Source organism: Ictidomys tridecemlineatus, chromosome 1 (assembly GCF_052094955.1).
Source record: "Ictidomys tridecemlineatus isolate mIctTri1 chromosome 1, mIctTri1.hap1, whole genome shotgun sequence".
In the NCBI taxonomy this organism is placed as follows: Eukaryota; Metazoa; Chordata; class Mammalia; order Rodentia; family Sciuridae; genus Ictidomys; species Ictidomys tridecemlineatus.
This window is the reverse complement of record NC_135477.1, coordinates 163,406,224-163,546,564: the sequence shown is the minus strand read 5'-3', so window position 1 is coordinate 163,546,564 and position 140,341 is coordinate 163,406,224. Positions and strand designations below refer to the sequence as shown.

At 45.8% G+C, this 140,341-nt stretch overlaps 1 protein-coding gene, 1 long non-coding RNA gene and 1 pseudogene across 2 annotated transcripts; all 3 read left to right on the top strand.

Annotated features, from left to right (window-relative positions):
- The first annotated feature begins 8,384 nt into the window (after positions 1 to 8,384).
- LOC144366590 (uncharacterized) lies at positions 8,385 to 23,550 on the top strand. The gene is made up of 3 exons (XR_013425657.1): positions 8,385 to 8,490; positions 12,035 to 12,132; positions 23,353 to 23,550. It is a non-coding gene; the product is annotated as an uncharacterized LOC144366590 (long non-coding RNA).
- LOC101966996 (transmembrane protein 14C pseudogene) lies at positions 15,315 to 18,315 on the top strand (annotated as a pseudogene).
- A 45,672-nt stretch (positions 23,551 to 69,222) lies between the features above and the next one.
- Fat2 (FAT atypical cadherin 2) lies at positions 69,223 to 138,436 on the top strand. The gene is made up of 23 exons (XM_005325479.4): positions 69,223 to 72,490; positions 76,141 to 76,455; positions 81,507 to 81,565; positions 83,364 to 83,675; positions 84,556 to 84,766; positions 86,911 to 87,050; positions 87,649 to 87,930; positions 89,871 to 90,081; positions 92,996 to 97,054; positions 98,683 to 98,879; positions 100,923 to 101,076; positions 102,747 to 102,980; positions 106,444 to 106,827; positions 108,507 to 108,721; positions 109,700 to 109,837; positions 110,420 to 110,563; positions 112,304 to 112,501; positions 115,368 to 116,178; positions 119,790 to 119,935; positions 123,317 to 123,758; positions 126,596 to 126,749; positions 135,168 to 135,625; positions 136,634 to 138,436. Exons 1-23 carry the CDS (start codon positions 69,232 to 69,234, stop codon positions 137,161 to 137,163), a joined length of 13,053 nt encoding a protein of 4,350 aa, XP_005325536.2. The 5' UTR covers positions 69,223 to 69,231; the 3' UTR covers positions 137,164 to 138,436.
- Positions 138,437 to 140,341: the final 1,905 nt, after the last annotated feature.

Here is a 140,341-nt window from a genome sequence, read left to right as displayed (position 1 = left end):
CAGTGTGGAAGTGTTCCTTTTTCTTCCCATCCTCTCCAGCACTTATTATTGCTTGTATTCTTGATGACTGCCATTCTTAACCAGTTTGAGATGAAATCTCAGGTATAACTTTGGTAGATGGGCTTCATATGTGTGTATATTTGTATGTAATTTTTTTGTTTGTGGTGCTGGGGATCAAATCCAGGGCCTGTACATACTAAGCAAACCCCCTACCACGGAACTGCACCCCTAGCCTGTGTATAATTTTTTTTTAAACACCTGGGGCAGAGAGATGCTTCTTTTTCTTCTCTCTCCCTTGGCTTCCCTCAAAGTCATTGTTCTGCCTCCAAAAGCTGCATGAGAAAGAGATGGGCAAGGGGTAGGGTGATTGCTCCTGATTATGTGCCACAAAAGCTCAGCTTTCCCATTGCCTCCTGATGTGCTGCCTTTGTGTGTGATGGAGACACAGAGCAACTGGGGTGTTCCCAGCCCCGAGGTCTCTGCCAACAGGGTTATTACTAGAAAACATAGAAGTTAGAGTGGGACCCCACCTTAGTGCTCACCCAGGCCGTCCTTTGCACGGTTGGAGTTGGGGAAGACCCATGGGGCATGGGGTTTCCTGGAGTCCCTCCCTCCAGAGCTCAGGTTAAACCCAAGCCTCCTGACCCCAAGTCAATGCTCTTTATTCCATCCATCCCTAGAGCACTTGAGTTCCCAGGATAATCCCAATTCTATTTAGACTCTGTTGCTCTTCGTGCTTATTGTACAACAGCATCAATTCTGGGTTGGTGAAACATGGTCATTCAGGCAGAGTACCTGCCCTTTAAGAGCCAAGTCTGGCTGGGAAAATTCTGACCAGTAGGAATGTGTAGTAGGCAGAATCGATTTGATTGCAAGTGACAGAAACTGAGATCAAATTCCCTTAAGCAAAAAGTGAATGCTGGTTCACACAATTAACAATTACTCAGGTTCCTTTCTCAGGGGGCTGGCTCTTTATGTTTTGCTCTCTCTGCACGTTGGCCTCTCTCTCTCCTGTAACTTCCTCCACATGAATGGGGTATGTCAGGTTGAATAGTGACCCACAAAGACGTCCATGTATCGATGCCCAAACTGTCAATATGTTTCCTTACAGGGAAAAACTGATTCAGTTACAGATTTTGAGATGAAGAGATTATCATGGATTATCCAGATGAACCCAATGTAATTACCAGGATCTGTGTAAGAGGAGGGTAGGAGGTCAGAAGAGAAGAATGAGACACAGTGACAGAAGCAGAAATGAAAAATAGAGAGGAAAAGAGAGAGCTGCTTTGGAGGTGCTGCCCTATTGGTCTTAAAGATGGAGGAAGGAACCGTGGGCACAGGTAGGTTGATGGCTTCGGGAAGCTGGAAAAAATCAAGGAAATAGATTCTTTTATTGTGTTAGAATAGTTTTCCATTGCTGTGACAAAATACCTGAGATAACTGACTTAGGAGGAAAGGTTTATTTTGTCTTATGATTTCCATGGTTTCTGTCTTTGGTGGTCTGGCCCCATTGACATTGCTTCAGAACATCATGGTAAAGAGTGTGTGGTGCAGGAAACTATTCAGCTCATGGCAATTGGAATGCAGAGAACCAGAGGAGGTGCCATGGTCTTAACAGCCCCTTCAGATGGCTGCCTCATATGACTGCAACTAAGCCTCACCTTTAAAAGGTTCCACTATCTCCCAATAGCACCACAGGCTGGGGACCAAGTCCTGAATACATCCAAAACAAAGTATCCAGAGAGCTTACAGAAGGAACATGGCCCTTCCACTCCCCTGATTTTAGGATTTCTGACCTCCAGAACTATAAGGTAATACATTTACTCTGTTTTAAGCCACTAAGTTTGTGGTCATTTGTTGCTGCAGCAATCAGAAACTGATACAATGACTGAACATCTCCAAGTTAATATCTCACCATTTACAAATTCATGGAGCAGAGGAAGTTTCTTTTTCCCAGGTCTCCACAGAACTTTCAGATAAAGATTTTACTTTGACCACAAGCAGTTTGAGGGATTCTCTTGTGGTTCCTGATCTCAAAACAGGGAAGTGAGAAAGCCCACCAAACCTGGGTTACAAACCTGCAGTGGTGGTTTGGGTGAAGACCCTGCTGTTGATGTGTCCCTCAGAGTCATTTGGGATAAGAAGAGGACAGCCTGCTGCACAGATGAAACACTCACATGCCCACAGTGGGAATATTTGGAAAGCAAACTAAGGAACTGAAGCCAGGGATTAGGAGGTGCTGATGGCAGGGGAGAGGTGGACAAACCAGAGCAGGGTTTAGCAGGATTGTCTAGAAGGTCCTGGCCCCCTCCAGAACCACGTGGGGATTTTTGATGCTGCATTGCAGGGTTTCCACTGTGGATATTGCTGGGGAAGACTTAGTGAGGTATGTTTGTGTGTGTGTGTTTGTGTGTGTGTGTGTGTGTGTGTGTGTGTGTGTGTGTGTGTGTAGGTGGAGGTGGTTGTACATAGAAGGTAGCAGAGTGAAGTCACGATTCTATGTATCAGATCTGCCTCTTCCCAGCTGAGCAATCTCTGGTAAGGTCCTTCATTTCTCCTAAAGAACTTAAGAGTCTTCATCTATAACACAGGGAAAACAGTCATCTCGATGCCATGCAACCATTGTGAGGATTAAATGAAATCTGGCACGTGAAGTGTCTAGCACCAGTAAATAACACTGTAATGGTAGCTATTACTGTGATTATTTTAATAAAGCGGAAACACCTACTCCTAGAAAATTCTGAGGGGGTGACTTTGTGTGGTCCTGGGGGCAGACTAGGGTCAGAGGATGGAAGCCAAAGTTGGATACCAGGAAGAGCTTTCTTTAGAGCCACTGGAAGAAGGAAGAAGGTGCCTAGGGAAGTAGTGAGCATCCACCCCTGGGATGCTCAGGCAGTGGTCAGAGGGCCACATGGAGGGGAATATGCATTTGGGTGGAGATGGAGTGGTTGCCTTTTGAGTTCTCTTCTTGCTCAGAGATCTTGTAGTTTTCATCTCTCCACAGGAGCCTTCCCCAAGCAAGGGGAGCAGCTGTGGTTTCAGCAGCTCCCCTGGATCCATCAAGCCTCCATGCATTTGGGTTCTGACATGCCCAGCCTGGGATCTCTTCCAGGCATTAAGCTTCCAGTCCCAGAACTTGACTCTGCCTTTAACCCGTTGGGCTGGAGTTTAGAGAGCAGAGGAACTGGTTTGTGCTCAGTACCAACCTCGGGAATCCTGAGGGGAAACCTTGGGGAAGCGGCTTCTCTGGAGCATGAGATCCTGGCACCCTGGTGTAGAACTGAAAATAATAGCAATTAACAGCCTCTGACCACTTTCTAAGTGCCCAGCTCTGTGCAAAGCTCCAGCACCAACTGGAATGCAGTTCAACTGCATTGTTAAAAAGCCAAATAAGTTTAGTTTGCACTAGACATATACAGGGTTGGTTTTTCTTGTGTGCAAGAGAAGTTTGGATATAGGCAACTCCATGTTGATCTGATTACTTCATGCAATTATGGGAGATCCAAGCTCCTTCTGTTTTTCTTTTTAGAGTATTTCTCAAAAGGGTCTCTGGTCAGATAAGTTTGGGACACACTGTATACTATTAGCCCACTGTACACACTCACAAATTGGTCCTGCAGTTCTCTGGACCCGGTACTACTTCCCTGCAGCTTTTAATTGATAATTTTTTAAAAAAAAGTATCAGCATTTTTCACCCCAACAATTTATATCTGCTATGGAAAACATTTTTAAGTACAAGGAAAGTAGAAGAAAGAATTAAAAAAAAGAGCCCATATTTTCACCCCTAAAAACTTTATTAGGATGTTGATAGATATTTCCAAATTAGATATTAAAAAATGAACACAAATATCTACAAAAACATAGGGACCATTTTTTCCCCTTAATCCCAGGGATGCTTACCACTGCATTACATCCCCAGATCTTTTTATTTTATTTTATTTTTTGAAAAAATTGAGACAGGTTCTCACTAAGTTGCTAAGGGCCTTGCTAAGTTGCTGCAGCTGGCTTTGAACTTGCAATTCTCCTGCCTCAGCCTCCTGAGTCACCATGTTTACAAGCGTGTATCACCACGCCTGGCTGAAATGAAATGGGATCATTCGGGGCTGGGGATGTGGCTCAAGCGGTAGCGCGCTCGCCTGGCATGCGTGCGGCCCGGGTTCGATCCTCAGCACCACATACCAACAAAGATGTTGTGTCCACCGAGAACTAAAAAATAAATATTAAAAATTCTCTCTCTCTCTCTCTCCTCTCTCTCACTCTATCTTAAAAAAAAAAAAAAAAAAAAAAAAGAAATGGGATCATTCTTAACTCTTCTCTAGCCTTTTATGATATATAACAAAAGATCATAAAAAAATTTTATGTTATGAAACATAGGCACAACATTACATTAATTCATCTGTTTATCAACAGTATTAATTCAGCGTCTACTAAGTGGTGGTCATGAACTAGCCCAGGCAGGAAGCACAACACCAGGGTCTTACATCTTCATCTTGGAGCTCACAGCTTTTCTCCAGTGCATCTTGTTCCACGCTGTGGATTCTTCACAACACCCACACACTCTTACGCACATGATTGTTTATTGAGGTTTGTTGTAGTACAGAGTGAAGGGTAACATCCGTAGAGTTCAGTTGGGTGGATTTGTATGCATGTCCACAACCACATAGCCAGACCCAGACAGAACAATTCTATAGAAATTTTTAAAGAGAAAAAAACATTCTACTAGCCTGCAACTATTTTTGACCCATAAAGTTTCTTCTTGCCCTTTCCAAGTTATAGATGCCTCACGAGTAAACCACATGGGAGTGTGTGTTCCCTGCCCCACCTGCCCTTACAGGACAGGGTGACCAGAGAGCATGACGAGGGCTGGTGGGCAGCTCCATGGGACTTTGTACCCACCTCCTCCACCTGGGTGTGCTGGAGGCAGAGGTTAGGTGTCCTCCTGTGTGCTCCCATCAAACAGGAGGACTTCAGTGCTCCTCATGACAGCAGTTTCCTGTCCTGTCTGGTCTGGGCCAGGTGAGCTAGAGTGAAGAGGGCAGTGGAAATGGCATCAAGAGGGACGTGTGTGACGGGGGGACACCATTCAAGGTTATTCACATTCGGGAGTGGGTGGGAGGGGTGCCTGGGCACAGAAGTGGTGGGAAAAAATAATCACAGGTGTGAGGTGGGGTGAAGAGATAGTAAGTTTACTATAATAGTAATAATTGACTCTTTGGGGGACAGTGGGGGAAATTTGAATAAGCACTGTGGATTCTACAATGGCATTGCATCTAAGTTCAATTTTCTGATTTTGATCATTTTATTGTGATTTTTTTCTCTTTTTTTTTAAGAGAGAGAGAGAGAGAGAGAGAGAGAGAGAGAGAGAGAGAGAGAGAGAGAGAATTTTAATATTTATTTTTCAGTTTTCGGCGGACACAACATCTTTGTTTGTATGTGGTGCTGAGGATCGAACTGGGGCCGCATGCATGCCAGGCGAGCGCGCTACCGCTTGAGCCACATCCCCAGCCCTTACTGTGAGTTTTATGAGGGAATGTTCTTACTTTAGGAAATAGATACAGGGCAAGATGGAAATAAATGGTGGGTCTGGGTAAGGGATTATGGGAATTCTCTGTACCATCAATTTTTTTTATATAAATTTAAAATTTTAATAATATATAAAGTTATTAAACAAATGGCATCTGAGACTTCATGGGTTTTAGATGTGTCCACTTGAACACCAGTGACCTGTGTGATCTTGGTACCTGCTTTTCTCCTTGGTCCTGAGGCTACTATGTAAGAGAAGCAATTGGATACCAGATAATCTTTGTGAAACAGATCAACCCTGGTTTTGTGAAATTCTAAGGTTGCTGATTTGTGGAATCACAGAATAACACAGGTGACCCACAGGGGGACTGTTGGAGTGGAGGGTCCCTCTATACCAGCCTTCATTATTAGTACAGCCTGCAGTATGGGTCTTGCTTCCTACAGGGGAGGAGAGATGGTGGTTTTCCAGTGGCTGACTCTCTCTCAAATTAAAATACGTCAGTAAAAGTTGTGGCCTTCTTACCACTGCACCCTGCTTTAAAAAGGGTTAGGGAAAAAACTTCTTTTTGAGACAGGGTCTCCCTGTATTGCCCAGGCTGGCTTCAGATTCCTGGGCTCAAGAGATCCTCCTGTCTCAGCATCCTAGAGAGCTGGGATTAAGTCATGTGCCACCATACCCAGCTAGAAAAATTTTTAGAAATGGAAAATAGAGAAATGATAAGCAAACGACCAAGGCATTTATAATCCCACCACTGTTAGGATGGCACTGATTTGAAAGGTACAGACTGTCAGAACAGGAAGGAAACCTCATCTTACTGTACAAACTGGTGAAATTGAGGCCCAGAGAGGAAGTGGCTTGTTCAATATTATAAGAGAGTTGGTGACAAGGTCAGACCTAGAGACGATGAGTTTTGCATTTCAGACCAATCCAGTAGTTTTTTTTCAATATTTTTATAACTACATTACAGTTACACACAATAGTGGGATCAATGGTTACATGTTCAATCATGCACACAAAATAACATGATGATTTGGCTGATATTATTCCCCAGAATTTCCCCTTTCCCTACCCTCCCTTCTCCTACCCCCTTTCTTCTTACTCTACTGGTCTCCCACTTTCACAAGATGATTCCCATGGCAACGACATCCCTTCCCTTTTCCTCTCTGGCTTTCACGTATTAGAGAAAGTGTACAACTCTTGACTTTCTGAGTTTAGCATCCATTTGCATGAAAATGACATCATTTCATTCTTCTTTATGGCTGACTCCATTGTGTATATGTGCTGCATTTTCTTCTTCCATCATCTGTTGATGGACATCTAGGCTATATCAACCTAATATTTTATATTTTTAATGTTATTTTTTTCTAACGATGTAAGAAACACATAAAATTTGGAAATACAGAAAAGTCTGAGAAGCCATCTCTGGTAAATTTTGCTCACTGGTTTTCATACGGTAAGGGTCTCCTGAGTCCTGAGGGAGCTCCCCTCTCTGCCTCTGGTGTCCACATTGGGACCCTCCTTCCTTCCCAGCCACCTGGGCAGGGCAGGGTGGGGCAGAGCTGGATTCTGTTCTTCAGGATGCTCATGGCTTCCAGTGGATAGTCAGCAAAGCACCCAGGCCCTGAGTCTTCCCAGCTGGCTCCTCCTCATCCTTCCACGGAAAGTTGGACTGGAGCTACCCAGGAACCAGGTGCCATGTGCACCACCCATGAAGCCTGACGTGGGGGAACCAGGAAGATAATCCTTCTGTGCATTGTCCTGCCTGAAACTTGGGGATCAGAGTTTTCCTTTAACTTAAAAGTGTTGGCCACATTCCTTGGGTTGCCACGTCCACCTTTGGAGACAGAGGTTCATCAGAAGGTTGCATTGTTCTGTGTGGGTGGAGGGAAGTGCCCTGCTCTTCTCTTCCTCTCTTCTCAGAATCCATTTCATGGACTTCTTTTTTGCTTGCTCATGGTGCTGGGGATTGGACCCAGGGCCTGGTGCATGTGCACTCTCTACCACTGAGCCCCACCCCAGCTTCCCCTTTGGAGCACTGCTCAAGTGATCATCAGAGTTCTGCTCTGGGCCATCTGTGCATGGGCATTATTGTGATCTTGCAGTAGCTCAAGGTGAGAACACCCAAGTGCTGATACATTGATATTATTTTCCAAAAATGAGGCAAAAATAGGGATGACTCTAAAGTTCACTTAGCTATGGTTTTGGGTTGAACACACTGCTGTGTGCTTGTCGTGCATTATTTCTTTTAAATGCTCACAAAGACTCTAGGAGGGATATGTTTTCTTCCCCCTGTTTTTTTGTTTTGTTTTGCTTCTTTTCTGCAGTACTGAGGATTGAACTCAGGGGCCCTCAACAGCGGAGCTATAACCCGTATTCCCTTTTATTTGAGGCAGTGTCTCACTAAGCTGCCCAGGCTATCCTTAAACTTGCGATTCTTCTGCCCCAGCCTCCCAAGTCACTGAGATTACAGGTGTGCACCACCATACTCAGCTCTTCTATTTACTCATGTGGGAAACCTGGCTGGGAAGGCTAGGTTGTGTATGGTTGGAAAGACGAGTAGAGATGCCTCTGACTCTCAGGGCAAGGAGTAACCATTGCTTTGGGGGTTTGGCCATCCCCCAGCCCCCAGCCTTCTCCAGCACTATCTTTGTCTTTGGACAAAGTCCTGGATCTCTATCTCCTTCCTCCCCACAGCCTCCCTCTGCTCAGTCTGCTGCGGGTTGAGACTTGGAATGGCCTTCAGAGTTGATCCCCATCAATCTTCATCCTCCTTTTGTACAGCTGAGGACACTAAGCTCAGAGGCAGGGCCACTGTGTTGCACAATGCTGGACGCATCACTACACTGTATCCCATGTGAAAGTGCCTTCCTGGAGTTGCTCAATGCAGATCCTGTCAGACTGGGGTGGGGACCAGCCCAGGCTCTGTGGTCACTGTGGAAGAGTCGAGACTTGAACCCAGAACCAAGGTATTTCCTGGCAATCGGGGGCAGACCTCATGAGTGTGCATTGTGGTTTGTAGACAGTAATTCTTGTTGGATGCTCTTATGCCCCAGGGGCAGGCCTGGAAGGCTCGGTGTCTGATCCATCCAATAAGAAGCCTTTGGGGGATGCCTTCCCTGCAGGAGGAGCCACGGGCTCCCACATTTCCCTGGGCCCTAAGCAAAGTTCTTGGGAAAGGCCTGGCAGAGAACAGCAGGTGGGAGGCTTCTCCCAGAGCTTGGCCCTGGCCTGCTGCCTGCCTTTCCCAGGCTGGCAGCGAGCCCCGGGCAGAGCAGGTCACTCCTTTCTTACACAACCTCCCGTGGCGCCCCATTGCCTCCAGGATGGAGGAATCCAGATACTTTTACTTAACTGTCGAGCTTGCAGCAGCCTGGTTCAAGCCCACCTTTGAGCTGCCTCTTGGCCACAGCCCTCTTGGTGCTTTGTCAACTGCAGACTGACATTGCCACCGCACCTTGAACGTTCCTGCCTATGCAGTAGCTCAGGCTGTTCCACCTCTCGATACACCTCCCTCCTCTCTAACCTCTGGTTCTTACCCTGGTAAACTCTCACCCACCCTTTAAGACTTTGTCCAAATGTATCTTCTCTAAGAAGTTGACTTATCAGAATCAGTCTGATGTTTTCTCCATATTCTGAAAAATGTCCAATGGCCTGTCCCTCCATCCCTCCATCCCTCCATCCATCTGTCCATCACCCACCTGTCCACCCCTTCACCCTTCCTTCCCTCCCTCGTTACTACTGCGTCCTATGCTTAAGGTTTAAGTAATGAATGCTGCACGGCTACTGCCCTCAATTAGCAGCTAGGGAGGGAGGCAGACACCTCATCAAGGAATGTGCTAAGTGCTAAGTGCTGCCCTGGGGGAGAGGAGGTCAGCAAAAACCTCAAAAGAAGTGGAGACAGTTAATTTCCCTCCAATAAGCCAGACAAGGCCACATGGATTTGGAATTAAATAGCAGCACAAGCACAATTCACAATGGTTAAACTGTGGAGCCAACCTAGATGCCCTTCAGTGGATGAATGGATAAAAAAAAATGTGACCTATATACACAATGGAATATTACTCAGCAATAAAAGAGAATAAAATCAGGGCATTTACAGGATGGAGTTGGAGAATATCATGCTAAGTGAAGTTAGCCAATCCCCCAAAACCAAATACTGAATGTTTTCTCTGATTTAAGGATGCTGATTCATAATGGGGTTGGGAGGGGGAGCATGGGAGGATTAGATAAAATCTATATAGGGCAAAAGGGAGGGAGGGAAGGGAGGGGGCAGGGGGGTAGGAAAGATGGTGGAGTGAGATGGACATCATTACCCTAAGTACATGTATAAAGACACGAATGGTGTGACTCTACTTTGTGTATAACCAGAGACATGAAAAATTGTGCTCTATATGTGTAATATGAATTGTAATGCATTCTGCCGTCGAATATAAACAAATTAGGATAAAAAGCATGCAGTATTTTCACCAGTTGCATGTCTTTAAGAACTCTCCATATTAACATTTACCTTTACAGCTCTCCTTCCCTCCCTCCCTCTCTCCCTTTCCCCTTCTCCTTCCCTCCCCTCTCTCTTCCTTCTTTCCTTCCTTCCTTCCTTCCTTCCTTCCTTCCTTCCTTCCTTCCTTCCTTCCTTTCTTTCTTTCTTTCCTTTTGGTACTGGGGATTGAACCAGGGGTGCTTTACCACTGAGCTACATTCCCAGTCCTTTTTTATTTTTTTATTTTGAGACAGGGTCTTGCAAAGTTGCTGAGGGTAGCCTCAAACTTGTGATCCCCCTGCCTCGGCCTCCTGAATAGTTGGGATTACAAGCATGTGCCATCCTGTCCAGTTTACGCATGTTTTCTTATACGCTCTCATTTGGGTCCCATAATGATCCTCCTATTTATAGATGAAGGCACAGAGGTTCAAAGAGGTGAAGCGACTTGCTCACACCACCCAACTAGTAAGAAGCAGAACTAAGACTAGAACCCAGCTTCCCCCAAATTCTAATCCAGGGGCCTTTCATCTATGTCTCAGCTGCTTCTTCAGGGTCTTTTTTAAAAAATGTTTTTAGTTGTAGATGGACACAATACATTTATTTTATGTGGTGCTGAGGATTGAACCCAGTGCGTCACATGTGCTAGGTAAGCGCTCTACCACTGATCTGCAAACCCAGCCCCTGCCTCAAGGTCTTTGTGTTTGCATTTACTACCTCTCTGTTACCTCTAACAGCTGCTGAGAGACCCTCCTCCTCATTGAACTTAACTCTGAGATGGATATTACTCCCACCTCCATCGAAATGTAAAATTCCTATTCCTTTCTATCCCTGTTAGGGGGGCAGAAGGAAATAATGACAATTCCCCAAGCAAGTAGGTCATTTAAAGACATCTGCCCTGTGTCCATTCTGCTTAGAACTTTTTACTGAAACCAGTTGAATCAAGTCCTTGCCCATCTTGACGCTTCAACTGGCCTGTCTGGCCCAGCTGGTTATAAAGCCCCTTGCAGGGGTGATTGCTGGTCAGCGCACACCATACTAGGGATTGAACCCAGACCCTTGTGCATGCTAGGCAAGAACTCTACCATTGATCTATAGCTCCAGTCCATTCATTCTTCTCTGCCTTCCAAATTTATAGGTGTTCAGCATGTAGCAGATACTGTGGACACTGACTGCCTTTATGAACATGAAAATTGTACTTTTCACTTCTAGATGATGATAATAATGATGATGATTACTACTACTACTGATGTAGGGTCAAACGAGGCAAGGCACCAAAGACAGCAGGAAACAGTTTTATTTGGCTGCAGCCAGGTTCAGAGGGCACAGCTTTTTGCTGTAATCAATTAATCCCCTGAACCCTGAGTTCAGGGAGTTTCAGAGTTTTATACCCAGCATGTAAGGAGGGGCTCAGAAGTTCATAGTCTGCTGAAGTTGACATAAAAGCAGCTTTTTTTCCCCACTGTTTTGGGCAAGTTAACTCTTCAAGGACAACACCTGAGAAGGGGAGAGCTTCTCCCCTTTCTTTCCTCCCCCTGCCAGCTGTTACCAGGGAGTCCAATTGGTAACTTATCTTAAAAATGTAGACATCTCTGTGAAGCCCAGCTCAAGGCCAGAGGCCTTGTTTGTGCATTTCCTTCAAAGTATTATACTGGATACATTTGTGAAAAACTAGTAAGGGGGTATCCAGCACCTGGAGTGCTGGTATCTTCTCGGCCAGTGGCCAAGTAAAACAGGGCAACACGAAAATAGGAAGTTTATCTACATTGAACTCTTTAGCAGAGACTCTTTTGCTGACAGTCCTAAAATCAGACTGGGTGAAGTTTTTTGGAGAAGCCCAGTTAAGTCTTTTCTGTGGAGAAAGGGGGTGCCACTTTACTACTACTACTACTACTACTACTACTACTACTACTACTACTACTACTACTATTACTACTATTTTGGGTACTATGGATTGAACCCAGGGGTGTTTAACCACTGAGCCATATTCCCAGCCCCTTTTAATTTTTAATACTTTCGTTTTTATTTTGAGACAGGATCTTGCTGAGCTGCTTAGTGTCTCGCTAAGTTGCTGAAGCTGGCTTTGAACTTCAATCCTCCCTCCTCAGCCTCCTGAGTTGCTGGGAATTTATAGGTATGTGCCACCATGCCTGATTTCACCTCCAGCTTTTAAAAGAGAATTCTCCTCTCGTGAAACTTGAAACCATAAATCTCAACATTTGTATATCTTTTCTAGAGATTCTCTTTCTGGTGAAAGATCTCCTTTATACACTTTAGCTGTATGAATTTAGACACGTAACAATTTCTCTGAGCTTCTTCTCTTTATTTATAAGGGGAGAAATCATCAATTCTTCCAAAGGGAGTTGGGAGGATTCAGTGAACTCCTATATATCAGTAGTATAGTGATTTAGCATTTGAGCTCTGGGGTCACATGTGTCTTAGTTGAAATCTGAGTCCTGCCACTAACTAGCTCTGTGACTCAGAGAAAGTCACTTAACCTTTCTGTGCCTTTGTTTTCATGTCAACAAACAGGCATAATAATAGTAACAACCTGAAGGAGGTTAAAGGAGATAAGGTATGTAAGGAATTTAGCACAGCTGCCAGATAGCATTCGTTACTTAATCCTTAACCCTAGGATTTAAAGAGAGCAAGAAGGAGGGATGGAGAGGTGGAGAGATAGGTGATGAACAGGCAGACAAGCTTTTCTGGTCCTCATCTCTCCTTCCTCTTAGTTCTCTGTTGTCCCCTTTCTTCATCTTTTTAAAAATTTTAGTTGTGCCCTGTCATTTAAGGAGGCAACTCATTATGAAGAGTACAAAGCACTTGTGAGAAGTCCCCCTACCATCCCTGTCCCCCAGTCACCTCCAGGGAATCTCTATGCTGTTGGTTCTTGACTTTCAGACTGTGTGTGTGTGTGTGTGTGTGTGTGTGTGTGTGTGTGTGTTAATATATGCTCCTCGTTTTTACTCAAATGATAGCTTCCTCTATTTATTGTTCTGCGCTTTGCCTTTTACTTCTTCATACTCTGCCATAGAAACCACTGTATTATGTATATAAAAACCTCTCCCACTCTTTTGCTATAAAAAGCCACACAGTGTTGCATGACATAGGTCACCCTGATTCATTAGCCAGCCCCATGCCAGTGATGTTTAGGATCTTTTCAATTACAGAGTATGGCACTGAACACACTGTTCTTTTTGAGTTTTTTTCAACCCCTCTCAGTCACTTAAGTGGTCCCATGGGGAAGGGCCATGAGGATCCTACATGCAGGCAGGACAGACTGGTGGGCAGAGTGTGGGTCCTTCTGCAGGCCCAGGATACTGTCTGTTGCTGTGGGCGTGGCCAAGCATCTTTTGCTCTAGGGCAATAGTACCAGGAGTTTGCCACTCTCAGAACTTTCTAGATGATGTTGGTGCTGCTGGTCTGAGGCTGCTGTAAACCAATACCAAGGGGAATCTGCTCATTCCCATCTCATGGGCCTAACGCGGGGATTAAAGTTCTGTAGGCAGCCCTGTGGACGCCACACTAGCACCACACCAGGAACTTAATATATCACTGTGCTTACTACTGTATCTGCCCCCTCACTGCAGGGACAAAAGGGAACTGGACACAAGGATGATTCACAGCGATGACGCAGGTTTGGGGTGTGCTGGAACTCCTCCCCCAGATCTCCTTCAAACCCCAGGTTCTGGAATGGCTGGGGAACTCGATGGAGCTCCCTGTTCATCAGAAATCCTCACTTTTGTAATGGCAAATGGGAGTGGAGCAAAGCGGGTGGAAGCCCAGCCTGGAGTCCTGGGGTCCTGATCCGTGCCTCTGCCAGTGCCATGCTGAGCCAGCTTGCTTCTTGGTGAAGGGGGGTGGACCACAGGACAGAGGGCAGGGAAGGGCCCAAGTCCCATCCAGCCCTTACCCTGCACCCATCAAAGGCCCCTTCCATTCTCAGAGCCCCTGTAATTTGCTCTCATTAAGCTGCTTTGTTCTGAGATGGGGGGCCTTGGCCATCCCCCAGGCGCTCATTGCAGGCCTGGTCATGCCCCTGCAGCTGGCGCTCTCCTTCCTGCCCTGGGAGGGGATGGCAGGAGCAAAGGCTGCAGCTTTGCTACCTTCCCACGCTACCCTCCCTGCAGGAGAGCCTGCTGGGGTGGAAGTGGTGAGTCTATTAGTCAGAAGAAGGGCCCTGGCCTGAGCGCCAGATCGCTGGGTTGGGAGCAGGACTAGGCTAGGCCCTAACTGCTGTGTGTGTGACCTTGGGCAAGTCCTTCACCTCTCAGAGCCAACAAGTCTTCTTTTGCAAACAAGATGTGCTCTGGCTCTCAGCCTGGTTCCAGAGTCAGTGTTGGATTCCAGAAGATAGAAGAATTTTCCCTGGGTTCACCTGGGCCCAGTATGAGACACCGGGTCCAGCACAGGGCACGCGGCTTCTTTCACCTGCATGCAGGCCTCCTCCCCTGCTTGGCGGCTCAACCTGTGCCATCTTGTCCCAGCCTCCTTTCACCTTCCCAGTCGCATTTGCTCCCAGCACACCACTGTGACACGGCTGTGCCACTGGCTGGTGGTGGGTCTCAGCTTCCCCACACCCTATCTCGTTCAAGGGGATGATACCCACAGAGCATTCAGCACCATACCAGCCACCCAGGAAGCTCCCAACAACAGCCCGCCATTTTGCCATTGTCTCCTCCTCTGTCCACTATCCCCAAAGTATCTCATTATTTAGGGAAATGGTCCAAGTGTCCATTTTTTTTGTTTTGCTTTTATCAATGAAAAGACATGGTTTTATTCCTTCTTCCAACAAACATCCAAATATTGGTAGAGTTCCAGCCATGGAGCAAAAGAACGACGAGGGCTCCTGACTCAGTTGGAAGAGTAGCCAATAATCACAAAAGTTAATACATAATTGCAACCCAGAGGTGCTTTCTGGACAGCTTGGGGGAGGGTGGAGAGAGTTCAGATGTTTCACACTAAGGTCTCCCATAGGTTTGGTTTGGCTCGTGAGACTGCAAGTGGGGTGTATTTCACACGAGGACACAATCCGTGCCACAGTCTCCATTCCAGGTGTGCTGGTATGACGTAGGTGTAGAGGAGGGCAGCTGGAGAAGGGGTGTTTTTAGCTATAGCAGCAGCTGCAGGCAGGACTTGCTAAGTGACTTTGATGACTCACTTGGCCTCTCTGAGCTGCTTAGTGTATTTTCTATTTCCTGACTTTCCCCAGGACAGGCTGAAAAGTCCTCTGGCATGAGCTGACTGTTCGTTCACATGTGCCTCGTTTATTTGGGAAACTTCCTTATGTGCCTACCTCTGCCCCATGGTGGGGGAATGGCGAACTCTCGAGAAGCTTATAAGAACAGTCAGGATTTTATAAGCACTTCCTGAGTTTCAGGCATTTTACTCATTTTATTTTACTCATTTTATTACCACAAGAGTCTTGTGAGGACACTTACTCCTATCTGCATTTTATAGGCAAGAAAATAAGAGACACAAAGAGGTTCAATGACTTGCTCCCGAGAGTTTGGCTTTACTACTATACCAGGCCTTTTCATGGAGTGGTCTGGGGACCCCCGGGGACCCCAGAACCCATATGGATGGTCCACAAGTTCAAAATAATTTTTGGAATAAAACTAAGACCATGTTTGCTTTTCTGCTGCCCTTTTCTCAGGAACACTCTGAGATTTCCAAAGGCCACGCGCTCATGGTACCACACCCTGCAGCTAGGAGAATCTGGGGGTCTGGCGAAGAGATTTGCAAAAATGCAAAATAGGACCACTCTCCTCACTGTTTATTTGCTTGAAAATATTTTTCATAAGATTTGATGTGAACATGTGATGAGCTTATTGGAATTTTTTAGAATAAATAACTCCATACATATTTAAATGCTCTCCTCGTTTTTTAATTTCTGATAAAGTAAAAGTGGCCTGGGAGCCACTGCACATGCCAAAGTGCAGGAGTTTTGTACAGTGGCCTGAGGTCCATTTGAGGTGTCCTCCTTGTGTGGCTTGCCAGTATCATTAACACTGGGAAGTCAGAGCCCCGTGTAGTGCCATACTAAATGGCCCATGGGAGAAAAATCCATTGCAAATCATTCACTGTGATTCAGTATCTGACCTTGGGAAGTGCAATATAAGACATAAAATTTAAATCCCTTTTAAAGTTTTCTTTCTACAGTTTCCTGAAAGGGATAGAAACTCATTTGTGTGAGGTGCTGGGGTTCAAATCCGGGGCCTTGTGCATGCTAGACAAGCACTCTACCACTGAGCTGCAGCCCAATAGGCTTCTCTGGGTAAGAGAGCTTTCCTGAAAGCATCCAAGACATCTCCCTCACAGTTTGAGATGCTCCCTACCTAAGCCCTGCAAAATATATGATGTTTCCTACAAGTCCATATTGTTATTTTTTTCATTTTTTAATTGATTTTATTTTTTAAAAATACACAATGGCAGAATGCATTACAATTCTTATTACACATATAGAGCTCAATTTTTCATATCTTTGTGTATAAAGTATGTTCATGCCAATTCATGTACTCTGTTTTTTTTGCATTACAATTCTTATTACACATATATACAACAATTTTTCATACCTCTGTTTGTATATAAAGTAGGTTGACACCCAATTTGTGTCTTCATACATGTACTTTGGATAATGAAATTCTGTTTTAGTTGTAGATGGACACAATACATTATTTATTTGTTTTTATGTGATGCTGAGGATGGAACCTAGTGCCTCATGCATGCTAGGTAAGAAGCACTCTACCACTGAGCTACACTCCCAGCCCTAACAGTCCACATTTTATATAAAATGTTCACAAACATTCCTTTCAAATTGGTAACAGCGCATCTAGAGTTTCACTTGATGAGGTGACAACTAGAAGCTGAATAATGAAAATGCCCATCACAACATCAGGAATTCTGTTAAATGTTCACAGCACCCAGTCCAGTGTCACGTCTTGGCAGATCCGGAAAAAAGTTATAAGCAGCCCTCATAAGGGAAGGCAGTCCTCCGGATGGCATTCCTGCCTTTATCTTCTGTTATCAACTTTTCCGGTTCTCTTTATCTGGAAGAAGGAGGCTTGTGGAGAAATCCTGGAAGGCCTGTGTTTTAGAAGGATTTCATTCCAGAATATTCAGACAACCTAACACAGAAATGAGTCTATTTCTTAGTGTTTCTATAAAGGTTCCTTCCAAAGACGGGAGCTGGGTTTTCCTGCCATATTGGTTGAACTCCTCTAGAACTTAGGGGTTGGTTCATCCTCTAAACCAGCTCGCTGGAGAGCATTCCATATCATGCCTGGCAACTGGCCGTACTTGGCTTGCCTTTGAGCTTTGTAACCCTGTGATTCAGTGTCTGACCTTGGGAAGTGCAATAGAGGACATAAAATTTAAATCCCTTTTTAAGTTTCTCTTTTTAGAGTTTCCTGAGAGGGATAGAAACCCTCTCATTTGTATGAAGTCAGAACTTTCCTGAGAGCTGGTCTTGTCTTGGAAGCTCACAATGGCATGGTGTCAGAAGGAAGGAGCCTTTGATCCTCTTGAAAGGGAAGTTCAGACCAGAGATTTCTGCTCCTGAATCAGGATATTCCAGTGTGATCCTTGCTCAACTGTAAGATGAGATCTGAAGCTCATCTTATAAGATCTAGAGCCTCAGATCTTCCGTTGTCAAATGGAAAAAGGAATCAACCCTGTTGCTCTTACAGCCTTGTTCTGAGGACAAAAAGATAAAATGTGCCAAAAAACAGAAAGCCCTTGTCTCTCTGCAGGGGTCTCTGATGTGCTGTTCTGTCTACTTGGAATCTGTCACCTCTCTTTCCTGAAGTATAAACACAAAGAGTCTCAAAACATTAGAGACCTCTGTTGCTCTCCCTGCGGCTTGTGCACCTCGTCTCCCTGAGAGCTGCCCTGCATGAGAAGGTGCCTGGTGTAGTCTCTTCCTGATCGAAGTGAGAGAGCAATGCAGAAGAACTCTGGCCCATAGTGCCTTTACATTATTTTGGCTTTGGCTACGCAGCACTGGTTGCTACTGGTGGAATCACTGGCTGTGCAAAAGCAGGCAGTGTGCAGTCCCTGGGAGCTGGCCTCTTCTTTGGGAGTTTAGCAGGCCTGGGTGCTTATCAGCTGTCTCAGGATCCCAGGAACTTTTGGGTTTTCCTAGCTACTTCTTGGACCATGGCATCATGGGAGTAAATTTCTATCATTCTGGAAAGTTTATGCCTAGGGGTTTGATCACAGGGGCCAGTTTACTGATGGTTGCCAAACTTGGAATCAGTATGTTGAATAGACCCCAACTGTAGGGGTCACATCCCAGCTCAGACTCATGAAGAATGAAAAAATCTCCAGATTTCCACTGTTCTCAGTGTATTAAGGGAAAGAAATGCAACACATTTACACACTCTGACATTTTACTTCAGAAACCAAACCAAAACAACACCGAATTCATTGGGGGGAAAAAATTAGTCATTTCTATCACAGCCCTTCAGAGGTGGCGAGGATATAGCACAAGAGCTTAATGGCTCCTTTGTAAGGTTGATGAATGAATGAAATTCTGTGGCAGTGATGAATGAATGAAATCACACTGGGTAAAATGTAAGGTTTCAACATTGGGGATCCTGAAGCCCTGTTCCCCACCCAGAAGAACAGTGTGAAAAAGTCTTGTGGTAAGATTTAAGATGTGAGATCTTTTCTCACTTTATAGCAAAGACCTACTTTGAGATTATGCAAAATGAAATATCAGTGAAAATAAATTTTACTATAAACAAACAAAAAAAAAAAACAAAAAAACCATTAGGACTTTCCTCCATCCACTCTGACCTACTCCTGCAAGTGTAGGTCCCCGGGCCTTTGTACCTGCCACTTCCCTTTGTATGGGATGCCTGTCCTCACAGGTATCTTCCAGGCTGACATACTAACATCCTTCAGTGAGGTCTCTCTTGCGATGTCACAGACAGGCCTTCTCTAGACACACCACGTGAATGAGCCACAGCCCGAGTACTGCCTATTCCCTTTACCCTCTATGGATGTTCTCATCGCATGTATTACCACCTGGCACATGGAGTAGTTGATTACTCGACTTCAGAATGTGAGCTCCACAAAAGTAGAGACTTCACTTTGTTCTGCTGTAATCCCAGCACTTAGACCCCTCCTGGCACATTCGCCCCCTCTGCCAAAAAATAAAATAAAATAAAAATACCTGGACTGGGGAGAATGAAAATGAGCAGACAGCTGTATCAGAGCGTGGAACAGGGTGGGCTGGGTGGAGATTTCAATGGGGTGAACCACACAGAACAAAGAACAGCAGATCCCCTGCCCCCTCTTGCCCCAGCCCCACCTCCTGGCTTAAATGTCTTAGATGGGAGCCTCAGCTTAATTATGGGCATTTGGATTGTTTACTCCTCGTTAACCACCCTCTTTGCACACTTAATTGGTCCGAAGCCTTTGGCATGAGTAACTAACTGTGCAGCTCTTTGGCACGTGGTCAGCCAGCAGCGGCAGGATTGCACAGGGAGGCTGAGCTGGCATTAACTGGGCGGGCTCGGGGGTGCATTGGTCACGTGGTAATGGAGCTCAGACTGGGCAGCTGCTGTGTGCAGTGCCTTTGATGTCCTGGAAAGCACACCCCATGGGACTTGCTCAACCTCCTTCTCGCGGTGCCCACCTGGGGCCCTCTGAGCTCTCTACAACAGAGCAAGTGTCACTCCGGGGCGGGGGGATGAAGTCCAAGCTACATTCTGGCCTGGCCTGGCCACTGTCTGCAGGACACCTTGCCTCACACCCTCTCCTCCTTGGTTTGCTCTAGTTGCTCTCCCCTCCACCTGTTCTCCTGGGAGGGTCCTGCCTTGGGCTCTTAGCAGGAGCTGTGCCCTATCTTGGTGTGGTTTCCCTTCTCATCTGCTCTGGATGAGGGCTTGTCTCGATTTGAGCAAATTCTGCTTTCTCTTTGGATCTCCATTTCCACATGGATAAATGAGTCGATTTATTGATGTTCTGCATTCCTTTTCAAACATTTCCTGAGTATTGTGCTCTAACCATTTGATGAGGCCACTGAGCTTTTTAGAGATCCCCTGAGCCTTGAGTTCTGGGTGCCAGGTAGTGACAAGTAAATAAGATGATTTCTGTTATTGATAAGATAAAAAGAGGGATTATGGTGGGGAGGGAGAGATGGGGCTTTGCTTAGTGAGGCGAAGGAGGACCTCTTTGAGGAAAGGACTTGGATTGAGACATGAATGATGGGAAGCTGGAGACAAATGATCCAAAAAGGAGCAGCATTTGCAGAGGCCCAGAGAAAAGAACAAGAGCATTTTCTGGGAGTGGACAGAGGCCTGTGCATATCATGGTGGGGAGGCTGTCTAGGGGCAGAGGAGATGATGAAGGTCTGGTCCAGGAGCCGTGGTAGAGTGTGCTTCTTACTGAGGGTCATGGGAAATGCTTGGAGAGTGACTTACATCTTAGGGGCCCATCATCCTGGCTGCTCCTTGGGGAGAGCTCTAGGGACACAGCATCTAGGAGAGAAAGGGCAATGGCTGGTTAGAGGACAGAGTGGCTGGAGGAAGGGGGCAGATTCAGCGTATGTGTTTGGGAGGTAGAGAGAACTCCCTGCGGATTGGATGTGCTTGTGAGGGAAGGAGAGACCTCTGGGACTCTGTTAGCCTGTGTCCGATGCCTGGCAGACATGGCCCAGTGATCCCTGTGGGGTGCTAGTTTGCCAAATTCAGCCTTGGGGTTTAGGCACATCTTACAGGAGAGTAGGTGACCCCTGTATCCTCACCTGTCATCGTCTTCGAGGGTAGGAACCGCGTGGCTTTGCCACTTTGTCCTAAGTGCTTAGCTCAATGCCAGGCACTCGGTAGACTCACAATTGTCCCTAAGTTGTCCCTGGAGCTTATATCTCCCTGAGGGACCTCACAGGAAAGCCAGGAGGACGTTCCAAAAAGGCATTCCTGGGATCCTCAGCCACATGCTCACTGAAAGTCCTACCAGTTCCACAAGGCACCCCTGCCAGGAGGTGAGACAGCTGGCTCATCACCCACCACTGTCCCCTGGTCACCCTGAGCCCTCTTTATTGGATCTCTGCACCCTCACTGGCTGCAGGCTCCCAATCGTGATGCATCCGGGTGCTTTTCCACATCGAAATATTCTTATTGATTAAATTTCATTAATAGTTCCCTCCACCTCCTGCTTCTTTCCTTGTGGGTCACACACACACATTTATTTAGAGCCTTTGGGAGGCCCCTCTGTTTTACACTAGGGTAGAATTACAACTGGGTGTAGGAGATATCAGGGGCAGGGGTACCCGAGTGAGAGAGCAATATTAATCCAGATTTCTCTTGGCTGGTGTGGGTGGGGGGACCTCCCACTTTGTCTACAATTAGGGCTGGTGCAGGCAAATGACATTCCTTGGTCAGAAGGTCCCTTCTGGATCCTCCCAGAGAACAAGTCTCAGAAAGCTTCCCAGGGAAGGGACTCCAAGCCATGCCTTCTTGCCCTGTCTGGCTAACTTTGCAGGCTTCGCCTTGTTCCGGGGCTAATAAGAAAGCCCAGCCCTGGGGCGCTGGGGCTTTGTGTTAAATTTTTAATAGCCATGGAGGGTTTGATCCCACAGTCCTGAGAAAATTAGTCACTATAGACTCAAGTGAGGAATTTACAGACAGGCCTCAACAGTCTACTTCTAATTTGGGGATGGAAACTTTGGTTTAAGAATTCCAAAAGGCAATACAGTATGGAGGAAGGAACACTAGACAAGGAGCCCCCATTTCTTCCCCTCAACACATTGAACCATCTGGGGGCCTGGTGCTGTGCTACTCACAGCTGAGGCTGTGTGATCTTGGGCAAGTCCCTTCCCAGGTCTCTGGTTCTCAACTTCCTAACCAGCAAAATGACAGAGTGGGGCTCCTTTGGAGCTCTGGTGCCCTGAACCTGGGTCTATGAAGGATGAATGGTGTTTCCAGCTGTGGCGGCTCCCTGGGAGGCCCCCCAGCTGTTCCTGGAGGGCCACCCATGCTTGGGATAGTTTTCCTCCTCCTTTCCCGAACCTCACCCTGTGCTCCTGCTGTTGCAGAAGGGGTTAAAATCACTGCACCAGGAAGGAATCCTCGCCCAATCCACGCTCCCTCTTCAGGTCCTCTCCCCCTTTTGTTCTCAGGGATTTGCTCAGCTTGCAGGGGCGAGGCAGCCTGCTCCCAGCCTGGGAGCATGCCTCTGCCGCACAGAGCCCAGAACTGTAGCAACTTGCCTCAGCTCTTCCCGCAGGCAAGAAATGTGAAGCCACCGCAAGGGAGTGGAGAGACCTTGGAACCTGAGAGACTACCAACCACTAGAATTGCCTTCAGAGATCACGGAGTCCAATTAACTCCTTCTGCAGATGGGGACACTGAAGCTCGCAAGGAAGACACTTCTTAGGTTCACGTTAGCGAGTTGGGGATGGACACAAAGGCAGCTTTCCTATTCCCCAGTCCAAGTTCTTTCTCCTGGGCTCATCTCGGGAAACTGTGGACATTTCTTTGATATTGGAACAGAAGGGGGCCAGAGGGGGTCATGATTCCAGGTGTCAGGGAAGCAGGAAGGAGGGTTGCTCCTTGAGGCTACCTTCCTGACACCTATCCCTGCCAGGTAGCTTCAGGAACCCTGGCTCACTGTCTCTACAGATCCTGGGATTGTGGGAGGCGGGGCTGGTCTAGGAACCTAGCTCTGATGGACAGCGTGTGTCAGGTCAGGGCTCAGTTTTTTTCAGTCAGGCCAGACCTCAAGTCTCAGCTCCTCCCTTTGTTAGCTGTGTGACCCTGGGCAAGTTGTTCAACCTTTCTGGACCTGAGCTACCTGTATGTCAGTGTTTAGAGTATCTTTTTCCCAAAGTTCTGTTGAGAGCCGGACATCCTGATGGGGAACATGTGGTAGTACAAAGTTGGTCACCCTCACGATGTCCAGGGACGAAAGAGGGAGGAGAGAGAGAGAGAGAGAGAGAGAGAGAGAGAGAGAGAGAGAGAGAGAGAGAGGGAGGAAGACAGAGAGGAAAGGGGAGGGAGGGAGAGAGAAAGGAACTGGGGTCCTGATATCCCTCCCAAGGACATGCCTCCAGTGACCTAGCTTCCTCCCTCTAAGCCCTGCCTCCTAATGATCCCACCACCTCCCCGTGGTGACCACAGACAGGGAACAAGACTTTAACACACAGGCCTTTGGGGCATGTTTAAGATCCAAACTGTAACATTATATAAACGATGTTAACTGCTGACCCAAATTTCATTTCCTCTTCTCACTAAAAGTACCCTGGATAATGAATGGGGGCAGGAAGAGGACAGAGTAGGTAAGTCCCAGGAGCCATGCGATGGCAAACGAGGCTAATCATGACACACTGTTTCTGTTTTTTTTTTAGGACCTCTTGCAGTTGGTGTTGGCCACGTGACCTAGTTCTAGACTGAGACGTGAGAAGGAATCAACTGGGAAGAAAAACATAAGGGGCTCCACATGAGGGAAGGAGATATAGCCAGTCACTCTGTCTCCCTCTTCCTGCTTTGAAAATGACTGTGAACTCCACTTGTGCCCTCTAGGTCAAAATGCATTCTACTGTAAAATAAATAAATAAATAAATAAACAAATAAAAAATAAATACATAAAGAGATAATAACTAAAAAAATGAATGCAATCTGGAACTTCAGTAACTAGGTTGTAATATATGTTGGCAGAAGCCAAAGGAATTTATAGGGACACCAGCACTAATATCACTGAGCCCTTTATCACAAATGCCAATTGCTGTCTGCCTGAATGTCTCTAGTAATATAACAAAAATGAATAGCTATTTGTTTTAGATACTGTTAGTTAGATTTTCTGTTATTTGCAATTCAAAGCTTCCTTTGAAAATGAATCATTTCACTCAGAATGTAGAAACCTATCTAGCAATGTCATTAATCCAAAATTCAGACAATAGTAAAGAATCAAGTAGATAATGTTTATTGATTACCTACTATTGCCAGTCAGTATGGTAAGTGCTTTAGTTGCATATAAGCTATGTTTAGTTGTAATAACCTCGTAAAGCGGATGATTTTTAGTCCCATTTTATGGATCAGAAAGCTGAGCCACAGAAAGACCTTGCTCAAGGTCAAACAGCTAAGTGCTCCTGACAGCAAGACTTCTGAGCAGCCACAATGGGTGCTGCTCTGTATTCCACTCCCGGGAGAACACTTTGCCCAGAGATGATGTATTTGTTTTATATGCAATGCAGACATGTAGTCGTCTGACAGATTCGCTGTTGTCAGGAAAAGAGAGAGAGTGAGAGGGCTCTAAACAAGTGAAGGTTGACACTTGAGAGAAGAAAAACCACAAGCAGACTGAGTCTTTCAGTGAGGGCAAATCACCTAACATACTTCACAATGGTTCTTAGTGTAGTTTCTCTTGCTAGCAAAATACCTGAGGCCAGATAATTTATAAAGAATAAAAGTTTGCTTAGCTGGACACAGTGGCACACACCTCTAATCCCAGCAAGTCAGGAGGCTGAGGCACGAAGATTGCAGGTTTGAGGTCAGCCTCAGCAACTTAGTGAGACCCTGTCTCAAAATAAAAAATTAAAAGGGTTGGGGGTGTAGCTCAGTGGTTAAGCACCCCTAGGTTCAATCTCTGGTACAAAAAAAAAAAAATCTCTGGAGGCTGCAGCAGGAGGATCACGAGTTCAAAGCCAGCCTCAGGAAAATTGAGGCACTAAGCAACTCAGTGAGCCCTGTCTCTAAATAAAATACAAAATAGGGCTGAGGATGTGGGTCAGTGGTTGAGTGCCCCTGAGTTCAATCCCTGGTACCATCTGCCCCCACTCAGAATAGAATATAGCTCACAGTTCTGGAGTCTGGGAAGTCCCAGAGTATGGAGGGGCACCTGGGGGGGCCTTCCTGCTGTCTGGTAACAATGCAGAGTTGGGGCAAGCGTATGAGCCCAGGTTCTTCTCCTCTCCCTATAAAGCTACTGATACCATCCCTGCCTCCCATTACCTCATCTAATCCTCATTACCTCCCAAAGGCCCTGCTTCTAAGTACCACTGACATATGAATTTGGGGATTAAGTTTTCAACACATGAACTTAACAATTTTTTAATTTAACTTTTATGTTTTGGTGCTGGGGATCAAATCCGGAGTGCTTAACTACTGAGCCACATCCTCAGTCCTTTATATATTTTTTTTTATTTTGAGAAAGGGTCTCGCTAAGTTGCTTAGGGCTTGCTAAGTTCCTAAGGCTGGACTTGAACTTGGGACCCTCCTGTTTCAGCCTCCCAAGTCACTGGGGTGACTGGTGTGTTCCACCATGCCTGGCTTAAAAATCAATTATTTTTAAAATTGACACATTATTTCCATATTTATGAGGTACAGTGTGATGTTTTAATAAATAATATAATGTATAATAAATGGGTTAATCGGCATATCCATCACCTTAAACATCATCTTCTTGTATTAGAAACATTCAAAAGCCGCTCTTTTGACGATTTTGAAATATACAAATCCAACACATGAGCTTGAGGTGACACATTCAAACCAGAGCTCAGCTGGACGCCCAATTAAAACCCAATTCAGCCATGGCTGCTTTTAAGATGGTCCCGAGTCATCACTTAAGGATGAAACCGTGATTGGCCTCTCGTTGACAGGCTTGGAGACATCCCCCTGCAGCAGTCAACTCCTAACAAAAGCTGAGCTCCCCGCCGCACTGCCCAACCCAGCTCTCTGGAAGACTCAGCCCAGGGAATGTTTCCTGAGGCCCTGGTGTCAGGGCCTGCATTTCTCATCACCATTTCCCCAAGATGGTCCTTTCTCAAGCCTATAAATGTCCACCTGCCTGTTTGCAGCAAAGGTGATCTTAATTATCATGCCTGGGGGTTACCAACGGGCACTGAAAGCAGAGAACCCAGCAACAGGGTGAAGACCAGGGAGCAGGACGGGCTCGGGACCTCTGCTTGCCTCCAGAGCTGGCCTCTGAAGTGTACAGAGACAGGGACAAAGGTCCCAGAGGGCGTTTCAACTGACCCAGTGTCTGATTGGGCAGGGACCACTCATCAAGGGCCAGGAAGTAAAGGCCACAGCATGCCACAGCTGGGTGCCTTACCCATAAATCCAACCTGTTCTCTTAACACATAGGGAAACAGAGGCCAGAATGGTGAGAGACTTCCCCGAGGTCACACAGCAAGGCTGCTGCAGAAGTCAGAGATTTGTTTCTTGACTTCGGACCAGGGCAGAGGGGGACACGGAGCAAAAGCCCATGAGAGTTCATACTTGTATTCTGGATCTAGGAAAAGGTTCCACCTGGCTGATGCGCTTCTCCCACCCTGGACATCCTCATGGGGACTTCTGGAGCTTCCTAGAGAGATGGTTTGGGTGGGGTGGGCGTCTCTCTGAGATGTTTATTTAACACATATATATTGAGTTTATTTAACACATATATAACACAAGAGTGAGGAAAGTGTTAAGTGATGCCTGTCCCTGTGTCAAATGTAGTGGTTAGGGCAGGGGCCAAACTTGGAGACCCTTGCTTGTTGCACGGAAACATATGCCAAGCTACAGAGGCAGGGACTTTCACACAGACCCACAGAGGGACCTGCAGCTTCACACCTGGTGACACGGACACTGCCCACACACAGCACTAACACAGAGGTGCATGCTTCTCCTGGGCCCACATCAGACGCACACACAGAGGTGTATATCACACATGGACACAGGCGTCTATGCGCACACGTGTATATACACACACATGCACGCGCACACATGCAGAGCCTCCTTACTGTGAGTATGCGAGTCTCAGCAACACTGGAGGTGACAGCTACATATTCTGGAAAATTCCTAAGTGCTGCCTGACTTGCCACCAGGGGTGTAGGGTCCCTCCCCCAAACCCTTGCCATTACACATACTTACTGAATAGAGGCCGGAACCCAGGGCATAGCCCCTCCTGCCTGATTCACTCCCTCTGGGGGCCACCGAGCTGTCCCCTCCTCCCCCCACAGCAGCCTCCTAGGCCCCAGCACCTTCAGTTCTGGCCCTGACTCACTTTGCCTCAGTGCGGCACAGAGGCCTGTGGTTTGCACAAGTCAGGGCACCACCCCAGGTGCGGGTGGGGTGATTTGGGTGGTGAAAGGGGAGGGGGTCACTCTTGGGGAATGGCAGTGGGGGAATATGGGTGTAGGCTGTGGGTCTGGGCAGGGTGCAAGGAATATGTACCAACCAGCCCTGCTGGAGAACTAGCTTATGGGGGTCAGTGGTGACCCCATGATTGTCTGTAATTACCCTGGAGCTCCTGGGCCCTGCTCTGACCCTCTTCTACCTACATTGTGCTCGTGGGGTGAAGAGTCTGTGGCAGCCATGGGGTGGCTTATCCAAGCCTATGACCCCCACTTTTGGATCCCATTCTGGGTATCCAACATCTCCATTTCCAGCTCAGTGGGCCCCAGTTATCTTCCTTGGGCTCCCTAGGGGTCTTCTCTCCAAGGGAAAGCTACACACCCCTGAGGGTGACCTGATGGGTGGCCCAGTTGTTTGCTAGGGAGACACACAGGTGGTGTGGATGGAGCTCAGGCAGGTGGGAGGAGACGCCTTAGCCCCTGCGTATAACCACCATCCTTGTGGGAAGAGATGGCTGAACAGTCAGGCAGGTGCCTGTGCCCTCCCCACACACCCTTACTTCAAGACCTGCTATACTCAGGTTAACCTGCCTGGAGTCAGTCCTGGTGCAGGCACATGGCGGCCTCCCCAAAGCCGTGTGCCAGGTTGAATTTCTCTTACAAGGGGAGAAGCATGAGGCTGCATGTCAGAGAGCCTGGGCTCTGGCCAGACCCCTCTGGATAGGAATGCAGGCTCTGGGGTTAGCTCCATGGGTTTCAAAACTCTGGGACTTTCTAGTGGTGTGACCTCAGACAAGATCACCTTGGTGAGCCTCAGTGTTTTCATCTGACTCATGACACCAGTAAATGTCCCTCCCTCCCGTGGAAGTGGGAAGTGCTTAGCACAGTAGCTGGTACGTAGTAAGGGATGAGGCTGGTACCTGATTGGCTGAATTGTAGGTGACCTGGTTTGAATCCTTTGCTTTCTCTGAGTTTCAGGAAAGAAGCCATGCTGCTCAATTCAGTGCTTTCTAAAGTTTTAGGATTGGATCTGAGGAAGAAGCACATTACTACCCAGAAATCCCCATGAGCAAAGCCCAGCAAACCCATCAAATATTCTCCCAGCACCAGCCAGCTGTTCTCACAGTGACTCAGAACTAGAAATCCTTATCAAAAGGTTCTTCTCAGAAAACCACACCCCTTCCTACCCCAGGGTCTCTGATCGTTTTATCAGAAGTGCTTGTCTTCCTCTCCTCACCAGTAAACTGCCACTTGTGTTTTAGATATTAACTTATACATCACTTCCTTAGAAAAGCTCAGATTCTGGTACAGCCAATTTGGAAAGCAGTATGGAGATTTCTTGGAAAGCTGGGAATGGAACCACCATTTGACCCAGCTATTCCCCTTCTCGGTCTATTCCCTAAAGACCTAAAAAGAGCATGCTACAGGGACACTGCTACATCGATGTTCATAGCAGCACAATTCACAATAGCAAGATTGTGGAACCAACCTAGATGCCCTTCAATAGAAGAATGGATAAAAAAAATGTGGTTTATACACAATGGAGTATTACTCTGCATTAAAAAATGACAAAATCATAGAATTTGGAGGGAAATGGATGGCATTAGAGCAGATTATGCTAAGTGAAGCTAGCCAAGCCCTAAAAAACAAATGCCAAATGTCTTCTTTGATATAAAGAGAGTAACTAAGAAGAGACTAGGGAAGAAGAGCACAAGAAGAAGACCAACATTAAACAAGGATGAGAGGTGGGAGGGAAAGGGAGAGACAAGGGAAATTGCATGGAAATGGAAGGAGACCCTCAGGGTTATACAAAATTACATACAAGAGGAAGTGAGGGGAAAGGGAAAAATAATACAAGGGGGAGGAATGAATTACAGTAGAGGGGGTAGAGAGAGAAGAGGGGAGGGGAGGGGAGGGGGGATAGTAGAGGATAGGAAAGGCAGCAGAATACAACAGACATGAGTATGTCAATATGTAAATCAATGGAAGTGTAACTGATGTGATTCTGCAATCTGTATACGGGGTAAAATGGGAGTTCATAACCCACTTGAATCAAAATGTGAAATATGATATATCAAGAACTATGTAATGTTTTGAACAACCAACAATAAAAAAAAAAAGAAAAGCTCAGATTCTCTGCAGACTTTCTTATTATAATCCAACTGGGTGATCATCCGAGGCTACTTCCTCTAAGAGGCCTTCCTTTCTGCTCTACCAAAGCCTAGTGTCCTCCCAACGTGCCCCTGAAGAGCCCTGCACTTTGCATTTCTAATTGTTTAAAAATATGGTCAATTCCAACTCAGCACTAAAGGGAGAGCAGATGTCACTCATCCTGGAGTCACGAGATTGAGACAGGGTTCTCTGCTGTATGTCTTCAAGGTGCTCCAGGATTGCCTTATCCCCAATTGTGTATCTAGTATATCTTGACACATTGAAAGGGTGAATAATTGTCTACCCTTTCTTCTCTGTGAACTAACTCTCTCTCTCTCTCTCTCTCTCTCTCTCTCTCTCTCTCTCACACACACACACACACACACACACAATACCCTCATTGCCTGTGACAGTGTCTGGCAGAAAATAAAATTCTCAATTAGCATTGTTAGATGAGTGGATGGATGGATGGATGGATGGATGGATGGATGGATGGATGGACAGAAGGACAGATGGGTGAATAAACAATTCTCTACTAGAGTTAACTTTTTGAAAGGCCAGGGATCGTGTATTAAATGATGTTGTTTTCCATTTCCTTGTGGAAATGAGATTGAGCATGAACCTGGAGACAAGGTCCCTGGAAGAGGAGCAGATTCTCTGGCTTACATTTCAGGCAGAGCAAGGCTGCTGCGTCCTCACTTTTCAGCCACTGACAACCTTCCCTCTTCTCCCATCTAGCTCCCAACTTTCTTTCCAGTTTTGATTTCTACAACTTCCCTTCAACCTTGAGATCCCTCATGGAAGCCCTCCTAGGGTTCCCTGACGCCTCCTATTTTCATTGTTCAACGGCCACCGTGGAGAACCTGGTGGAGGAAGAGCAGGAGGAGAGGCACAATTTCAGTGGGACAGTGACACTTGAACCTGACCTTGAAGGACAAATATTACTTAGCCAGGCTCAGACTGCAGGGTGAAATGGAAGATAGCAAGGGAGGGAAAAGCATTTCAGACAGACAGAATTGTCCACAAAACAGCCAGATGTGGGGAGCTGGGGCTCAGTGGTAGAGCATTTACCTATCCTGTGGGAGGCACTGGGTTCGATCGATTCTTAGTATGGCATGTAAATAAATGAATACAATGCAGGTCCACCAACAACTAAAGACAAATTTAGGGGGAAAAAAACTCTCAGGGGAACCAGCTGAAATTCCTAGCATGGTGGCTGCTTCCCTTAAGAATATTGGGGTTCAACATTTTGAGGGGAACAGGATTGTTGGGTATTGGATGAGCACCCTGGCTTGGTAATTTGAGAGAAAGGAAGTGGTGGTATCATCAGCAATGGAAAAACTGAGATGTGGCCTTTCCTTTGAAAGAGACCCCCTGTGCCTCCTGGCACTGGCCCTTGCTTCTCCAGGTCTCACCTTCCTAATCTGAAAAAACGAATGTTTTGGATACAGTGATCCCTTCAGCCTTTTCCAACTCTGAAGTCCTGTGACTGGAGCTAAAGTTCCCCTTTGGCTTCTTGTTCTAGTTCTTGGCTGGTCCCAGGACTTGTGACCAGATATGAGGTCAGTTTTGCAGATTTCAAGACAAACAGGGCCTCTGTCTGCAGCCAGTGCCCATTTCCTGTGCCTGGGGCTTTGCCCTTATGCTTGGTATGGCCAGCTGTCACCGTGTCCATGGTGTCACTTGCCTCTACCAGCCTTTCATTCTCTGGGCTCCTGGAGCATCCCTGGAGCCTGACCAGGGGAAGAGGGTGCAGCAGGTCAGGGTAGGCGGGGTCAGTGGAGGCTGGCAGGGCCCTGGTGGACACCCTGGTGACAGTTGGCTCAGTGGTCCGGGCTTCCGTCTTCCTTTTCCATACCCACATATGTTTCTTTCAGACAATAGATTTTGGAATGAATCAGACCTGGCTTTGAATATTCCCTCCTTGCCATTTAGTAGCTACCAGCATTTGGTGTAGTTAAAATTTGACTTTTCTGAACCTGAACTTCTCCATCTATAAAATTGGGATGATGGTAACTATTCATTTGTCATTAGCTTAATTGGCACAACAATTCATCCATATTTGCATTATCAAATAACTGCTTAATACCTACTCCATGCCCACACAAGGCAAGGGAGTCAGTGGTCACCAAGCCAACATTGTCACCACCCTCATGACTCAGGGTAACAGAAGTGCTGGCCTGCAGGTCCAACACGACAGCCACTCACCACCCATGGCTACTGAGCATTTGAAATCTGGCTAGTATGATTGAGGAACTAAATTTTAAATTTTACCTAATTTAAATTTAGATTTTAAAATGAACACTCAGTTCACTTTTAAGCATGCTTGATATCACCCGGAAATGTGATGCTATTTTTCCAACCCTGAATTTTATGAAATCTAAATATAAATTTAGTATAGCCAATGGAAATTCAGCATTTGAATCATGATGCACTAGAAGTATATATAAACACATTGGATTTTTTTTAAAGATGTAATAATGAAAACTATCTTGCTAATTTTTTTCTTTTTTTTTGTACCAGGGATTGAACTTGGGTGCATTCAACCACTGAGCCACAACCCCAGCCCTGTTTTGTATTTTATTTAGAGACAGGGTCTCACTGAGGAGCTCAGTGCCTCCATGTTGCTGAGGCTGGCTTCAAATTCACTATCCTCCTGCAGATATCACAGGTGTTCGCCACTGTGTCCGGCGCTCATATGTTTGAACATTGACTGTGTGTTGAAATATGGCAGATATGTTGAGTTAAATAAAAACATTTTCCCAGAATGATTTTTCACCTGTTTCTTTTCACTTTTTAAATGGCATTCCTGGAAATATAAAATCACATTTTGTGGTTCATAGCATATTTTTGTTGGACAGTGCCACGTTGGGCAATTTAACAATTAATTATAAGATATGAACTCACAAGATTGTGATGTCAGTAAATGATAAGCTAGAGGCAGAATGCTTAACTCTGCCCCATCAGTATTAACTGCAGCTAAGCATCAGACACGGGATATATCCCACATCTCTTTTTTTTTTTTTGGCTTTTATAAGCAGAGCCTATCTTGGGGTTAAGCTCTAGCACCTATTGCTGAGAGTGACTTCTTTCTCAGGAGTCTCTGGGTCTTTCATGCAAACAGTCTTCCCTGACCTGCCCCACAGACCTGTGGAGACTGAGGTATGCCTGCCACAGCCTGGGCCCAAGGGAGCCCCTCAGAACCTACTTCATACTGTTTCTGCCTTCCATCCCTGCTTCCTTCACCAGTGCACATTCTCTGTCCCTTCTCAGAATCTGGTCCATTATTTAGGACTTTCTAAGACCCTTTTGGATTTCATAGATTAATAAAATTCCCTATAATATTTGAGGCCCAATATAGGATTGTTTTGTTTGTTTTTGTTTTTCCCAAACAAGATCATTAAGAAGAAGAAGAAGGGGGTGAGAAGGAGAAGGAGAAGAAAAAAAAAAAAAGAAAAAAACCTCATTTACTATCTCTTAACACCTTGTTTTGAAAGAGAAGAAACACTTTTAAACATTGGATGTGGTTTTGCAGAATTTGACAAGCTAACTTTAAAATTCATATGGAACTAGGCATGGTGGCACATGCCTATAATCCCAGTGACTTGGGAGGCAGAGGCAGGAGGATGGGAGTTCAAAACCAGCACTCAGCAACTTAGTGAGACCCTGTCTCTAAATAAAATATAAAACATAAAAAATAAATAAAATATTAAAAGGGCGGGGGATGTGGCTAAGTGGGTAATGTGAACCTGGGTTCAATCTCTAGTGCAAAAAAAATTTTTTTATATGGAAATGCAAAGGACTCAAAAAAGCCAAAATGATATTGAAAAAGAACAAAGTTGGAAGAATAAAGTTGCATACTTTCCGATTTAAAAAATTAATTACAAAGCTACCGTAATGTACATGGTGTGACACTGACACAAGAATAGGCATACAGATTAATGGAATAAGATTGAAAATTCAGAAATGATCACTTGATTTTGTCCAAGGTGCCAAGAAAATTCAATGAGGGAAAGAATAGTCTTGTCAATAGATGATATTTGAACAACTGGATTTACGAATAAAAAAGAGCAAATTTTGATGCCTATATCATACTTCATGCAAAAAAAAGTAGCTCAAAATGGGTCATAGGCCTAAATTAGAGACCTATAAAGTCTTGAAATAAATTTACAGTTGAATCTTGATAACCTTGAGTTAGGTAATGACTTCTTAGATGTAACACCAAAGCATGAACAAGAAAGGAAAAGTTGACTAATTAGGCATCACCAAAATAAAGTTTTTGTGTTTTAAATTATATCAGCAAGCAAGCAAAAAGACCCACAGAATGGGAGAAAATATTTACAAATTGTATGTCTGATAAGAGGCATATATCCAAAATATATGAAGAGCTCTTACAACTCAACAGCAAAGGCAAATAACCCAATTAAAAATGGCAAATGATTTGGATAGATATTTCTCCAAAGGAGATAAACAAATGATAATAAGCACATGAAAAGATGCTTGACATCTTTAGTCATTAGGAAAATGCAAATTGAAACCACAAGGAGATCCCACTTCACACCCACTAGAATGGCTATAATAAAATAGATAATAACAAGTGTTGGCAACCATGTAGAACAATTGGAACCCTCATACAAGGCTGGTGGTAAAGCAAAATGGTGCAGCTGTTTTGGGAAACAGTTTGGCAGTCCTTCAAAATGCATGCGAAAGACAGAGTTACAACATGAGGCAACCATTCTCCTCCCATGCATCTACCCAAGAGAAATAAAAACGTGCTATAAAAGTGAAGGAAAGGAAGAAAGCATGCAAGGAGGGATGGAAGGAGAATATATATATATATATATATATATATATATATATATATTAGGAGCAGCATTTTTTATAAAGATAAAAAGCAGAAAAGGTCCAAATATTCATCAACAGATGCATGGATAAACAAAATAGTGTATTTTTATGCAATGACATTTTATTTAGCCACAAAAAGAAATGAAGTACTAATGCCTGCTACATCAAGAATGGAACCCAAACATTAAACTCAGTGAAAGAAGCCAGTCATAAAAAGAACAGTTACAATGTGATTCCATTTATACGAAATGTCCAAAATTGTCAAATCCTAGATTAGTGGTGGTCTAGGACCGGGGGTGAGGGAAGGAGGTTGGGGAGCGATTACTGATTTGTGTGAGATTTCTTTTAGGGGATGATGAAAATGTTCTAAAATTAGGTTATAGAGATGGTTGTGTGATCCAATAAGCAATGTGAAAGCCATTGACTTGTGCACTTTCTTAAATCTTTCACTAATTTTGTTTTGATGGGAGGAGGAGATTGAACTCAGGGGCACTTAACCACTGAGCCACATCCCCAGCACCCCCCCCCCCCCCCCCGCCTGTTTTTGAGATAGGTTCTTGCTAAATTGCTTAGGGCCTTGCTAAGTACCTGAGGCTGGCTTTAAACTTACAAAATCCCTCCTGCCTCAGTCTCCCAAATTGCTGGGATTATAGGTGTGTGCCACTGGGCTTGATTTGTATACTTTCAATGGGTGACTTTTATGGTGTGTAAATTGCATCTCAATAAAGCTATTAAATATAAACCCAAAGGACAGATGGCATCATGGTTTAAGGAGAAAGGGCTCTGGTGGCCCAAGGTTTTCAGTATGTCCCAGCTGTATTTTTCTTTGGGACCTTGGGCAATTCGTTGACTGTGCTAAGCCTCACTTTTCTCAACTAAAATTGGGGCCTACCTCATGGAGGATGTTGAGAGGATGAAACAAGAACATCTGTGTGATGTGCTGGGGATGCATTTGTTGCCAACCAATTTCCTTAATTGGATAGGTCTCCATCTCTAGTTCTGGACAGTTCTTTAAATGGAATAAAATAAGCTTTTAAATCCTCTAGCTTGCCTTTCTGTTTCTCATTTTCTAAAAACTAGCAAAAGTTTCCCCCCCCCCCCGGCCAGTCTCACCCTGGGTGGCTAGATGCCCTCCACCCATGGCATCATGCTTGTCTTTGAGAAAGAGCCTGGTAGGACTGGGGGATCTTTAGGGATCATCTATTCCTGTCCAATAGATTTTAGGAATAGAGTCAGTACTTCCCATGAATTTAAAATACTAATAATCAAAACTAACAATTATTGAATCTTTACTAACTTTACCAAGTACCGTGCTAAGCATCTCATGTGCACCTGCCGTAACTCTTAAAGGCACTTTGAGGCCACAGTGTTAGTAGCAGAGCCCTCAAGAGACCCTCACTTTAATACAAACATTCATGCTCTTCATCAAAGATTATTATAGCCAAAGGATGGAGCCCACCTACAAGCTCCAAGCAGCCCAGCTCTGACTGTGGATAAGTATGTTACTGCCCACAGTCCATCTACTCACCTGGAAAGTGAAGATACAAAACTGCCAACATCCTATGCTAAGCTGTCTGTGTCTTATTGTGACGACACAGAAGGGCTTGGTCTTTATTCTCATTTTCACTACGTTCACCAGTTCCCTCTTTGGTAAGGCCCAGAGACAGCTTCTAGCTGAAAAGGGTCAGGACCCCAGTTCTATCTGCCCTGCCTACCCTCAAGCAGTCCTAAAGACTCCTCTTTGGGATCCAAGGGCCCCTCAAAACACAATGTGACCCCACTGTTCTTAGTCCATTTTCCCTCATTCACTGCCCTGAAAAAGGAGGCACTGCCCAAGGTCCAGTCAGTCGGGGGCCCAGGCAGGACTGGACCTCCACCTCCTTTACTCCTGATGTGGTTGTTTCTGCCACAAGAGAGCCCACAGGTCTCTCTGCTGCCTTGGAGGAGCTTGTGTGGCTGCCAGAACTCCCAGGTTGTGCTCCCTCCCCTCCCCCACCTTGGGGTAATCCTTTAATGAATTAAATGGAGTAATTATGGTGGGTTAGGGAAGGCTTTGCTACTTTTTGGTAACCAATTGGCATCTTGCAGAATCTCGTTTACTTTCAGTAGTGTACTTAGAGATAATCCCTTTTACCCTCTAAATCTTCTCCCTACCACTTTCCCCTTCAATCCATTTCAACAGCTCCCACCAGACCATAGGAATAAAAGGTGAAAAAGATCCATCTGCCTCCTTCCTCCTCTCAAGGAACTTCTATTTACTACAGCAGATGACACTAAACAAGCAAAAATAAAGACAGAAAACGAGAAGATAAGCAACACTGAGCAGAAGATAGCAATTCTTTGTTCAGAATGGAGAAAAGTGTTGGGTCCTTGGCTTGGTTCCTTATCCCTGCTCAGAGAGGCCTTCTCTGATGTCTTTGTCTGGTTTCTGTTGCAATAACAAAATACTGGAGACCAGGTAATTTATAAAGAAGCAGAGGCTTCCATAGCTCAAGTTCTGGAGGCTGGAAATACAAGAGCATGGTGCTAACATCTGCTTGGATCTGGTGAGGGCCTCATGCCACATTACCACATGGCAGAGGACATCTCTTGGTGAGATGGGACAAACATGCCAGAGAGAGCTCATTTTCATAGCAAAGCTACTGCTATGATTGCCCATTAATTCACGAAGAGGCTAATCTATTCATGAAGGCAGAGTCTTCATGACCCAGTTACTACCCGCTGGTGAACACACCTTAATCCTGTCTATCCTAGCACAGTTCTGAGCACCCAGGGTGGGGATGCTGTTGGATGGGTTAGTGCGTGAGTGAATGAATCTGAATGAATCAAAGGCTCTCTAGTTTCTTCCAAGTCTAGTGATTTAGGGTTCTAGGGTTCCCATAAGCAGGGCAATGACAAGAGGAAGCAGGTATTCAAGTCTTGACCTCCTTTGACATTTTAGCTTGGAGGCCCTCACCGAGTCTTCCCAAATCCATTTTCAGAGATGGAGAAACCAGGGGTCAGAGCATTTCTGTGTTCCCCTCCCCTGTTTCCAAATTTTAAGTCAGGGAACACTCTGTCATGGCAGAGGGAACACCATGAAAGCAGTGACGCTGAGAGTCAAAGCGTGTAAAGGCAGCAATTCTGGAGCAGGAGCAGAGGGAGCAAGGACAGAGGGCACAACACTTTTTCAGGAAAAAGCTGGATGGTCAATATTTTAGGCTTCATTATCTCCATTGAGACTCTTCTATCGATGGAGCACGAACAACAAATATGTACCCGAATGAGCCCAACTGTGAGCAAATGTGGGAGACTGAAATTTTAATTTCCCATCATTTTCATGTATTACAGAATATTTTACTTGTTTTGATTTTTCCAATCATTTTAAAAGGTCAAATCCCTGCTGGACACGGTGGCACACACTTGTAATCCCAGCAGCTCAGGAGGCTGAGGCAGGAGGATCTCGAATCCAAAGTCAGCCTCAGCAACTTAGCAAGGCACTAAGCAACTCAGTGAGACCCTGTCTGAAAATAAAAAAATAAAAAGGGCTGGGGATGCGGCTCAGTGGGTGAGTGCCTCTGGGTTCCATCCTTGCTACCAAAAAAAGAAGAAAGAAAAGAAAAGAAAAAAAAAAACCAGTCAAATTTTTGTTTCCAGTTTTACACACAAAAAAAGATGCAGCAGGCAGGATTTGGCCCATGGACCATTCCTTGCCTGCCCCTGAGGTAGAAGGGAGAGGGTAGTGTTAAGGTGGCTAACCTGGGTGGCTTTTTGGAATAGGGACATAAGAGGTCAAGGAAGGATCTGGAAGGCAAGTAGTGAAGGTTTGAGTCAAGGGATAGCTGTGGGTGACATTCTGTGCCACCAACAGAGGCCAGGGACTCTGAATACTTGTGCTCCATCCCAAACCAGCAGCATCAGAGTCCTGCTCTTCGCCACCAACAAGCCCATTTTACAGATCATTCAACATTTCAAGAGAAGGCCAGATTGTTCTGTGAACATTCATAAACTTTAATTGTTGGAAATGAACTTTAAAAAATTAATTAAAAATTCTAAGTATATTTTCAAATAGAAGATGATGAGGACTGTTTACAGCTCAAAGAGTTTCGTCTGTGACTCTTGGCTTTGGATGTTTATGGACATCTTTCAAAGTAAAGTGAGGATGAAAGTCCTGAAGCTAGGAGTGTGCCTGCACAGGTGGGTGGCAGCTGGGGAGGTGGCATGTGGGGACTGAAATCTGCTGTGTAGACAATGCTTGTATTCTAGGAGGGTCTTTTCCCTTAAATATTTTAGAGAAAATCATTGTTAAAGTAAGCACAACCATATTCAAATAGACTGCAAAATGATATTTTTCTGACTTTTAAAAAATTGTAGCATTAAAAACAGTAAAAACTCACTAATCTTAATACTATAGTGAGGTGAATTTTGGTGTACCTTCATATCCATACCACCCATAGAACTGATACCCACTTCCGCCTTCCAAGGTAGATACTATTCTGTCCACTGTTATTTAAAACTTTTTGGTCTGCAGTTGAACATTGTGTTCATGGAAATTGTTATAGCAGAGGCTGTTTGGGGTCTAGGTTTGTTTTCTCAAATTCTGTTTAAGATTCATTCATGTTCTACAAAATAGTAGTTTGCTATTTTTCATGATCCAGTGGCATTACTCAATTTATCTGTACTACTGCTGATGGACATGGAGGTTGTGTTTAGTTCTTGGGTTTTATGAATGACATTCCTATGCAGGTCTTTTTGTGGACATAAGCACTTGTTTTCCTTGGGAATGTACTCAAGAGTAGACATCCTGGCTGCCTGACTTATGATTATTTCAAAAGATGTTGTACTTTCTGTAAATGGTATTACATATAGTAAAAATGCCCTTCAGATTCTACTCCCAGCACCAGTAAGCCCAAATCTACATTCTTTGCAGTTAGGTGCTCTCAGAAGAAAATTTAAGAACATTGGTTTAGGAGAAAGCATGGAATGAAGAGCCAGAAGACAGAGATCAACAGGTGGCATCGTTACTAACACTACTTTGCAGAAAAACACACTGGGGCTCTGAGAAGCAAGTTGATCTGCCCAAAGTCACATGACCATTAAGAGGAGCTGGGCTTGGAGGTGCATATCTGTAATGCCAGCAACTCGGGAGGCTGAGGAAGGAAGATCTCAAGTTTAAAGCTAGCTTTTGCAACTTGGTGAGGCCCTAAGCAACTTAGTGAAACCCTGTCTCAAAATAAAAAGGGCTGGGGATGTGGCTCAGTGGTTGAGTGCTCCTGGTTCAATTATCCAAAAAAAAAAAAAAAAAAAAGGTGTGTGGGGGGGAACCTTTGGATTTAAATTCAGATTCTTCCAACTTCAGAATTGTGTCATTAAGTATTCTCTCCTGAAACCTCAAGGAATGAGTGCCCCCATTTTTATCTGCCCTGATTCACTCCCCTCCCTCTGTCATTCCATCTGTTCTCCAAGGGTTGGGTCTGGGATCAGCACTAGGGTGAGGCAAATCAGGTGCCTTAGGCACCTGGGAAGAAAAATATAAGGGGGAACACACTCTCAGGAGTAAACACAAGTTCAGCACCCGCTTTGTCCCAGCCCTGCATGGGAGCCAAGATCAGCTGTCCAGCCACCACCTTGCAGCCATCTGAATTTCAAGAGAACCAGAGAGTCAGGGCACCTGCCTGGTGGTATCCCTTACTCTTCTCCCATCATGAACCCCGCTATCACTCTCTGGGTCACCTACAGTCCTGCATTAAATTCTTCTTTTGCTTAAGCTTGGAAGGCTGGATTCTGTGGCTTTAGAGAACCAAGTACCATGTGTGCTCTGGAGCATGTTACACAAAGTCTCATTTTCCCTGTTTTGAAAATGGAGGTTCTGTGTTTGACACCTCCACAAGAAAACACAGTAAGTCCCTGGGTAAGGGACATCTCTAAGCATTGCCTCCTAACCCTGGATTCACACCAGCATCACCAGGGGACTTTTAACCACCTGATGCCCAGGCTTGCATCACACCTCAATTAATTCCGAATCTCTGGGGTTGAGCCCAGGTACCAATACTTTTTAAAGCTTCAAGGTGATTGCAGTGAGCAGCCAGGGCTGAGAACAACTGCTCTAAACTACCCTGGGATTTCTGTGGGTAATTAGCAGCTCCAGTTCAGCTTCATAGCCCCCTTCACTCCTTGCCAGGGACATTAGAGTGGCCTCAATCTGGGCAGCAGCCAAATGGGTGGAGCAACAAGAATCACTTATTTCTCTTGGGCCTCCCTCATACCTGGGTTCTGGGAGGATCCCTGCTGCAGCCGATGAAAGCCACAGGCTTAGCTAGAAATCCTCAAGCAATCTGAGCGGCTTGTGTCTGGGAACTGCTGAGGAGTCTGAAATCTTAGGGCTTAGGGCCACGGAGAGGTCATCTGGGTTGTGGTTCTTGCCTCTGGGCAGGAGGCCCTGGAACAGGCAGCAGGAGAGCTGAGTTCAAGTCTAGACCCTGCCAGGCACCAACCAGCCAACATGGACAAGGAACAGTGGCTATTCTCAGTTTGGGCACATCAAAGCTCTCTGATTTAGAGTCGGAGGAAGCACCCCAGGGTCTGCTTTGTCAGTGGGCCTCTGAGTGGTTCTGATGTTGGCGGGCTCTAGAAGCTGATTGTTGGAGTGATTCTGAAGAGACGCCAGAGGTGGAAGGCTGGCGTGCCGGAGCAGCAGTGTGTTCTGGATGGTGAGACAAAAAGGGAGGCAGGTGCTGACCAAACTCCAGAACCTCAGCTTCTCATTTACTCCATGGAGGAGGACATATGGTGGTATAATACAAATTTGAGCTTTTTGTCTTATTCCTTTATCAGCTTCTCTTCATGCACCAAGTCTGCAACTCCTGCATTGTCCTGTCGATGTGTATCTAAAACAGAGAAGTCCTTTAATTTTTTTTTTTCAAATACTGTGACAACTGCATGTGGCTTTATGCAGTCCCTCCATCGGCTGTTTCAGGTGATTTTCATAATTCCTGGTCTGGAAGACTGAGCTGGTCTGGAGTCCCCACTTGGAGGTTGGGAATATGTGAGGACCCATTTGTTGGTCAGCAGCTGGGAGCACTTGGTTATCAGCATCCAGGTTTTAGCTTTTGCAAGCAAGCTGCATCTGACTGACAGGACAACAAGCTACCAGGAATTTGGGGGTTCAAGCTTATGACAACATGCTGAATTCATCTTCCCTGTTTTTCAGCCCCAAACCCACATGATCACAAGCCAAGTAAAAAGTAGAAAGCATTTGACCCTAAATCCAGTGAGCCTAGATAAAGATTATCATGTATCTCTCTGGTTCCCATCCATCTATCCATCCATCCATCATCCATTCATCCATATGTCCATCCATCCAGGTATTGCTGACTTCCTTTCTTTTTTTTCTTTGTTCTTTCTAGATATACATGACAATAGGATGTATTTTGACATATTAAACATACATAGAATAAGAATAACTTGTTCCAAGTAGGATCCCATTATTATGGTTGTCTATGATGTGGAGTTACATTGGTTGTGTATTCCTATATAAGGATAGGAAAAGTATGTCTGATTCATTCTGTCTTTTCTATTCCCATCCCCCCTTTCTTCACTAACTTAGGCATGTTGATTAGAGAGCCCATCTTCATATGCCAATTTCTAACAGCCATCAATTTAATGTACTCATCTATTTCTATATATCCTTCCATCATGATGGAGTCTTTATAATAAGCTGTCTATACAATTTGGCCAGCATTTATTCAGAGTCTGCCATGTGCCACAAACCTTATCGAAATCCCAGCTTCTGCTCTCTGTCTACTTCATCTTCCCTACCAACCCAGAAATGCGCTGAATACCTTCTCCTCTGACCATTTGCAGATTCTTAGCCTGTGTGATCACCGTCTCCATCTGCCTCCCTCCTGACCTGCATTATCCTCTGATTGCTTGTGAGCAGACCCCTTGTCTTTAGGGTTAGGCAGCTTTCTGTCACTGTGACAAAACACCTGAGCAAAGCAACTTAAAAGAAGAAAAAAATTGATTTTGTCTCATAGTTTTCAGTGCATGGTCAGTTGGCCTTGCTGCTTTGGGACCTGTGGTGAGGCAGAATATCATGGTGGAGAACTCAGGATGGAGCAAAACTGTTCACTCAGGGTGGCCAGGAAGCAGAGAGAGAGAGAAAGGGGTCAGAGTCCCAACAGCTCCTTCCAAGGCCCACCCTCAATGATCTAACTTCCTCCCACTGGGCCTCACCTCTAAGAATTCCACAGGCTGGCCTTCGGGGGGGGGGGGACGTTCAAAATCCAAATCATACCAACCTTCTTTGAGTGCCACGACCTGACTCCATTCCTGCCCTGTGCTGGACTCCAGGGAGACATTTCTCGACTAGATGACTAGAACCTCCACCAAAACGTTTCAACTTAAGGAGGACCACTTCTTTCCCAGGGTTTTTCCTCTCTGCTCTTTTTCCATAATAAGGCTGCACATACCATAAGCATTTTGTTCACACTGGAGGGCTTGATTCACATACTTAGGAGTTATTCATTCAATAACTCTTTTATTCATTCAATAAATCTTGCATGGATGTGTTTGCTAGATGCTCTTGTTAGGCATTTGATTGGAGAGCCCATCTTATTTTACAGATGGAGAGAGAGAGAGAGAGAGAGAGAGAGAGAGAGAGAGAGAGAGAGAGAGAGAGAGAGAGAGAGAAGCCCAGAGAGAGAAGGGCAGGGGCTAGCTGGAGATCCCACAGCTTATGACAGTCTTGATCATAGTCAAGAGAGTGTTGTACTCTGGACCCAGATAGCTCCTGAGTTCCTCACCAAGCCAGATGAGTTGTGCCTGCAGATCCCGGAGAGGAGGTATTGGGAAACCACAGGCTGCCTCGCCAGGTCAAACCAGTCAGACCCCATTAAGAGCCACAGGGAGCTACCTCCTGGGTGGCAGGGAGAGCCTGAGTCAGCCCTTGTCTGCATGGATCACACTGGGTGAACAGAAGCTGGCAAGGGAGGGAGGGAGTGGCCAGAGGGTCTTAGGAAAGGAAGTGGGTGTCCCAGCTGGGTCCCAGGGAACCTCATCCTTCATAGTGGATCTGAGCAGTAAAGTCCATGTCCAAGGGCATTCTCATTAGGCTGGACTTTTCCTCACGCATGGGAAATATCCTGCTGACCTGCACATTCCCTAAAATCAGAGATTTGTAAGATATCTGAGTTTATCTAGCCTGCGGGTTTTCAAACTTCAGTGAGCCCCAGCATGACCCAAGGAGCTGAAGGCTTGGAGTCGACCTATGCGGACTCCCGTGTCCAACAAGACACGTTGTTGAATGAAAAAACTGTAGAATGGTAAAATAGATACTAACACTCTCACCCCACACCCAGCAAACCAACCAACCCAGGTCTATGTATTTCCTACGGACATGTTTGTGTAAGAGTGCAAATGTCTAGAAAGGTTATTGATGGTGGATACTTTCTCTAAATTCTTTTTCACCCATTTGATCTATTTGGAGGTGTGAGAATTTACATCTCAGCAAAGTTTCTCAGTGCTTCTGTGGAGGTAGTTCATGAATCCAAACCCTGTGATTTGGTTGGAGCATACCAAAAGGGTGTGTGCCTTGAGAAATTTGCTGCAGCCTAACCCCCCATTTTACAGAGGAGTAACTTGACTGTCAGGATAGGGAATGTGCCTAAGACCACGCAGCAGGGTAGGAACAGGACACGTGACCCCCGGATGGGTTACTCTAAGTTGGTGAGAAGAGAAGGGCATTTGCCAGGAAATCGGAGACAGAGGGTAGGGGTGGGTGGAGGCTCAGAGCCATGTAAGGGGCTCGGGCTCTGCACACCCCTGAATCAGGCCAATAGGAGTTTCTGGGGAAGGGTGCAGTGACAGAATGGGGTGAGAAGGGAGAAAATGGTAGGAGGCAAATGATCTTCCCTGTTCTCAGACCTCCCCCACCATTATGTAATTTGCTTCTTGAGGCCACCTATGGTTCCCAGCAGGGACAGTGGCTGGGAAATATAGACACAGTTTCTATTTCACAGCCTTGTTGCTGGGTGACCTCAGGCAATTCCCTCTCCTTCCTTAACCTCAGCTTCCTCATCTATCCTGTGCACTGGGTGAGCAGCTCCAAAACCTGAATTGGCACCCTGTTGGAGGCTCATTGAACAATGCAGAATCTTGTTCCCTCTCATTTGGGGAGTGGGGTCTGCAATATGAATTCCTATGCCTCCCCACCACCAGATGAGTGCTACAGATCGTGAAAGTTAGAAAACTGGTTCTTTTCTCCCTGAGCAGGACTGAGAATGGATGGCCCATGGAGAGAGCTTGGGGTGCTCATCAGTAATCCCTGCTCCCAGGAGCTCCTATCCGCTGCTGCCCTGTCCTATGTGGGTTCCCTGGAGTTTCTTCCCTCGGGGAAGGCCTCTTAGCCTGGGCAGAATGTCTGGAATGTGGTTGAGGGAGACGGGCAGGTAGGGCCGCCAGAGCTGCCCGTGGAATTCAGGTAGCAGAGAACAGACTTCTGCCCCTGAGGGCCTCTGCCCTACTAGCCTTGGAGTGACCGGCAGGGCCCAGGTACCCAAGCAAGCAAGGGAGGCTTGGGACACTGGGCAGGTTGGGAAGTCCCATACACCTTGGTTTCTTCATCCATCAACATGTCATTCTCTTCTCCATGTGGGGCATTTTCACACCTCTGAAGCAATTTTGCACTTATCAATTCTCTGTGCCTATCACATTTCATTAACACTATCCAAGGAGCTATGGAAAATTCATAGATGAATTACGCACTAAACAGAAATCTTTTTTTTTTTTTTGGGCCTCAGGCATGATGCTCAGCATTTTACTGATTTATCACCTTATTTAGTCCTTATGACAACTCTTGTGAGATAAGGACTGTTATTACCTCCATTTGACAGATGAGGAAACTGCTTCCCAGACAGGGGAACTTGTCCAAGGCCACACAGCTGCAAGGTGGCAGAGCTGGGTATGAATGCAGGTCTGTCCAACTTCAAGTCCAAACTTCACCCTGGCTCCACGCCCCTGTCAAGCCCAGCTAAGGGAAGGAGAACCACACAGTGATATCCAGTGTTGATCTCCGAGGGGCCTGAACAGAGTGTTCTGAGCCACAGGTGGGTGCAGAAACCCATAGCGGTTCCTGGGGAAGGTTGTGGAGGAGAGGCAGACATGGTTCTGAGTAAATACCATTGTGATGAATCTATAGGTGACCAGGGTTCCTCAGTCCACATAGAGACCCAGCACAAGCATCAGGCAAATGAAAGCTACCAGACTACAGCTGGGGAGCAATAGACTGGCTGATTTGTAGAACTAGAATCCAGAGTAAAAGAAAGCGTAGGGCCACTTAATTAACATTATAGAACTTTGCTAGACAGAGATAGCAGAGCACTGAATCCAGTGTAATCCATGGGGTAAGAAGGGAGAAAATGGTAGGAGGCAAATATTGAGCTGCCCTTTCTCAAAATGCAGATAGCATGCCCATGAATCCAAACCCTGGGATTTGGTTGGAGCATACCAAAAGGGTGGTGGCTAAGAGCATGGGATTTGGAGCTACATAAGCTTAGCTCAAATCCTGGCTCTCCATTTGAGGAGTGTAGCACCCTTAGACAAATCATTTAAACCTCTCTGAATCTCAGTTTCTTCCTCTGCAGAATGAGAAGGATAATAATAGTGCCTCATTCGGAGGATCAATTGGAGGATGAAATGAGATGATGCTTAGCTCCCTACTTATTAAATTTTAGTACATATTAGTTGTTACTCCAGTTATCATTGTTGTTTTTGCTGAGCAATGGGGAGAAGTGGGAGATGATGCTGGCAATATAGTTCATGGTATGGAAAGGAACATGGGAGGGGTACTGGTGTTGTAGGCCAGGGCCACATCACAGCCTTATGCGTGAGGATAGGTGTTGGTAGGGATAATATCAAAGGTCGTTTCAGGTCCTCAGAGTGGCTTGCCACTTCCCAGGCCATTGAACCAGCCAGCCTGGCTCCAGGAACACGCTGCCCTGGAACCCCGCCCACCAGCATCAGCCTGGGGCAGGCGTCTGAGGACTGGATTGGTGGCAGATGAGCTCATGCCCGTGGGCTTGGCCAACAAGGCCGGAGGCTTCTCCTGGCAGGGGCCCGTCAGAAGTGCCGGCTGGGGGTCAGGATGAGCTGGAGGGCCCGGTGGTGCCCAGATGCCCGTGGCCAGCGGGTCTGCTGAGTGTTTGATTACATTCCCGGGCACCCCAGGCAACGCCAGGGCCGACTGTTCCCACTCCTGCTGGGCCCCGTCTGTCAGTCACAAAGCTGGCATCCCAGGCCTGGCCCCCACAGCCCACCTGCCTTCCGCCTTCTGCTTCTTCCTCTTGGCCGCAGCCCTCCTACAGCCAGGTGGTCTCATTCCCCGATGACTTCATCTTCCTTAAAGGCATCGTGTCCCTTGGACAGTTGGGCCTTAGGACCTTTCAAGTCCATGGACCCTCAGGGGTCTTTGCACTGTACCTGTCTCCCAACTCCACTCTCATCTTGCTATGTGATCCTCCCTGGGGAGAACCCAGTATGACAGAAGGGACCCCAGCCCTGGAAAGGACCGTTGGCCTTTTATGCTTATGGGGCATATTGTCTCAATGGGACCATCCCATTCGCCAACTGTCCCCAGGGAGCAGGATCTTCTCAGGGGACCCGTCTTCAAAAGTGTAGTGTGCTCATATGGCAAATGTGGTGTGGAAATGCGGCAGGGGTGTGGACCACGATTCTGGTTTTCCCAGGCTCGTCTCAGTTATTCCAAGTCTTGAATCCTGGGAAACCCTCCGTCCTCAGGGACCTGGAGAGTGGGTCAGCCGACCCTGTCCATGTGCCTGCCTGGGCTGTGCTGCCTCTGACAGTGTGTGGTTTGGATTTGAATGAACGTGTGTTTTAGCCTGCCCCAGAAGGAATCAGAAGGGTCAGTCTGTTAAGTACTCACATAACACCATCTATGCTTCCAGACGTCATGTGCACCCTGGAATCTGCTGCATAGTGGGTTTGCATCCGTGTCATGTGGTGAGTGGGCCATATTGCCCTAGAAAGGGCACCTTGGGAGGAAGGAAGAGTGAGCTGGCCCAGTCCAGGGGGGCAAAGAGCTTGCCCACCCACACAAATGGGAGGTGGAGAATGCCTGTCTTCTAGGTCTTTCTTTAGAAACCTAGGACATCCCTGTAAAGACCATGAGAACTTAGGAATGTGAGAGCTGGCTGTTCAAGATCTGAGTCTCACATCTGCTTCATTGAGACAGGGACATAGATATCTGGGAAGAGGACTCAGAGCCAGATAAAATTCTTAGAGCTTACAATGTGCCTGGCCTGTGCTGGAACACAGGTGTCTGGGGCCCATCCCCAGGGACAGTCATTGGTCTGGATGGAGCCTGGGAACTAGGATTTCTAATGCCATAGATATAGATCTGTCCCTGAGGAGCTTAAAACAGAGTGGGGCAGGAGCTGAAGTGAAGAGAAGCACATGCAAAACCCAGGGAGGTTCAGCCAGAAGACTGTAGCACAGAAGAGAGACTCAGGCAGTGCAGCCGAATGGTTAGAGGGCTCAGCCAGACTGGGGCTTGACTTAGCTTAGGCTAGAACATTGAGCTTGAGAAAGTAATTCAAAGTTTTCCTGAGTTTCAGTTTCTTCATCTGAAAAGTGGAGAATGATGATGGCACCTAATCCATTGTGGTGGTGTTCAGAGAAATGAGATAATCCCCGCAGAGTAGAGAATCAAGTACATGACCTAAGATTAGTTGTTAATGTCATTATTGTTATTACCCTTATTCAGTTCAGGGGTATGGTCAAGGGTGCTAACAGTGGAGAGTGGCTGGGAGCTGTATTGAGATGGTTAGGTATGATCTCAGCAGGAGGAGAGGGAAGTTTAGATGTCCAGATAGTTATGAGCAGAGGCTCAGGAATGGGAAGTTTACACGCATGCTTGAGGGACAATAAAGGGTTCACAGCCATAGTGCATGGGAGATGGGAGGCCAGAAGGGCCACCAGAGAGGTCTTGGGGCCAGCAAGGAGAAGGAGAGCATCAGGGGAGGGTTTGACTGCCGGAGGCATGATGGGGGTCTGCATTTCATCCCAATTCTCATCTCTCTCCCATGGGCTACAGATAGTGGCTGTACTGGACAGGCTGGAGCCCAGCCTGGGCCTGCATGGGGGGCCCCAAAGGAAACCAGTTGTCTGCCACTCTGCACATGACTAGTCAAAGGACTCATGGGGCCACCTAGCCCCTCTTCTTCTGGTTAATGTATAATCATATCAGACTTGGAGACTGGGGCGCCAATCAGCCAAGTGGATAATTGCCCAGGGGTGCCTTTCCACCAGTGTTGATCACAGTAGCTCCCCTCATCCTGCAAAACCCCAGGTCTTTCATCCAGGGCTCAGGCAGCTTGTGGGAGGGAGACCTTAGACATTCTTACTGGTCGGGGATCCTTCTGGATGTCCTGGGCAACACACCTCAGCAGTCTGCTTGGAGATTGTGGTCATCCTTGGTACTAGTGACAGGTCCGTGAAGACATGGCCCACAGTAGCTACAGTAGCTCCGTGAGTGAATTTCTTACTTTAAGCTGGAGAAAACCAGGAGCCTTATGACTCCTATATAAGCAAGAGCAGCACCCACAGTAGGGAAAGCACATCCCCTCTGAGTGGCCTTAGCACTGTTATGACTTCATTAACAAATAATAAAACAGAGATTTACCAAATTTTAGTTATCTGCCTGAGGTCACATAAGCTTACACTAACAGTAATAATGAAGATAGGAAGAATTCTTGCTTATTAATCAGGTTCAAGGGCTGCCACTTGGTTTTGAACATCAGGTAGAGTTGTTGATTGTGAACTGGTTACATGCTCCCTGGAGTCGGAGATGGGCAAGAAGAGACTCACTTATTTGCCAGGGATGCTGCAGGGGGGGCTTCAAGACCTGGTGGGGAGAGGGGATATTAGATAGAATGTCACAGAGCTGCTGCTCTGCGGATCTGTCAGGCAGGAACTACTTCTGTATCTCAATGTCCTGAGTGCCTAGTACAGTGCCTGGAAAATGGTAGCCCCCACCATATGAAAGTACAAACCTAACAAGAGAATATGTCCTGTAACTAAAATGAGTGGAGGTGAGGGGAGAGGAGGGCTAGTTCCTGCTGAGTCTTCTTTCCTTCCCTTAAGGTCTGGTCCCTGGAATCACTGGGGGAGCCTGAGCAGAGAGGCACCCCATAAAAGATCCAGGCTGAGATGTCTTGTGTCTGAAGGAGTCGTTAGCTTTGTGCAAGCCATCTATCTCATGAGTCTGCACAATCTTACAGCAGGGGTTCCCCTTATCCCCATTTTACAGATGGGAAGCCTAAGGTTGGATAGGGAAAGTCACATAGCCCAAGAGCAATGAGCATTGCCTCCTATGGGGGACTTTCTCAGCCAAGTGCCTTCTATCAACCTTTATCTCATCGAACCTCAAAACCACCCCATAAGGTATAAACTATTTTTTTATTAGCCTTATCTTTTCATAAAAGGAAACCGAGACTCAGATTTAGTCACTGACCCATGGTTTCAGAGGAGGTCGGTGGCAGTGCCAGGGTCTGAAATGGAACTTTACCACTCCAGAGCCCCGGGGGTGGGGTGGGGATGTTGTGCTCCTCAGTGTCAGATGTGGAGGGTGGAGGAGGAGAGGGAAGAACACTGTTCCGAGCGCCAAGAGGAGTCTTCCACGACCTCGTGGTCTCGCGGGTGCCCTTGGGCAACCCTACCTGTCCGCGGCCTCAGTTTATCTCTGTGAAAGGAGCAGGGGGTGGAGAAGGAGCTGGCTTCCCAGATCCCTCCCAGCCGTCATCGTATTCCAAGACTTGTTCCCCACGTTGAGTTCTGGGCCACAAACCAGTTGGCTTCCTCCCTGGGTGTCAGTGAGACAGCGCTGGCGGGAGGGGATGATCCGCCTCAGTTCTCCCTCCTCCTCTGCCTCCTCCTCCTGGGCTGGGACACACCTACTCCAACTTTCTCAGCTGCCTCTCAGGCTGGGGTTGCGCTGGGCGCCTTCCTGCTCGGCAGCAGCTCGGCACCTCCCTCCTCCCTCCCGGCCCTCGTGAGAGGGCTCCAGGCGGCAGCCCGCTCCGCTGGGGCACCCTCCCCCACCTGCAGGGACAGGTAAGCGCTCCTGGAGGCCGGGAGGCTGGGGCAGGGGAAGGGGGCTGCAGAGCTAATCTGTGCTGTGCTGGCCTTGGGGCTCCTGGAAGGTGGGGAAGGAACCAGGAGCTGGCGGGGGCAGACATGTGGCTGCAAGGACAGGGACTCCGGGGCCTGGGTCCCCTAGGTACACTGAAAGAAGCCAGGGATGTAGCCGGCCTGGGAGCTGGGGATTGGGACTCAGGAAGGGACAGGACTAGGATTGTGATCTCAAAGAGGAAGGTCACACTCACATGCGTGGGTAGTTGGACTCTTGTCCCTGGGAGAATCAAAGCCCCTGCTTGGGCTTCTGGGGATCTGCCTTCACGGAGAGGTGGAGGAGATTCCCTTCATGTTATTAAGGACAAGTGCCAGAGGCAGGAATTGAGAGATGTTGGCTTCTTGTGCACACCCAGGTGGCCACAGGGGCCATGCCACAGAGCCAGAGGGAGGGCTGGGAAAGTCAGATAACCTGGACAGCCCTGGCGCTCCTGCAGTGATTTTCAGAACCTCGGCTTTCCCGGCTGTAAAATGGGGGCACACACTGTCACTAGGGGCTATGAAGACTAGGAAGCACAGAGTTCTGTGCTGACACGGGGAGATGAGGGAGTCCCTCGGCTCTGTCACCCTGTCTTGGGGTACAGGAACCCCATGAGTATCTTTAGAGGCAGCAGAGCTGAGCAGAGCCCCTGGGCAAGTTCAACCCGCTGCTGGAAGGGGCCAGAGCTGATTGCCTGAGGGTTTCCTGAAAAATCAGAAAAGCTGTCTCTGTCCCCAGCCGTGGTCCAGAGCTGAAGCCTGGGTTCAAGGTGGAGGAGAGGTGGAGAAACACCGAGGATGTGAGCCTCATTGTGCAAGTGGGGAGCCGAGGCTGGGTGGTTCCCATGCCCTCTGTGTAGGACACTTCTAGTGGTGTTTATAGCTTGTGCTCATTGAACACTTCCTGGGTTCTGGTGTCTGGGTTGAGTACGCATGGTCTTTATGAATTTTTGAGTTTTTGTAGCTAGGCCGTGTGGCCATGTGAAAAGAGAATTCATCAGTTAATGCCTCTGTGAATCACAGCTGTGTGGCCTGAGGATAGTTCCATTACCTCTCTGGGCTTGTTTCTCTACCTATAAAATAAAGGCATTGGATGATTATTAAGATTCATTCTCAATTAGTTCACCCTGTTGAGCAGACAGAACAGGAATTATCGCCTTCATTTTTCAGACAAGGAGCCTAAGAGGCTCAGGGTCCCGTTTCCCAGTAAGAGGCTGGCTTAGATCACTGCCAGGGCTCTGCACCTGTCAGACTGTTTGTAGGAAGAGCAGAATGCACTATGCTGCTAGTCTGATAGAGTAGAACAGTGGGTCCCCCGCTGCCGCGAGTTCCCGTGCCTCAGTGTTCTCCTCTGTACAGTGTGGGAGTCAGGGTCTGGAATGAGTCAGGGTCTCTGGAACTCTCCTGATTTCATGACACTTAGTGGTCTAATCCTCAAGGGCTGGGGGAGCCAGGTATAGATGGGCAATGGCATCTGTATCTGAGTGTTTTATGGGCAGGGGCTGCCAGGCCCCCTCTCCAACTGTTGTTGTGGGTTAGGCCTCCGAGATCCACTCCCCGTGCCCTCCTCCTTGGGTGGGACTGAACTCCCCTGGTCCTGGAAGCTCTCCTTCTAGTGATTCCTTGATAGGCTGCCACTGGCTCTGCCCCTGACCAGGTAGGGCAGACGTGAGGGGCCATGGGGCAGGTGCTAAGCCTTGGAGGAGAGCCCCAGTGTGCTTGGGGAGGGAGTTGTCCCTGTGAGCACCTTCCTGCACTCCTTGGCTGGGCCCCTACTTTTGGGTTTCTTGCTGGAGTGGGTGGGCCTCCTTCTGAGAGCCTCCCATGGCTCCTGAGTGCCCAGCACAAGTTAGCTCAGAGCCTCAGGCCCAGGCTCTCTGTGACTCTAACAGTACTGATGCTTGCACTTATAAAGGAGTTTTATGAAGAGTTTTATGGGGAAAGGTGTGGATCCAAATCCTGGATATTGCTAGCTGTGTGCCTGGACCTTCACGTCCCTAAACACCTCCGTCTTCTCATTGGAAACGATGAGGGATCCGAGTTCTTTCCTCCGAGAATTGACATGAGAATTAAATGAGCTGACACATCTCAGGTCATGCATGCCATACGCCGGGCCTTCTTTATTATGTTCACAGTCATCAATTAATGACTCTTCTCGCTTCCTCCTGGGGTGGGTATCATCTTATAGCACTTTGAAGTGTTTCCTCCATAGAATGAGCACAATTTTGGTTTGAAGTTTCCTCCCTGACTAGGGTAGAAGCCGCGGGTCTGTCTGGCTCTGGGGTCGTGTCCTGCGTGTGGAAGGAGGGCACTCTGTGTCTGTTGAGTGATCAGACGTACCTCCAGTTCTAATTCAGAGGAGGGCCGCTGCTTCGTAGGACTGCGTGTTGGGGGTCCTTGGAGATATGGAGCCAGTCAGATGGCAGCGCTGAGGCCTTCCCAGGAAGACTGGGGACTGGACTGAGGTCCCATGGCGAGTGGGGAAGGCAGGTCCTGGCTCAGGTCTTTTGACTTTCCCCTGCCTCACTTTGCCTAGGTCTTTCCCAAAGTTTCTGTTTATTATATGGGTGATGGGTAAGTTCTGGAGGCCAGCAAATTGTCCCCACGTCCCCTGGAGGCCATTTGGGATCAGCAATGAGATGATGGCTAGACTGTAAGTCAGGGGACACAAATTTATCAATCTCCTTCTCTAGCACTTATTAGCATGTGTTTATGTGTACAACACACACACACACACACACACACACACACACACCCCTACCTCCATTGCTGTTGCCTACAAATCAGCAGATATCTGTAACTGTATAACTGGAAGGATCCTCAGGAGTTCCCCGAAGTCCCCCTTTAGGAATTATTGATCCCTAGATTTTGAATTACTTGCCTCAATTCATGCCGCTGGTTTGGGATATCGATGTCCTGAGTTGGTGCACGCACCACAGCGAGCCACTCTTGAGATTGGGATTTAAATGATGAAAAGAGGATTCTCGTTTGCTGAGTCCCTCTCTGCTCATGTCACCAGGCTGAGCTCTTTCCCCTGTACCTCCTCTTCTCCTCTGCACAGCTGTCCTCACAATCCTCTGCTGCTTCTTTATGTAGTTGCAAATGTTTTCAGTGTGGATGGAGCTGGATAGAGACTCAGAAAGGTCAAGCCACTTCCTCGAAGTCACACAGCCTCTGTTCTCTTCAGACACTTAGTTCAAAAGACACTTAAGGAGCCTGGGTGATGTGTCAGGATCCCAAAGGCTCACAGTTGGTGGAGTCAGGTCCATTTATAGATGTACATGGTAAAACCCAGGCAAATGGGCTGCCTTGGGGGCCCAGAGGAGCAATAGGACATTGGATACAGACTTAAGGAAGGCTTCATGGAGGGGTTAGTACTGAATGTCAGTTTTGAAGGCTTAATGAGCGTGAAATAAAAAAAAATAAAAAGAGGAAAAGATATTTGAAGGGAGAAAATAGCATATGCAAGGATACAACAGTCAAAGCAGGAGGAAACAGATAACGTGCAGGAACCTGTTAAGTTGGGTGGGGAACATCTGAGGTCTGAGAGGCAGGATGGGGCCAGATCATTAAAGGCCTTGTGTGTTAGGTCAAGGAGCATGGCTTTAAAATTGTGTTTATGTATATACATATACTTGTTAATGGGAGATTATAGACAGACACAAAAGTAAGGAAAATAGTATGAGACCCTCATCACCTGGCTTCTACAGTTCTGTTTCTTCTAAATTTCCAGCATTTTCCCTACCAGATTATTCTGAAGCAAAACCAGATAGAGGATTGCATCTGAAAATAGTTCCGTGTGTCTGCAAAGACTCCACACCACCGGGCATGACTTTGACTTGATAAGCATTGAGGTACACTGAGGGAGTTTAAGTCCAAGAGTCCCTTGGCAAGGTGTCTCGGTGGGGTGGAGCATAAATTAAAGGAGGGGGTCTGATTGGAAGTTTAAGGTATCTCGTTGTCTCCTCGTTGGCTGATCACAGCACCTGATATTTCATTATTACTCATTGATTAACAAATTATCTTCTAAAACCCATCTCTTTGTGTAACGGGTGATACTTTTAGCATTTTCCAGTTTAGAATCTGCAATAGAGAGAGAAATCCCTCCCCTGGCTCTTCTTTTTCCACTCCTGAGAGTACAGTGGCCCCTCCCAGGCCACCGAGGTATCAGGAGATCAGCAGTGACCATCCCCTGGTGGGGGCAGGGAGCCTCATGGAGAAGTCTTGGTTCCCTTTCAGCTCCAGTGCCCACAGCAGTTGGCCTGGCTTATGCACGCAGCCGGGGGGGTGACACCAGCATGCATGTGTGTGTTGGCCCGTGTGTGCTCATGTGTCCTGTTGGAACCGCTTACCTGTCCCTGTAGCCCGCCTTCCTTGTGGGTCCTCCAAACAAATGCAGGACTCACTGCACAAAGCGTCTCATTCTGGACACTTGGAAGCTTAGCATGGAAGCAGCAGAGCTTGGGGTCCGTGTGGCACTGTGGTGGGACAGGTGAGCTCTGGAGCCACAGGGCTCAGGTTCCAGTCCTGGCCTGACTTCTATCTCTGTGACCTTGGAATGGGATTCACCTCTGTGAAGGGCACATAAACCACCCGGCATAGTCAGTTCATACGAACAGTCACTAAACCTAGCTACTATCAAACACCTGGAACCCTTGGAAGATTAGGGAGTTGACTCAGAGAATCATGGCATCTTGCAAATTGGAATCCTAAAATCCCAAACTCTTAAAAGTCTATAATTAGAAGAATCTTATTGGATCCTTGGAGTATTCTAAATCCCACCACTGAAAAGATACTTCTTTTTTTTTAAATTAATTTTTTAAAAGTTATATATGACAGCGGAATGCATTACAATTCTTATTTCACATATAGAGCACAATTTTTCATATCTCTGGTAGGAAAAGATGCTTCTTATGGTGTCTGATAAATGGTCAACATGACTTTTTAAAATTCTCTCTTCAAAACACTCAAAACCAAAGGACATAAATTGTAAGTTGTTGCTGATGAATTTTAATAAAGTAAACAAAAAACAGTGAATGACCAGCAATCAGAGCACCAAACGGACATCACATCTCCCAGGAATCCTTCTGGTGCCCCTTGCCGGACACGGCCCCTTCTCCAAATATAGCTATTGTGCAACCAGCCTCTAAGGATGGTGAGAGTGTCCTTCCGGGGCTGTGAACAGTGGTTAGAACTCCACTTAGTAGAGGGGTCCAGTGAATTAACTTGGAAGTTGTTCAATTAAACTTTGCTCTTGAATTTTTTTTTCTGCCACATTTTTGTGGCACCCAACTTTAGAGCTGAGCTTCTCAAATGTCTAGGGAAGTTATTTTTTTTTTTTAAAAATACAAGTTCCTTCGGCCTCATCCTAAGTCTGTATAAGTGGAATGTGGAGCATGCTGCATTTTCACAAGCTCCAAGGGGACTCCGGGTGGGGTCCGGCTGGATTTGGGAACCCCTGGGCTGGTGTGTTTGGAGTTTGGATTCAAGTTTGAGAGACCGTTGCTTCCAACCCGTACTCCATATTTGCTGGCGGTTAACCTTGGGCAAGACACTGTGTCTTTCTGACCCCTCGTTCCTTCATTTGTAAACGGTGGTAGGAACAACCCCTCCTGGGTTGTGGAAGGGCTCTGAGACACCTCGGGAGAGCTCCCACCAAGCTCCAGCTGCTACAGCCAACAGTACCATGACTGGAGAGCCCATCCTGGGTGGAGCCCAGGAACTACCGAATTGGACACCTGAGGCCTTGTGGTTAAGTCCTGGCTGAGCCTCTGACTATCGATGTGACCTTGAACCCCTTCCTGGCCTCAACTGCTCCATCTATAAAGTGGAAGTACTCCTTGTTCCCCAAGAGGGTTTTCAAAGGCATCAAATAAGAAATGGTCTAGAAAACTGCTCTGAGGACAGAAAAAGGCTCCATTGAACTCCCTTTAACTGGCACTCGGCTAAACCTGGGCACCCCGTGGAAAGTGGGCCCGCCATTGTCCTTGTGGTCCTGCGGAGGGCGGGCAGGGTGGGGGCGGGGAGTGCTGAGGCACCAGTTTCCACAGCCCTGGTTATGCCTGGCACAGGTCCAATGCCTCTTTGGTTTCTGAGAACCGTCTCCTTCCTGGTTCCTGGGGCAGGCAGAGTCCAAGATCCCATAGCTATGAAATGCCATCCATCTGTAGATAGTCACAATGTTTTTATTTTTAAATGTCTTCTTTTAAATTAGAGCCTTCTTTGAAGAATTTTACTAGTGTTTTTTTTTTAAAAAACGCTTTCTAGTAAAATATAATATGCATACAGAAAATTGCACAAATCATAAATGTACAGCTCAAGGAACTTTCCAGAAACTAGCTAGTGCTCCAAGATAAATAAATTAAAGCATGACTACCATTCCATAAATCCCTTTTGTGACCCTTTTAGTCACTAACCACTCCCATCCCTATGAAGGTAACTTTATCCTCATCTAATGTGTAGATTTGTTTTGCCTATTTTTAAGCCTTATGTACTTGGAAGAGCACACTATGTCCTCTTTTATATACACTTCTTTTACCCCACATTATGTGCATGGAATTCATTTGTACGATTGCCTAGAACAACAGATCCATTTCTTTGCTGTATAGTATTTCCATTACATGACCATTCCTCCATTTACTTATGGGGCTAATCACTTGTGTTTTGGGGTCCAGGGGTCCACATTCCAGTCTCAGGTCCAGTTCTATGTATTGCAAGGAAAACATGGTTCATGTGGCTGGGTCTCCACCTGGCAGGTACACAGACCTGTCTTCAGGAGAATGAAACATTTGCCTCTGGGCTTTGAGATGCTGTGGGACAGTGACAGGTACAGACTCAGAGACTCCCATGTTAAAGTCAGGGATGGAGGTCGGGTTTGCTGCTGCTCCCTCACCCATCTGTTCTTCTACTTGCCTTTAGAGATAACTTTGTGGCGGCTTTGCCTGAGGGCTCATGTTCCCCCAGGAGTGATCGGTCAACCATCTACAAGGGAAAATGCCGTTCCTCTCTGATTTCCCCTGCAGACCCACCAAGTTGTAGTTCCTGAGGCTCTTAACACATGGACATTTGAGAATCCCTTCCTGAAGATCGCAGTCTGTCCCCACTGTCCTTTATCCCCTCTTCACCCGGGGTCTTGGACAGAGTCACATAGGAAATTTAGACTTTGAAATGAGGCGTGGTAGAGTGTGAGATCCTGAAGGGCTGGTCACCTTGTGGAGCAGATCCCAAGTGCCAGTCACACCAACATCACCCAGGGAACTCGTCAGGCACCTCTTCACGAGCCCCACTCCTGAGGATTTCGATTCCATAGATCTGGGGCGGGACGGGGGAATCCTGAACTCCCGCCCCTTAGGAGATTCCTGATGGTGGGGACCACCGGTTAGGTTCAACAGGAGAACACAGACGGCCCAGCAGATCTGCTGCCGTCCCTGTCTGCTAAGGGCTGGGCAGAGCAGTTACCACAGAGAATAGAACTCCATGAGGGCAGTGCTTCAGTGTGATCTGGAGCCGCGTGGCCAGGGGCCCTCTCACCCTGTGTCCCAACAGGATGTCCCCATGTCGTCCCCCGCCCCTCTCTTGCCTCTGGCCCTGAAGTCATGTTCAGCCCGCTCCGAGGCAGGACCAGGCGCCTCAGACAGCGGAACTGCCCGTCTTGCCCCACTGCTAGGAGTGGTTCCACCTGCCATGACCTGCCCGCCTGCCTGGCTTTGTCCTAAGCTGTTCTGCTCAGAGAGGGGAGGAAGGTCAGACAGCTGGGCTGGGCCAGGCTGGAGGAAGTGGGACGGCGATGGACGCTTTGCTGAGAATCTGTCTGCTGGAACGAGAGGATCTGTAGTTGTACACCGGTGTGGGGGAACCTTCCTTTCCTGGTCTCTCTTTCCATCTCTTGGGCATGGAGAGGTAGGCCAGGTACCTGTTAGACATGCAAGTGTTTTCATCCTAGCTTGGCTGTGTGATCTTAGAAGTTAGGAAACCTCTCTGAGTCTCATTTATATCATCTACCAAATGAGGATAATTATAGGGTTGCTCTAAGAGAGCCTAAAAGAGACAATGCATTCCAAGTGCCTACCAAGGGCCAGCACACGGGGAATGTTCAATAAATGTCAGTGATGGCTAGGCGCACGTGTCTCTGTGAGCACTCTATGTCCCCAAACTTCACCATTGTCAGGGCACCATGGGATGGTGGCTCAGGAGAGAGTTAGCTCAGCAAGGTGGGAGAGCAGGGACCAGATAGATGGACCAGTGCAGGCCCCATGAAATGAGGGCATTTGCTCAGGGCTCCCTCACTGGGCACCCATGTGGCCTCCAAGGAATAGGGACTCTGGTACCTGAATTGTCCTCTTCATCGTTGCAGTGACCTCTCATGGACTTATACAGGATGCATTGTGGTCACTTTATTCACTTATCTTATTTTGATCCTTGCAATAGCTGATGATTAAGTCCTCTCGTCTATGTATGGAAAGACTGGGGCTCAATCAAGCCCCCTGATTTGCTCAAGGTCACACATAATCAGCAGTGGGTCGAGGCTGGGCTCAGAGGCCAGCGCCTCTCTGCAGCCTGGGCATGTGTCCACAGTGTTCTGTGGCCCTGACAGCAGCCGCCCCTTGCCAGGATGTGCCTGAGTTGGAGGCAGAACCTGGCTGGAAGCGGCCACAGGCAGCCCATGGTCTCGTGGACAAGGAGCCAGTAAAGGCTTCCATGGCAGCAGAGTCTCAGGGCCACGGAAGAGGCCAGCATCCACTGTGCTGGTGGCCATGGGGTGTGATGGCTCCCGGGCAGGCTATTCAAAGGGTCATAGAGAGGAGAATGTGTAGAATGACTCCATTTGACAAATGACATAAATGGGGCCCAGAGAGGTCACCCCAACATGTCAGGGGCAGAACACAAAAGGTCAGAAAATCCACGTGTCCTGGGTGTCCGGGACATGGTCTCCCTTTGTTTCCACTGTCCTTCCTCTACTGACCATCTCATGGCCACTCCGCTGTTCCCCCCTCTTAAACTTGGGACAAGAGCACATCTGCTCTAAATTTTAATGCTGCTCAAGTGGCTACTTGAGCTTGGCTGTAAATCTGCAAGGAGAGGGTGCCACAAAGACTCACAGGTGTAGGGTGTATGTGTGTGTGTGTGTGTGTGTGTGTGTGTGTGTGTGTGTGTGTAGGGTGCTCCCACAGGGGCTCCTGGAGCAGGGGTGAAGGCCAGCATACACAGGGAAGAATTCCTGCGTTCCACACATTTCTGAGCACCTACTGTAACAATGACTACAACCCACCGGCTATTTTCCGCACGACTGGCACTGGGCCAAATGCTTTCCGCTCATGCGCTCTGAAATCCTCCGGTGAAGGCGGTGGCCCCGTTTCACAAATGGGGAAACCAAACCTTGGCTAGGCTTCGCTGTGCCTTTCCTAGCAGAGGGAGGACTGGGGGCAGGCCCAACTCCAGGGCAGCTTCCATCTCCTGCACTCCTCTCCTAGCTCATGGGGAGGAAGACTGGCCTTGGGGACTCCCAGGAACCCCCAGGCTGCGAGTGTGGCTGGGTGGAGCGGAGCAGCTGGGGCAGTGCACGGAGCCAAGGTGCGGACCCTGGGTCCTGGTTCCAGTTCTGCCATTGACACGAATGGGATTCACCATAATCCCTTCCCTTTTCTGGACAAGGTTTTCTGTTTTTACAATAAAGAGATCAGATTAGAGATTAGATAGTGCGACTTAAACTTCACCCTAAGGAGCCCTGGGAATTTCACGAAGATGCTGAAGAAGGCAAGGGGGGTGAGGGGGATGAGTAGGGGGCGGGACTCGGGTTCCCCATTCACATCCTTCACAGCAGCCCTTTTAAAATAATAGAAGCTAATATTTATTTAGTAATTACTAGGTGCCATGCACGTGCTGAATGTTTACTATGAACCATCTGGTCCAGTTATCTGGGTCAGGTTCAGTTCATATCTATTTTCTTATTTAAGAACATTATATATATATATATATATATATATATATATATATATATATATATATATATATATATAACCTTGTATATATTTATGGTATAAAATGCTTTTTTTAAAAATTTGTTTTAATTAGTTACACATGACAGTTCAATGATTTTGACATATCATACTAAAATGCTTTGATATATGTATACATTGTGGGTTGCCTAAATTAAGCTATTTAGCACATTCATTAACTTATATATTTATCTTTTTTTTTTTTTGAGGTGAGAACATGTAAAGTTTACTCCCATAGCAACTCTCAGGCATACACTCCACTATTATTGGTTTGGTCACCACTCTGGATAACAGAGCTCTTTGACCAAACTTTCCTCTGCCTTCCCCAAACCAAGCCTGGGTGACCGCCCTTCTAACTCTGCCTCTGTGAGTTCAATTGTTTTAGATCCTATAAAGAAGTGAGATCATCATGTTATATTTGTTTTTCTGGACCTGTTCTAGTTCACTTCAGGTGTTTCAGTTTTAACCATCTTGTCACAAACGACAGAATTTTCTTCTTTTTCATGTCCCATTGTGTGTGTCTGTCCTCTTTTCTTTATGCGTTCACCCAGTGGTGACCATTTAGCTGGGCTCCTGATCTAGGCTCTTGTGAACAGTGTTGCCATGAACTTGGGGTGCAGGTGTCTCCTTGACATGCTCATTTCATTTCCTTTGGAGAGGTACCCATCAGAGGGCTTGCAGGTTCAAATGGCAGTTTAATTTCTAGGTTATGTGTGTGTGTGTGTAATTTCCATCCTAAATGTAATTTCCATTCTTCCTAAATGGTTGTACTAATTTACATTTTCACCAAAGTGTGCAATTGTTGCCTCTCGCCCCTTTCCTTTCTCACCAGCACCTAAGCACCTATTATCTCTTGTCTTTTTGATCGTTGCCATCCTAACAGATATTTCATTGTGGTTTTAAGTCTTGATCCTTTAAAGATGAGGATAACAGGCTTAGCGATTGAGTTCTCCCAGGTCACCCGTGCTGGGACTTAAGGAATATGTGTTTGAAAACTCACCCTTCTGCAAAGGGTTCCATTGGATCCAAGAGGTGGGAGACACAGAAGAGTGAGCACCCTGCTAAATGAGGCCATTCAGCAGGGACATTGTGGCCTCTGCATGTCATTCTCGTTCTGGAAAGGAGTGATCCAGTCCTCTTAAAGAGTATCTCATGATTTCGGGGAACAACCTGTCTCCCTCCCAAAGAGCCAAACCAGACCACTGGGGCAGCCCTCTTTGCCCACACCTCCTGTCATTTTGGGGGCCTCCTGGGGGGTACCTGGTTTGTTCCTGGCCAGACTCTGCCCTGCTGCGTCTGCATATGGCTGAGGCCATACCTGTGCCCTGATTGGTCCCAAGTTCTTTTTCCTCTAAGTGATCAAACACTAGGGGAGGTGCTGGGTCCCCTGCCCTGTCTCCAGACCTTCTAATTGGTCAACACCATTCTGTACTTTCCTGAGCCTGAGTTGGTTTTGCTCTTAGAAAATTCCCCAAACTAAGGGACCTGAAAGCAGCTTTGGCTGAATTTGTTCTCTCTTGAGAGGTTCTGAGGAGTCTCTCTTCCCCTGCCTCCTACCCCGAGCTCTCTGGTCCTGAGGTGCCCTCTGGCTTAGGGATTTTCGACTGTAAATGCTGCGGGCCTCTTCTGGGCCTCAGCGAGTATCAGGGTCTATAAACCTGAATGCCCTCCACAGCCGGACGGTCAGCGTTCAGAAGCGTAGCCGGCCCTGTGTAGGAAAGGTGGGGCCATCTTGAACTCTGTTTTCTTCTCAGTTTGGATGGAGACGTGGGTACCCCAATGTGCTCCTATTCTCTGAGCAGATTGACCTTGGGGATAAACAACAGCTGGAACTCAGCATCAGGGAGACCTTGAGGAGGGGCACCTGTGGAGTCCAAAGCGGGCAGCTCCAGCCAGCTGGTCCTAGGTGAGAGAGATGCTGTGTCTTCCTGGTTTTGAAAGAGAAACTGGAATCTGTTTTTTTGGGTGATGTTTTCCAGTGTTTTTTATGAACAACGTATTAACCATCAAGCAACCAAATAGCATATTATAAACACTATCAAATAGCAAAATAATAAATTTTGGGCTGGCAAACACAACAGCAGACGGTATTAGCCTGTATACCACCTGCTGGCCACTTGGGCCATGGCTGCAGGTTTTAAGATGTTATGTTCAACATCGTGTCTTTCTTTCCTTCTGCTCCTCATGTAACCATCATCTAATGCCTGCAAAGGCAGAACCCCTCATGGAAAGTCTTTTTTTTTTGGACTTGAAGGCCTTTGGCCACCTCTCTGATCACACCAGCATTCCTCTTTCCACAGTTCTCTCTAGTCCATGCAGATGGCCTCCTCACTCCTGCCTCAGGGCCTTTGCATCACCTGCCTCTTCTTCCTGGAATTCTCTTCCTCAAGATATCTGGCGGCTCTCTCTGTCACTCCATTCGGCACCTTGCTCATACGTTACCTTGTCATACAGGATTTCCCTGACTATCCTTTAAAAAATAGCATCTCCCTGCTACTCATTATCCATCTCCCTACACATGCTGCACATTCCATCTCCTTTTTACGGAGATCAGAGAGGTTAAATAATTGCCCAGGGTCCCAGAGCTGGTAAATGAAAGAACAGGGTTTGGAAACCAAGTCTGATTCCAGAGCCCACTTTCTTAGCTGTCAATTCTTACCCAACATATTGTCCCTTATCCAAAGATCCAAGGGAGAGAATGTATGCAAAAGCTTTTTGGAAAACTTGACGATTATCATGTAGATATCAAATATCATTAATAAGAATTTTTATCATCATGATGAGAATAGTAATAGAGAATAGGACACCAAATCCCAGCTCTCTGTCACCATGCTCTGGGGAGTATGTCCTTTCAGTTTCTTTTCCTTCTAATTACAGGGCTGCACTGGCCTGGCTTTTACAGTCAGCCTTCCTGAGACCATGCCTCGGCCGGGCTGCTCCTCCACGCTGCCGCTTTCCAAGCCGTCGCTGGTCCTAATAATGTGTTGCTCTGTGTCTTTCCTCCTCGGCTTTCACCTGTCATATTATTTGCCTTCCACAGATCCTGGGAAGTGGGTGGGAGTAGCTGTCATTAGCTCCATTTTACAGGCAGGTAGGTTGAGACCCAGGAGGGGTTCTGCGGCCTTCGAAGGTCACTCAGCCGGTCAGTGGCTCAAACCACTGTCTCTTTGTCCTGCCCACCTCTAGATCTTTGATCTTTGTCTTTTCATGTGAGAACCCAACAGCAGCTGCCAGCAAACTAACAGATGAATCAACTAGTCATCCAAGCTTTGTGGAAATAAATCCAGTCTCCCTCGGTACAGTTGGCTTACATCAGTAGAGTTGGTGTTCAAGCCTGGTCCAACCCAGAGTGAAAGTCTTGAATGGGAAAAATCCCCTTTTTGGTCTGATGTCGGCTTATTCTTTCTCAAACGTAGTCCTGTCTGCTCTCGCTCCATCTCAGAAACCTTCAATGGCTCCCTACTACTAATAGGAACATTATTTCAGTGGCTGAGACTTCCTGACTAGCAGGTACCTTGAAAACCACTGTTTTTTTTCACATATATAGTCCTTATTTTGGCTCAGAGGCACATGCCATCCTAATCCTACCCCAACCCCAACTTAAAGTTTTTATAACAAATAGAATATGTTTGGGATACTTTCTTGAGGACCATAGAGGCCAGTTCTAGTGCTGATTGCCTAGAGCAAAGGAGGTGGGGCGTTGTCAGAAAACAGATCCTGATGCCCCCCAAATCTGTCATCATTTCACATTTGGATTCGGGAGAAAGGAAGGATGTTCTCCGATCCAGAGGCATGAAGCCAGTGGCTTGCTGTTTTGTCAACACCTCATCTCACTGATCATCCCCATGGCCTTGAATTCAGAGCACTGGGGTTCAGGAGTCTGGCTGTCTGCTCATAGTCCAGCCACTGCCTTTCCAGGTGGCCTTGGGTGTACCATGAAAGCCTCAGTTTCCCTAATCTGAGAAATGGGAGTCCGAGGGCGGCTGTGTTTTCTTGGAGTGTAGCATGCACTGCTGATTACTGTCTGTGATGCTCCTGGGAAGGCAAAAGGGTTTGGCTGGGAGGGAGATGTCCCCCCACCCCCGGCTGTATGCTGGGGTATTTCTGTCGGGGGATGAAGAGGAATTGCATTGTCAGAAATGACATTTGACATTTTAAACAAATCGAGTAGGAGCTTCTTCAGTGGGAAGTTTGCTTTGGTTTTGAATCCTTTCAAGGTCCTGGTGGAAAGGACAGAAATAATCACAGAGTCATAGACCTGGAGAATTTAAAGTGTCTGACGCACACAGCACCTGGCCCATTACAAATGCAGATCACAGAGTGTGAAAATCGCAGCACACCCAATCACATGTCAGAGAACTTTTTATGACAGGACCCAGAGCATTAGAATAGCAGAGCCGCAGCTTGTCAGATCTGGAAGGTGCTTAGAGCTCATCGAGCCCAGACCTGTGCTTCCCTGGAGGTTGAGGGACAAGCCTGTGGCCAGGGTCCTGGGCTCCACCCCTGCGTCTAACAGTCCTGCCCGCTTTTATCAGTTTGTAGGTGAGGTTTCCAGGTACAATTCCACTAGGAAACAGACCCACCTCTGAAAGCAATAGTGAGGTTTGGAATCCTGCTATGTCCCCGCGCCTGCCCGCCCCCAGCCTGCATAGTGCTCACAGATGAGTTTGAAAGAGGTCCACAGGGCTGATGCGGCTTACTTGACCAAGACCGCACTGAAGGGAGTGACCTCAGATCCAGGGGTCTGACCTCAATGTTGAACAGGCGTGGGTGGGTGTCATCCCTGTCCACAGCCAGGGGAAATCCCTCCATGGCTTCTGGGGGGTTCATTCAACATGGGATAGAGGTACTTTGTCATGCACAAGCCAAGGAAGGAAACCAGGAAAGATCTCAGAACGCTGCTCCATGCAACTGTGGTCAAACTTTTGTCATGACTTGGGTAAAGACAAGGTGTTACAACCACCTATTCCTGGATGTCGGAGTGGGTTTCTGAGAAGCCAGAGTGGTAAGCTGAGCAGGAGGCACTGCAGCCGGGTCTCCTTTAAGGGTCCTGGCCTTGAGCTGCAGACAAATGGTCTGTTTGAGGTCTGATCAGGAAGGACGTGATAATGTGCCTGCAGGTTTTCATTATCCTCAAACCCAGCAGTCAACTGTGTTAGGTGGCTGCTGTCGGGTCATGGCCCTGGGTCTTATTTGTTGAAAACAACATCACATGCTGCGTTTAGCACTTACCTGTGCTTACTTGATTGTCTAAACCGTCTTCTCAAGTAGGGAAACTGAGGATTCAAGAAGACAAGCCATTTGCCCAAGGCACGCAGCAGAAGCCTGGGTGTCGGTAACTACCTTCTGCCACCTTCCACGTCTGTGAAAGGGGTGGGGAGTTCCACGGGGGCGGTTTGATTTATACCTATACCCTAAAAGGGTCTAGTGCCCCCAATAATGTACTCACACGATTATTCAAAACTCGCCTCCTAAGGATGCATGTGTGCTTTCTCACAAATGTGCACATTCACTCACATTCAGATTTGTCCCTGGGACCAAGGAAGCCAAGGAGCAGGAGGCCCCACCCCAGGCAAGTGCCTGCTCGTAGCTTCCCCGAACAGCCTGTAGCTGGGCCAGCAAGCTGAGACTCGACCAGGCACCAGCAGCTTCCTGCTCCACTGAGGTGCAGGCTGGACCCTCTCCAGAGAGTTCCCTGAACCCCACCTGCACCCCAACCCCGGCTTTGATTCTGCCGTGATATTGAAAACTAAAAATAACTAACGTCCTGAGTGCTTGTCCGTGTGCCGAGGGCTGTCGTCAACACTTGGAGATGCATGATCTTATTCAGTTTTTATAAAAACCCACCAAGAGCAATGCTTTTAAAGGCCCATCTTACAGATGAAGAAACTGAGGTTCAGAGATGCTAAGTGACTTGCCCGAGGTGGTGCAGTTAGCGGGTGGTGGAGAGGGTGCTGGAACCAAGCACCCTCATAAGTGGCCACGGCATCTCTTTCAGTTGGTGGTCAGGAGGAAGGTGCCTGGCTGTCACTCTCCACCTGTGCCTTGGGCAAGTCCCGCTTCTTTCTTTGGGATTTTATTTTCCAACTTCAAAAATAAAAAAAAAAAATTAAAAAGGAGATTATTGCTAAAGGCTCTGGTCTAGGCCCCGGGGATTCAACCATGAATTACATACACAAAGCTCTTGTCTTCATGGAGCCTCTCAAGTCAAGTGGTGGGGACAGTCATTAAACAAACAGGAATATGTTGGGTGGTGATAAGTACAGGTAAGGTGATAGAGAAGGCGATTAGAAAGAGGTGGCTTTAAATAGGCGGTCAGAAGGTAAGAGTTGAGCTGAAAATTGGATGGCAAGAAGGACCTTGCCCTGTGAGAATCTTAAATAGAGAGAGGCGGCAAATGCAAAGGTCCTGAGGCAGGCCTGGGTCGGCTTGAGGAGAAAGGAGGCCTGTGAACTGAAGCTTGATGAACAATGGGAAGAGGGCTGGGAATGACCACTGGGGACCCAGGCAGGGCTCCGATGGTGCAGGGTCTTTGAGGCCATGGTCAGGAGTTAGATCTCATTACAAGTGCTATGGGAAGCCACTGGAGAATTTGAAATGTGTAATAAATATGAATTCATTTATGATTTTATATGATGTCTCAAAATCCTGGTCCCTGGTGCTGTAGCTAGGAGGATGGTGCTGGGAGCCTGACATGCCTCTGCCCTCTGCCAATGTGTTCGTTTGTGACAGCATCTTCCCTTAGCCAGCTGCTCTGTGGGTCCCACAGCTGGGAGCATCAAACTACCACCCAAGGGTGCCTTCTCTCTGAATCTTGTTCCTTCCAGGGAGACCCTGTCCCTGCTTCTTTCCCAACAGCTCATCTTAACGGCTCCCTCTGCCTGGCGCCTTGCAGCGCTGAGCGCCTGCCTTGTTGGGGCCTGCCCGGCTTTGGAGATGGCCTGGCGAACAGGAAGCTCCGCAGAGCAGGGCAAGCAGGGCTCCAGGGCCCGCTGCATGCACCCAGGCCACTGAGCTTCCTGCAGATCACACCTGGGCTGGGGTGAGGACTCTCTTCTCCTGGGATTGCAACTTCAAAAGCAATGACATCCTGTGGAGCTTGGGGACCCCAGGACTCAGGGGTCCCCTTCTGCTTGTGGGGTCTGTTTTAGGGGCAGTGTGAGTGTTGCTTTTTCCTGTGACTGGTCCTCTATGGGATCAGTAATGAGTAAAGGGTGACAGCAGGGGGCAGTCAGGGTGGGAACTAGGTGGAACCTCTTTCTGACACTGGCTTTTGGACATCAAGTGTGGGCTTCTGCTTTTCTGAAGTGCCTGGGCTTGGGGCACCCCCAAGAAGAACTCAGGGGACAGAGAGTGATGGGAAGCTGGAAGAATGGGGCATATTTGGGTTCTTTTCTGTCACAGATCCTCAGAACCCAGTTTGGCAGACTTTTCCATTCCTGACGCCCCACTTGGGCTGTTACCAGCCGGGTCCTAATGAACCCTGTGCCCAGTGCATTTTCTGGGCAGGCTTGGCTCCCAGCCTCTCCTTTCCCCTTGCCCTGGAAGCTTAACTCTTTCTTGCCTTTGAAGAGCAAGGTAACTGGAAAAACAAGTTCAACCTGCTTCATCCAGGAATGCTCCAGCACAGCAGGCTGGCAGCCGAGGAGCACCTAGGAATCAGGATGCCCAAGGACAGCCCAGGCACCTGCTGCACCCAGCCTTACTCTTGGCCTCTCAGCCTCTGTCCCTGGCCCTGGCTCCTGACCTATCCAGACTGGATTCAGGGATTGGTATCATGAGAAACAGCAAGGGAGAGAATGGGGATGGCAGCAAGTCTTGGAGAGGCAAAGCTTTCGTTCATGGTCAGTTCAAAAAGGACTTTCCAGGGTCCGGTTCCCACTTGACCACCCACTGTGTGATCTGGGGCAAGACTCATCCCCACTCAGGGACTCTTCCCATGGATGCATGAGGAGTAGGGACAGAACTTCGTCATCTTCTTCAGCTCTGACATTCCAGGAGTCTGGGGGTGGTCTGTGTTCTGGTTACAGTATGAGTTGGCATCAGGCCCTGGTCACAAGGAGTGGGGACAGGTGAGCCTAAGCTTCGGGCAGGGGTCTGCAGCTCAAGGAATTTACCTTCTGGCTTCTGCTTTGCTTCTCAGTAGGTGTGGGGCCTGCCCTGCTCCCTTCCTGTTGTTAATAACGGCTAACATTAGTTAAAACTTACCATGCTGTGTACCCTGCTACGTCACTGACCTTGATTTAAATTTTTTTCACATTAATTCTTTGAGATTGATAATATTCTTATCCCATAAGAAGAAATTGAGGTTCACAGAAGTTCAAGAACTTGCCCAGATTCGCCCACCGAGCAAAAGGTGGAGGGGTGTCAGTGCTAGGGGTGCCAGGCTCGGGATTCTGGCCACTCTGCTTCTCTGCAGCCCCTGCATTAGGTCAGAGCTCTGGCTGGAGCTCAGCCTTGTTGGAGAGGTGTGGAGGAAGGACAGCGAGAAAAGGGGCTTAGAGCCAGATCACGGAGCTTGGGTGCCTGCCTAAGAGCCAGGACTATTTTACCATCACAGGGAGTTTTGGGGGAAAAGGAGTAAGTGATCTGGAGTGTGTGGTTTTTTCTGGGTGCTTCTGAGAGAACATTTTAAGTTGTCTATGTTCCTGTTACAAGATGAGTCAGAGTTGGCTCTGTCCCCAAGGATGGGTAGTGGGACAGGTGTAGATAGATCTTTTGTTCTTCAGCTAGCTGAGCACTATGGACACCTGGGGCCAGGTAATTCCTTGCTGTGGGGTCTGTCCTGTGCATTGTAGGATGTTTGGCAGCATCTCAGGCCTTTGCCTATTACAAGCCAGCAGCATTTTGTCCCCAAGTAAGATAGCAAAAGATATGTTCAGAAATTGCCAAATGTCCCCTGAAGATAAAATGACCACCAGGTAAGAACCATAGAAATAGGAATTATTTCTTTCCTAACCTGCATCTTTTTTTTTTCATTTGCCAAGGTTTCGGGAGTTTTTTTTTTTCCACCATGATTAATGCCTTGCTGGGTCTTGCTGCTTTGGTGCTTCATTGTGGGACCTGCGAGAAGCCCCCAGAAGGAATCGTCTCCTCCTCAGGGTGGCACTTCACACACTCACTTTACAATGTTACCATCTACGAAAACTCTGCTCCCAAGACCTATGTGGAGAGCTCTGAGAAAATGGGCATGTACCTCGTGGAGCCCCAGTGGGCAGTGAGGTACCGGATCATCTCTGGGGACGTTGCCAATGTATTTAAGACGGAGGAATATGTGGTGGGGAACTTCTGCTTCCTGAGAATAAGGACAAAGAGCAGCAACACGGCACTTCTCAACAGGGAGGTGCGGGACAGCTACACCCTTATCATCCAAGCCACGGAGAAGACCTTGGAGTTTGAAGCTTTGACCCGCGTGGTGGTCCACATCCTGGACCAGAATGATCTGAGGCCCCTCTTCTCCCCGCCATCATACAGAGTCACCATCTCCGAGGACATGCCCCTCAAGAGCCCCATCTGCAAAGTGACAGCCACCGACGCTGACCTGGGCCAGAACGCTGAGTTCTATTATGCCTTCCATTCAAGGTCAGATGCGTTTGCGATCCATCCCACCAGCGGCGTGGTCACCGTGGCTGGGAAGCTCAATGTCACCTGGAGAGGGAAGTATGAGCTCCAGGTGCTGGCTGTGGACCGCATGCGAAAAATCTCCGAGGGCAACGGATTTGGCAACTTGGCTTCGCTTGTGGTCCACGTGGAGCCTGCCCCCAGGAAGTCCCTGGCCATTGCCTCAGTGGTGGTGACGCCACCAGATGACAATGAAAGTGCTGCCTATGCCACCATAGTGGTAGATGCAAATGGCTCAGGGGCTGAAGTGGACTCCCTGGAAGTTGTCGGCGGAGACCCTGGGAAGCACTTCAAGGCCGTCAAGTCCTACGCCCGCGGCAATGAATTCAGTCTGGTGTCTGTCAAAGATGTCAACTGGATGGAGCACCTTCACGGATTCAACCTCAGCCTGCAGGCCAGGAGCGGGGGCAGACCTACTTTTTATTCCCAGATCAGGGGCTTTCATCTACCACCTTCCAAACTAGCTTCCCTTAAATTCGAGAAGGCTGTTTATAGGGTGAAGCTTAGCGAGTTTTCCCCTCCGGGAAGTCGCGTGGTGTTGGTGAAAGTCACCCCCGCCTTCCCCAACCTGCAGTACATTCTAAAGCCATCCTCAGAGAGCCCAGGGTTTAAACTCAACGCTCGCACTGGGTTGATCACCACCACGAAGCTCCTGGACTTCCATGACCGAGCCCACTACCAGCTACACGTCAGGACCTCACCGGGCCTGGCCGCGGCTACGGTGGTCATTGACATCGTGGACTGTAACAACCACGCCCCCATCTTCAACAGGTCTTCCTACGATGGCACCTTGGAAGAGAACATCCCTCCAGGAACCAGTGTTTTGACTGTTACTGCCACGGACTGGGATCATGGGGAGAATGGATATGTCACCTATTCCATCGCTGGCCCCAAAGCTGTGCCATTCTCTATCGACCCTTACCTGGGGATCATTTCCACCTCCAAACCCATGGACTATGAGCTCATGAAAAGAATTTATACCTTCCGGGTTCGGGCATCGGACTGGGGATCCCCTTTCCGCCAGGAGAAGGAAGTGTCCGTTTCTCTTAGTCTCAAGAACTTGAATGACAACCAGCCCATGTTTGAGGAGGTCAACTGCACGGTGTCTATCCGCCATGATTGGCCAGTGGGGAAGCTGATAATGACCGTGTCAGCCATCGATGTGGATGAGCTTCAGAACCTGAAATACGAGATGGTGTCGGGCAACGAAGCAGATTATTTTTCTCTAGATGGCTTTTCCGGGGTGATATCCCTCAAACGTTCTTTTATGAATCTCTCCACGGATCATCCCACTAGGTATTTCTTGAAAATTACAGCCTCAGATGGCAAAAACTATGCTTCCCCCACAACTCTGAATGTGACCGTGGTGAAGGACCCTCGTTTGGAGGTCCCTGTAAGGTGTGATAAGACGGGGGTGCTCACACACTTCACAAAGACCATCCTTCACTCTGTTGGGCTTCAGGACCAGGAGCCCGGTGACGAGGAATTCACTTCCCTGAGCACATATCAGATCAATCGTCACACCCCCCAGTTTGAGGACCACTTCCCCCAGTCCATTGACGTTCTCGAGCGTGTTCCCATCAACATGCCCTTGGCCCGCCTGGCAGCCACTGACCCCGATGCTGGCTTTAATGGCAAACTAGTCTATGTGATTGCAGATGGCAATGAGGAGGGCTGTTTTGACATTGAGCTGGAGACGGGGCTGCTCACAGTAGCCGCTCTGCTGGACTACGAAACCACCAGTTACTACCTCCTCAATGTCACAGTGTATGACCTGGGCACTCCCCAGAAGGCCTCTTGGAAGGTGCTGACAGTGAATGTGCAGGACTGGAACGACAACGCACCCACATTTCCTCCTGGCGGGTACCAGCTAACGATCTCAGAGGACACAGAGGTGGGAACCACAATTGCACAGCTGAAAACGAAAGATGCTGACTCGGAGGACAACGGCAGGGTTCGCTACACCCTGCTGAGCCCCACGGAGAAGTTTTCCCTCCACCCTCTCACTGGGGAGCTAGTGGTCACAGGGTACTTGGACCGGGAAGCAGAACCTCGGTATATACTCAAGGTAGAGGCCAGGGATCAGCCCAGGAAGGGCCACCAGCTCTTCTCGGTCACTGACTTGATAGTCACATTGGAAGACGAGAATGATAACTCTCCCCAGTGCATCACAGAACACAGCAGCCTGAAGGTCCCAGAGGACTTGCCCCCAGGAACTGTGTTGACGTTTCTGGATGCCTCGGATCCTGACCTGGGTCCTGCAGGTGAAGTGCGATATGTCCTGTTAGAGGATGCCCATGGAACCTTCCGGATGGATCCAATGACTGGGGCACTGAGTCTGGAAAAAGAGTTGGATTTTGAGAGGCGGGCTGGGTACAACCTGAGCTTGTGGGTCAGTGACAGTGGGAGGCCCCTGGCCCGTAGGACCCTCTGCCACGTGGAGGTGATAGTCCTGGATGTGAATGAGAATCTCCATCCTCCCCGCTTTACCTCCTTTGTGCACCAGGCTCATGTGCAAGAGAACAGCCCCTCAGGAACTCAGGTGATGCTGGTGTCTGCTCACGATGACGACAGTGGCCTGGATGGGGAGCTCCAGTATTTTCTGCGGGCTGGCACTGGCCTTGAAGCTTTCACTATCAACCAAGACACAGGTACTGGGGGTGGGGTAGGATGGGAACGCTGGAATGCCCGGGATTGGGTGAAGGAAAATCAGGGACTGTCCTGAAAGAAATCAGGCAGCAGATAGAAATGAAAGACAATAAATAGGGATTCTCTTTCCTGATACTTTTATTGTACACACACACAAAATATGAAAGTAATATATGCTGCTTATACATCTTTATATAATTATAATTTTATATATATATATACTCATCTGCATTCTATCTCCCCAAATACAATCTTTTTAAAATTAGACCATAGACATATACATAGTATTTGGATTCATTTTGACAAAATCATACATGCATACATCTAATTCCATAATTTGTTTTCAATTCCTATTCCCTTTCTTTCCTCCTTTTCTCCTCCCTCTACTGAGCTTCCTACTTTATTGATTGATTGATTGATTGATACTTTCCACATATACCTAAAGGTGAAATTCCCTGTGGTACATTTATTTTTGCATATAATGTGATTTTGTTAATTCTGTATTTCCTCTCCTTTCCTGTCCTCCCTCTCTCTCAATCTCCTTCTTCAACTCCACTGATCATCCTTATAGATCTATGATATCTGATCCCCTTCTTTTCCTTGTGTTGCTCTAGTTTCCAAATGTGAGAGAAAGCATTTGGCCCCTGATTTTTCTGAGTCTAGTTTATTTCACTTAGCATGATGTTCTTCGTTTTCATCCATATACCAGCAAAAGTCATTATTTCATTCTTCTTTATGGCTGAGTAAAACTCCATTGTGTATATATACCACATTTTTTTGATCCTTTCATTTGTTCATGGGCATCTGATCTGGTTCTATAATTTTGCTCTTTGAATTGTGCTGCTATGAACATTGGTGTGACTGTATTGCTGTAGTATGCTGATTTTAGATTTTTTGGAGGAATACTGAGGAGCTGGATAGCTGGGTCATACAGTGGTTCTGTTTCTATTTTTTGAGGAATCTCCATACTGCTTTTCAGAGTGGTTGTACTAACTTGCAGGCCCCACCAACAATGTATGAGTGTACCTCTCCCCCTACACCTTTGCCAGTACTTATTGTTGTGTTCTTGATAATTACCATTCTAACCAAAGTGAGATTCAATCTTAGTGGTTTTGATTTGCATTTCCCTAATTGCTAGAGAGGTTGAACATTTTTTTGTGTATTTGTTTATCTTTTGTGTTTCTTCTTTTGAAAAATGTCTGTTTTGTTCTTTTGTCCACTTATTTATTGGGTTATTTGTTTTTTGGGCTTTGAGTTTTCTGAATTCTTTATAAATTCTGGATATTGATCAGAGGAACAGCTGGAAGTGATTTTGCCCATTTCATAGGTTCTCTCTTCATGATCTTAATCATTTCCTTTGCTATGAAGAAGCTTTGACATTTGATGATATTCCACTTATTGACTGTTCGTTTTATTTCTTGGGCTGTAGGGGTCTTTTGAGGAAGTTGTTGCTCTCACCTTTATGATGGACCCTATGTGTTCTTCTAACTTTTGCAAGGTTTCTGGTCTAATTCCTAAGTCTTTGATCCACTTTTATTTGACTTTGGTGCAGAGTGAGAGATAGGGATCTAATTTCATTCTTCTACATATGGATTTCCAGTTTTCCCAGCACTACTTGTTAAAAAGGTTATCTTTTCTCCAACACATATTTTGGGCACCTTTGTCAAGTATCAGATGACTACAAGTAGGTGGGTTTATCTCTGTCTTCTATTCTATTCCATTGGTCTTCATGTCTGTTTTGGTGCCAATATCATGCCATTTTTTTGTTACCATAGCTCTATAGTATAATTTGAGATCAGGTGTTGTGATGTCTCCTGCATTACTCTTCTTTTCAGGATTGCTTTGACTATTCTGGATCTCTTATTCTTCCAAATGAATTTTAGGACCATTTTCCCCTAGTTTTGTGATGAATATCATTGGTATTTTGTTGGGGATTGCATTGAATCTATGTATTGCTCTTGGTAGTGTGACCATTTTGACAATATTAATTCTGAACAAGATTATTTATCCATGAACATGGGAGTCTTTTCATCTTCTAAGGTTTTCTTCAATTTCTTTCTTCAGTGTTCCATAGTTCCCATTGTACAAATACCATCTTTATTAACAACTTCATCTATACACTGATTTTTTCCCTCTTTGTATCTGATATATTTTCACTATTTAATTATTACAAAACAATACACTACTTCTGAAATTTACTTTTTTATATAATGTCACCTCAGGACATCTTATTTTCTAGTACATATAATGTTTTTCATCCATTTTTATTTGGTGCATATTACTTTATCACATAGGTCTAACAACCTTATTTATGTTCTTTTACTAGTATCTTTAGGAAAAAATGTTTTATTTATTATTTATTTATTTTTGTGGTCCTGGGGATTGATCTCAGGGCCTCGTGCATGCTAGGCGAACACTACCACTGACCTACATCCCTAGTCCCTAGGAAAAACTCTTAAAAATGAAGTTAATGGGTCAAAGGATAATGCATATAGTGCTGGGGATCAGCGTCCAGGGCCTTCTCACACATGGCTAACAGCTGCTCTACCACTGAACCCCAGACCAATAATGTACATTTTCCATGGCAATAGTTATTTTCAAATTTCCCTCCAAAAATGTGACATCAACTTACTTCTTTTTTTTTTTTTTTTTTTAAGTTTTGTAGAAAATAAGTGCAGTTTAGCAAGTACATACTGAGCACCAACTACTAAGAGGGACCTTGAAGAGATCCTAGGTGAATGAAGAAGCTTGCTGCCCTCAAGGAATTTACAACCTGGTGGATGATTTATTTACAATTAAAGGGCTGGCGATGTGGTCGAAAGGGCTTTAGATGGTCAGTGCCAGACCAAGATCCTTCACTTCTCCCTGCATAATCTTGGTTAAGCCAGGCTCTCTCTCTGGGCCTCAGGTTCCCATCTGCCATTGCTGGAGTGCTCTGCTCTGTTCTGAGCACAGGCCCTGCCAGTTGAGTGTGATCTATGAGAACTTAGGGTGCAAGTTTCTTTTTCTCACTATTGGACCTTCAAGTTCTAAAACAGAGCTGGCCCATAGTAAGCAATTTGTGGAGTGAGTGAGCTAAAGAATGGAGGTAAGTCCCCAAATTCATGAAGAGGATGGAGAAGGACATAGTGATTTACTCATAAAATGCCTAATCCTTATATTGATGATCTATCAGGACTTAAAGAGTGAAGAAAACAGTCAAATGACAGTTACTGTTAGTTGGGAGAGGTTGAGGTTGGAGGATTACGTGTTGGAGCTCAGTTGGGGCAACTTAGAAAGACCCCATCTCTTAAAAAAAAAAAAAAAGGATTGCCCTAAGAAATGTAAAATACATCAATGGCACTTGGGTTGAAGTAGTTAGGAGAAAATGGATAAGCTACCACTACCTCCTTAAATCCTATACAAGCCCATATGCCACATTCGAGAGCCTCTTTCAGCAAAAAAAAATGGTTCTGAGAAGTTCCATAATTCAGACGTTAATTCCCCTATGTTCAACTCAACATCTCCCATGTCTATTTGGCAACCATTCTCTCTTTTTGTGGAATACTTATCCTATCCTTTCCACAGTAAAAATCAGGGATTGGGTAGTGTAATTTCTAAAAATATTTTGAGCTCTAAATAATTTTGGGTTTGGTGATTTACCTGTCCCCAGGAATGATTCAGACTCTGATGCCCCTGGATCGGGAATTTGTACCCTACTACTGGTTGACAGTACTGGCTGTGGACAGGGGTTCTATACCTCTCTCTTCTGTCACTGAAGTCTACATTGAGGTCACAGATGTCAATGACAACCCACCCCGGATGTCCAGACCTGTGTTCTACCCCTCCATCCAGGAGGATGCTCCCTTGGGCACCTCTGTGCTTCAACTGGATGCCTGGGATCCAGACTCCAGCTCAAAAGGGAAGCTAACCTTCAACATCACCAGTGGGAACCACATGGGATTCTTCATTATTCACCCATTCACAGGTAAGAACCCAGAAATATAAATAAATAGGGATCTCTGCAATGAAGTTTCTCAAAATGTGGTACCCAAGCATCATCGCATCGCCTGCAAAGTGGTTGAAAATTCAAATCCTCACCCCAGACCTCCTGAATCAGGATTCTGAGAGTGGGTCTAGAAAATCTGTTTTAACAAGAAATTCAGGGATTCTAATGAGTGCTAAAGCCTGAGACACTTTTCTACTAAGTCCATCTCCACAGGAAAAGGAGAAGAATCTATTGTCAGCTTTCTTGCCTTGGGATCCAGCAACATCTGGGGCTATTTCAGATCTCCAAATCCTTCCATGCTGATCCCTCCTGGAGTCACAAGCATCAGTCAGAGAGCCACCTTTAACCTTAGTTCCAGGCTGATCCCAACTTCACCCACACAGTGGCAATAGGGATCCACTTAGAACTCTCACTAGCCACTGTCCTTGGTCCAAGAACATGTGGAGAAAGGATGGTGGATGGGTTAAAGGAATGCAGCAGTCACCAGTTGGCAGCAGTGAGCCAGGTATAACCCACAGGGGTGTTTTGTCTGACTGGCACAAGCTTTTTTTGGAATAATAGTACTTTTATTCATTATTGGTAGAATGCAAGAAGGTAAAATGTTGTCATAGGTCAGTACCTTTTATAATTAGAAAGAAACATACAATTTGACCCAGTAATTTTATGTGTTGATGTGTGTGTGGGGTGTGTGTGTGTATATATATATATATTTCACATATATATTTCTATATAATATATTCATAAATATATAAAGTGACTTATTTGGCACAAACTTTAAACAATGATTTTTTCCAACATTTTAAAATTGGCAGATTCCACAAAGCATCTCAGATTTCTGATTTTTTTTAAAAAATGGGAAGGTCTGGCCACACTATCTCCATCTTTCCATAGGGCCACATTATACCAGAGACTTGGTAGCAGCTTCCTGAGCAGACCAAGCTTATGTCCTCTGGTCCTCATGGTCCCTGTGGTCCCCATCGTCCCCTATGGTCTTTTTCTCAGTCGACAACCCCATTTACACCTGCCTAGCTCCCACTGGCACTGGAGTTTGAGAACCACTTTCCAGTGCTGGGGGAACTTCTCGAAGGCCACATCTTCCTCTCAGAAGATGAACAACAACACTATTGTAGAGAAGGCTGACATTTCTCTCCTCTGAACACAACATCCCATTCCACAACCGTTTACCATTGTCCTAGAAGGACAGAACCCTGGTAAGACTGGAGTAAGGGAAGAGGGAGAATGCTAGTGGGCTCTGCCTTGACCCTAAAGACCAAGGAGGTTCTGGAGGGAGTTCTGGGGCAGACAGTGAGTGGGTAATACAAGTGTCTATTTTCCCCCAGGGACATTTGTTGGGTGCCTTTCCTATTAACCTTGGAGCTCAGGGTATGGAGTAGTCATCCCAGAAGGAGGATGCTTTTCTAGTGGAGAACAGGCTTAAGCTGGTTTTCTATCTGGTCCCACCCTGTCCCTCCCCTTTTAGAAGAGCTAAGAGATCTCTCACCTGAGGCATTAACTTCTCAACTTCTTCCAAATCCCTGTTCTGTTGACTATCAACAGTTCCCTGACAGCAGTTCTGGCAGAACGCCCTAGAAGGCAGAGATGTTCTTAGTTTTCCTGCAGTTGAGGATGAACTTTTTAAAAGTAAAAGAATCTATCTGCCATGATTCCAGCCTACCATCCTCATCTTCATCATTGCACTCCCCATTTCCTACAGGGTAGCTGAGATGCTTGTTTTGTGCTTTTAAGAGAAAAGTCAGAGTTTGCCATGTCCCATGGACTCATGCCGGACCCAGCCCTGCTGACCCCTCTGGCTTCATCTTGCCCTCTCATGCTGCTGTTCTCTGGGTTCCAGTCACATGGCTGCTTCAGTCCATGGCTGCTCCTCACCCAGAGAGAATTTTCCTGATACCATAATACACTTCCTGGCACCATTTGCTCTCTTTCATAACATGTATCATACAGCCCATTATGTTCATCTGTATGTTCACTCCATGAATTATCCTTGCCCACTAGACTTCAAAGGTTCCCCAGAAAAAGGACCTTTACTATTTTTGCCGATCACAATATAATTAGTACCTGGCATATAGTAGAAGCTCAGCAAATAATTGTTACATAGATGAACGAATTTCTTGGCTTTATTCACAATCTTTGCTTAAACCCAAGATACATTCATTTACTCAGCAAATGTTTAAAGGTACCTGCCCTGGTGAGGCCTTTAAATGATGTGCAGTGGAGAGATGTGAAAAAAATAAAACATGGTTTCAGGCTTTGGGAAATTCAGTCCATCAGGAGCATGAATATTTAGATGGAAGGAGTACAGAACCAGTGCAAAAGAACACAGCTTTGTAAAATATGAGTAGGTGTGGTGCCCTAGCTGATCAGAGGAGGAAGAAGATGATCCGGTCTGTGTAGTGGGTCTGCAGCTGCTTTTTTGGAATAAGGTGAATATAGGAAGTTAAAGGTTGGGGAGGATTTTTACAGACAGCAGTCAGGGAGGGGACATGGACAAGGGGAAGGACATGGACAACATCCAGGAGAGACAAAGACCAGGATCTCATTGAAGATACAGCAAGCAGGTCAATTTTCAAAAGGCGTATCCCAGTTCCTCTACTTATAAATGGTGGTATCTTGGGAAAGTTACTTTTCTGCTTACATTAGTCCAGTTTGTGTTGCTGTAACTGAGTACCACACATTAGATAATTGATAAGGATTACAGGTTGATTTACTGCACAGATCTGGAAGCTGGAAACTCTAAGAGCATGGTGCTGGCATGGGGTGGGGGCCTTCTTGCTGCATTATAACATGGCAGAAGGCATCATATGGTAAGTCAGAACAAGTGTGCTAGTTTGAGTGTCTTTTCCTCTTTTGATAAAGCCACTAATACCATACTGGGGACCTTACCACCCCCAACTCATCTAATCCTAATTAGCTTCCAAAGCCCCCACCTAAAAATACCATTAAGATATGAACGTGAGGATTCAGTTGCCAACCCATGAACTTTTGGAGGACACATTCAAGCCATCGTGCCTGACTTCTCACCTGTAACATGGAGATGGTAGCAGCTCCCTCCTGGACAATTGTGAGCATTAAATAAGTTAATACGTAGAAAAATAGAAAGATGAGAAGAAAGTCTGGGCCTGTGAGAGCTCAGTGAACACTGGTGCTGGGGGAGGCTGGGGGAGGGAAGAACAGGGAGATGAAGATGAAAAGGTAGTTGGGGAAAGAATTGCACTTCGGTGGGTCAAGATGAAAGGGATAAGGGGTCTATCTGAGGAGAGTCAACAGCTGTTAGAAAAAGATTGGATGAGGGAGGGGAGGAAGGGAAGGGTTACGGAAGGGTCTTTGTTTGGAGGGGAAAATGGTAAGAGATGAATAGGTCGAGTGACACTAAGGGCCAGGAGAGTTGAGGGGCATTCCACACACCTCCTTAGTGGGTCCTCGGCAGCGCTGTGTGGAAGGCTCTGATGTCCTCATTCTGTATGGGCAATCCCTGGGAATTTGGACATGTGTCAGAGAATCTGCCATTTGTCAGAGAAGGGGTTCAAGGTAGTAAGGAGTAAGAGCTCAGGAGGCTACGGGGCAGTGATTCCAGGAACACAAGCCCTTATGAGGTAGGGGGAAGCAGTGGTGAGAGAAAGATAAAAAGATAAAAGGAAGAAAAAAGAAGATACCGAGAGAGGGAGGGAGATAGCAAGGGAGGGAAGGGAGAGGAATGGAGAGAGGGAAGACAGTGAGGGCAAGAGCCTGAGATTCAGAAGACAGAGAGAGAGAGAGAAGGGAGAAAGGAAGAGAGGGGAGGGAGAGGGATATTCAGGAAAAAAGGGAATGAAGAAAGAGAAGGGGCAGGGGGAAGGGAAGAAGGAGACCAGAGGGCTCACCCTGAGACCCAGTACCCCTCACACTCTTCCTTGGGGCGGGAGTGTCCCAGAGTCCAATCTTTTCTTTATCCAGCCCCTCAGCTTAGGGATGAACTGAATAGGTGACCAGGGACGGCACACACCAGTCACAGAGGAATGTTATGCCTTGTTTCCACTCATCTTCCTTCTGTCTGGAAGGGTGCCTGGACCTGGGGCTTTCCAGGGCATCTTCGTTGACCCCTGCCCCCATGTCTGCCATCAGGGAAGAAGAAGCTGGGACGACACATGTTCTGCCCCAAGAGGGGATCACATGCTCCTCACAGAGACCACCTCCTCACCCCAAGCTCTTTTCTTTCACTGGAGGCTCCACCCCAAGGTGGAATCCCCTTTGCCTTCATTGCACCCCACACAGAACCTCCATTCTCTTTACTGACCTTCCAGCAAGAGCGGACTCTCACTTCCCTTATCTTCATGACTTCGTGACGCTTCAACAAAATCAGTGAACTTACTGACAGTTTTCTGATGGTTCACGGATGGCTACCAATGGCTTTGTTTCTCCTTAGAGGACATTTTTCATACTCAACCATGACCTCTTAGGCTGAGGGCTTAGGATGACATTAATAACAATAACCTCAACTTCTGAGGTTTCCAAATCTTGCAAAGAACTGGCTTCTAACTCTCCCTTGTTCCCTCAGATTAGAGTCATTAGGTTAGAGTCTGTCAGGAACAAGTGATTTCCATCCAGCTTAGTTCTTTCTGAGAGGATGGGCATCTGAACAGGTGAGTATTTGAGTGGGGCAGGCATCTATCTGATTGGGTAGGTATGAGTGGGCTGGCATCTGATTGGGTGGGTATGAGTGGGCTGGCATCTGATTGGGTGAATATCTGAGGGGGCAGGCATTTGATTGGACAGGGTGATGATGCTGTGAGGTTGCTGAGTTTTTGAGCCATCACCCCAAGCAAATGTAGGTGGGAACTTCAGCTAGCACATTATCACTGTTGTTCTCTTTTACCACCTCACTTTTCCTTTCCTTCCCCTTAATATACTTGCTCTCCAAAGACTGGAAGAATTCCCATCTGATAATTCTCATGGAGTATCATCCTGAACTCACCTCAGTGCAGTGGCTCTGGGAGCCCTTTGCTCACGTCTGCCTCCTACCATTTCTCCTGCAGGTCTCCTGTCCACCGCCAAGCAGCTGGACCGAGAGAACAAGGATGAACACGTTCTGGAGGTGGGTCATCAAAGAAAAGTGGCGCAGGGCTAATCACACACACATACCCCTGGGATAAGAAGTGGATTTACTGTCAGGAGCCTGACAAGGCTGCTCTGCACAGAGGAAGGGACAGCAGCAGCAACTGCCCCCCTTTTTTTTTAACCTTTTTTTTTTATTGGTTGTTCACAACATTACAAAGCTCTTGACATATCATATTTCATACATTAGATTGAAGTGGGTTATGAACTCCCAATTTTATTCCAAATGCAGATTGCAGAATCATGTCGGTTACACATCCACAATTTTACATAATGCCCTATTAGTAATTGAGCAACTGCCACTTGAATGTTACCTTTTATAGGCTAAAATCATGGCCTCGTGCTAGGGGCGAGTTTAGTCCTGATCTTGTGGAAGGCAAGTTTGTTTCTTGGGAACAGAGACAGAAAGGAGAACAGGGAAACCGGCGTGTCCCTGTATTTTCTCAAGGTAAGAACAGGGAAACCAGCACGTCCCCATCTCAGGGGTCAGTAAGTTGTCTCTTATCTCTTGATAAGAACAGGGAGAGATTGGCCAGTCTCCAGGCTGGTAGGTTTTATCTCGGGCTAGGTTCTATTTCTTGGGAATAACAACAGTATTCATAAAGTGGGGGTTGGGGAAAGGAAGCCAGCTACAATTACAAGTAATAGTGGTGAACCTGGTCACTGAATTTGTAATGGTTTATGGGGCCACAGCAGACCTTGGAGTTGCATACATGTCTCTGGTACTGTGACTGAGGAGAGTTCTAGGCTCAGGGAAGAGGACAGACTTGAACTGAGCCTTGTTGTGGTTAGTGATAAAGGATTGTTGGGTCTTTGCTGCTCATCAGCACTGACAAGGGAGGTCATGTCCTTAATAATGTCTGAAGTAAGTGTGGGAAGGAGGAGCAGTATACATGTGCTATGTGCTTCTCAGGTCTGGTTTCTAGTACAGCCCTCTGGTCCAGAAAGAGACTCATATATATATATATATATATATATATATATATATATATATATATATTTGTCATATGTATATATATTTGTCATATGTATATATATTTGTCATATGTATATATATATTTGACATATATGTATATATTTGTCTTCTATGTTCACAGACTGTGCACAGAAATGAGTATTACTAGTAACATCTAAATGGTCTTCTAGAGTTTCTAGGGACTGACGAATTTGCCTTTAAAAATTTAAAGTATTTTAAAAATCTGGAATCACTGTAAGTGGTAATGTCCTATCTCATGCTGTGTTCTTAGGGCTTATATGCATGGAATGATTTGCCCCTATTAAAAAAATAGCTTCTGAGTCTGAAATTGCTTTAGTGTCTTTTCTCTCATTCTGAATTTCATTTCGTGTATCGGGTTACGTGTCTGACTCAAGAGGTTCCACCCATTTCTGCATAAACATATTCTAACCTCAAGTAGCTTAAAGGAACATGAACTACTGTAAAATACAAACAAATAAAAAGTAGATAGTCTTTTTGGAATGGCCCATGGGCCTTGCTGGGTAAAGAGCACCAGTTTTGGTCTGGACACTTTGATCTTGACTTCTTCCACTTCTCTCTGGTTCCTTTCTCTGTTCTCGTTGGTTTTCCTGTGGACAAAGTTACTAGAGAGCTGTATTCTGAGCAAGTGAGGTTATGGTAATAAAAATAACAAGCATATACCAAAGAACAAACTAATATTAAACAGACTGTCAGAGCAGTGGTCATGTTGTGCTGGGTGGTGGTACATATGCACGACTTTGTATTTCTCAGTCCAGGTCCTCATGCTCAATTCTGTCTGCAGGTGACTGTGCTGGACAATGGGGAGCCTTCCCTGAAGTCCACCTCCAGGGTGGTGGTGTGCATCTTGGACGTCAATGACAATCCACCTGTATTCTCCCACAAGCTCTTCAATGTTCGTCTTCCAGAGAGGCTCAGCCCAGTGTCCCCTGGGCCTGTGTACAGGCTGGTGGCTTCAGACTCAGATGAGGGTCTCAATGGCAGGGTTACCTACAGCATTGAGGAGACCGATGAGGAGGGTTTCAGCATTGACCCAGTCACCGGTGTAGTGTCATCCAGTAGCACCTTTACGGCCGGAGAATATAATATCCTAACGGTGAGCAAATAGAGAGAGGTCACAGAGGAGGGAGTCGCAGAGTTGGCTGGGTTTTTTTCTGGGAGGACACAGGAGGAGGGAAGCAGCCGGTAGCATGATGGAAATGGAAGCTGGGAGTCTTGACTCCAACCAATTCTGGATCTTTCTCTGTGCACAGAAAGAGACTGGGAAACCCTATCTGTTCTTTTAGATAAGGATTTAGTGAGATTAACAAAGGCTCTGAAATCAAGATGTGCATGAGTATTGATCCTAGCATCTGTGTGATCTTGAACGAGTCATTTACCTCTTTTGAGCCTTTGTTTCATCATCTGTCAACTGGGAATAAGAACATTATTCTTGCAGGAAGACAATGTACCAAATGGGTAGGCCTTGGGTCATCATATCAGATGGCCTGAATTCAAGAATCTCAGCCTTCTTGCTGGCCAGGCACATAATTTGGTGGGTGAATTCAACCATCCTGAGCTCCAGTTTCCTCCTGCAGAAGGAAAATGATAATAGACCCTCTCCTTGGCCTACCATGAAGATTAAATAAGACATTGCCCACAAAACTCTCAGAGCAAGGTCTGATAGTAGGAAGAGCCTAATAAAGTCTAGCTTTCTGTTTATAGTTGTTGGGAATGGTAAAGGGCATATATATACACGCAAAGTTCAGTTTATGAACTAGCACACAGTAAACCTTTGCTTAATGGTGGCTTTTATTATTTTTCACTAACCAAGAGGTTCTAGACCACAAATTACGTGTTTTATTTAACCACTGTGGTTATAACAGCTAACACAATGCCTGTGTATAGTGATCCCTCAAGAATGTGTCAAAGGAATGAGTCAATGGGCAATAGGTCAGCTTGGTGGTGGCTCAATTTTGGTGCTGGTATCTTTATAGATCAAGGCAACAGATAGTGGGCAGCCACCACTCTCAACTAGTGTCCGGCTACACATAGAATGGATCCCCCAGCCTCGACCATCCTCCATACCAATGGCCTTTGATGAAAACCACTACAGTTTTACGGTCATGGAGACAGACCCTGTGAACCACATGGTGGGGGTCATCAGTGTAGAGGGCCGACCTGGCCTCTTCTGGTTCCACATCTCAGGTGAGTCCCAAGAAGCACCCATCACTTCTATCTTTGTAAACCAGTTCTAGTCCTCAGTGTGCAGTCCTTCTGACCTCCCTCAAGGTCATGCTCTTTGGTAGCCCCCTCTTTGGGCCCTGAATGGTGATCATGCTTCTCAGGTTCTCTGGGGCAGTGAGTAGTAGCTTTTGTCAAGTTTTCTTTCCGTTATAGCCATGATCTCAGGTGGAATGTCTTGTGATCTCACTGGTGACCCCAGACAGGGTTGGGCAGGGCTTCCGTTACTCCAGATGCCTAGGAAACCTGAGATGAATGGTGCAGAAAGACCCAGAGGCAAAAAACATGAAATACTGATAGAGATGACTTCCTGGCGATGAGCCTGAGGGTAGTTATACCCTGGGGCCGTGCTCAGCATACTTGTCCAGGTTCTTCAAGACCCAGGGAAAAATGCTCATTCGTATTCTTGCTTTTGGGGCTGGAGATTGTAGCCAGGGCCTCAGTCAGGCTAAGCATGTATTCTGCCACTGAGCTACCGCCCTAGCCCTGTGCTCCTTATCATTTTAAGAGGAACTTGGGTCTAAGCTCTGATGGGCTCCTCTAACATACATTCCTCTCTATCTCTAAATCATAGTGGTTTTTATTTTGTTATGTTTTTTGGTGGTGGTTGATTTTTTGTTTTGGAAAAAGAAATTCATAAAGCCCTCTGAGAATCTGATGAGTGCTAAGGTCTTCTTCCTAATGTGAAGGCAAGATTGCAATAAATCACTGAGTTGATCTTAAACCTGAAGATGGACACTTTATTCGCCAGTTGGCAGACCGGATCCACAGCTAGTGGGCCAAAGGGTAGGCTGTAAGTCTACACCCTTCGACACCCTCCTGGGGTGTGAGTACATCTTTTATAGTCCAAAACCATATTAAAGCATAAGTGGCTGTTTTTATGATTCAAAACCATAGACAAATATTATGAGATCTAAAAATCATAAACAGAAAAGAGAGTGGGACAGTACATCCCTAGTTGAGTACAAGTTAAAGAATGGTTACTAACATTTAGACAATCAATCAGAACAGGGTACATTCTCTAAGAAAAAATGGGAACCAAAGACAGAACACTTTTACATTGTATAAGAATTGCCATTTTGTGTTGCCAAACATGCAATGCTAATCAACTATTGATGAGTACAGAGGTAGGGCTTTCCCTGGGAGAAGCATTTCTTACATGATGTGGAGTCTCAGGGCAAAATGGAGTCTGTTTGGTCATTGCCCATATAGCCTGGTCCACAACACCAAAATGTTGTATGAACACATATGCACACCCACATATGTAAATTTGCATAGAAATGTAGAGGTTTTATAGACTCTGAAATTTTTACATTAAAAATCTCTTAGGACTTTCAGTACCCACACAGGCAGGGAGTTCTGTTTTCAGCCTGGCTCAGAGAGTTTTCCATAGTTTTCAGCCTTGGCTCAGAGATAAGCTTAAAATCTGCATTTTGCCCAATCTCTTTGACCTCCTGGTCTTACTTTCAGTTCTGATTGCCTTCTCTTCTATTTGCTTGACTTATTTTCCCATTACACATAATTTCCTTTATATAATGCATGCACCCTATAGAACAGTAAGAAAACACAAATGAATACGGGGAAGAAAATTAAAATTACCGGAAGTCCCATCAACCAGAAGATAATCCATCGTTACACTTTTGATGTGTTTCTTTGTGCACACATGTGTGTATGTATACACACGCACATATAAAGAGTTATATTAACATATCATTTACTAATATTTCAAATGTAAGATATGGTGAATACATTTCCATATCACTAAACAGGACACATTGAAGTAGTTTTACGTTATTCTATATCTTGGATTCTTGTAGTTTATTAAATCCTCTCCTTCTTATTGAACAGAGTTATTTTCTAGGCATAAGACTATCACAGTAGTTTGCATACAGCTCTTTGGACTCTGGTGTGGATCAATTCCAGCCTGTCATTCAGATAACATATCATCTTGCAATAGTCTTAGAATCTCTGATTCGGGTTCTTCCTTGAACGTCCTTAGTACCTTACTACGTGCTCTAAATCTGATGACCAGATGCCAGTTATGCTGCTGCGGCCTACGTCACTGAGGTTGTGTTGTGTGTGCTTCTCTCTCCCCACTGCCCCTCCAGGTGGGGATAAGGACATGGACTTTGACATTGAGAAGACCACGGGCAGCATCATCATCGCCAGGCCTCTTGATACACGGAGAAGGTCAAGCTATAACTTGACTGTGGAGGTGACAGATGGGTTCCACACCATTGCCACCCAGGTTAGAGGACTCAGTTGGCAGTGCCTGAGTGGAGAGGAGACAGGAGGTGGTCTTGGTTGGAATGAGGTTCCAGAAAGTTTTCTGTGGCTGTGGTGGACCTCAAAGGATCTGAAATGAAAATTCTGGGATCCAGTTTTACATAATCCACACCCTACTTCTATGATCTTGGAATAATGTTTGTTCCCACACTGGAGCTCTATATGATGAAAGGATTTGCCTAAATGAGAAGTTTTAGTTAAAGATAGAATCCCCGAGGGGCTACCATGGGTATGATGAATGATGGGCAGGTCATGGGTTTCTAGATTTCTACTCTGGATTTTTACTATAGTTTTTTTTTTCTGTTTCATATATTGGAATTTTACATAACTTTTAATTTGAAGAAAAGGCTCGTTTATAAAATTTTTATTTTTGAAAAACCATAAGACAGCATGGTGTTCTGAAAGCCTGGTGATTTTGAGATTCCATCATTCATTCTGGAAATATTTATCGAGTGATAATGACTCTGTGTGGCAGGTACTGTTCAGTGGAGATTCAGACACTGTCCTTGTCCCCATGCAGTTCACAGTTCCCCTTCTCTGTGTGTGTGTGTCCTCCCTAGGTCTACATTTTCATGATTGCCAACATTAACCATCATAGGCCTCAGTTTCTGGAGGCTCACTATGAGGTCAGAGTCCCCCAGGACACTCTGCCTGGGGTCGAGCTCCTCCGAGTCCAGGCTACAGATCAGGACAAGGGCAAGGGACTCATCTACACCATCCAGGGCAGCCAAGACCCGGAAAGCACCAGCCTCTTCCAGCTGGACCCAAGCAGTGGTGTCCTGGTAACCGTGGGGAAATTGGACCTGGGCTCAGGGCCCTCCCAGCATACACTGACGGTTATGGTGAGCACACTGAAGAAGCGGGTGAGGGTGTGGTTGTGAGTGGGTGTGGGGGGTGGATACACTGGGAGGCATGTGGAAGCATCCTTCATCTCTGAGAAACTGGATGTGCTGATGCTGTCAAGAGATTTCAAGAGAGAGAATTGGGATATTTCACTGCTGGCCAGAGGCATCTTCCATAGGGGATTCCTGGAATGAAAACAAGAGACAGGGTGGCTGGCAAGGAAATTCCTGTGGACCTTGGCTTTCTCTGGACTCACCCCAAATATCTCCCAACAAATCTTTTCCCACACCATGACTTTATGACTACCATGTGGATTGACAAAGAGTCAGAGCTAGAAGAAACTTAGCTATATCCCTTCATATCCAGGGGCTGGGGCTATAGCTCACTTGGTAGATTGCTTGCCTCACGTGCACAAGGCCCTGGGTTCAATCCCCAGCATCACAAAAACAAACAAACAAACAAAAACACAAATAAAATAAGACCCTCATACCCAAAGCAAGGACCAGGGTCAGGCAAGCAGGTACAGGACCCAAAACTCTGGGTCTTGTGCATACATTTTTATGACCTTGACAATGAAAGCCTCCATAAATTTTAATTTTTTTTTTTATTGGTTGTTCAAAACATTACAGAGCTCAAGACATATCATCTTTCATACATTCGACTCAATTGGGTTTTGAACTCCCCAAATACATAATACAGACTCACTTCTGTTACATACTCACATTTTTACATAATGGCATATTAGTGACTGTTGTATTCTGCTACCTTTCCTATCCCCTACTATCCCCCCTCCCCTCCCCTCCCCTCCCAACATCCCTCTCTACCTCCTCTGCTGTTGTTCAATTCTCTCCCCTTTTTTTCCCCCCACCCCCTTGCCCCTTATAACCTCTTATTGTTTTGTGTATCACTGAAGGTCTCCTACCATTTCCATATGTTTTCCCTTCTCTCTTCCTTTCTCTCCCCCCATTCGTCTTAGTTTACTGTTAGTCTTTTCCTCATGCTCTTCCTTCCTGTTCTATTCTTAGTGGCTCTCTTTATATCAAAGAAGACATTTGACATTTGTTTTTTAGGGCTTGGCTAGCTTCACTTAGCATAATCTGCTCTAATGCCATCCATTTCCCTGCAAATTCTATGATTTTGTCGTTTCTTAGTGCTGCATAATACTCCATTGTGTATAGCTGCCACAATTTTTTTATCCACTCATCTATTGAAGGGCATCTAGGTTGGTTCCACAGTCTAGCTATTGTGAATTGTGCTGCTATAATCATTGATGTGGCCGTATCCGTATAGTGTGCTCTTTTAAGGTCCTCAGGGAATAGTCCAAGAAGGGCAATAGCTGAGTCAAATGGTGGATCCATTCCCAGCTTTCCCAGGAATCTCCATACTGCTTTCCAAATTGGCCTCACCATTTTGCAGTCCCACCAGCAGTGAACAAGTGTGCCCTTTTCCCCACATCCTCGCCAACACTTATTGTTGTTTGACTTCATAATGGCTGTCTTCCTGTTTTGGGGGTCAAGTTTCTTACCTGTATCACCCTCTAGGCACATTAGTGTATATTGAAGCCTCTGAGAAATCCTGCGGCAATGAAAACTGATTTGCTCCATTTAATTCAGTGCTTCCCAAATTTACTTGATCATAGATTTTTTTTTTTCCCTGCGTATCATGTTAACAAAGAACTAAAGTTTTCAGGGGCCTTATCTGGAAAATACTGTTTCTTTGCCTATCTCTGCCTTTGTCCCAAAGTGAAATTATCCATTAAAATAGCTAAGTCTAATTATAATCATTTGTAAAAAGAAAATAGACCATAGATTGGATCAAGATTTAAAGACATATGCAGAGTTACAATTTGGTAAGGTTTCATGGGCATACTATTTATTGACCTTAATCTCTAGCCCTGTCTCCTTCCATTCCTTTTGCTAATACCCCCTTGGGCCTGCAGGTCCGAGACCAAGAGATGCCCATCAAGAGGAACTTCGTGTGGGTGACCATTCATGTGGAGGATGGAAATCTCCACCCACCACATTTCACCCAGCTCCGGTATGAGGCAAGTGTTCCTGACACCATAGTCCCTGGCACAGAGCTGCTCCAGGTCCGAGCTGAGGATGCTGACCGGGGTGCCAATGCTGTGGTCCACTACTCCCTCCTGAAAGGTGAGAGGCCTGGCCATGAGTTCAGAGGATGGCAAAAGCTGCTTTGAAAATAAAGGAAAGCACTAGAGGCATGAATTTTCAGATTAGTCAAGTCATAAAATCTCCAGGCTTTGACAAATATCAGTTCTAGAACATTCCCTTGAAATATCATGACCTAAGTTATGGTACAACCAAAGATGTCAATAACAATAGTAAAGGGACTACTCAAGTTATGGGAGACTTTATATATGAATACTACATGTATATATGACATAAACCACCATATATATATATATACTACATATATATATGACATAAACCACCAATGACCACATATGCATAAGATGCTTTTGAAGCTCATGCAACATTTGAAAATGCAATGACTTCATGCATGTACATTAAAAGAGATGTGTAAATACTTTAGGTATTAGGTGTATGGCAGTCTTAGGAGTAACTTCTGTTTTCTGCTAAGGCCATATAATCATTGAATGTCTGCTCCATGGTTTTCATCATCTCAAAAAATCGGGAATAGTATTTTTCTAGAAAATTGTTATAAAAGATTCAAAGATACAATATATGTTAATAAATGTCATAAACTGTAAAAGATTATATAAATGCCAGGGGTTATTATTATGATCATTGATAAGGGTCAATTATAGGTAGTTAATGTAACAAAAGTGATAATATCCAGTAGCCAACTAATTATTAATTATAATTTGTAATGGCTGATAATGTATAATTAATGACATTTAATAATAATTATCTTTAATGATAGTTAATACTTTATAGAGCTAGTTTCTTTGGAAGAACTGAGATGAATGTGGCTTACTCTCTATTCTCACAGAGCATAATGGTTGTTTATGCTCAAAAAATCAGAGCATTTTACATTTTCTGTTTTGAAGAAATATTTTCCATGTGACAGAAATCCATTCATACCTAAAGAATATAAATTATAATACATAGATTGTTTACTTTTTGTGATTTATTAAGTATAATCACATCTGTTATCCAATTTCACCTCACTGTCAGCCCTTCTGATGAAGAAAATGGTTTTATTTTACAGATAGTTTTCAAATGTTCTTCTGAGTATAGGAGTAACTCATATCCATTTTTGAAAATATGGAAAATACAGGAATGTATAAAGAAGAACATAACACTGAAACATGATCACCTTCACCCAGAGATAACAATTTTGTCTATTTGTCTCTCATCTTTTTCTAGCATCTTTTTGTGGTATTGAGATCATAACAGATATAGAATCTTGTGCCCTGATTTTTTCTCTCGGTGACATAAGAAATGAGAATTAGAGTTATGTCTACACAGTTAACTTAGCGACTTTTAAGGGAACCACTATAAACCTGGGTTTTTGACTGAGTTTGGCACCTGTATCACAGACCACCCAAACAATCAGCTGGAGAAGGGTTTCCAAGTGTGGAAGGCATGGATTGAAAGTCTTATGACGAATCTCAGCTGTTATCTTTGCCATTGATATCATAAATATACACCCATGTGGTAAACAGAATAAGAAAGGTGGAGAGTGATAGTCCCCTGAATGTGAGCCTGTATATCTGGTGGTCAGCAAACTAACCCAGGGGCTACTCAGACATAGCACTGAGCAGGTGATCAGGCGAGAAGAAGGTGCTTTCTTGCTGAGGCCTATCAAACTTCCTGTTCCAATTGAGGGCAAACCTTGATTTGGGGACTAGAATCTCTTCAGTCTTTTCTCACTCTTTCTCTTTAAAAAATTAGTCATAAAATCTTAATTTACTCTATAATTAAATGAAATTTTGAATTGTTTTCCATGCAAAAATCACAACTTCTTATTTTTTAAATGTTTTTATATTTTGTCCTAATTCCCATTACTTGTTATTTTTACCAAAGAAGGAGAATAGGTCTCAGACTCAGACACTTGAGCAAGGAATACATTTTATTCAAGTTTCTATAAGATTGTTTTCATTGTCTATTTTTATTATATCCTCGATTTATGACAAAGGATAATTTTTTTTAAGGTAGCAACATACAGTTGCCTTTTAAAAATATTTAACAATTTATGAATGCATCAATTCAAAGGAAAATATTCATTAAATAATACTATAAAATAATACAGGTAGTGGTTGGATGTTTAAAAAAATATAAAGATGATGTGAGAAAGCTTGAAGTTTAGGAAATAAGATGTGGTAGGAGGTCACTGGTATACAAGAGTATCAAGATCCAGGTTATCTGTCCAATCCCTTTGAACCCGACTCCTCACCCAATCCTTAGCCAGGACTTTCCTACTAGAGACCATAAAGGGAATGGACAAGGTGATTTTTAAAGTCCCTATCAGTTCTGACTTCATATTTATAGTTTCACATTTTAAGTATATAGCCATAACTATTAGAAGTTGTGTGAAGAATGGTTTAAGGTGCTCTACAATGTAATTGAAGCTTTTCCTACAAAAGGCACCACTGAAATTCAGGGTGAAGTGTTGAAGTGTGCTTTGTAAAGAGTGAGTCTCCTTTCTTGGCTTCAAAGACCTATTACAACTTTGGTTTGTAGATTAAGTTGTGTCTCAGAGAATTAGTGATAATTGAAGCACCATTTATGAAGTTCCTACTATGTGCGCCACCTTAGGGATTGAATAAAGTTATTATTTACCCCATACACTACATCACACTAAATCCAGAGTGGCACAGGATGCGGATTTTGCTCTAAGTTTTGTGCAATAGTCTTTTTGTTCTTAATATTTTTTAGTTGTAGATGGACACAATATCTTTATTTTATTTAATTATTTTTATGTGGTGCTGAGGATCAAACCCAGGGCCTCATGCATACGAGGCAAGTACTCTACCTCTGAGCCATAGCCCAGCCCCTGTAACAGTCTCTTTACTGATCTAGAATCCTACTTCCATTTCTCTTGAAAATATGGTAAACGTAGTTTTGTCTTGCATTTCAGGTAACAGTGAGGGTTTCTTCAACATCAATACCCTACTAGGCATCATTACCATAGCCCAGAAACTTGACCGAGCAAATCACACCCGGCATACTTTGACAGTGAAGGCAGAAGATCAAGGCTCCCCACGTTGGCATGACCTGGCTACAGTGATCATTCATGTGTACCCCTCAGACAGCAGTGCACCCATCTTTTCAAAATCTGAGTACTTTGTGGAGATCCCAGAGTCTATCCCCATTGGCTCCCCAATCATCCTTGTCTCTGCTACCAGCTCCTCTGAAGTTACCTATGAGTTACGAGAGGGAAACAAAGATGGCGTCTTCTCTATGAACTCATATTCTGGCCTCATTTCCATCCAGAAGAAGTTAGACCATGAGAAAATCTCCTCTTACCAGCTGAAAATCCGAGGCAGCAACATGGCAGGTGCCTTTACGGATGTCGTGGTGCTTGCTTACATAATTGATGACAATGACAACGCTCCCACGTTCTTGAAGTCAACTTTTGTGGGCCAAATTAGCGAAGCAGCTCCATTGCACAGCATGATCATGGATGAAGACAACAACCCCTTTGTGATTCACGCCTCTGATGTCGACAAGGAAGCGAATTCCTTGTTGGTGTATAAAATTTTAGAGCCAGAGGCCTTGAAGTTTTTCCAAATCGATCCCAGCATGGGCACCCTAACCATTGCATCAGAGATGGATTACGAGAGTATGCCTTCTTTCCAGTTCAGCGTCTACGTCCATGACCAAGGGAGCCCCATCTTATTTGCACCCAGGCCTGCGAGGGTCATTATCAATGTCAGAGATGTGAACGACTCTCCTCCCAGGTTCGCAGAGCAGATATATGAAGTGGCCATCGTGGAACCCATCCATCCAGGAATGGAGCTCCTTGTGGTGAGGGCCAGTGATGAAGATTCGGAAGTCAATTATAGCATCAAGACTGGCAACGCTGATGAAGCCGTTGCCATTCATCCCGTCACTGGTCGCATATCTGTGCTGAATCCTGCTGTCCTGGGGCTCTCTCGGAAGCTCACCATTAGGGCTTCCGATGGCTTGTATCAAGATACTGCACTGGTAAAAATTTCTTTGACCCAAGTCCTTGACAAAAGTTTACAGTTCGATCAGGATGTCTATAGGGCAAGAGTGAAGGAGAACTTGCAGGACAGAAAGTCCCTGGTGATTTTCAATGTCCAGGGCAATCATTTGAATGACACCTTGTCCTACTTTCTCTTGAATGGCACAGATCTGTTTCATATGGTTAAGTCAGCAGGTGTGCTGCAAACAAGAGGAGTGGCATTTGACCGAGAGCAGCAGGACACTCATGAGGTGGCAGTGGAAGTAAGGGACAATCGGATCCCTCCGCGAGTGGCTCAGGCTCTAGTCAGAGTCTCTGTTGAAGATGTCAATGACAGTCCTCCTGAATTCAAGCATCTGCCCTATTACACAACCATCCAAGATGGCACAGAGCCAGGGGATGTCCTCTTTCAGGTATCTGCCACTGATGAGGACTTGGGGGCAAATGGGACAGTCACATATGCATTTGCAGAAGATTATACCTATTTCCGAATTGACCCCTATGTTGGGGACATCTCGCTCAAGAAGCCCTTTGATTATCAAGCTTTAAATAAGTATCGCCTCAAAGTCATTGCCCGGGATGGAGGAACCCCATCCCTACAGACTGAGGAAGAGGTTCTTGTCACTGTGAGAAATAAATCCAACCCACTCTTTCAGAGTCCTTACTACAAAATCAAAGTACCTGAAAATATCACCCTCTATACCCCAATTCTCCACACCCAAGCCCGGAGTCCAGAGGGACTCAGGCTTATCTACAACATTGTGGAGGAAGAGCCCTTGATGCTCTTCACCACTGATTTTAAGACGGGTGTCCTCACAGTGACAGGACCTTTGGACTATGAGTCTAAGAGCAGACATGTGTTCACGGTCAGGGCCACAGACACAGCTCTGGGGTCATTTTCTGAAGCCACAGTGGAAGTCCTGGTGGAGGACATCAATGATAACCCTCCAACTTTTTCCCAATTGGTGTATACCACTTCAGTGTCAGAAGGCTTGCCTGCTCAGACCCCTGTGATCCAACTCTTGGCTTCGGATCAAGACTCAGGGCAGAACCGGGACGTCTCCTATGAGATCGTGGAGGATGGCTCTGACGTTTCCAAATTCTTCCAGATCAACGGGAGCACGGGGGAGATGTTCACAGTTCAAGAGCTGGATTACGAAGCACGGCAACATTTTCACGTGAAGGTCAGGGCCATGGATAGAGGAGACCCTCCGCTCACTGGTGAGACCCTTGTGGTTGTCAATGTGTCTGACATCAATGACAACCCCCCAGAGTTCAGACAACCTCAGTATGAAGCCAATGTCAGTGAGTTAGCAACCTGTGGACACCTGGTTCTTAAAGTTCAAGCTCTGGATCCCGACAGTAAGGATGCCTCCCATCTGGAGTATCTGATTCTTTCCGGCAATCAGGACCGGCACTTCTCCATCAACAGCTCGTCAGGTATCATTTCTACATTCAATCTTTGCAAAAAGCATCTGGACTCTTCTTACAATTTGAGGGTAGGGGCTTCTGATGGGGTCTTTCGAGCAACGGTGCCTGTGTATATAAACACTACAAATGCCAACAAGTTCAGCCCAGAATTCCAGCAGCATGTTTATGAGGCAGAGTTAGCTGAGAATGCAAGGGTGGGCACCAAGGTGATTGAGTTATTAGCCATAGACAAGGACAGTGGTCCCTATGGCACCGTAGACTACACTATCATTAACAAACTAGCAGATGAAAAGTTCTCCATAAACCCCAGTGGCCAGATCACTACTCTGCAGAAACTGGATCGAGAAAATTCAACAGAAAGAGTCATCGCTATCAAGGTGATGGCCCGCGACGGAGGGGGAAGAGTGGCCTTCTGCACTGTGAAGATCATCCTCACAGATGAAAATGACAACCCTCCACAGTTCAAAGCATCCGGGTACACCCTGTCCATCCCATCGAACGTCAGTAAAGACTCCCCCGTTATCCAGGTGCTGGCTTACGATGCAGACGAAGGTCGGAATGCAGATGTCACCTACTCAGTGGACTCTATAGAGGACCTGGATGAAAACATCATTGAAGTCAATGCAACCACTGGTGTGGTCAAGGTGAAAGAGAGCCTGGTGGGGCTGGAAAACAGGGCTGTCGACTTCAAAATCAAAGCCCAAGATGGGGGTCCCCCTCACTGGGGCTCTCTGGTGCCAGTACGACTTCAGGTTGTTCCTAATGAAGTGTCCTTGCCCAAATTTTCTGAGCCCCTGTATACTTTCTCGGCTTCTGAAGATCTTCCAGAAGGGTCTGAAATTGGGGTTGTTAAAGCAGTGGCAGCTCAAGATCCAGTCATCTACAGTCTGGTGCAAGGCACCACACCAGAGAGCAATAAGGACGGTGTCTTCTCTCTGGACCAAGACACGGGGGTCCTAAAAGTGAGGAAGCCCATGGATCATGAGTCCACCAAATGGTACCAGATTGATCTGATGGCACATTGCCCCCATGAGGATACGGATTTGGTGTCCTTAGTCTCCGTCAACATCCAAGTGAAAGATGTCAATGACAACAGGCCTGTATTTGAGGCTGATCCTTACAAGGCTTTCCTTACCGAGAATATGCCGGGGGGTACCACAGTCATTCAAGTGACTGCTAATGACCAAGATACAGGGAGTGATGGCCAGGTGAGCTACAGGTTGTCCATGGAGCCTGGCAGCAACATCCATGAGCTCTTTTCCATTGACAGCGAGAGCGGCTGGATCACCACCCTCCAGGAACTTGACTGTGAGACTCGCCAGAACTACCACTTCTATGTGGTGGCTTATGACCATGGACAGACCATCCAGTTGTCCTCTCAGGCCCTGGTGGAGGTCTCCATTACAGATGAGAATGACAATGCTCCTCGATTTGCTTCTGAAGACTACAGAGGATCTGTGGTTGAGAACAGTGAACCTGGTGAGCTTGTGGTCACTCTGAAGACCCTGGATGCTGACATCTCTGAACAGAACAGACAGGTCACCTGCTACATCACAGGTAAGGACATCCACCATGGACTGGAGATACTGGGATTCATTCAAAAAAGTTCAGCCAGAGGTGCCCAAGATCTAGATTTAAGTTTGGGCTCTGCCATTTTCAGCAGTGTAACCTGGGGCACAATCATTCAGCCCCCTAGGACCTCAGTCATTCCATCTCAGACTTGGTGTGTCTGTTCCCATTCATCTCACAGGGATGCTGGGAAGACCTAACTGGGGACCGCTCTGAGGGTCCTCTATAAATTAGAAAGTACTTTATTTTAGGTGACACAAATGAAATAGAAGGCTCATATTTTAACTACTGTCAGATATCTTCCAGGGGATAGTGGGAGCCCCCAAAATAGTTGTGTGATCCATGAAAATTCTTCCAGGTGACTGTCTTTGTGGAGGACAAGTTGTGGATTACAGAAAATTCTTCTTAGTCAATTTTAGGACTTATGTCTTAGAGTGACATACAACACTTCTCAGATGTGAGCCAGTCCTTCTCCCTCATTTCACAGATGGGGAAACCAAGACCTGGGTAGATGGAGATGCTCAACCAAGGTCTTACTCTGAGTTTGTGTTAGGGCTAGAATGAAAATTCCAATCTTCAGCATAAAAACTGCTTTCCTCAGTGGATACCTATTGTAAACTGAATTATCCAATTTTCTATACAAAGACTAAGCCTAACTGTGACCATGAGAGTTTCTTCACTCAGAATATCCTTTTTCTTCCAAGCCCCAGTGCCATGTCATCCATTCCCATAAACATGGATCTTTTTGCTCTTACAGCTATGCTCTGGCGAGTTAATGAGTCTCAACTTCCAACCAAGAGCCATAGACTCCTGGAGACAGAATGTGAGCTGTTTGAAGTAGCTTAGAAAAATAAAATCTATCATCTTATAACATCAGGCACTTAAAAATGCAAAAGTCTTAAAATCATTGAATAAGAGAATAATAAATGTCAATGAATAGTCAACTCTTGAAGCAGCTGAACCTTGGAACTCTGGAATTTTAGGATCTTAGAGTGAGAGTCCATCTTCCCACACCCTTATCAGTGATTTCCTTGTCAGGAATGACATCTTACAAGCAAGCTAGGGACCTGTCATTAGTTGTATAATAAAATCTCAGAGGGGCTGGGTCTGTGGCTCAGTGGCAGAGTGCTTGTCTTGCACGTATGAGGCACTGGGTTCCATCCTCAGCACCACATAAAAGTAAAAAAGTAAAATAAAGGCATGATGTCCATCTACAACTACAAAAAAAAAGATTTAAAAAAAACTCAGAGAGTTTAGTGTCATTGATTACTTTCCACCCATTTGCTAGTGAATAGCTATAGATAGACATTTCTTATATAGATTTGAAATTTGCTTCCCTTTAACTTCCACTGATGCCTTCCAGGCCACAGAAAGTAAGAAGCCTGCTCCTGCCAGCCACATATTTTGAACCTGTGCTTCTTGCAGTGATAATTTTATTTAACAGCTTCGTAATACTAAAATCTGACTCAGTGTGAATTGTGGGTCCCTAGTTAAGGGAGAAAAGACATTTTTGCCTTTCTCAGCAACCCTAAAAGAAGGGGCAGTTGGGCAGCCACCCGTGACACATAGCCTGATTCATTCCTGCTGCTGCTGAAAGCTGTGTCCCATGCTTTTAGAGGGAGACCCCCTGGGCCAATTTGGCATCAGCCAAGTTGGGGATGAATGGAGGATCTACTCAAGGAAGACCCTGGACCGTGAGCACATGGCCAAGTACTTGCTCAGAATCACAGCGTCAGATGGCAAGTTCCAGGCTTCTGTCCCTGTGGAGATCTTTGTCCTGGACATGAATGATAACAGCCCACAGTGCTCACAGGTGAGAGCTTGTTGAAGGTGGAGTGGGAAGTAGAGGCAAGGAAGGTAGAGAGAAGGAGGGGCAAGAGAAAGGAGGATGATCTACGATGCATCTCTGAGACTGGCCATGGTTGACCTCATCGGCACTTGCTTCTCCCCAGTGGGCCTCAGTCTAGTTCCCTGGGGCCCTTTTAGGCAATTCCTTAGCCTTCATAGGGATTATAGCAAGCTCTTCAGGAATCACCATCTACATCTCTCTTCCTGTACTCTCTATAAAAGTCCACTTCTCTGACTTATCTAGAAGCAAAGTAACGCACATTCTCCAAACAGTCGGCCATGCTCACTGTGCAAACCCTCTTCCCTGCTCAGCTGTTAACTTGGTTCACTATTGTGAAATACATCCAGGGGCCTCCCCAGGGACACCCCTCCTCTTAGCCCACATATCCCTGCACCTGCTTGGGTAATATAGCCCAATGCAGACACTCCCTTCAGGTTACACACATACACAAACAGGCAGGCACGACAGTTACTGGGATAAGGGATACTTTCCTAAGGACCTATGTACTTTAGTCCTAAATTCCCCATGAGAACAGATGTTGAGACAAACGTGTGAAGGAGTGTGCATGCGTGTGTTTAGCAGGAGCAGAAATGTGTTTTTAGAGGGCTAAGCTGACAGTCACAAATATAGTTAAATTTCTTTTAAATATAGTTTTGAACACAAGAAGTCACTTTTGACCAAGGGGATCTGCAATACCTTAAAGGTTGCAGATAAGCTGTTAGCATTTTAATTTTATAATGTCTTAAATTAGCACAGTTTCTATTTACCTAAAATACAGCCATTCATTATATGTACATAAATACATGCTATACATAGGAATATACATCTACACAAAGGATCATCTACAGTCCTATATACACAGAAAACTATCAGTACACATATACATAACTATGCATAAGCATGCACTACATAGCTACCACAATCTCGCATATGTCCACCCACATATAGATAGATATAATTCACACAAGCATACTTGCACCTACATTTGCATGTTTACATCCACTTATTTGCACACACATACCTCCACATGAGCACTTACTTTGCAACACATGCAAATACATATACCCTCTCATATTTTTCTTCTGCTTTTCTACACTCTAGTCATGTGAAAGCATAGTAGAAAAAAAGAGCCTGGATTGTCTGTAAGCATTGAAAATACCTTTTCAGAATCCCAGATGATCACATTTTGAGTGGTCTTATAAGGGCAGCTTTCCTGGGGAGAAAGGTGTCTATTTTTTTCCCCTTTTCCCTCAGCCATCCTTAAAACCTCCATCATCCCCATGCTGAGAGAGGCTGGGGCCAGGCTCACTGTGGTCTTCTCAGGAATGGATCACAGCTTCATTAGAAGCAGGCTAAGAAGGTGTGGAGGATCATCTCCACACAGCCCACCTGGGCATGGAGCTTCCATCCACAGCATGACTGGTCTCCATACCCTGCTATTCCCTATAGGAGTAGGAACCAGGATGGCTAGCTGGAAACTGAGCTCTCAGGGACTCCAGCTTTTCCCTTGTGCCACACCTCCAGCTTGCTATATATGGTGCCTGCAGTGGAGGGCCACTGGGGTGCAGACCAGATCAAAGGACAGGGTCCATCCTGGGAATGTAGGTAGGAGATGAGCCTGACCTTCTGGCCTCTTCATAGAGGTGGGGGATTGGCCCGGAGTGGCTGAGACCCTTGGTGTCAAGCCCATCTTACCCAGAAGCCTCCCCGGGCTCCTTGTCAGGCAGGCTGCAGCTGGCCCTCTAGCCCTGCATGTGGGCTTTCGGGAGGTGGAACTTCTTCATCCCCTCTTTTATGACTTGTTATCTTGTCATCCTTCTTCTAGTTTCTAAAAACTAGTTTTTAGAAAACTAGTTTTCTTCTTCTAGTTTCTCCATTTTCCTTAGGTTTCTTTTTCCCTCTGTTCTCCTCCCCCTCTCATGTTCTCTCTGTCTCTGGCCTCTGTCTCTATAATTTTTCCTCTAAGTATAGCTTCCACATTTTTCCTCTTTTTCTTTCCCTCTCCAGCTTCTCTATACTGGCAACGTTCGTGAAGATGTATCTCCAGGACACTTCATTTTGAAAGTTTCGGCCTCAGACTTGGATACCGACACCAATGCTCAGATCACGTATTCTCTGCATGGACCTGGGGCACATGAATTCAAGCTGGATCCTCATACAGGTGGGTTTCCTGAGTTGCAGGATCAAGATCAGAACTTATTTACTGAATACCAAGTGCCCAGTGCCATGGAAGGCTCTTTGGAGGAGGAGCAGGAATTCACTAACCCATCTATCCATCTGTCAGCAGACATGAGCAAACATACATATTGGTACATGTGCCAAGCATTGCACTAGATGCTGGAGACATAATCAATGGACTGATAAGATAAGATCCAGGAAAGGCATTCATTAGATCAGAGGTTTGAAATGTGTTAAGAAGAAACATGGGGTGTTTATTTGCCAAGAGAAATTAAATTAGTTTGGGGAGAAGGGGGTAAGCAAAACTTCTTTGAGGAATGCCATTGTATGTGAGATTAGAGGACATATAGTAGTTATTCCAGAGGCCAGAGAATGGCAGAGAAGGGCCATTTATAAATTCTCTAAAATTCTCAAATGGGGTATAATAGCTAATAGGACTTTGAAGGATCACAAGCAATAAAGCACATGGAAGGCTAGCCCAGATCCGGGCTTAAGAGGAGCACAGTGGATGTGATTGCCTCGGTCATCATGACTAGGTAGGGGATAAAGCGGAGAGAGGGAAACAGAGAGCCCATGAATTGCTGGGAGAGGCTGGGCTGCGGGATCTGGGTGATATGGGGTAGGTTGTGCTTCCTCTGCAAGAACAGTCCCCCAAGTGGATTCCTGTTCTGCTGCTGTAGGGAGCAGTTGTGGGTGGGTAGCAAGTAAGTTCAAGGTCACAAGGGCCAGCTGCCCACACTTGGCTTGAATTCAATAGATCAAAGCATGACTTGGAGATTCTTGAGCAGGGAGGTGGCCAGTGAGAGAGGTGTCCCAGGAAGCTCTCCAGGTAGATGGGAGACAAAGTCATCCTTCTTGACCCCAGCACAGGCGTGCTGAGTGACTCAGGCAGGTTTCCTAATCTCCCTCGGCTTCTGTTTGTTCAGCTGCGGGATGATCAGTGAGGACTTAGAAGAAAAACAAACTGGGCAGTTTTTCAGAATATGGAAATAATACGTGCTCATTGTACAAAATTCAAACAGCATAGATGTGTGTTATGCAGAAATTGGAAAATGCAGATGATAGCCCTTACCCCAAAGACAGGGACTCTGGTGGCTGTTCTACCACACTGCTTTCCCATGCATCTCTAAAATCTCTGTGTAATTCTTTCACAAAAATAGAATACTATTTTCTAACTTGATTTTCTTCACTTAGCAATATTTTGCAGATGTTATCAAAGCCAGAACATAAAGCTCTATCATAATTCATTTCAGATTATACAGTAGGTTACTGTATGGCCAACATAATATACTTAACCACCCCCTATTTGAAAGACACTTGAAAAATGAATGGATTTGTTTCATATTTTTTAGAAAAGAGACACACTGGTCATAATGCAGTGGTACACTAACATTTCCCACCTTTAGGCATGAAAAGGAAACTGAGCTCTCAGGGATGGAGACTGAGATCTCAGTGATGATAGTGGTGGAATGTGTTTGGGAGCAGTAGGAAGCAGGTGGGTGTTGGGGGTATAGGCTGGGCTTCTTTCCTCTGCACATACACCGTACTGACACCTTTTCACTGCGATAAACTCCGTGACTGGGATTGTCTCCTATGGATATCTAGAGAGCACACACCCAGAGAAAACTCAATTTCTGTCATTTCTCTGGCCAGGGGAGCTGACCACACTCACAGCCCTGGACCGTGAGAAGAAGGATGTGTACAACCTTGTTGCCAAGGCAACGGATGGAGGTGGTCGATCCTGCCAGGCGGACGTCACCCTCCACGTGGAGGATGTGAATGACAATGCGCCACGATTCTTCCCCAGCCACTGTGCTGTGGCTGTCTTCGACAACACCACAGTGAAGACCCCCGTGGCTGTGGTATTTGCCCGGGACCCTGACCAAGGTGAGTCTGAGAAGGAGCGGAAGCCACTTCTACTGTTCTGCCTTTAAATCTGCCATTGGCTCTCTCTGTGTCTCTCTGGGACTGGTGGGGACTGTATCCACTTGTTGCATCTCTGCATGCCTACAGGTAGGAAATGCTGAGGTACCACTGCATTCTGATGGGTATGTTTCTTTTCTAAAAAATATGAAACAAATCCACTCATTTTTCAAGGGTCTTAAAACAATTTTACATGTAAGTCAATGTAAGTCAACTTTGAAGATAAGCACAAATTTCCCAGTTTGTTAATTAAAAAACAACAACAACAACTCAAGCATCCTCTCTGTGTACAGCACCAAGTGCTGCCTGACAAATGATTTTGGCCATGTTTCGAGGCAGGTATGAGGCATTTCAGTCTTAGTGCTTCTCCCCTGATATTAGACCTAGAGAACTTTTAATACTGCCATTCAGCTTCAAGAACTTTTTGTTTATTTGTTTGTTTTTTGCCCCAAAGCATTTTGAATATAAACACTCAATCAGAAATATATCAATCAACTGCCCTTGCATGGAAAATGGTTTATTTTAAAATATTTTAGTGAAAAGGAGTTCTTTCTTATTTGGGGTTTGGGGCAGATTAGTGGGAAGTAAGGGCCATTTTTTTTTTGTTGTATTTTTACTCTCTAGAAAAGATGAAATCTTGTTCCAAAGGTTAAGATTTTCTTTTATTGCACCTAGAATAGTGCTGTACACAGAGAGGGTGCTTGAGGGTTTTTTTTTTTTTTTTTTTAAATTACAAACTGGGACATTTTGTGTTTATCTTAAAGGTTGACTTACATGTAAAATTGTTAAGACATTTGAAAAATGAATAGATTTGTTTCATATTTTTTAAAAAAGCAACATACCAATCAGAATTATTCAACTCAAATTAATTTGACAAAAGAAAAGAATTTGGGGCACTAACTACATTAAGTCTACCAAATTCCTCGATCCATTTCTGTACAAGAAGTTGAGATATTTTTGATATTTCACATTCTAATTTCAATGACAGTATTTTCATTGGAGTTGATTCTTTTCCTTTTAAAAATTTAGAAGGTGTCTTAATCTCTTTTCTGTTACTATAACTAAATACCACAGACTGGTTGATTGATAGAGAAAAGAAGGTTATTTGACTTGCAGTACTGGAGCTGGATAGCCCAAGAACATGGCCCTGGCTTCTCCTTGGCATCTGGCATCTGGTCTCATGCTGTATCATAACACAGTGGAGGGTATCACGTAATAAGCTGGAGCAAGCAAGTGCTAGCTCAAGTATCTAATTTTCTTTCTAGAAAACCACTAATATCATCATGGGGACCCCACCCTCATGGCCTTCATCTAATTTCAATGACCTCCCAAAGACCTCACCTCCAAACACCACTAACATGTGAATTTGGGGATTAAGTTGAACTCTTGGGGGGCACACTTAAACCACAGCACAAAACCAATCGAATTCGTCAATGAGTATCTGTCCCAGACTGTGCCAATTATGGCTTCTGCCATCATGAAATGTTCTATTGTGGCTCAATTGTCCTAAGTCAAATTTTATAACTCAAGTAGGCTAGAAAATGCCCTTGGGGTCAAAGTAGCCAGATCAACATATGATGATAATGATAATAATAATAGAAGTGGGATCAAAATAACCCTGCCTTGTTTAACACCAGCAGAGTAAATTTGAAATTTCATAGAGGGGTTGGGTTTTAGCTTGGCAGAGGAGCTGAGAGTTTTGGAGGGATGTACAGGGCTCTAGGGAGGGCAAACAGTCAGCCCCAGCTGGATCTGGGAAACCCATGTGTATGCATGTGTGTGTTGGGATAAGAGGTGCAAATGGACAGACTTCTTAGAGCTGCAGAGCTGGATTCAATGGGACAGATCTGGAGAGCTGGAGTGATCCACTTCACCCACCTCTTCGTCTAATGACTACAAGGCCCGGGAAGTACTCAGTTAGCCTCTGCTTGCATATGGAACATGTCCAGGGACAGAAAGCTCCCACTTCCTAGACAATCCCTTACTCCCATTGTTCCTCAGACAATTATCAAGTTCCACTCTTTGGAGCTGACCCTGTTAATCCTGGTTCCGATACTCTACAGTCACACAGATTCCCTAGGCCCCTTTTCCATGATGGCCCTTCTGTCACTAGGATACACCGACTACTTGCTCTAGCTTCAAGCCCCTCTCTCTGGGTGGAAGGGCCCTAGTGCTTTCAATCATAGGATTGAAACTGGCCTTGAACCAGTTTACCATTGACCCTTTAAAATGATTCTTCTAGCCCTTAAATTCTACCCAAATATTCCAGATGTGACCTGACCAGCATCTCCCTTTCTCTTGAAAAATAATAGTGTCTCCATCAAAATGCCTAAAGTGGGAAGCTATCTGGTGTGTGTATCTGGTGGATGTGAATCAACTCTTTTCATAGGCAGTCCCCGCCACGCTTCCACCACAAGGGTGTGTGTCCACGCATGTGTGTGAAATGTGAGCCCCTTAGGCTCAGGGCCTGCATTCATCTGTGAGTGCAAGGACCTGAGGGCTGAGTATTAAATGTTGGTATTTTTCTTGCACTATGGATCCTGTGTAAGCCAAGTCTAACAGCTGTTCATAACCAAAGAACAGAATCTGAGCCAAAGCAGGAGTAACATTTTTTTGATTTACTGAGAACTTTCCATGGATGTGTTTGTTTTCTTAACTTTTTATTTCAACATGATTATAAACTCATAGGAACTTGAAAAAATAGTACTGAGAGAGCTCTCTTCACTCAGCTTCCCCAGGAACAACATCGTACATGGCTGTACTAAGTATCATCAAAACCGGAAGCTTGTCATTGGTACATGACTCCTAACTAGACTACAAGCTGTATTCTTTTTAAAATTTTTTTATTGGCACCTATGATTTATACAGAATGGTGAATTTCATTGTACACAAGCCATATCCTGGTTTTACTAGGATTTATATGCACTTATTTGTGTGTATATGCGTGTATGTGTTTGTATATGTGGGTTGTTTATTGGTGCATTATATTTATTCATAACAGTGTGATCCGTTGTTACAAATTCGCATGTGCCCCGGGTATAGTTTGATGTAACATCTCATGTATGCATTCATGTAACCAGCACCACAATCAAGGTACTAAACTTTTACACAGCCAAAGGACTCACTCTGGGTGGTTTATCTTACACAATTTTCAATTATAGGCTGATATTGGACACTATATAACATTTTCAGGTAGTTAGGTAGTAGGTTTGAAGACTAGACCCCCAAGCTCCCACCAAGAACTTGGACACCCCCGCCGCCCAGGTAAAACGACTGGCTTGAGAGGTTGTCACTCTGAACACACCCAAAGCGTCTCAGCCTTTATGGGGCGCTCTCAACCTAGACCCTCCTGTGGCTGCAAGTTCAGCTGTAAGCTAAGCCAGAAGAGTGGTCTCAAAATCCATCTTGCCCTTGGTCCCCCCGGCAGGAGCCAATGCCCAGGTGGTCTACTCTCTGACGGATTCTGCGGAAGGTCAGTTTTCTATCGATGCCACCACGGGAGTGATTCGGCTGGAGAAGCCCCTGGAGGCCGGGCCCCAGACAGCGCTGGAGCTCACAGTCCGTGCCTCCGACCTGGGATCCCCGATTCCACTCTCCACGCTGGGCACCGTCTCGGTCTCCGTGGTGGGCCTGGAGGACTACCTGCCCGTGTTCCTCAACACTGAGTACAGCGTGCAGGTGCCCGAGGACGCGCCGCCTGGCACGGAGGTGCTGCAGCTGGCCACCCTCACTCGCCCGGGTGCGGAGAAGACCGGCTACCGCATCGTCGGCGGGAACGAGCGGGGGAAGTTCCGCCTGGACGCTCGCACAGGTGAGATGGTGTCCGAGCCAGACCCACCTGATCTTGGGGAACATTGGAGTCTCCACGTACAGGGTGTATCTGCCCCACACAGTCCCTGCCCAAGGCAGAGCTCCTTTGAGCTTTGCTCTCCATCTCACTGGGTGCTGGTCCCTTCTTCCACCGTGGGGTCAGCTTATGTGGGAGCCTTCCTATTTCCCCAGTCTCCACCCAGGGATCCGTGTCCAGGACCCGAAATGATCCAGTCTCCTCCCACAGTTGGTGGCTTCCTGGTCTCTGGTCAGCTCCAAGAGGGCCTCCCTCCTTGGGGACAGAGGCACCAAGCACTTCCTGGAATCTGGTGTTTGAGTGGTTTAAGAGAAGTTTCCTCCTCGTAGAGTCACCCTCATACTCTCTCCAAACACCCTGACACCCCTCCATTTCCCCTCATTATCCTGGAGAGGGAAAGAGTTAGGATGTTTGTCTTCTTTCTTTCTGACCATGGAGCCTAAGTCAGACTCACAGAAACTTGTGGAAGGTCCTCATGCTGCCCAGGTCAGCTGCATCCGTGCAGAGTCCTCCAACTCGCCAGAATGGAGCATACTAGTTTTTTTTTTTTTTTTTTTTTTGCATTATTTTTGGATAGCAGTACAGTAATTAAAATGTGTAATGACCAAATTGGAGTGATTAGCATTTGTGTCCTCTCCAACACTTATCATTTCTATGTGTTAGGAACCTTTGGACTTTTCTAGTTATTTTGAAATGTATCCTACGCTGCTGTAAACTCTGGTTACCCTATTATGCTATAGAATACTACAGCTAATTCTTCCTATTTAGCTGTATTTTGGTACCTAATAAGCTATTTCAAAGCAAATCCCAGACACTGTAATGATTTCATTTATAAAGACTTTAGTGGGTATCTCTAGATAGTAGACTCTTTTCATAATAAAACCATAATATCTTACCTAAAAGATAATCATTCATTAATATCATCAAATAACCAGCCAATAATTTCAGATTATCTCACAAAGGTGCTTTTGAAGATGGCTTTTCAGCACCCCCAAAGTGACCACATATTGCATTTGGTTGATATACAGTAATCTTAAATCTCTTTTAATTGCTAACATTTTTCTTCTCCCTCTTTATATCCTCATGCCATTTATTAATGAAATATTTGAGTCAGGTGTCTGGCAGAATTTTTCATATCTCAATTGGCTGGCTGCATACAGTGCTATACACATCCCTCTAGGTCTGTATTTCCTAAGAATGCTATTTGGATCAAAGGGTTTGATCAGGTTCAGTTGAACACTGTTGGACGGGCTGAGCTCTTCCTATAGTGCTGCTGGCACATGAGGGCTGGTTGGCTTTTTCGATGCTAAGACCGACAGCAAGTTCAGGTGTTCAGCCTGAAGCCTCCGTTATGGATACAAATGAGATTCATTTGGCATCACAGATTTAAATGAGGTTTAATGAAATATTACAGAAATAAATGAAGGAAACCCAGCCTTTAGAATGAGAGGAAAGGAGAGATGGGGGTGGGGAAAGAAGGCAAAGGAGAGGGGTCAACACACAGGGACATGAAGAGGGAGATGGTGGGGGATTCATCTCAGCCTTGTCAAGCTGCCTCTTCTGGATTTGAGCTCAAGACCCCTCAGTCCCCTGCCTCTGTGGTCCCCCAGTTTCCTCACTCCTGTGGTCTCTTTTTCCTTCAGGATTCCTGTACGTCAACGGGAGCCTCGACTTTGAGACAAATCCCAAGTACTTCCTGTCCATTGAGTGCAGCCGGAGGGGTTCTTCCTCCCTCAGTGATGTGACCACAATTGTGGTCAACATCACCGATGTCAATGAATATCGTCCCAGATTCCCTCAGGACCTGTATGTCACGAGGGTCTTAGAAAATGCCATCGTGGGTGACGTCATCCTCACAGTAAGTTGCTCTTGGTGGGGCGTGGACTCCTGTGGGTTCTTATCTCACTCTCTTCCCAGTCGTTGGCGAGCGTGGATTGGCCAATCAAATTAACACAACATTAGACTTAACTGGGACTGTACCGTCTCTTATGACAGAAAATGAGAGCTATTTGATAAAATGAAATTCTGATAAAAGTGGGCATGGAATAAGCAAGCTTTTTGATAGGGAAGCAGTCAGAGGAGATAGACCCCAGAGATCTACCAGAGGTTCCAAAGCCTGGGAAGGGTCAGGTCACAGTTAGTGACGTGGAATGCTACTATGTGTGGAGAGAGTGCAGGAACTGAGGGGACATTAGATACTATTTCTTTGCATTTAAATATGAAGTTGCTCCCTTCTTCCTTGGAGTGGAACCAAACTCCATAAATTCATAAGTTCTCTATGAGCTCTCTGAACTCTGCCTTCCAGCCTTCTCTCCTGCCACTCCCAGCATGCACCCTGCCCTCCAACCGTACAGGAAGATGGACCTTTCCCCAATATCTCCTGCACAGTCATGCCTCTGGGCTCACAGTGCTTCCTCTCCACTCCCAGAAGCCCTCCGTATCCTCCAAGCCTTCATGAATCCCTTTCTCATCTTCCAGATGGAATGGATCACGGTGCTCCATGCTCTCATGAGATTGATCAGACTTTAACCCAAATTAGAATCACCCATAAAATTAGACATTTTCTGTGGGTATCTTCATTTTGACACATTCCCTACCTCCCAGCTTCCTAGGACAGGCCATGATACCCTGTCACTATGAGGGGATGAATAAACAAATGAACACATGCTGAAATCCATGAGAGAGTCCTTTGGCAGGAATCACTATGGGGTAGGGACTGCCAGCTGAATGGCAGTCATTCTGGCAGGGACCTATCTGTCTCTGCTCTGCTCCTGGGGCCAAGATTCCCTTCTGATCCCTGTTGTGCCTCCTCTCACCATCACCTCCCCAACTGCAGGTCTCAGCGACTGATGAGGACGGACCCCTAAATAGTGCCATTACCTATAGCCTGGTAGGAGGGAACCAGCTTGGGCACTTCACTGTCCACCCCAAAAAGGGGGAGCTACAGGTGGCCAAGGCTCTGGATTGGGAGCAGGTGAGTCACGTGGGAGGGGCCCAATCTGAGCTCATCCGAGCAGAGATCTGGCCCTGCTGCTGGTCCAGAGGATGCATCGAGGTCCACATCTGACCCTGATGCCCCGAATGTGTGCACCTGTGTACTCTGGGTCCTCTGGGAACTGTGAGGCCAGAGGCAGGAGAGGGACTGAAGAACCCTTAACCTTCCCTGGAGGAGCTCAGGTCACCATTGATCGGGGATCATTGGATCATTCCAGTAACAGCTACCATTTACTGATCACTCGCTGTGTGTCACTCAATGAGTTACATACATTATGCTGTTCTATCCTCAGAATAATCCCAGGAAGAGGATCCTGATATTATCTTCACATATGTGGTCACCATCCCAAGGTCTCATATCTAGTGAATGGCTGGGTTTTAAATCTCACCTGCTTCTGTCTGACTCCAGAACTTGAGCCGTAAAATGCTATGACTGGGCAATGGGAAGTGTCTCCATCTTTTTTTTTTTTTTTTTTTTTAAATACTGAAAACATTAGCAATAGGTCAAGGAGCAGATGTAAAGGGTCTTGTTGCTAACTCTCCACTGGGCATCTTGTGACAGACATCCAGCTATTCCCTGAGGCTCCGAGCCACAGACAGCGGGCTGCCCCCACTGCACGAGGACACAGACATTAATGTCCAAGTGGTTGATGTCAACGATAACCCACCGAGATTCTTCCAGCTCAACTACAGCACCACTGTCCAAGTAAGTTTAAGCCTCCCCAGGTGCCCTGGGTCCAGCTTCCCTTTACTTCCCTTTCAGCAGGAGGTGCTACCCAATTGGCTGTGACCTTGCCACTGATGACCCTAAAGTCAACACAGGCAGCTAAAGGAGGCACTGGATTGTGGGATTAAAAACACTCAGGCACTGTGTTAGGCACTTCTATGTCCATTACTTACCATGCTCACAAAAACCATGAAAGTAGGCAAGACCCATTTTACAGATTTGAACAATGGAGGTGCAGAAACATTCCATAGGTGGGGTGTAGCAAACTTAGAATTTAAACCCAGGATGATTTCCAGATTCTAAGCTGTTTTCATCATGCTAATAGTTTGCAAATAAGATTTGAAGGGAATTATCAAGACCATAAGTGTTGAGGGAAGTTAGGAAGCGAATAAGAGGGCAGAGTTCTGGGTCCTACTATGCATTGCCTAGTATCGTTCCATTCTTACCTATTTATAATTTAAAGGTATGAGTTAAGATGCTTTGGCTGCCAGGTAACACATTGCCTGACTAAAAGTTCATTCAGTAATAAGAACATTATTTAATATCATCCGAAGTTGGATGGTAGAAAATTCCACTCATATTTGGTTATTTCAATGAGAAAACAATATCATGGCTTTGTGTTTTATATCTTAGAAATTTCTTCATCTTCTCCCTGATGATTGCAAAATGGCTGCTATAGCTCTGATATCATATCACATCCTTGTCTAATCTTCTTCAAAGGCAAATAGAAAAGGATTTCTTTTGAAGGGTCTTTTTTTTTTTTTTTTTGATTGAACCCAGGAGCACTTAAACACTGAGCCACATCCCCAGCCCTATTTTGCATTTTATTTAGAGACAGGGTCTCACTGAATTACTTAGTGCCTTTCTTTTTGCTGAGGCTGGCTTTGAACTCATTGAACTCATGATCCTCCTGCCTCAGGCTCCTGAGCCACTGGGATTACAGGCGTGAGCCATCATACCCGCACTCATTTTTTTTTTTTTTTCAATCGAAGGAGAAGACTTTTCTCCAATAGTCAGAATTGAATCACATGTTCACCCTTAGGGAGTCAGATTATAGCTGTCTTAGACCAGTCACAGTTCATTTTCTCATAAGAGGGGAACATCTTTTCTGAGGTTATGATTACTTTATGCTTGAACAAAATTAGGGTTTTATTTTTTTAAAAAAGGGAGAAACATTATCTGGATAGGCAATTGTCCATTACATTCCGTACGTAATAAGATTGTGATACCAAAGGAAGCATGGTACCGTAGAGCAGACTGAATTCCCATGTTTGGAGAACAAAGGTTGGAATGATCCTTAGGGAATCAGTTCTTCTTAAATTCCAAATTGTCTCTCAGTTTGCTCTTTAGATGTGTATTGCGTTGGTGCTCTAAACAAAAAACCATGTGTGAGTGCTCAGCTGGCCCTGAAAAGTACAAAATTCCCATGTGTCCCAGGTGCTAATTAATTTATATCTGCCATTCATCAGCTGTGTGACCTTGAGCAGGTCACCCCTCTGCAGGATAAAGGGCCTGACCTTTAGACTCTGAGAACATATCCGTCCCCGCCTAGCAGTGCTCCTGGGGAGCACTTCTCCAGATTGAAGAGTCAGCAACTCAAAGGCAGGCCGGAGGGGTGGGCGTCAGCTGAACAGTCAGGGTGCTCAGGACGATTCCAGGACGATGCTGGATGGAGGATCAGGACTCATTCTGCTCTGCTTCCTTTCATTTTGATCTCAGGAGAACTCTCCCGTAGGCAGCAAAGTCCTGCAGTTGATCTTGAGTGACCCAGACTCCCCAGAGAACGGCGCCCCCTACTCATTCAGAATCACTAAGGGGAACGTCGGTTCTGCCTTCCAAGTGACTCCAGAGGGGTGGCTGGTGACCGCTGCGGACCTCAGCAGAAGGGCCCAGGAATGGTATCAGCTTCAGATTGAGGTGAGAGCTGTGCTGGGCCTCGGGTGGTACGGTAACCATGGTGACAGTGAAAGTGCTGGCCAAAGCACTACTAGTGCTCTGACATTAGAAAAGGTGTGTGTGCCAGGCCCTGGGCTGGGTGACGCACACACATTGTTGCATTAAATCCTGGTCGCATTCAAGGCAGGTACAGGAAACGGAGTCACACAGAGGTTAAGTGACTGGCTTCAGGTGCTGCTAATGAACAGCCTAAGAGGGGTGCTTCAAACCCCATCACTCTAACCCCAAAGCCCGGTCTCTTCCTGCCTGCTGGGTGCCCACACAGAGCCCCTCATTTTAGCTCTAATTCTTTGCAGTTGGCCAGAAGCAATCTCTGGACTTCAGGTTCTAGAAAGATCTACCCCACAGAGTTGATGCGGGTCCAAACAAGAGAGTGTATGTTTGGTGCATGGGACTGTGGTGGTGTTGTCATGGGTTATGTGGAATTGCCTAAGAATAGGGGCCAGCGTGGTGGTCGGACATCTCTTCCTCATTTCACTTCCCCCAAATCTATTTCCTAAATCTCAAGTCCAGTGGCTCCTACTATTCTGTAGACTTCCCCTCTGGGTCTATTCACTCATTCACCCATTCCATTGGTCTGTCTCTCAACAAGTATTTATTGAGCACCTACCACATGCCACCTTATGTCAGCTGCCAGGAATAGAGCAGGGGATGAGGAGGGAAGGGTTCCTGTCTCCAGGGGCTTTTGATTCCAATTACGAAGATGAACAATAAATGGATAAAGGAAGAAATAACATGTTTACCAGTTAGGTTGAGGAAATAAAACGATGGCTCATCGGACACAGTGCTGATTAATTTATATCTGCCATTCCTCAGCTGTGTGACCTTGAGCAGGTCACCTCTCTGCAGGATAAAGGGCCTGACCTTTAGTGTCTGAGAACATATCTGGATCTATTCACTCATTCACCCATTCCATTGGTCTGTCTCACGTACTTGTGAGACACACATATTTGTTACATAGGGAACTATGCAGTGAGACCTGGGGAGCCAGCCATGTGAAAAATGGGCGGGATACTGTTTTAAGCAGGAACAACCAGACAATTGAGGTGTCAAGGTGGGAGAGATTTTGAAGCGACTCGTGGTACACTGAGGTGTTCAGAATACTTTGAGCCTCTGGCTATCTTTGGACACATGGATAAACTAGGATGACACATTTGAAACATTTCACAGTGACGGGTAGGTGGTTTGTGCTGAGATACTGTCAACTGTACGTTCTCATTAGTAACAGTATCAATCATTGTTGGTGTTAATGCCAGCTAGACATTAGGATTAGGAGTTCATTCCTGCTGTGCTGTTGCTCTCTCTTCAGTGTCGGCCCAGAGACCTATCTCCAGGTGTAATTTTGCAACCTTTTTTTTCTGTACTGAAAGCGTTGGCGTACAGTTGAACAAGATATCGCTTAGGGAAAGTCAAGGAACCCCTTGTTGACAGCTGACAAAGTCATAATGTCCCTGGGGGAAGGAAGGCAAGCTTGTCCTTCTATGTCAGGCAGGAAGTTGCAGAGAGCAGTGGTGAAACGTGAAAGGAAAATGCATTTTTATATTTATATCCTTTTTCTTATTTAGTGAGGCCATGCCACCCTTACTTAAAACCTTCAGTGGGTTTTTGTCACTCTGGCATAAAAACACCCTGCGCTCCTCAGCCCATCAGGGAGGCCACTCCTGCTTCCCCCTTCCAGCTCACCACTGGCCCTATCCCCTGCCCCCTCACCCCAGCACTGCTGGCTCCCTTTCTGTTTTGTTGAGCCAGATACCTTCTTCCTCACCCCAGGATCATTACACATGCTGTTCCTTCTTCTCAACCCACTAGACTCAATCTGAATGGCATTAGAGATGCTTTCCCTTCCACCTGATCTACATCAGATGTCTCACTTGTCACTTCTCATTATGTCCAGCTTGTTTCTTTTCTTCACAGTGTTCTATCCCCTGTCTTGTCTCTTTGGTAGCAAATTTATTCTCCTCCTCCTCCTCCTCCTCCTCCCCCTCCTCCTCCCCTCCTCCTCCTCCTCCCCCTCCTCCTCCCCCTCCTCCTCCCCCTCCTCCTCCTCCTCCTCCTCCCCCCCTCCTCCTCCTCCTCCTCCTCCTCCTCCTCCTCCTCCTCCTCCTCCTCCATGGTGGGGATGCCAGGGATTGAACTCAGGGGCACTTGAACTCTGAGCCCCATCCCCAGCCCTATTTTGTATTTTTCATTTAGAGACTGGGTCTCACTGAATTGCTTAGCACCTTGCTTTTGCTGGGGCTGGCTTTGAACTCCCTATCCTCCTGCCTCAGTCTCCTGAGCTGCTGGGGTTACAGGCATGCACCATCACACCCGGCCTCCCTTTACTTGTGATCCTAGAAGTGGGCCTGGCCTGTAGAAGGTGCTCAAGAAGTATTTGTTGACTGACCCAAAGAATAAATTCCACTCTAGTCGCATAGTCAAGGAAACCCCAAAGTAAATGTTGATAGGCGGGGCAGGGAGCCATGTACGGGCACTGAAGTTACTAGGAGATTCAGTGAGGAAAGAGAGGAGGAGTCAGGAGGCCGAGAATGTGTAGAGAGATTTAGGAAGAGCCTCAGAGGGAGGTCTGGTGGGAGATCGAGTTGTTTTACTGTGTGGTGTGGGCTGTAACCCCCTCCTCTGTTCCCCATAAAGCCTTCAGATAATCCATAACATATACGTGTACTTTTGGAGCCAGATATTTTTTTCAAATGTGACAATATGCTGTGCCTGCCCTTGGGGTGGGCATAGGGCAGACAATGTGGTCCCCTCAAGGAGGCCATCCTTCATTGGGGCACAGAGGCCCCATGGTCCTGCTGGGTAACAGCAGTGTTTGTTCTGCCCACAGGTGTCAGACAGCGGCATCCCTCCCCTCTCCTCGTCCACATGGGTCAGGGTCCACGTCACCGAGCGGAGCCACTACCCGCCCTCGGCCCTCCCACTAGAGGTCTTCATCACCATCGGGGAGGAGGAGTTCCAGGGTGGCATGGTGGGTAAAATCCATGCCACAGACAGAGACCCTGAGGACATGCTGGCCTACAGCCTGGCAGGAGAGGAGCCCCTGGGCAGGCACTTCTCAGTCGGTGTCCCTGATGGCAAGATCATCGCTGCCCAGGGCCTGCCCCGCGGCCGCTACTCGTTCAATGTCACAGTCAGTGATGGGACCTTCACCACCACCGCTGGGGTCCAGGTCCATGTGTGGCATGTGGGGCCAGAGGCTCTGCAGCAGGCCATGTGGATGGGCTTCCACCAGCTCACCCCGGAGGAGCTGGTGAGTGACCACTGGCGGAACCTCCAGAGGTTCCTCAGCAACAAGCTGGACATGAAACAAGCCAACATCCATCTGGCCAGCCTTCAGCCTGCAGAGGCCGTGGCTGGTGTGGATGTGCTCCTGGTCTTTAAGGGGCATTCTAGAACCTTCTACAAGATCCAGGAACTGGCATCCATTATCACTCGCTCAGCCAAGGAGATGGAGCACTCGGTGGGAATTCAGATGAGATCAGCCATGCCCGTGGTTCTCTGCCAGGGTCCGAGCTGCCAGAGTCAAATCTGCCAAGAGATGGTGCACCTGGACCCCAGGGTCGGGCCCACGTATAGCACAGCCAGGCTGAGCATCCTAACACCGCGGCACCGCCTGGACAGGAACTGCTCCTGCAACGGTGAGGAGCGCGTCTTCCCCAGGGACGGTCCCCTCCGCTGGCTTTGGTGCCTGGCTAAGCACAGAGATCTGCAGAGGCTCTGTGGGATAGTTCAAAGAACGTCCTAACCAGGCCAAAAGCCAAAGACCACTGTAACACAGGCAGTGGCCTTGCGAAATCCAGTTGTGGAATAATACCCGATTTCTGACCACTGCCTGGAATTTTGGAAATCACAGTAAGAATACAATAGGGGCTAAGAGCACAGACTGTGGCATCAGAGGGCCTGGGTTCAAACTCAGCCCTGCCTCTTACTGGCCAGGTGACAGGACAATTCCTTAATCTGTTTGCGCCTTGGGCTGGGATGTTATAGGCCTTACATGGGTATTAAACATCCGGTGCTTGCTGAGAAGAGGGCCTCACATATAGAAATTGCTCAATATATGTGAGTTGTTAATGCTACTTCCATTATTATTTCCTTAGCCTGCTGGTTGTAAGCGCAAGATTTAGACTCAGCATAGGTTCAAACCATAGCTCCACCACTTACTAGCCTTGTAACCCCAGTTTCTCACTTACAAAATAGAGAAAATAATAACATCTGCCTCCTGGAGTGAACTTGAGGAGTTAATTACGTGATAGATATAGAAACACCCAACCCATGACCGGCCCACAATAAGCCCAATGTCAGCGATGGCTGTCACTCCCATGGGGCAGTGGTTCTGTAAGGCTGTGTGTGTATTAGTCAGCTTTTCATTGCTGTGACCAAAGTACCTGAGAAAGACCAATTTAGAAGAGGACTCTTGGTTTCGGAGGTCTCGCTCTGCAGGCAGCGGGCTCCGTTGCTCTGGTGAGGCTGAACCTCATGGCTGAAGGGCAGGTAGAGGAGAGCTGCTTAGATAATGACAGCCAGGAAACTGAGCGAGAAGCTGGGGACAAAATATAATCCTTAAGGGCATGCCCCCAGTGACCTACTTCCTCAAACCATGCCCCACCTGCCCACAGTTACCACTCATTCAAATTATTAATCCATCAGGTGGATTAACCACCAATGAGGTTATCACTCTCATAATCATTTCACATGAGTTTGTGGGGGACACCTTATGTCCAAAGCATAACACCGTGTTTACATCTACACTAAGCAGAGTCACTAGGCCTATCTATAGTTGGAAACGAGGTTTGGGGAGTGTATTGGTTTGCCTAAAACTGTAGAGATTCCAGTGGATTCCTAATTATTCAATAACTGTATATCCTAAGCTAAGCCTAAACTTTTTTCCTCTACATTTTTTTCATTGATGCATTATAGAACGCAATGATGGGATTCGTTGTTATATATTCATATACACATGTGATATAATGATGTTATTTGGCCAACACCACTCCCTAGCACTTCCCCCTGTCTCCTGACTCCCATCCCCTGGTCCCTTTCCTCTAATCCTCTCTCTGATTTCCATGAGACCTGCACACACCTTTCTTTTCCTTTTTCCTCTCTAGCTTCTGCATATGAGAGAAAACATACCTGCCCTGGCCTTCTGACTTATTTTGTTAAGCCTAAACTCTTCACTAACTTTCCGATTCCCACAAGACCCCTCCCGCCAGCACTCACCCCTGGCATTAAGACCAATGCCCTGGACCAGCTCAGGAGCATTCGCAAAAGGAAAGTGACATCACCTTCAGCTCACCATTGCCCCTACCTGGCCTGGCCTCTCCTTCATAGGTCCCCCCAACCAGTGTTAGGGAAATTCTCAGATTTGTGGACTTTCTCCAGGGGCCATTGGATTTTGGCCAAGTGGGCTATGCTTGATAGGAAAGGGGGTTCCCTGCTCTGGGTGCCTTTTCCCTTAAGCCTGCTGCTGGGAAAGTTGTGGTGGCTGGATGATCTCTCTTTCCCACTTGGCCTCAGACAACAGAAGTTCTCAAATTCAACACTGTGCCCACAGTCACCTGGGGAGTGTGTTTTTGAAGATGCCTACTCCTTGGGGTCCCCTGTAGAGCCTTTTATTTAGAAGATTCTGGGAGAGTCCTGAAGTTGGCATATAATTTGAAGCAGGTGGTCCCAGGACTGCACTTTGAGAAATATTAGATGGGCTGGCTGATCACCAGAACAGAATTACGTGGGGAGAGGCGTTTTCTTACTTTCTTTCTTTTGTGGTTGTGTTTAACATTGTTAGTGAAATATGACACCCAGGAAGTCGACCTCAGTACATTTTCACAAACCAAAGCTACCTGTGTCGCCAGCACCCCATCAAGGATCAAAATATGATCCACCTCTCAGAAGCCCCTTGGGTTCTAGTCACATGTATCATGGAAAGATTTCTTTAAATATTCATTTTAAAATCCTACCCAGGACTGCTGAATCAGACTCCATAGGGAAGAGCCTGGGATTCTTTATTTTAAATGACTCCCCCTCTGATTCTGATATTCAGTCAGGTTTGAGAATTCTTGTTCTTGATCGCCTTTGGTACCCCATCTAGTAATGCCCTACTACATTGGAAATGCCAGGGTCAGAGAGTTTGAAACTGCCAACGTGAAGGATTCTTTGGATCCTGGATGCCCTTGTGTCTTGGGCTGTCTGATGCTTCTTTCTCCTCCCTTTGACCTTTACCTCCTCTCTCTTTAGCAGCTCCTCTTGCCCAGGTGCCTGGACCCTGTACCACTCATTCTTTCCCCTGGTGACTGATAGGCTCATGCACACTGGGGAATTTAGGGCTTTCACAGCTGAACCTGCTTCTAGGGAGGATCAATTTCTACAAACCTGGTGAGGACAACTTAATCTAACACAGTATTTCCCCAAAGGGGTTCTTCAGGATCCTGTTTCCAGGGGTGTCCACATAAGAGTGTCTTATGGTCAAATAAGTTTGAGAAACTCCCATTTAGGTGAAGCCTGACTCTACTGTGACACTGTGCCTTAGCAAGGATGGAGGATACAGGATTCGACAGAAGTTTTGACTGCACAATCTACCCCTATTTTTTTGTTTTTGCTTTTTTCTTTTTGCATTTCATTTGGGAAGTGCTTACCCAAATTATTATAATCCTACTGGTGCAAAGAGTATACAAAAACTTCCTGGCCCTAAAATTGCACATGCAAAATTCTCTCCAGATTCTAGCTCATTCTTCCTCAGATGATGTCAGAAATAACATGGAAACAGTAGGATTTTTTTTTGAACTAGGGATTGAACCCAGGAGTGCTTTAACCCTGAGTTACATCATTACAACTGCAGGATCTCACTAAGTTGCTGAGACTGGTCTTGAACTTGTGATCCTCCTGCCTCAGCCTCTCCAATTGCTGGAATTACAGGCATGTGCCACCATGCTTAGCTACAGGATAAAATTTTGATTTCCACTCACTCAACTGATACATTCCTGGTTTTCTTAATAATTAAAGCTCACAGTTCCGGTCCCCAGGCTGGGACCTAAGGCAATGATTCCTATGGCCCAGGGGAACATGTTCAGGGTGATAGCCTCTGTCTAGCTATGTGGGCCTAGAAAACTAACCCCCAACCCCGGTCTAGTTTCTCCATGGATGAAATGTGAATGGTGACTTTGTTTGTCACCAAGAATTGAATGAGACAAAATCAGTCCAAAGGCTTCATGGTGATCACTTTAAATAATGGTGACACATCTGATTACTTTTGCAGGTACTGCCATAAGGTTCAGTGGTCAGAGCTATGTGCAGTATAGACCCCCCATGGCTCAGAATTGGCACATCCATTTCTCTCTGAAAACGCTCCAGCCACAGGCCATTCTCCTATTCGCCAATGAAACAGCCTCAATTTCCCTGAAGGTAAGAGCCATGGGCAACCTGAGTGATTTCATATGGGCATCCCAGGCTGGGAAGGTGGGGGTGACATGATGATGTCCCAGGAGCCAGTTCCTGGCCAAGAAATCCCTGCACAGTTTGGGGGGATGATGGTTGTGACTACTGGACAAAGACACAGTGCCATCCTGTGCAGGATCATCATAGCCATCTCGCCTGAAGGTACATGTTCAAGGACAATCAGGAGTGGGCTGCTCTTTCTGTGGGGTAAGAGAGCCCCAGGTAATAGAGGGGGGTGAGACGACCTCATCTTATGCTGTTATCAGTTTTGTTGAGTAATAAGCGAGTGTTTCTCAAGGGGTCAGGGGCTGTCCACTGGGAATATTCAAGATGACAAACTCAGCATAAAGTTACATGAAATCATAATTAATTTCCTTTAAGTAGTTTTTCAGTCCTTCTGATAATGTCCTATAGAAAGCTCAGTTTGCCTTGCTTGATTTTAATACTTGCCCATCTCCCATTTGGACAAAGAGAAAGCTGACTTTGGCAACTGGTTAGATTTTTAACTCACATATCTGTTGAGCATCTATACCGCGTGACAGGTACTGTTCTTGGTGCTTGGGTCTCACCAGTGCATAGGACAAAAATCACTCATTAGAGCTTTCATTCTGCAGGCAGGAGACTGACAATAAATACACACAAATAAGTTTGAATAAGTCCTACAGGAGGTGTCAGAGGCGAGGGGAGTTGTAATTTTAGATAAGGTGATTAGGGAAAGTCTCATTGAGGTTATTGAGTAGTAATTTAAAGGGGGTGAGGGAAGTTACTATGTGGGCATCTGAGGGGAACAACCAGCCAGAGGGAGGATGCTTTGCATGCCACAGTGCAGGGTTCTCCATGGTTCTGGTGGAGTGAGCCAGGGGTGCGGGAGGACTAGAAGTTGAGGTCTGAGATCTGGTGGGATGGGAACCGTATCTTTTAAGGTCTTTTATGTCATTGTAAGGACTTTAGCTTTTATTCTAAGGAAAATGGAGGCTATTAGAAGGTTTTAAACCGAGAATTGCAATACTCTGACGTTTTTAAAAGGGTCACCTTGACTACTGCATTGAGAATAGACTCTAGAGGAAAAAAGAATCAGAGAGACACAATCAGGAGGCTCTGATAGTAATTCAGGTAAGAGGCTCTGATAGTAATTCACAGTAGAGACCCGTGATAAGAATGGAACTGGGAAGAATGTGTCTGGAAAGGCTTTGAAGGTAGAGCCCACAGCATTGTCCAGTGAGTTGAGTGAAGGATGGGAGAGAACACAGAGAGACATTTTGACCTGAGCAACTAAAAGGATACAGTGGCTACCAATAGACCCGGGGAAGGACAGGGGTGGAGCAGGTTGGGGGTGGTGTGGGGATTGGGAGCTCAGTTTGGATGGGTGAGTTTGAGGTGCCTATTGGACCTCAGAGCAGAGCTGGAGGCTGGATAAACCAGTCTAGAGTTGTGAGAGAGGTCTGGGCTGGAGATGGAGTCCTGGGAGTCCTGAGCATATTTCTACTATTGAAAGCCATGAGAATGGAGGAGATCACCAGAGATCACCAAGGAGTATAGAGAGAAAAGAGAGTAGAACAAGTATCAATCCTGGAGACACAACAACATTAAGAGGTCTGGGAGAAAAGGAGGATCCAACAAAAGAGATTGAAAATGAGCAACCAGTGATGTTGGAGGGAAGCCAAGAATATTGTATCCTGGAAGCCAAACGAAGAACATGTATCAAGAAGGAGCTGGGTGATATGCTGCTAAGAGCCAAGAAATATGCAAACTGATATCTCTTTGGATTTGGCAACACAGATCTCAATGAATACCCTAACACCAGTGGTTTCAGTGTAGTGGCAGATTGGGGCTACAAAGTGGAGACAAGGACAGAAAATTATATCAAGTCCAAGACTACCTTTTTTTTTTTTTTAAAGATTAGAGCAATAACAGTATGTTTAAATACTGATTGGGATGATCCAGTAGAGAGTGAACAAAACAAAGATGTAGGAAAGAGAAAGAAGAGTCAGTAGAACCCGTTCTTTGAGATCTAGTGCATCAGTGGAGAGATTGGTTTTAGTGAAGTGGGTAGACTGTGACGTAACTGGTAGTGAGAGTTCCTGCAAGTGCCACCAGATGGCTTCTGCAGGAAGCAATGTCGTCAGCTAAGTAAAGATCAGCAGGAGGATGTTGAGATAAAAAGTCAAACAGCTGTCTGGGAGAATGAATGGACCAAGGAAGATTTAATGGTTGGGCAGCATTAAAGGTTCATTTGAAACCCATGGTCATGAAACTGAAGGGGGGCCAGTAGGCAAAGCAGTGTGTTTTTCTGCAGCCACGTTGAGCTCTCTGTCCGTAGAGAACAGGTGGAGTGTCGGAGTTTACCATAGCTGTGGACTTAGCAAGTGAGTTCTTTGAAGAGACAGAAGTCAAGAGTATATGAAGGGGGGCTGGGGATGTGGCTCAAGCGGTAGCGCGCTTGCCTGGCACGCATGCGGCCCGGGTTCGATCCTCAGCACCACATACAAACAAAAGATGTTGTGTCCACCGAAAACTAAAAAAATAAACATTAAAAAAAAAAAGAGTATATGAAGGGAGTGGTGATGATATGATTGACTGTGGAATTTAAGCTGGATTAGGAGAGGAGTGAGGACACTACAGAGGTGAGAGACAGTGAAAAGATGGTCCATCAACAGATTCATGGTCCCACATGGTTGAAAGAAATGATTTAATTGCAATGTGTTGTTTGAGATGCATTTATATTTGTTACTCCTTTTAGAAAGTGATGTTGATTTTCTATTTTCCATAATAATATGATTTCCTTTTAAACTATGTAAAAGTATAAATCATATTCAATCAGGGCAAAAATCAGAAAGATGTTATATATATACATGGATAGTTTCTAGAAAAGACTGGGTTAGATGTTCAAATTTTTATAGAAAGAAGTATACCTAGCCCAAGGTACACAGAAAAATATTTGGCCACAAGCATGTCTATTTCTTGAGAGTGAAGTGAATTAAAATGTCCTAAGCCAGTGGCTCTGTTATAAGTTCAGGACTTCCAGGACTTTCTATGTATTTAAAAAATTATGAAAGATTCTAGGGAAGTTTGGGGTATATGAGTTATAACCATTAATATTATCAATATTTTAAATGTTTATTTCTGAATTCTTTTGAAAACATCAAAATATCCATCAGATACTAACACAAATACCATATTTGATGAGAAAAATATGAAACTTTGAGGGCTTTTATGTCCTACAAATGCAATGTCTGGAATAGACTCGGAAAGCACCAAACTCTGCTTCTCCCAAACAACATTCATTGGACTAACAGAATCACGAGGACTTCTTGGCTTTGCTGATGGCTTTCTGGGTTTTCTTTGCAGCTGGCCAATGGAGTGCCCCAGCTGGAATACCGCTGTCCAGGTGGTTTCTATGGAAACCTTTCCTCCCAGCATCACGTGAATGACCAAGAGTGGCACTACATTCTGGTGGAGGAGTCAGACACTTCCCTTCGCTTGTTGGTTGACAGTACAGGCATCACCTCCCTTGTCATTCCAGAGAAGTGCCAGGGTGTCAGGCCTGAGAGACGCCTCTTGCTGGGTGGCCTTGTCCTCTCGCATTCTTCCTCAAATGTCTCCCAGGGCTTTGAAGGCTGCCTGGATGCTGTTGTGGTCAACGGAGAGGAAGTAGACCCACTGGCCCATGGCAAGAAGACAGCGGGCTTGCTGGAGAGCCAGGCGGTCACCCAGTGCTGCCTGCAGAGTGATGACTGCAGCCACAACCCATGTCTCAATGGTGGGAGGTGCTCACAGACCCACAGTGCAGGTAAGGGCTGAGGGACTGTCCCCAAGTTTACCCCACAGGCTCTTTCAGAGGACTCTGATGTATTGAATTAGCAATCTCATATCACCATAGAGTTTACAAAGCAAGTTGCTCCACCATTGCCCCTTGTGGCAGGGAGAGAAGAGAGCTATAAATAGCTCGGGAGCTCCATTTTATAGCCCAGGGAACTGCTGGGCCCTAAGGGATACACAGAGAGGAAAAGGAACCTCCCCAAAGTCACAAGGCTTTCAAGTGGGAAAGGCATGTTCAGGGTGCAGATCTCCATGGAGAACTCCTGCCCTCTCAATCCACACATCCTCTGTTCCCCTCCCAGTCTGTGAGTAATGGGTCAGGATCTGCTAGGTCTGTACTAAGGGAAGTCAGGAGTTCTTTTCTTCCTTAACAAAAACTCTTTCTACTTTCTGTGGAGTGGAGGAGGTGTGAAGGAGGATCTTGAAGGTAGCAAGTTGATCGAGTTGATCGAGCACCTCAGTATCATCAATAGTCCATGCAAAGTCTCTTTCTCTTTCCCTTTAACTCTACTCCCCTCCCCTCCCCCAGCCCCAGAGGCAAACAGTTAATGTTTCTGAGTGAATTTTTGTATAATGCCTTGATTTATTGACATTTTAATTCATGGAAGCACTAGGTAACTTTTATGCCTGTGCTCAGCAGCATATTTTTAAGATTCATCTGCACTGCCTTGGATAGTTCCAAGTCACTGCTTTTCGTTGTGTGTCAATACTCCATGGTATCCATGGTATGCATGCATTCCCATTTTCCCTTCCCATTCTCCCTGATACACATGTGGGTGGCTTCAGACTCCCATCTCCATCAATTGCTGCAGCAAATCTTCACAAGTCTCTTTATGAACCTGCTTAAGAATTTCTTTTGCATACACACACAAGAAGAGAATTCACATACCAAGAGAATGCAAATAATTATTTTGATTAAATAGGGCTACGGCCTGGGGTATAGTTCATAGGTAGAACTTCTGCATAGCATGCCCAAGGCCATGATTTCAATTCCAAGTCCTGGAAAAAAAAAAAGATTGCTAACTAAATAGGACTAAATTGCTCTCAGTCGGCCCACAGCAGCCTATACTTCACTAGCAATGCATCAGGTTCCTGTGTGTCCACACTCTAGTCAACACTTGGAATTATCTCATTTTCTAATTTGTCTTGCTAAGCATATTGCCATTTCTACCTGCAAAAGATCCAAGGAGTCTTCACTTCTTTACACCCCACTGCCAACACTCTAACCCAAGCCCTTATCACTCCTCATTTTTTTATCTGCATCAGCCAGCTCTGCGTTCTTCTCCAGCTTCTCTCCCTCCATCCCCTCTTCCAGCAGGAACCAGAGTGATCTTCATAAAATGCAGATCTGAGCATGCCCCTCTCCTGCAAGAACTGTTCAGTGCTCCACCTCCATGCTGTCAAGGAAAAATCCAGATCCTTGAGCAAGATTCACATTGCATGATGTTCTGGACCACCTTCCCTCCAGGCCCCTGTAGTGCACACTCTCCTCCTCCTCACTGGGCTGCCCACCCCGTGTGGTTTCCTGAACATGCCATCTCTTTTTCTCCTTAGCATGAAACATCTTCCTCTGTGCCCCTCCATCTTATTGTCTGACTAAATTTCTACTCATCCTTCAGATCTCAGCTGAAATATTTCCGGGGTTCCCTACCCTAAACCAGCCTCCTCCCAACATTGTCTTCAATAAGACTAATGATAATTACTGAGACACGATATTATAGATACCTATTGAGTTTAAATCCCATTTGTGCCATTTACTAGCCAAATGACTTGCACTAAAATCCTACATTCTCTATTGTCTCCTTTTCTCATCTGCCACTCCTTGTACCTGTCCCTGATGAGGATGATATTAGTAATTGGTTTCGGGATCCTCCTAAGGATCAAATAAGTTAACACATAAAGATCCGTACAACAGTGACTAATTCTGAGTAATTTTTTTATTTGCTCTTTTTAAGTTATACGTGACAGTGGAGTCTATTTTGATATTTATACAAATAAGGAGTACAATTGATTCTAATTAGGATCGCAGCCCTGTGGTGGTACGTGATGTGGATTCCCTGTGGTGTATTTATGTATGTACACAGGAAAGTTACGTCAGAACATTCCACTGTCTTTTCTATTCCTGTCTTTATTCCCTTCACTTCATTCCATTTTGTCTAATTTAGTAAACTTTTATTCTCGATTCCCCTTGTTGTGTGTTGGCATCCACTAAAGAAATTGAAGACCACCTTAGAAGATGGGAAGATCTCCTATGTTCTTGTACAGGCAGAATTAATATTGTCAAAATGGCCATCCTACCAAAAGTGCTGTAGAGACTTCATGCAATTCCTATTTAAATTCCAATGAAGTTCTTCATGGAAATAGAAAAAAGCAGTCCTGAAATTCATTTGGAAAAATAAGAGGCCCAGAATAGCCAAAGCAATCCTTTGTGAGAAAAATGAAGCAGGAGGCATCACAATATCAGAACTTAAATTATACTATAGAGCTATGGTAACCAAAAGAGCAAGGTACTGGTTCAGAATAAATTGATGATGATGATGATGATGATGATAATGATGACGATGACGTTCATTGCTGTTCTTTAGATGTCTGCTCTCTTTCCTGGACTGTAAGTAGTTTGAGGGCAGGGCCCAAGTGTTCTTAGTCAGCAGGGCACCACTGCCCAGTGTGGTGTTTTGCATAGAGGAGGGAACTCAATGACATCACTAATGGTTATTGAACGGTAGCATGAGCACATGGGTCTGGAGACATGCCACTGTCTCCCCTAAGTGCTAAGTCAGTCACTCTCTTGCCTTTCTTTTCTCCCAGACTACATCTGCAAGTGTCCCCCGCCATTCTCTGGAAAGAACTGTGAACGTGGAAGGGAGAACTGCACTTCTACACCCTGCCTGGAAGGTGGAACTTGCATCTCCTCTCCTGAGGGAGCTTCCTGTAACTGCCCTCACCCACACATTGGGGACAGGTAAGCACAGGAGAGGCTACTCACCACTGGCTCCTCACTCTGAGTTTGGCACCATTAGGGATGCACTGCAGACTCTGACCTCCAGAGAGGCCAGTGGGTGTCCAGGGACTGAGTTCTCCAGAGACCTGACATCTAGGTCTTGCTCACATGGTAATATTTTTCCCTCAGACCACCTACCTGCATCAGGATACTAAGGGTTAGAGGCCAGGAAGCTATACTTCTCAACAGTACTGAGGTACTTCTGATCTTTGCTGAAGTCTGAAAGTAAATTGTTGCACTTGCTTTGTACTGTGACCTCCCAGGAAGTGGCCTGAGGAAAACGATTCCATCTGGTACAGGCTCAGGCCCCTCTGCACAGCCACAATGCTTTCTACTGTGCTGGGCAGCTGGGGATGCCGCGGGGGGGGGGGCGGATAATTGTTCTGAGAATCCTAGAGGTAAAGAGATCTGAGCAATTATTTGGTCTTATAACTCTTAAAACTGGGAGTCTTTAAGAAGTCATGAGAGAGATGTAGGAAAAATATGGATTCCTGGATCCACCTAGACCAGCTGAGAGTGACTCTTGAAGAATAGGCGTTGATTCTAACTTTGCAAGCTCCCAGGGGATCCCTTGCTATCAGCCTCTGTATAAGAGCCAATGGTGTAGTCCACTCATCATTTAACAGATGGGGAAACTGAGGCCCAGAGAGAAAAAGAGCTTTCCCAAGGTTATCCCATGTGTTGAAGGCCTGAGTTTTCTCAACAACTATCATTTCCTGCCCTACTCCCTGCCCTGGTTGGCTATAAGGAATGTTATTCATCAGATGTGTGGGAGGAACCTTCATGGCACCTCATGAAAGTCCTGTTTGTATTTTTAAAAAGGAACTTGGGAGAGGCAACATTTAAACCAAAAAAAAAATAAATAAATAAAACTGTTGCTGGTGAAATTCTACTGGGAGATGTTTTGGACTCCAGTGAGGTGGGGGGACCTTTCTCAGTAGCTGACAAAGGTGGACAAAGCTGAATACTGGCAAGATGGCTGGAGAGAGGTAACTAATACTTACCTGCTTCTCCACAAAGAACCGAAACAACAGGTGCATAGTTACAAACTGAGGTGAGTGACCTTGCCAGAACGCTGAAATTCAACAGCAGAAAAACAGAAGCCTTGTAAAATCCAGAGGCCTGGAATGACCACAGAGTGAGAAACAAAATATCCATCACCTGTGGCCTACTTCACTCCTAGGGGTGAAGGTGAAAGAGAAAGTCCCAGAAAACTCTATCAGTGCAGATTCTGGCAATCCTAGCTATCGGAAAGCTTTGCAACCCTTACAGCCTGCCATAAATGGATGAGAGGCCTGAGCCCTGCCTGCACCATGTCTGGATTTGGAGTAGGAGTTCATTTCATCTCCACAGGGTGCTGCAGCCAGGAACTCTTATGTGCATTGGGGGGCTATTGCCTGAATTTGGACTGCTGTAGGGGTCAGAAGAGCTTGTGTGTTCCCATCTCTGAGACCCGACAGACATCCCACTTACTGGCTAAGCAGGTTGCTGTTCACATGGAGTGACCCTGACACAATGTGCTGAGTACGCGACCGTGGGGAGCAGTTGTTGCTACATGGAAGGAAGCGAGTGTGCCATCCACAGGAACTGGGACAGCAGGGAGTCTTCCCCTGGCACTGGGGGTGTGGCCAGTCACAGGTAGTTTTGTGTAGGTGACAGGACTGAGGGCAACTGCCTGCATGGCATCCACCATCCCCGCGCCCAGCACCATGCACAGGTGCCTGTTGCTAACGTGGCAGAGAAAGAACTCTGAGTTTCCTTTGGTCCCTCCCACCCACAGAGTCATGCTGGGGCAATTTTAAGCAACCTGCTGTGGCTCAGCTGTAACCATGACCCCAAGGGGCACACCCTAAGGTGCTATGGAGAGCAACTTAGCCCAACACCCACCACGTGCTGCTTTCCCTCCCTCTTGCAAGCCCCTTGGCCAAGAGGAATGTTACTCAGCTCCAGAAGTGACCCACTCCACTTAATTCTTGGTGAAAGACTTGGGGGTAGGGAAGGATAGAAGAGCCACTGGCCATCACCCTACCATTGGGGCACACAGCCTAAGATGATCCAGAGGAAAATTTTGCCTGGCACCGGCCACATTCCCCTCTCCCTCTCTCCAGCATGCACCTCAGCTGAGAGGAATCTTGGGTGGCTCCAGCCACAATCCACTCCTATTCAACTAATGGCAGGAAATGCAAGTAAGACAATTGTGGGGGGAAAGAGCCCTCACCCTGTCACTGGGAATGCATAGCTGCGGGGATAGTCTGAGGTCCTGCTCTTGGGTGGGCACGACCACAGTAACAGTGAAGATGAATAACAACTTTTGTTGCCTCCACACTCATGTGGGTTCTCTGCATCGATCACCCCTGTACCTTGATCACACACTGCGGCCTTATAGATTGGGTGTGACTGTTACAGAAGGGTTGCTATGATTCTCACCCCAGCACACCAGGACCCACACCAGTGTCTAATCAGAAGACAAATACTCAGGACACTCACCACTGTCAGGGCCTACCGGAGCCATTCCCAGAGACTCCTTCAATGGTCAGAACCAGTAACAACAGTGCCCGAGAACTGCCCTCCACATCACCCGATAGGGGCCACCACTTCCATAGTAGGAGTAACCCCATAGGCTGTACCCAGCCCCCCACATTACTATCTATACCACACCTGTCTGGACTACTAGAGTTTTCCTACTCTTGAATGACCTGCAGAGACAGTGGGTCTGTCTAACTCCAATAAGGTACATAGTGTGCTCAAACTCCCTAATCACAACCAAGGAAGCTGTAGGGGAATCACTTTCTAGCATAGTTGGAAACAAAGTCAACATTGCATAACAAACTGATACCCAAGACACATTTTCAGAAGGTAGCCGCTTACAAGGAAGCCATCTCATAAAAGTGGTAGAGATGACCATTTCAGCATATATGCAAATCTCAACAAAAGAACACAAGAATATGGAAGAACAAGGTCATATGAGAGCTCCTAATGTTCGTCATTCTCTAGCAACATCTTCCAAAGGTATCAGAGTGGATGAGATCCTGGATAAAGAAGCCAAAAGAATGATTTTTTTTGAAAAGTTTAATGAGATCCAGACAGATGAAATGAGGAAGTTGTGGCAGGATATAGATGAGAAACTCAGCAAAGAAATTTTGAAAAAGAACCAGTCAGAAATATTTGAAATAAAAAACTCTCTATAAGTCAGATTTTAAAAACAGTTGAAAGCCTCAACAGCCAGACTAGATCGAGTGGAGGAAAGAACACTGAGCTGGAAGATGGGTATTTTGAAATATCACATTCAGCAGAAATAAAGGTAAAGAGAGTATATAAGATCAAATTTCCACATAGCAGCATACCCAAAGGAGAAGAAATAAGGGTAAGAACCTAAAAAAATCTACTCAATAAGAGTGGAAAATTTCCCTAATATTGGTAAAAACATGGACATTCAGAAACAATGGACCAGACAGACATGATCAGAAAAGATCTTCAGCATGGCATATTACAATCCAACTGTCAAAAGAACAAAACAAACAAAACAAAAAAAGAATTTTAAGATCTGCAAGAGAAGCTGGGTGTGGTAGCACATGCCTGTAATCCCATCGGCTAGGGAGGCTGAGACAGGAGGATCTCGAGTTCAAAGCCAGCCTCTGCAAAAGCAAGGTGTTAAGCAACTCAGTGAGACCCTGTCTCTAAATAAAACACAAAATAGGGCTGGGGATGTGGCTCAGTGGTTGAATGCCCCTGAGTTCAATCCCTAGTATCCCCTCCCCCCCCAAATAAAAAGATCTACAAGAGAAAAGTGCCAATTCATTATTTGAGGTCAATCCTGTTGAACTAACAGTGGCTTTCTTAGCAGAACCCTATAGGCCAGGAGACCATGGAATAATATAGTTCAAGTCCTGAAAGAAAATAATTGCCAACCAATATTACTATACCCCGCAAGTGTATCCTTCAGAATCAAAGAATAAATAAAGACCTTCCAAGATAAACAAAAACTAAGAGAATTTATGACCAACAGGCTGGCCTTAGGAAAGATTTTAAGGGAGTTCTACACCCAAAGTGGAAAAAGATAACCACCATTATAACAGCACATGAAAGTATAAATCCCCTAGAAGAGTAGATACAAAAAATGAGAGATAGAATGAATCAAGTGTTATCAATATAGTAAACAATCAAACCAAAAAAGATGAATGAGAGAAGAAGAATGAAAGAATATTCAAAACAAGCAGAAAAAATATCTACACACTGACAGGCACAGGATTGTACCTTTTTTAAAAAAGATTGAAGTGTCCTCATTTCACCTTCACTTTTCTTATTTATTTATTTTTATGTGGTGCTGGGATCAAACCCAAAGCTTCACAAGCGTGAGGCATGTGCTCTACCATTGAGCTACAGCCCCAACCAAGACTGTAACTTTCATTATTAAATCAGAGTGTAAATGCTCTTAATATTACAGTTAAAAGATAGAGACTGGATGACTGGATAAAAAGACACCAAAATATACTGCCAACAAGAAACTCACCTCAACAGTAAGGGCATAAATAGACTGAAAGCGTGAGAAAAGCATGAAAAATGATATTCTAAGCAAATGGAATCTGAAAACCACCAGGAGTAGCTCCACTTATATCTAACAAAATAGACTTTAAGATAAAAGCAGTAAGAAGAGCCAAAAAAGTCACTGTACAATGATGAAGGAATCAATTCATCAAGAAGACAAAACAATTATAAATCTATATGAACCCAATAATGGAGCACCCACTTTTATAAAACAAACACAATTAGACCGAAGGAAAGAGATAAGCTTCAACAAACAGGAGTGGGGAATTTCAATACCTCACTCTCACCAATAAATAGATCATCCAGGAAAAAAAAATAACAAAGAAACAACTGAGCTAAATCTAGATCGCCTGGACTTAACGGATACTTAGAGAATATTTCTAATAGCTGAAAAAAACATTCTTTTCATCAGCACATGGAACTTTCTCTTGACTAAACCATATATTAGGCCATAAAACAAGTCTTAATAAACTAAAAAGAAAATTGAAGTCATATTCTATATCTTTCCTGATCACAATGAAATGAAACTGTAAATCAATGAGGAAAACTTTAGAAATTATACTTGGAGACTGAACAATAACAAACAATGTGACATAGAGAAAGTCACAAGGAAAACTCCTTGAAACAGATGAAAATGCACAATATACCCAAATCTGTGGGATACAGCAAAGCAGTACTAAGGGGCAAGTTCATAGCAATGAATGCTTACATTAAAATAAAGCACATGATGATGTTTTAGAAGGTCTTAGAAAAGCAAGAATGAACTATACCCCAAATTAGAAAGAAAAATAATAAAAATCAAAACATAAATAAATAGTCTAAAACAATAGTACAAAGGACAAGTGAAATAAAGAATTGGTTCTTTAAAAAGACAAATAAAATTGGCAAATCTTTAGACCAAAAAGAGAGAGAAAAGAACCATATAGAGATTCCTCAAGAAACTAGAAATGGAATCACCATTTGACCCAGCTATCCTACTCTTCAGTATATACCCAAAGGATGTGAGATCAGCATGCTACGTGACACAGCCACATTAATGTTTATGGCACTACAATTCACAATAGCTAAGCTGTGGAGCTAACCTAGGTGCCCTTCAACCGATGAATGGATAAAGAAATAATGGTATATATATATATATATATACACAATGGAGTATTACTCAGTCATTAAGAAGAATGACTTTATGCCATTTGCCAGTAAATGGATGGACCTGGATACTATCATGCTAAGTGAAATAAGCCAATCTCAAAAAAAACAAAGGTCAAATGTTTTCACTGATATGTGGAAACAATAAGGAGGGAGGAGGAGAATAGAAGTTCAGTAGATTAGACAAAAGGGCATAAAGGTGGATGGGGAAAGGAAAGACAGTGGAATTAATCTGATATAATTTTCCTATGTACATAGGTGAATCGACCAGTGAATCCACCATTATGTACATCTGCAAGAATAGGGTCCAAATCCGAATAAGATATATTCATACTTGTATAATTACATCAATATGGTTATGTATAACTAAAAAGAATCAATAAAAATTTCTAAAAATACTATATAAATAAAATTAGAGATGACAAAGTAGACATTATAACTTACACTAAAAATTCAAAGAATCACTAGGGATTATTTTGAAAAACCACAAGCTAATAAATTTTAAAATGTAGAATAAATGGAGATATTTTTGGACTCATAATTTACTTAGATTGAACCAAGAGAGTATAAAAAAATAAGAATCGACCATTAACAAGTAATGAGATTGAATCAGGAATAAATAATCTCCAGTGAAGAAAAGCCTGGAACTGATGGCTTCCCTGCTGAGATTACCAAACTTCTAAAGAAGAACCAACATGATTGCTTCTCAGACTGTTTTATAGAATTGAAAGGGAAGGAACCTTTCCAAACTCATTCCATTTGGCCAGTTTTACCCTATCTAAATTTGACAAGCACATAACAACAACAAAACAAACTATAGGCCAATATCTGTGATGAATACAGGTGCAAAAATTCTCAACAAAATACTAGCAAATTGAATCCAACAGCACATCAAAATGATAATTCATGATGACCAAGTTGGTTTTATTCCAGGAAGGCAAGGATAGTTCAATATACACAAATCAATAAATGTAATACATAAATTACAGCAAAATGTAAAATGGAATAAAGGCAAAAAAAATCACATGATAATTTCAATAGATGCAGAAAGAGCATTTGATGAAATTTAACATCCTTTCATGATAAAATCCCTGAACAACTTAGGTATAGAAGGATCGTACCTCAACATAATGAAGCTATATATGACCATCCATAACCAAAATCAAATGGAATGGGTAAAAATTGAAAGCATTTCCTCTAAAATAAGGAAGAAGATAAGGATGTTCACTCTCACCTCTCTTACACAACGTAGTACTAGAAATTTTAGCTCAAGCCATCAGGCAAGAGAAAAATTGAGAGGCATACAGATTGAAAAGGAGGAAGTTGAACTATCCTTGTTTGCAAAGCATATGATTCTATCCATAGAAAAACCTAAAGATTCATCAGAAAATATTAAAACTGATCAACAATTTCAGTAAAATAACAGGATAAAAAGACTATCATACAAAATTAATAGCTTTTCCATACATCAGTAATGAATTTGCTGACAGAGAAATCATGAAAGTTATCTCATTGATGGTAGCCACAAAGAATAACTTAAAAATAAATTTAAGGAAATTAAAGAGCTCTACAATGAAAATTACAAAACAGAGAAGGAATAAATTGAAGAAAGCATTAAAAGGTGGAAAAAATCTCGCATGTTCATAGATTAGAGGTGCTTAAAATGTCCATACTGCCCCAAGCAACCTACAGAGCCAATGCAATCCCCATTATAATCCTAATGACATTGTTCACAGAATCAGAAAAAAATAATACTAAAATTCATATGGAAGCACAAGAGACCCCAAATAGCCAAACTATCTTGAGCAAAAGGAACACAGAGGCAGCCCCATATATCTAATTTCAAGACATACTACAGTGTCATAATAATAAACAGCACGATATTAGCATAAAATCAGGCACATAGACCAATGAAGCAGAATAGAGAGCCCAGAAATAAATCCATATTATCTGAAGCCAATGGGTTCTCAACCCAATAGGCCCCAAAGAACAAAATGTTGGTGGTGAAATTTCAGCCACTGGCTGATGTTTTGAACTCAAGTTGGAGGGGGGAACCTTTTCCCAGTATCCCTCAAAAAATGGACAAGGCTGGAAATAGAAGTTCCCTAGGAGCCTTTCACCGTGGAATGCCAAGCTGAAGATGACCTAAGAGGTCACAGGGTGTCCAGTGCTTTCTCTGAGCAAGTTGCCCTATGTAATGTGGCTGATCTGTGTAGGAGCCTGTTGTGTTCCTGTGATTTCCTGATGAAGAATAGCAGGTAGCCTTGATGCCTGGTCACCATTATTGGGCAGCTGCTGATTTGTATCTGAGATCCTGACATTCTAGATAGAGGACAGCCTGGTGTGCTGTACACCTCCACTGTAGTAGTATGTTTGCTTGGAAATCTGATCTCATTGGTGGAGAGAAGGTTCAATCCCTAGTTTTCACTGGTGGGAAATAATGGACATGCCCAGAGCCCAGATCCAAAGGGTCACAATTAAGGATGTAGCTGAGGCCCTTGTTTTACTGGGGAAGGGTGGAAAATTCTGATGTTTGTGTGTTTGATAATTACGTGGGTGTGCACCTGCAAGTGGTTGAACCTGATGCTCTTGAGAGTCAAGGTTTCCACCCCATTGACCTTGGTAAGAGGAGACATGGAAAGGACTGTAGAATGACTCAGCTCCCTGACTCCTTTTCTGTCTCTGCAGGTGTGAAATGGAGGCGAGGGGTTGCTCAGAAGGGCACTGCCTAGTGACCCCTGAGATCAAAAGAGGGGACTGGGGACAGCAGGAGTTACTGATCATCATGGTGGCCATATTGTTCATCATCACAATCACCGTCGGGCTTCTCCTCTACTGCCGCCGGTGCAAGTCCCACAAGCCTGTGGCCATGGAGGACCCAGACCTTCTGGCCAGGAGTATTGGTGTTGACACCCAAGCCATGCCTTCCATTGAGCTTGATCCGCTGAGCACCAGCTCCTGCAACAACCTGAACCAATCAGAGCCCAGCAAGACCTCGGTTCCTAATGAACTCGTCACTTTTGGACCCAGCTCCAAGCAACGGCCAGTGGTCTGCAGTGTGCCTCCCAGGCTCCCACCAACTGTGATCCCTTCCCACGCTGACCATGAGTCCATCATTAAGAGAACCTGGTCCGGCGAGGAGATGGGTTAGTATAGCTAGAGACCCTTAACCTCTGGGATTGATGGGATGGGGTGGTAGACCTAAATAGTCCATTGAGGCATAAGCATTTTTAGCCACCATTCGATCCAGTGCCTTGGGATGGGACATGAAGGAACGTATGCAGAGTCACTGATGACTAGATAAGATGCTGGGACTCTTGGCTCAGAGTGCCGCACCATGATCCAACCCTCTAAATTCCAAGTGACTCCATACAATTGATGTTCATGCCAGAAACACATAGGCCATGGATAAGGTTGTGTAGAATCCCTGGAGAGAAGAGGGGATGTCTGCACATTTTTACTTTTCTAAGAGAAAGAGAAGCAGTGGTCCACGTTTCTGATTGTCCCATCTGGAGGTACAGCAGCCGAGTCAGAGCTGGCTGGCTCCGAGGAAGAACTTGTTTGGCTCAAAAGGAGATGCATTTGTAAAGCACCTTATATATTTTTTCTGGTATATTTGCCAGTAGTACCAAAAGCAAATATTTCACTGTTTGTCCCAATACCATAAAGATGAAGTGACTTGTTCTAACTCATCCAACTTTTCAGAAAACAGAGACGGGTCTAGAACCAAGAACTCTTGGTCTTGTCTTCTGGCTCATTTCATCATACTCTGTGATAGAAGCCATCACACTTTCAAATCCAAACTGTGTATCTCTTTCCTTCAGTTAGGAGGATAAATTCTCCTGTGGGTCTTGGGAAATAGTTGCCAAGTCCAGCTGTAGGGATGGGACGCATGGGACCATCTATATTCCTTCCTTGTCCCCTGACTCTCAGACTAGTGATGAGGTTTGCAAGGTGGGCTGGCTTTAGGTCAAACCTTTGGCCTTGAACATGCCCCCTTTGGAGTCCACATATCAACCTAAGCTGTCAGGGACAACATGGGTAGGTGGACCACACACCCACCTGCTCCTGGGGCCATTTCTACTGCATGCTAAGCTAATTTTAGTAGCTCAAGGGCCTGCTGGAACTCACCTCATGTCTCTGTTCTCTTTCAGTGTACCCCGGAGGAGCCACCGTCTGGCCCCCTACCTACTCCCGGAAGGAACACTGGGAATACCCCCGATCTGAAGTGACCCAGGGCCCTCTGCCGCCCTCGCCTCACCACCACTCAACCCCAGCTGTGTTGCCGGAGCCCACCGCCCTCTATGGGGGCTTCCCCTTCCCTCTGGAGCTGGAAAACAAGCGGGCACCCCTCCCGCCTCGCTACAGCAACCAGAACCTGGAAGATCTGATGCCCCCGAGGCCCCCCAGCCCCCGAGAGTGCCTGCTTGCCCCCTGTCTCAATGAGTACACGGCCATCAGCTACTACCACTCGCAATTCCGGCAGGGAGGGGGAGGGCCTTGCCTGGCAGAGGAGGGGTACAAGGGGGTGAGCATGCGCCTCAGCAGGGCAGGACCTTCCTATGCTGACTGCGAGGTGGAGGCTGCGCCTCCCACCAGCCGCCATCCCCGGGCGCCCCCCAACTATGAGGGCTCTGACATGGTGGAGAGTGACTATGGGAGCTGTGAGGAGGTCATGTTCTAGCTCCCTGTTCTCAGCGGGAGGCAGGTGGAGGCCACGGCCTTGGCACCGTCTTCCTGTCTCACAGGGAGGGAGGGGGTGTGGCTGGGGAGAGGGAGGGTAGCCCCCACACCCAGTCCAGACTTCCGGTCCCCCAGCTGGTCCCTGAGGGTGGAGGGAAGCTGAGGCCAGAGCTTCAGAAACAGCACTAGGGCCCCAGGAGAGGGGATGACCGAGCAGTTACCCTGGAAAACTAGTAATGACTGACTCCAGGGATGGCCAAGAAGTAGGCTGTCCCATGGATCTTGTCATCTTTCAGTCTCAGGAAGTCAGGCCTGAACTATGGGGTGGGCCCTGCCAGGATGCATCCTGTGGCTGCCCAGAGCTCCATTTTGTAGCTGGGCAGGTTGGTGGCCAACAGGCCACTACTATACCAGTGACAGAGGTGAGCCCCAGGCACATCTGACCCCAGAGGGCCATGTGGTATCTTCCTAGGGGCTGAGAGGTGAGCAGGTACAAGAGCCCGCTGGGAATCTCCCACATGCAGACATTCATTTCATATTCGTCAAGGGTCTGCCCTGCCAAGTGGCGTGCTTGGCACCGGGGGATGAAGAGGTTTCCCAAGGAACATCATGTGGGCCTCAATCCCCCAGCGGTTGCTGGGCCTCAAGTCCTGCTGCGGTTGCTCAGATGCAGAGGAACTTGCTCCATCTCAAAACACCACAAGAATCTTGGGCCTGCCAGGATTCTCTGCAGCCCTGAACCTTTTTCTGCTGAAGAATTCACACCTCCTGGAGCTCTGGGTTCTTCACCCCAAGATTCCCAGGTACTTCTGGTCAAAGGCAGGAAAGACATCGTTCTTCATTTTAAAGAATTATTTGGCACTTTTCAACCTTGCTGTTGGCATGAGTGTTCCCAAAAGGATGAATGTGTCTTCCTCTAGACAACAAGGAACTCAGAACTCATAGGCAGGGCAGGATGGAAGCAGGGAACTGACCAGCAGAAGGTCCAGGCTGGACCTCTGCCCTTTCTTGCCCCTCCATCTCCGATGCCTGCCAATCAAGTGTTACCTGCACTGACTCGACTCTATGCACTGAGGGTCAATGTGGGCACGCCTCTACACGTGTGGGCACCCATGTACGGTCCATGTGTACACATGTGTAGAGTGTCTGTAGCCAGGAGTGGTCAGGACCAGAAGCCAAGGAGGCCTCTGGTGGCCTCGCTACTCCCTTCCCTGCCAGTTCTTCTCTGGTCCACTGCCTTTTCATGTGTGTTGTTTCTGGAACAGAAGTCAAAAGGAAGAGCAATAGAGACTCTCACCCAGGATTGCTGCTCACGGCGAGGGAGTTGGGTGGGTGAGAGCATGATGTGTGAGTGGTTCGTGGCTGTGCGTGTGACTGAGCGTGAGCCCTGTGTTTTTGTGTGTCGTTTGATTTTTTTTTTTTTTAACAATAAAGTATCTTTTTTACTGTTACTTTCTGTGTCACTTAGCCTGTTTCAGGTTGGGTCAGGAGAATGACAGGAGAGTCGATGGGCCCTCCTGAGTCCAGATGCATGGAATCTGGGAGCTGGAAGGTGGTCCCCAAACCTGGCACAACTACTCCTGAGCTCTGCCAAGACACACACAATCAGAGCCCAGGATCGGAGTCCAGGAAAAGCTTTGGGAAAAAAATTTGAGTGCCTTGGTTAAAAGGTGGGAAAACTAAGGTTCTGAGTGACAGGCCATTAACTGGCGGGTTAAACAAAGGTCCAAGACAAGACCTGGGACTCTGGGCCCTGCTACCACTCAGCAGCTCTTTGCACTGACTGGGGAGGGGGACTTAGCATCATAAGTGTCAGGAAGCCAGCCCTCCTGACACCCCAAGCAGCCAGCAGCTGCAACTCTACAACTCTGAATAAGACTTCACTGAGCAAGCTCAGTAAGCCCAGTCGGGAACCCCATCCCTGCTGTGAACTGTTGGGCAGAGAGGGTGTATCTGGGGGAGACGGGTTTGGTTCCAAGCCTGATTCTGTCACATACTCATTATGTGGCCCTGATTAGCTATGTCTTGGCCAAGGAGACATCACTTTTTTAAAGACTATTTTTAAAGAGCAGTTTTAGGTTCATAGCAAAATTGAGCTGAAGACAAAAATTTCCAACCCCCTCCCCCAGCCCCTACACATGTATCAATAACCCTCACTAGGGTGTCAGTGAGCCTACGCTGACACTCCATCCCACAAAGCCTGTAGTTGTCAGGGTTCGTTCTCCGTGTTGCACAGTCTATGGGTTTGGATAAATGTATACTGATGCATCCACCATTACAGCTTCGTACAGAGTTGTTTCACTGCCGTGAAAATCCTGTGCACTCTTGGCCTATTTATTCCTAACCTCTGGCAACCACTGGTCTGTGCATAGTTTTGCCTTTTCCAGAAAGTCATACAGGCAGAACAACGCAGAATTTATGTAGTCTTTTCAGATTGGTTTCAGATTGGTTTCTTTCACTCAGTGAAATGCATTTAAGTCTCCTTTCTTCTTGTTTTTATATGCCTTAATAGCTCATTTCTTTTTAGCCTTGAATAGTCTGCTGTTTGGGTGTATCACATTTTACTTATCTACTCACCTACTGAAGGACATCTTGGTTGCTTCTGAGTTTTAGCAGTTTTGAGTAAAGCTACTCTAAACATCCACTTGCAGGTTCTTGTGTGGCACCAGTCTTCCAGTCCTTTGGGTAAATACTAGGTAGTGCAATTGTGGGATGGGATGCTAAGAGTATGTTTAGGTTTATAAGAAACTGCCAAAGTATCTGTACCATGCTGCCTTTCCACCAACACCAGATTAGAGTTCCCATCGCCCCACATCCTCATTAGCATTTGTTATTGTCAGTGTTCTGGATTTGGGCCAAGAATTGGGCATATAAGTAGTGGCATCTCATTATTGTATCAATTTGTATTTACCTGATAATATGATATGGGAGCATCTTTTTTTTTTCTTTTTTTTGCCACCTATACATCTTCTTTAGTGAGGTGGTGGTTAAGTCATGTTTTTTTGTTGTTGTTGTTTTTCTTACTATTGTGTCTTAATAGTTCTTTGTATAATTTGGTTAATAATCTTTTATCCAATAGATCTTCTATAGATATATTTTCCCCAGCTTTTCTTCATTCACTTGACAGAACCTTTTCCAGAATAGAAAGTTTTAATCTTATGAAGTCCAGCTCATCAATT

Excerpts from the sequence above, each read along its gene's own strand:
- Fat2 (XM_005325479.4), top strand. The coding sequence starts at position 69,232 with ATGATTAATGCCTTGCTGGGTCTTGCTGCTTTGGTGCTTCATTGTGGG. Across the intron at positions 87,931-89,870 it reads AGCATACACTGACGGTTATG|GTCCGAGACCAAGAGATGCC; the intron begins GTGAGCACACTG and ends TTGGGCCTGCAG. Across the intron at positions 108,722-109,699 it reads TGGGTGACGTCATCCTCACA|GTCTCAGCGACTGATGAGGA; the intron begins GTAAGTTGCTCT and ends CCCCAACTGCAG.